The 140,000-nt window shown below is 42.6% G+C and overlaps 2 protein-coding genes across 8 annotated transcripts in view; both read left to right on the top strand.

Annotated features, from left to right (window-relative positions):
- The window catches only part of Nod2 (nucleotide binding oligomerization domain containing 2), a 36,760-nt gene extending 11,594 nt beyond the window's left edge, over nucleotides 1–25,166 (top strand). The window contains exons 3-12 of one of the 2 annotated variants that reach the window (XM_070011967.1): nucleotides 2,576–2,681; nucleotides 4,564–6,376; nucleotides 11,314–11,397; nucleotides 11,632–11,715; nucleotides 14,698–14,781; nucleotides 16,240–16,323; nucleotides 16,783–16,866; nucleotides 18,962–19,045; nucleotides 22,188–22,271; nucleotides 23,558–25,166. In XM_070011967.1, the coding sequence (XP_069868068.1) occupies nucleotides 2,576–2,681; nucleotides 4,564–6,376; nucleotides 11,314–11,397; nucleotides 11,632–11,715; nucleotides 14,698–14,781; nucleotides 16,240–16,323; nucleotides 16,783–16,866; nucleotides 18,962–19,045; nucleotides 22,188–22,271; nucleotides 23,558–23,630 (2,580 nt within the window). In that variant the 3' untranslated portion in view covers nucleotides 23,631–25,166. Of the gene's footprint in view, nucleotides 1–2,575; nucleotides 2,682–4,563; nucleotides 6,377–11,313; nucleotides 11,398–11,631; nucleotides 11,716–14,697; nucleotides 14,782–16,239; nucleotides 16,324–16,782; nucleotides 16,867–18,961; nucleotides 19,057–22,187; nucleotides 22,273–23,557 lie in introns of those variants that run through there. The other variant, XM_070011968.1, reaches the window with a different exon arrangement.
- A 7,468-nt stretch (nucleotides 25,167–32,634) lies between these two features.
- Cyld (CYLD lysine 63 deubiquitinase) lies at nucleotides 32,635–96,819 on the top strand. 6 transcript variants are annotated; one of them, XM_070011905.1, is made up of 19 exons: nucleotides 32,637–32,792; nucleotides 33,484–33,564; nucleotides 41,098–41,723; nucleotides 43,867–44,169; nucleotides 46,659–46,764; nucleotides 64,894–64,992; nucleotides 67,457–67,573; nucleotides 77,909–78,007; nucleotides 78,098–78,291; nucleotides 79,062–79,227; nucleotides 80,048–80,189; nucleotides 81,592–81,714; nucleotides 83,387–83,478; nucleotides 84,514–84,580; nucleotides 87,239–87,371; nucleotides 88,461–88,569; nucleotides 89,364–89,482; nucleotides 89,743–89,959; nucleotides 91,183–96,819. In XM_070011905.1, the coding sequence occupies exons 3-19, from the start codon at nucleotides 41,220–41,222 to the stop codon at nucleotides 91,365–91,367; spliced, it is 2,775 nt and encodes a 924-aa protein (XP_069868006.1). In that variant the 5' UTR covers nucleotides 32,637–32,792; nucleotides 33,484–33,564; nucleotides 41,098–41,219; the 3' UTR covers nucleotides 91,368–96,819. The 6 variants fall into 6 exon arrangements, with proteins under 6 accessions (XP_069868008.1, XP_069868006.1, XP_069868005.1 ...); XM_070011904.1 differs by having other exon boundaries at nucleotides 33,484–33,545; nucleotides 77,909–78,291; XM_070011903.1 differs by having other exon boundaries at nucleotides 33,484–33,555; nucleotides 77,909–78,291.
- Nucleotides 96,820–140,000: the final 43,181 nt, after the last annotated feature.

The raw sequence follows: 140,000 nt of genomic DNA, 5'->3' as shown, positions 1-140,000 counted from the left end.
GGCTAGGATTATAGGCATGAGCCACTGGTACCCAGTGCAGTGACCCAATTTTGAATAGAATCATGAGAGTTATTTCATCCAGAAGATAGATTTATGAAAAGACCTGAAGGAGAAGAGCTGTGGGCTGGTGGGGGGAGGGGGGCAGGGCAGGACAGCTGCACAAAGGCACAGAAGTAGGGAAGGGCATGCTCAGTCTATTTAGGAACAGAAAGCTATGCTGAGTAGAGGGAGTGAGGGGAAGAGGAAGAGGAGTTGATGTCATAAATGTAATGGGGATTTTGTCAGTTTGGGGCCTTAAAGTTTACTACTGGATTAGACCTTTGACTCTGAAGAAATGAGGACACACTGGGGCATTTATAACAGGGTGGTCTGACCTATTTGTGAAGGATTACGTTTGGGCTGTGGTGGTGCGAATAGACCATGGGGGCAGGGACCCAGCAGGGAGATGGGGAGGCAGCAGTTTTCCTGGTGTTGTGATGATGGCTGGAGGCAACAGAGCAGCAGAGCAGGTGGTTAGCCGTGACAGAGCCCTGTCACTACATCAAGTATATGTGTACACTGGCCATACCATGTGTGGCTGTAGAGCCCTGGAGAGAACATCACACACACCAGCTGTTTCTTAACTCCCAAGAATGAATGTAACGTATCTTGCTCACTTTATATTGATTCCATATTGAATTGACAATATCTTTAGTTAAATAGAATATAGGATTAAGTCCATCATATATGTGTGTGTGTGTGTGTGTGTGTGTGTGTGTGTGTGTGTGTGTGTGTGTGTGTGTGTGTGTGTGTGCATGAGCACACTTGTGTGTATGTATGTGCAGTACTGGGGCTTGAACTTAGGGTTCTATAGTATTGCTTGGCTTTTTTTGCTCAAGGCTGGTGCTCTTATCATTTGAATCACAGCTCCACTTTCAGATTTTTGCTGGTTAATTGGAGGTAAGAGCCTCACAGGTTGGTCTGCTCAAACTGTGATCCTCACATCTCAACCTCTTGAGAAGCTAGGATTACAGGTGTGAGCCACCGGCTCATAGTTTGCAGTCTGTTTCAAATTGGACAGAGCAGTTCTGGTTGTACTTGGTATGTGAAGCCAGTGGGACTTGCTCTGTATTGCAGAGGTAGAGCTTCAAGGATGACTCAAGAACTCTGGGCTGAGCTGCTGAAAAGATGGAGTGGCATTAGCTGGTATGAGGAAGGCTATAGTGTCAGCAGACTGGGGGTGGGGGTGGGGGAGGAGGAGACTTCTGAAACAAGTGTGTGAGTCCTGGAGTGAGGGGAGCAGTTCAGTTTTGAGATGAAGATGTGGTGTGAGCAGAGCAGAGACCTTGTTCAAGTATTCAGGTCCCTGAGTCTTGGGACATCTGCTTCTTTCCCATGTGATTTTCAGCTTCCAGAGTAATTTCTACTATCCTTGCAGGTTGTAGGTTTATATGCTCATTATTTCTCTCATTTGGTTCTCTCTCTCTCTCCCTCTCTCTTTTTCTCTCTTTCAGTGGTGTGTGTGTGTGTGTGTGTGTGTGTGTGTGTGTGTGGTGTGTGTGTGTGTGTGTGTGTGTGTGTGTGTGTGTGTGTGTGTGTGTGTGTATGTGTGTGTACTGGGGCTTGAACTCAGGGCCTGGATACTGTCTTTTAGCCTTTTTGCTCAAGGCTGGCAATTGACCACTTGAGCCACAGTTCCATGTCTATCTTTTCAGTAGTTAATTGGAGATAAGAGTCTTGTAGGCTTGCCTTCCAGGTCTGGCATTGAACCTTCATTAGATCTCAGCCTCCAAACAGCTAGGATTATAGGTATAAGTCACCAGCACCCAGCCTTCATCTTACTTTTTACCCACTCTTTGGTGGGTTTTGAGAGAGAATCAGGTTAGAAGTGTGCTCATTTCATTATCCAATACTCTATCAGCTGCCTTAAACTCAGGTGTTTGGTTGCTTGGTTTTCTGGCATTTTATTGTGATGGAAAGAGATGTTAAGGTATTGTAGTACAGATTAAATGTCCTTCATACTAAATCCTTGGACCACAAGTGTTTCAGATTTTTTTCCTTCAAAGTTTAGAATATGTGCATATGTGTAATGAACAGCTTTTTTTGGGGGGGTGGGGGTGGGGGTCCAGTCATGGGACCTGAACTCTGGGCCTGGGTGCTGTCCCTCAGCTCTTCAGCTCAAGGCTAGTGCTCTACCACTTGAGCCACAGCGCTTTTTTCTTTTTGCTTATGTGGTGCTGAGGAATCGAACCCAGGGCCTCATGCATGCAAGGCAAGCGCTCTACCACTGAGCCACCTTCCCAGCCCCTAATGAACATCTTATTACAAGTTTAAACAAAATTAATTTATGTTTCCTATACACCTTATGCAAACAGACTGAAGGTAATTTTATGCAAGATTTCAAATAATTCTGTATGTGAAACTTAAGTTTCACGGCTTTGAATTTTATGCTTTTGGACCCATGGTTTTGGATTTTGGAGACTTTTGGATTTCGGCTTTTCAGGTTTAGGGAGGCTTTGCCTGTACTTGTGGGGAGCGCTCCCGTACCACTCCACCAGCCTTTCTGAATTAACTGTGGCCTTTGCTTTTCCCATAGGCAAGAAGGCTACTAGATCTTGCTGCAGTGAAGGCAAATGGATTGGCTGCTTTCCTTCTGGAACATGTTCAGGAGTTGCCAATCCCACGGTCCCTGCCTTTTGAGGGTATGTAGGTGTTCCTCTCTGTTAATACAGAAGGAAAGGAAGTCCACACAGATTTGTGATTAAAGAACAAAGCACACACCAGCACAGAGTTCCATATATGACTGCATAAACTCCCTGAGACTCCATTTCCTCCTTATAAGGTTAACACAGCCACCTGGCTCATTAGGCTGCTGTGTGGACCATGAGGATGGAAGCATTCGTGTCAGCTCTCCCTGCCTGCATGGTTGCTGATCCCTGAATCCTCCACAGGAAGAACATGCGCCACCTGTGCTTCTTACTATTAAGTTCTCATCAGCTGTACCTTAAAGATACAGATATACTGAGGAGTCAGGGTTGGAATCTCTTGATCTCTGAAGTTAAGCAACTCATGATCAGAAACTCAAGAACCAAGTGGACTGTGTGTCCCTGGTCACAGCCCAACTGAAGAGGTGATGAGGCTTGGTTAGCAGAACTGGGGCACACCAGGCATTCTGTCCTGCTGGGTGCTTTACCACATTCTCTGCCCTGAGAAGTAGGGGTTGTTCCCACCTTATGGACATGGAAACTGGGCAGACAGTTTGAATGGTGAAGTATGGGAAGATAGGTCTGACATCCCCCACCTATACTGTTTGTCTCTTGGAAGAAGAAATTGGCACTTTCTAAAACTAGATGCAAACGTGGCACTTTTTTGAGTCTTGTTCCCACACCACTGAAGGGGACGTTCATAGGTGCTGGAGCCCCTTAACTATGGGCCTGATGTGGTGATGGACTTACCCTGGGTCCTGCCCTCTGGGCATCAAGCAAGCCTGTGGGCTGGATGGCTGGAGCCCTGGGAGTGGCGCTCAATGTGGGCCATCTTATCCAAGAACAGGATATAGGTATTGCTGCACAGTGCCTGACACAGACCTTGGTGAACATTTGCTGATGATATCATTAAGCATAGATGTCTACAGAGGCATTGCAACACAATGCCATGGGCCAAGCCAAAATATACTTCTAACGGTGACAACATATGTTTTTCTTTACAATGAATTTTTTAAGGATATTACTATTGGTAATGGCTGTAGACTTGTACTAGAAATCAGGGTTTGAAAAGGAAAATCTGTGTCTTCTGATGCTGGATATCCAGCAGGGGGAGGAGGGGCAATATCACCAGCTCTGGGAGCAAGAGAGGTGCCCCACCCTGGCTGTGGTGAAACATGCCTGTAGCCCTAGCTACTTGGGGATTGCTTGGCTAAGGAGGTCAATTTGACAACATAACAAGACTCTGTCCCATAAAAGAAAGAAAACACATGGTTGCAGAATACCTGTTTTGCATGGCTCTGCCAGTGCTACAGTGAGTGGAGAGCTCTCTGTGTGGGAAGTCCCTGGTGGCCTCTGAGTTGAAAACAAATGGGCTTAACCACCATGCTGAAGTCCCAGTCTGGGACTCTGGGTCAACACTTCCCTGTTTTCTTGAAAGGAGAACTGAAACATGCATGAACTGGTTTCCACACACTAGTACTGGGGCTCTAACTCATGGCCTGGGCCGTCCCTTAGCTTTTTCACTCAAGGCTGGTTAATTGGAGATAGAATCTCATCGACTTTCCTGTCCGGGTTGGCTTTGAACTGCAGTCCTCAGATCTCAGCCTCCTGAGTAGCTAGGATTATAGGCATGAGTCACTGGCACATGGCTTTGACTACTTCTTTTCCTCAAGCAATGGGGAGGAAATCAAGGCTTCAGAAGATTCTGTGTGTGTTCTCAAAGCCAACAGCTATATCAGTGAAGGAGCCAGGGCCAGATTGGCCCTGGGCTCCTCTCTGCCCAGCAGTAGCATGCTATTCCCCCAGGTAGCCCCCACCCTGATTAACCAGGTTCCATCTCGTCCTCTGTCTCCATTCATTCAGCTCTTCTGTCTTGCAGCTGCTGAGTGTCAGAAATACATATCCAAGCTGAGGACTACAGTGTCTGCTCAGTCTCGCTTTCTCAGTACTTATGATGGGACAGAGAATCTTTGCCTGGAGGATGTATACACAGAGAATATCCTGGAGATCAGAACAGAGGTGGGCATGACTGGACCATCACAGAAGAGCCCTGCCACCTTAGGCCTGGAGGAGCTCTTCAGCACCCACAGCTACCTTAATAAAGATGCAGACACGGTGCTTGTGGTGGGCGAGGCAGGCAGTGGCAAGAGCACTCTCCTGCAGCGGCTGCATCTGCTCTGGGCTACAGGGCAAGACTTCCAGGAATTTCTCTTTGTCTTCCCATTCAGCTGCCGGCAGCTGCAGTGCGTGGCCAAGCCACTATCCTTAAGAACACTACTCTTTGAACACTGCTGTTGGCCTGATGCTGGCCAACAGGATATCTTCCAGTTTCTGCTTGACCAACCTCACCGTGTCCTGTTGACCTTTGATGGTTTTGATGAGTTCAAGTTCAGATTCACAGACCAAGAGCGTCACTGCTCTCCACATGATCCCGCATCAGTTCAGATTCTGCTTTTCAACCTTCTGCAGGGCAATCTGCTGAAGAATGCCCGCAAGGTCCTAACCAGCCGTCCAGATGCAGTGTCAGCCCTGCTCAGGAAGTTTGTGCGCACCGAGTACCAAATTAGGGGCTTCTCAGAAGAAGCCATCAGGCTGTACCTAAGGAAACATCACCGTGAGCCTGGCGTGGCAGACCACCTCATCCAGCTGCTACAGTCTACCTCAGCCCTGCATGGCCTGTGCCACCTCCCTGTCTTCTCCTGGATGGTGTCCAAGTGCCACCAGGAACTGCTGTTGCATAAAGGGGGGTCCCCGAGGACCACCACCGACATGTACCTTTTGATCCTGCAGCATTTCCTGCTGCATGCCTCCCTGCCAGACTCCGCCTCCCATGGCCTGGGCCCAGGTCTCCTTCAAGGCCGGCTCCCCACCCTGATGCACCTGGGCCGCCTGGCTCTCTGGGGTCTAGCCATGTGCCGCTATGTGTTCTCAGCCCAGCAGCTCCAGGCAGCACAGGTAGATTCTGAAGACATTTCTCTTGGCTTCCTGGTGCGTGCCCAAAGTGTGCCAGGGAGTGCAGCACCCCTGGAATTCCTGCACATTACTTTCCAGTGTTTCTTTGCAGCCTTCTACTTGGTGCTTAGTGCTGACACACCAGCAGCTTCATTTAAACATCTCTTCAGTTGCCACCAGACAGGCAGCTTACCGCCGGCTAGGGTGCGGCTCAGGCTGTGTGTCCAGAGCTCCAGGAACAGGGAAGACGGCGAGTTGGCTCTGCTGAAGAAGGCCGAGCCTCACAACCTGCACATCACAGCAGCCTTCCTTGCAGGCCTGTTGTCCCAGGAGCACCGGCCCCTATTGGCCCAGTGTCAGGCATCTGAGAAGGCCCTGCTCCGGTGCCATGCCTGTGCCCGCCAGTGTCTGGCTCGAAGCCTCCGCAAGCATTTCCATTCCATCCCGCCAGCAGTGCCTGGTGAGGCCAAGAGCATGCATGCCATGCCTGGGTTTGTCTGGCTCATCAGGAGCCTATATGAGATGCAGGAGGAGCGGCTGGCACGGGAGGCTGTGCGTGGGCTGGACATCGGGCATCTCAAGTTGACATTTTGCAGTGTGGGTCCAGCCGAGTGCGCTGCCCTGGCCTTTGTGCTACGGCACCTCCGGCGGCCCATAGCCCTGCAGCTGGACCATAATTCTGTGGGAGACATTGGTGTGGAACAGCTGCTGCCCTGTCTCAGTGTCTGCAAAGCTCTCTAGTGAGTGTTCTGGGTATTGTTGCCCAGGCTTATGGGAAAGGCCACGATCAAAGCCAGTTGAGATCAGAAGTCTGGAAACTCCAGCTCTGCCAACCACTGCCCTCCTATTCTTAGTTTCCATGTAAGATAGTGATAGCCAGTGTAGTGTTCTTTGAATGTCCTGTGTGCTAGGCTCTGTACTATACTTTCCAGAATGAACATATCTCTGGGCTGTCAGCAGAGATGTTATTAGCCCTTGTTACCATCCTTGAGTTGAGGCTCAGAGAAATGAAATAACTTGTCCTGAGTCACACAGGAAATGGCAAATGTGGGTTGTTTATTTTTAAATTTACTTTTAGTTTTTGCAAGTCCTGGGGATTGAACCCAGGTCCTGGACACTGTTCCCAAGCTTCTTTTGAGCAAGGCTAGCACTCTACCAGTTGAGCCACTTTCAGCTTTTTCTGAGCAATTTATTGGAGATAAGAGTCTCATGGACTTTTCTGCCCAGGCTGGCTTTAAACTCTGATACTCATATCTCAGCCTCTTGAGTAACTAGGATTACAGCTGTGAGCCACCAGTGCCTGACTCAAGTGTGGGTTTAAAAACTCTCTGGTCCTGGCAGGGAACCTGTCTATGGATGCACTTCAACAGCTCTAGAAAAATCTTGAGGTCTCAGAGATCTTAAGAGTCATCAGAGATGACTTATGCCCCATCAGTCTTTAAAATCCCAACCAGAGCTCATGCCTGTAATCTCAGCTACTCAGGAGGCTGAGATCTGAGGATCATGGATCAAAGTCAGCCCAGGCAGAAAAGTCCCCATGAGACTCATATCTCCAGTTGACCACTCAAGAACTGAAGGTGAAGCTGTGGCTCAAGTGGTAGAGTGCTAGTTTTGAGCAAGCATGTTCAGGGACAGCACCCAGATCCTGAGTTCAAGCCTCATGACCAACTCCCTCCTCCCCTAGAACTTAGGAGATAGAAAGTAGTTGGGGAATCTCTCCCTTTTACCGTTTCCCATGCTTTCTGCCCCTAGGATGGAAATGTGAGGGTTTGCACATTGAATTTCCTGGGTCTTTGAACATGTGGGCGTTTTCCCACACCTTGAAGCAAGTAAGGACAGAGGATTTTTGTTGACCAGCATCAGCCCCCCAACTTCCTTTCCAGACTTTGGGAGGGGATGTCCTGCTGCCTATCTAGACCAGTTAGAAAGGGGAAGTTATAGATGACAGTTAAAAATCTATTCACAGCTGCCAGATGCTGGGGGCTCACGCCTGTAATCCTAGCTACTCAGGAAGCTGAGATCTGAGAATCATGATTCAAAGTCAGCCCAGGCAAGAATGCCTGTGACACTCTAATCTCCACTTAACCACCAAAAAGCTGGAAATGGAGCTCTTGCTCAAATGGTTAAAGCACTAGCCTGAGTTCTGAGTTCAAGCCCTAGGGCTGTCAGGTGCATGTGTGCGAGTACACACACACACACACACACCTATACACACACCTACACACACACACACACACACACACACACACACACACACACCCCTATTCACAGCCTCTTGAGGCTTTCCAGATAACCTTGATTGGCCTTGAGCAAAGGAAAGGCTTGAATGTATTAAATGGTAGATCTTCTCTGTGACCAAGCAGCATGAAACAGGCACATGGAGATCTACCTGAAATGGTGCAGTGGCCTTGGTAACACTAACATTGATGTCATAAGTTTATGACATAATATGGTGTTAAATATGCATAGTTCCTATATGCGTTTAGTATATAATAGAAACGTGAATGTCTTCACTGGGGTCTTGAAGGAAATAGATGACACTTAAACGGGAGAGTCCATGAAAGGGACTGACTGCCTACAGCGATGAGGCCATGAGTTAGGAAGGACACAGAGGAAGGGCCCAGGGCCCTGGGGTTCCTGCCAGGTAGAAGTGGCCTGAGGAGTAGGGGGATGGGGAGCACTTACTAGCTGAGTGGAAGCCTGGCTCCTGCAGCCTGAGATCGTGGCATCTAGGGGAAGAAAGCCTGGTTCTCTCTCTCCCTTCCCTGAAGTTCACTGAACTACGTGGGGAGGGAGCAGGCTGCTTGCTATTGTTTTGGAAGGGAAATGGGCAGCAGCTTCTTAGGATCAAAGTCCAGGAGAGAGCGCAAGCATGGAGAGAGGGGGAGTGTGGAGAGAGTGTGGGGAGTATAGATCTGGACAGGCAAATGGAAAATGGAGGTCAGCTTACTGGTTCATTCTCTTGGGAAGTAAGGTTTTACCTTGCTTGGGTCTGTGTTGAAGCTATTTGGATGGAAATTGAATGTGTATTTTCTTTGTATTGGGCCCTTAGTCTGTGGGTGTTGGGGGTGTGGTGTACACACACGTACATGCCAGTATGGGGCCTTGAACTTGGGGCTTTATCTTCTCACTAGGTTTTCTTGTTTGAGGCTGGCACATTACTACTGAAGCTATACGTCCAGTCCAGCTTTTTTTTTTTTTAAACTGGTTAATTGGAAATAAAGTGCTTTTGTGCCAGTGAACTTTTCTGCCCCAGCTAACTTTGAACAGCAATCCTCAGATCTCAGCTTTCTGTGTAGCTAAGATCAGACCAGTTCTCAAAGGAATCCTTGAGTCCCAAGAGGTCAGACACCCCTGCATTCTTGCCTGGATCCCCTCTCCTCAATTATGAATGTTCTTGTCATTCCATGGTATGCAAAAGAGCTGCAGGAAGCTGGCTTTCTCTTCTATTCAGAGAGAGAGGGGAAGCCAGCCTGTTTCTAGCCTGGAACTTTGACTGCAATATGCAACCATTCTGGGGACTTCTCTCAGGAATTCCTGTTCAGTAGATTTAGTGGTCCAGGCTGACAGTGTTGCTGTTGATTCTAGTATAGGTATTCATTCTAGTTCTCACGGTGAGAACAAGTATTCTAAAGGAATCAGCTTGGTTTTTCCATTCACTTTTCTATGGTTTGTATAGCATCCCATGAAGGTCCATGAGATAAAGACTTGATCTCCAGGGTGGCATCATCAGGAGTAGGACCTGTGGTAAGTCTTTAGGTTATTGGAAGCATGCCCTTGAAAGGAATCATGAGATCCAGGCCTCTTCCTTCTCATCTCGACCTTAGGATACAGGCTGTTTCTTCAGACACTTCCACTGTGATATGTGCCTTACCATACGTCCCAAAACAATTGGATCTATGGACCATGGACTGGAATCTCCAAAATGAACCTTTTCTTTTTACAAATTAATTGTCTTAGGTATTTTGTTACAAATGCTTACTGACACAACAGTTTGTCCTTGACTGAGTTCTCCTGCTCTTTATTTTGTGCACAACCATGAGGTTGCTGTGGGCATTGTGTGTGTGTGTGTGTGTGATAAATGAGATAGGCAGCACACAGACGCATGCGCAAACACATGTACACACACACACACACACACACACATACACACAGAGATTGAAAGAGGGAGGAGGAAGGAAGATGGGCTCCTCCCCCACAGTGCCAGGCTACATTGCTCCCACTCCACGTTTCCATGCCAACCAAAATCCTCAACCGCTATAAAACTACAAATGCAAAGTGCCCCTATGCAGGTTTCTTTAGACCTGGCTCTCTGCCTTTAGGGTGATAGGTTTCAAAGTTTCCACTGTCACTTACAGTGTGAGAGAGAGCAAGAGACAGCAAGTCAGAGGACCAGACACATGGTGTGTGGGATTGAAACAAAGCTTGGTGAATGATTTCCCTAATTAACTTGGATATGCTCTACTCTCTTCTTGTCTTCTATTTCAGTTTTTAAAATACTGCTCAAGACTTCCCAAATTGGTTTTATGACCTATGAACAAGTCATACAACCTGCAATCTGCAAACCATGGATCATGAGGGCCCCCGAAAGGTGATACGGTGACTGCATGGAGCTCTGGTTAAGGCTGAGATTCGCAGCCATACTATCTGGGCTCAACCCTGTTGGTGCTGAGGCACTTCAGCCAAGTTACTTTACCTGTTTCAGTCTCAGTTTCTTCACATTATAGAAGCACCTCCCACATGGGCTATGGTGAGGATTACATAATATTACTGTTGAGCAGTATCTAGGGAAGTGCCTAGGTCAGGAATATAAAATGCACTATGCCTGTGAGTGTCCATGAATACTCTGACCATGTGCTAGATGCTCTGGGAGCATCTAGCTATGTGCACAGCCCAGTGCTGGTGGCAATGCCATCATTCCTTCTTGTGGATAGAGGGACCAGCACATAGTAAATGGCCTGCCAATGGTCAGCTGATGGCTGACCACTTATAGCCTCCCAAGTGCCTGAAAATAAAGAGTCATGTGCATGCAGTTAAAATAAACAGATTCCTGAGTCTGGAATAGGTCTACAGGTATGGAATCACCAGTATTGGGAAGGAGCCTGGCAAATATCTATCTGTCTGTCTGTCTGTCTATATCTATATGAAAAACTTTTAGCTGACCAGGTGAGATTTGGAAATGGTGCCCCCTGGAGGCTTGTTGGAAGGGGTTGCTCTGCAGGATGTAGCCTGCAGCAGTGAAAGCCAGTAGGGCCCAGCTAACCACAACTACATGTATGCTCCCAAAGTTTTGGTCACTCTCATCTAACTGGTCTACCATCTACTACTTGCTAGAAAATGGTGATGACAGGTATCCCAGTGGTGGCCTACCTGGTTCCAGATGCATCTCCCCCATGGGCCATATCTTTGGATCCTTTGTGATACTGCTGTGATGATTGTTGCCTTTAACACAGATGGGAACAGGGCCTGAAATGTGATCCAGTGTTCTTCAAAGTTCTAGGTCCCCCACTCTTTGGACTGTCCTCTACATGATCAGCTTCTGATACTGACCATCTCCTTCCTTTCTGGGGTTATCCTGACCTTGTGGTCATTTCCAGAAGCAGAGAGGCTAGCACTTATTTTTAATCAAATTTCTGCTGTCTTGTTTACTTATTTATTTGGTTGTTTATGTTTTTAGTTTACGAGATAACAATATCTCAGACCGAGGCATCTGCCAGCTCATTGAACATGCTCTTCACTGTGAACAGCTACAGAAGTTAGCGTAAGTAGGCCTGAGCTGTGGACACTGGGTCCGGTGTCCTCAAGTCTAATTTTTTTGGCTGTGTTGCTGGGCCAAATGAGTGGGTAATGAGCTGGGCTACAGTATTGCCTGGCTAGAGAGGGTAGGGTGGCTCCTGGGAGGACAGAATGGAAGAGAGAATGGACACTCGTGGGTATCTGTCCTCCCTGGCCACATGCCTTGTCACCATATCCTCTCTCTTCTGAAATTTAACAGTTTGTTCAACAACAAGTTGACTGATGGCTGTGCGGGTTCCCTGGCCAGGCTCCTTGCGTCCAAACAGAACTTCTTGGCATTGAGGTGAGCTCTGGGTTTCCCCAATCCCCACAGAGGAATCAGTGTCATCTGGTCTCCACTGAGGTCTGCCTTGCTTGGCCTGTGATCCCTGACTACATGTAGGACTCTCTAGCTTTGAGGGGGATTTCCTGAGCATCAGGATTTCCTGCCTGCTAGAACTTTAGCTCTAAGGCAAAAAAGGAGTTTCCAGGCCTTTCCCGTGGCTATGAGTGTCAGGCTGTCCGGGTTACTGATGAACACTGAATATGTCCTGCTGTGGGAGGCCTAGTAGTCATTTACCACCACAGCTGTGGCATTCAATTGCTGGGATGCTCTCCCAAGCTCCTTTTACCATGCGGAATAGACAAGGTTTGCACTTCTATTCCAGAAGTCTGCTGTTCTGCTCCAGAACCTGCTGGTCTCACTAGTCTCTATCCTACCAGATGCCCTTAAATGCCTCCCAGCTAGTCCCTCTGAGACCTCCTCTCCCCACTCCTCCCCTTCCCTCCCTTCCCCTCACTTCTCTTCATCTTCCTTCCTTTGCTCTCCTCCTCCTCCTCCTCCTCCTCCTCCTCCTCCTCCTCCTCCTCCTCCTCCTCCTCCTCCTCCTCCTCCTCCTCCTCCTCCTCCTCCTCCTCCTCCTCCTCCTCCTCCTCCTCCTCCTCCTCCTCCTCCTCTTCTTCTTCTTCTTCTTCTTCTTCTTCTTCTTCTTCTTCTTCTTCTTCTTCTTCTTCCTATTCTTCCTATTCTTCCTATTCTTCTTTCAATTCCTTTCCCATCTCCCCTCCATTTTCCCCCTGTCTCTTACAGAGATTTGTAATGCAGTAACTGAATCACTTCTATTTGTTCTTCTCAGATGCTGGACTGGGTTTGGGGAGCTGTCATGTTTAATTTGGCCACATAGCTCAGGCTCATCCGAGGTTGCAGAGTCCCAGGCCAAGGTTCCATTATGTACAAAAGAGTCTGTTCTTTCACTATCACTTGCTCTCTGAGACTCACCTGGCCTGTCCAACCAGGGAGAGCTGTGGGGATCATAAGGGTGGTGGATTCAGAATTGGAGGCCTCAGTTTGTGGCCAGTACCTGGTCAGACTTGGGAACCAGGGCTTTGGGAGAGAGGCTGCCCACGGTGAGGGTTTGGAGTCTAGAAACGCCTGTGATTTGAATCCTCATGAGCTTTCTTGGACAGACCTTGACCAGCCGAGTGTTTCTGCCTCTGAGGATCATAATTATAGCCATCTTATAGGTTGTTGTGGAGATGAATTTGATGAATTGAGTTAGCATGCATGAGGAGCTGGTGCAGTCCAGGCTGTTCTTTATATAGTCGGCTCAGGGACTGAAGGATCGTGGGTAAATTATATAAGCTCACAGCTTGTTATCCCTGTTTTAGTCCACAACGGATTAGATGTGCAACAAATGTATTGGGGGAAATGCTTGTGAGGGGAAACAAGGGAAGGGAGCTGGAGGAACTAGGGTGTTAGGCCCCGAGTGAAGGAGAAAAGCAGGGAAGGAAGGAGAGTGGAGAGGAAGCACTCTAGGCTTTGATGCAGCTTGAGAAGTTGCAAGGCCATTGGGGCACCCTCAAGCCCACTTTGCCTAGTCAGACCCCCAGAGTCTTGGGTGAGGTCCTCTGCTGCTGGGGCAGTCTGCAGCAAGCAAGTCTTGCTGCAAGACCTCGATGTTAATTTCCAGAACCTAGCATGCCTTGCTTGTGGTCACCTCAGGGAAATGTGGTTGGAAGTGTTTCAGGTGCATTCCCACGGTGTCACATGCCTTCTCATGTAAACCAGAGGGGCTTAAAGCCCTTCACAGGCACTGGTGGCTCACACCTGTAATCCTAGCCACTCAGGAGGCTGAGATCTGAGGATCTCTATTTGAAGCCAGCCCTGGCAGGAAAGTCCATGTGACTCTTTTTTTTTTTTTAAGTTTTATTTTATTTTATTTGTGAACATACTGTACAGAGGGGTTACAATTGCATGGGCAGGATAATGCATACATTTCTTACCAAGCACTGCAGCCTCCTCCTTTGTTTACCCTTCACATCACTTCCCAGCCTCCCCCCTCCCCCTCCACTCCCCATCCTTCTCCTCCCCCCCCCCCACACCGACGTTGTAAAGCTCATTTTGGACATGACAACTTGTACTTCTCATTGTTGCAACAGGTCCACCTGTATCCTTAAACAACTGGTTTTTCCCCATCTCCTCCACAAGTTATACTGACATAAAATATAGTGAAAGCAGGGGTTATACTGTGGGGGAGGGACATACAAAGCAACAAAGAGATAATCTTATAAATGCGTTAGAGACACATGCATGAAAGAAAAAACATTAAAATACACATCTAAGGGTTCATTTTCCTGACATCACATTATCTGACCTTATCTGCTTGACTCATACATATACTAGATATTGCAAATAAGGGAAACCATGGTCCATGTGACTCTTATCTCCAATTAACTAGCAAAAGTGATAGAGCACCAGCCTTGAGTGACAAAGCTAAGGGCGAGCATCCAGGCCCTGAGTTCCACTAACAACTCTTTTCTGAACTCACAGAGGTGGCTGGATTTGGCTGTCCCTAGAGCCTTCCTTCCCTTGCTTCCTTCCCTCTCCCCACTGCCCGCTGCTCCCAGCAGAGGTAAAATGTGCCTTGTGGCGACTGTAGATCTGGGAAGTTCATGCAGTGCATTCTGGGGTGTAGACTGAGGATGGCTGAGGGTAAGGGGAAAGAGGTTAAGAGGAAATCTTAAGTCATCTGGGTTCCTTTCAGACACCAAGCTCCCACAATAGCTCCCTACTGTGGCTCCTGTCCAGACTGGTATGCTTTGTAAAACAAGCCGTTCACACTTAGCCTTCACTGGTGGACCACGGGGTTGAAGTGGTGGGAGCTGTCTGTAAGCTCAAAGATACACAGTGGCCTCACTGTGGGAGAGGGCTCTGGACCCAAGGCCCTGTCCCACTCATACCCTGCCTGTGGCTGTGCTCTCTCACCCTGCTTTATCCTCCTTCCAGGCTTGGCAATAACTACATCACAGCTACAGGAGCCCAGGTGCTGGCCCAAGGCCTCAAAGACAACACCTCCCTGCAGTTCCTCGGGTAGGCTGGGGCTCAGGGCAAAGGGGCCTACAGGGAGGCAGTTTGAAGGAGGATCAGGTGGGTAGAGAATGAGTGACTCTTAGCTGCCTCCATGCTGGTGTCTTCACTTGATAAACCAGAAGTTCAACATGGCAGGGTAGGGGTGGTGAGGGCCTTGCCCTGGGGGTCTGAAGACCTCTAGAGCTTGAGGCTGCTGAGAACCAGGCTGTGGCTTAGAACTACTCTGCATTTCTGAAGAACCCCACCAGACTGCAGTCAGCTGTACTCAAGCCAGAATCCCTGGCCAAACGAAGGATGAGGTGGGGAAGGATGAGGAAGAAGATGAGAAAGGATCTGGAATGGGAGGGGCTGTTCTCGATTGTTCAGAGCTACTGCCCACTACTAGGGAAATGAGAGAATCCAAGCCAGTCAAAAGGAAGGACCCACATCCAGCAGGACAGCAAAGGGGAACCTGTCTCTGTCTATACCCTAAGTTTTCACCCATGTCACCCCCAGCAGTCCCTTTCCTGTCCTGTGCAAGCCACTCCCATTTGACAAGAAGTGGGACTTTCAGAATCCCAAGACTGTAGAGAGAAAACCCTAAGGCCCAGGTAGTTAACTCACTTCCATGGCAGGGAGGTTGCCTAAAAGCTCAGTGTAAACCAGGAGTAGGACTGTCTTGTGGCAGAGCTTTTCACTGTCTTCAGGCTGATTCAAGAGCCACCACTGTGCCCTCGTTTTGTGAGGAATAGCTGCATAGTATTCCACCACTTGGATGCCCTTAATTATTTAATGTCACCTAGGGATGCCTGCTTAGGTTGTTCCCAGTTTGTTTCTGCAATTACAGCGCCCCATCCACAGAGCATAGAGCAATGTTTACACATAGCCTGAGGAGTCAAAGAAGTGCAGCAAGCAAGCCATGCGCTGTCTCACTTACAAGCAGCTGGATTGGAAGCTATGTGCTGGCTCCACCTTTACAAAAGGGATCTTTCCAACTTACAGTGGGTCAGAGAGGAGGACCCAGAATGTGGAGGAGCTGGACACTATGAAGAACTGGATATTTTAAGAATCAGTAAAAGATAGGGAGTTATCTTGTGAGAGAAGAGTTAGACTTGTTCTGTGTGATCCCTAGGTAATTACAAACTTAGAGCTACCAGGAAGAAAATCTGGTATATGTCAGGAAAGAAAAAGTCACAGTCATGTGAATTGCTATTGAGAATTTCCAGTCCTTGAGGGTATGAGGTAGATGGGACCCCATTAGTAAGTCTGTGGTTTAAAGCTACTAAAAAGTCTCAGTGAAGTCTGGCTATCCCACATCAAAGACGGTAACAGGACCACTTTGCTGGGGCCCCTGTGGCCCTATCAGACTTATCCAAAATGGATTGTCCAGTCCTTTGCACTGGGGCTGCAGAGAACAGCATGTAGAACACGCAGTAGGTGCTCATATATACTCTTTGTGGCCTCTGCTGGCCCTTTCAGGTTCTGGGGCAACAGTGTAGGTGACAAAGGTGCCCAAGCCCTGGCTGAAGCCTTAACAGATCACCGGAGTCTGACGTGGCTTAGGTAAGCTGCAGGTTTGTACTGAATAATTACAGGAAGAACCAGGAGAGGAGGGAGGGGGGAGGGATGTGGCAGTATTTTGAGGGTTGTTGAACTTCATTTCCAATATGCCTCCTGGTGTATTATGCAGTAGGGTGAGAAAGACCATTGGGTTTAGAGTCAGGAAACTTGAGAATGTCTGAGTGACTTTAGGAGTGACTCCTCCCTCATTAGAGTCTTGCCTGCAACTTGAGGATCTTGAGCTTTGTCAGTCACATTTTGCCCTAAGGATTAATTCCAAAGACTGTTCCTGGTCTTAAAAAGCACTGAAATCTATTAGTAATATCTGAATGAAGCACACTGGGAGGGTGGTGATGAGTGTGCCATTTATTTTGCCTATCGTAGGTAAGTTTATCTCTACCTTCAAGGTCTCCCCTGCTCTAACATGTTTTGTTTTTTTTTATTGTTCCATGATTATGTCAGCCTGGTGGGGAACAACATTGGCAGTGTGGGTGCCCAAGCCTTAGCACTCATGTTGGAGAAGAACATAGCATTAGAAGAGCTCTGGTAAGTTTGTGAGATTCCCCTGCTCCGGGGGGAGGCAGGAAACATCTGGTACTGGGGTTAGAACTCAGGGCCTTCTGCCCTTGCAGTGGTCTTTCCAGCTCAAGGCTGGCTCTCTACCACTTGAACCATACCTCCACTTCCAGCTTTTTGCTGGTTAATTGGAGATAAGTGTCTCACTCACAGATTTGTCTGCCTGGACTGACTCAGAATTGTGATCATCAGCTTTCAGCTTCCTGAATAGATAGGATCACTGGAGTGATGTTAATTGCCTGTCTTTGACTTCGACCTCATCAATGGGAGCAGCTATGTAGATAAGAGAAAGGTGGAAGGCTGAGTGATTGATTTTGTCTTTTTTTTGTCCTTTGTCATATGAAGCTTATAGAGCCTAGGGTTAATGTAATTATATTTATTGTTTTGTTGGTTTGTTTATTGCCTGCATATGATATAATGGTGGAGATCACAGGCTTTGGATTTACACAAGCTGTGATCTTTGGCAAGCTAAATAACAATTTCTGAATTTCAGGTTTCTTACCTGTAAAATAAGACTGTTTCTAACTATAAAAAGACATTTGTGAGAGTTAGGTAAGGTAGTGCTTGTGAAGGACTTAATATAGCTTGGCATATGTGTCAGTTCTTAAGTATTAAATTGTAACTGTGGCAAGCTTACTGCTACAGTTGCTGGTGCTATGACAACAATTTCTACTAGTCCTCTGACTACTACTATTAAGGACATTTTGATTTTTCAAAGTGCGTTTGAGTACCTAAGACCCCTGAGTATTTAAACCAAAGTCACTTTGAAAAATAAATGGAATATGGGGGTACTGAAAGATGACCCCTGATTTGTGCTTCTACTGTTGACCTGAAGCAGATTCCAAACTTATCCTCTTTTAGATGCTGCTTGTAGGGTCTTCCATTCCAGGGACATCTTTCAGATTCTAGATATATCAGGGAGAGAAGGTGCAGACTGCTTGATATTTCTAGGAAGCAGAGAAACATTATCTGCTACAAAGCAGATACTACAGGTGGGTACTGGCTATTGGCAGGGGTCTTTGGTGCTGAATTGTCATTGATTATATCCTGACTGGATCATTTCTTGATAGAGAAGCACCTCACCATGAGTGTGCCACTTATGGTTACTGTTAAAATAAAAACTTCAGACAAATTAAAATTAGCAGCGTTTATTTGAGCCAAGAAGTTTCACGAACGGGCAGCACTCAGAGCCAGGTTAGGTTCAGAGTGCCCCACATAGCAATGTAGGCAGGTGGTATTGACAGACAGAAAAAGGACTTGATATTCAGAAACAGTCTGATTGGTTACAGCTCCTCATTGGCCTTATTTGGGCATGATGTGAAGAGTTGGCAACCTATGACTGGCTGAGACTTAGCTATTTTTTACCAGAATATAATCTTAGTTAGGTCACAGTTTGTTTAGATATTAAATTAGGTTGTAGTTTGCTGCATAGGAGCACGTGAAAGCAGCTTCTAGCCAATTTAGTCTAATTTAACATTGCATTAGGCTTCAGCAGTGTGGAGCTGTTATGGTGTCTACAAAAGACTACCAAGGCCTTCAGTTCTCCTCATGGCAGATTGCCTCATTATCACAAGATGGCTGCTTCTCTTAACTACTACTTCTGTATTCTGGGATCTACTTTGTATATCTGAAAAGGGCTAAAGGTATAGGTCAACAGGGTCCTGTCCTTTAAAAAGCATTGCTGTAAGCAGCAGCTGTCAAATTTCCATATATCAATTTCACTTGGCTAACCCTGGCTGCAGTGGAGGGGGAAATGTAGGTGGTTTTCTTTGTTTTGTTTTGTTTGTCATCCAGCACATGGCTGTCTGAAAAGAAATGAGCTTTCCAGTAATATGAAAAACAAAAACAAGGAAATTGGCTAACTGGGGATGACGGGTATTTTACGTAGTAGCGCTTTGGAGTGAATTCCTTGCACAGATGTCCTGGAATTAAGAATGATAATATATCTGTAAGCTTGGATTTTCAAAATGGGGGGTGGGGAATGGAGAACATAGGAAAACCATTACTGACATCTTCCACTGTAAGTGTTATCAGATCTGCCTGATTTTCTCTCTGTTCTTGTCAGTCTGGAGGAGAACCATATCGGGGATGAAGGAGTGTGTTGGCTTGCCGAAGGACTGAAGAGAAATTCGAGTTTGAGAGTCCTGAAGTAAGGACCCTGTAAGCAGGAGCCAGGTCTTGGGAGCTGGGTTCTGAAGCAGAGCTCAGGGCAGCTTCTCAGCCCAGATAAAGATGAAAGCAACATGTGTTGGTCTTGGAGGGGAGGAATGCATTACACGAGGCAGCCAGTGGTGAGAGGTGGCCCCAGGAAGTGTGGGGCCACTATAATAGTAGGACACAGTCAGGAAAGGAAGGTCACCAGTGAGGCGATCCTGAGTCAGTGAGCCCTGAAGGAAGCTGGAGTTCCACGTGGATGAGGCTTCTAGCATCCAACTTCACACGTACCTAGTTACTACCCAAACAATAGACCTGGATCTCCAAGTGCCCAACCTCTGTGGTGCAGGGAACTCTGTGGGGAAAATTCTCCTGCAGACCTGATGGTCACTGGGTAAGTTTCAGCTCACATCCACCATTCTATTGTCATAAAGGCTCCAGACAAAGTGTGGGAAGTCTGCCAGCATGCAACTCTTGAGTTGGAAGAGTAAGCTGAAAGAACAGGGATGGGCAGGTTGCCAACTGCACCCCACTGTGTGGCTGGCAGGGTGTCTCTCTTTGTTCCTGGCCACCACTGCTCAGGAAGGAGGCTCCTGGCTGATCTGCATCTGGACTGCAGATGTGGTCACTTGCCTGTATTTACAAGTGTACCCTTTGTTGACATTCATGCATTCATTTACAAACCACTAATGTATCTCTATAAGAAATGTCTCTTGGGGCTGGGAAGGTGGCTCAGTGGTAGAGCTCTTGCCTTGCATGCATGAGGTCCTGGGTTTGATTCCTCAGCACAAGGTAAGCAAAAAAAGAAAAAAGCCGGAAGTGGCGCTATGGCTCAAGTGGTAGAGTGCTAACCTTGAGCTGAAATGCTGAGGGACAGTGCCCAGGCCCAGAGTTCAGGCCCCACGACCAGACCCCCCCCCAAAAAAAGAAATGTCTCTTGTTGGGCACTGGTAGGTAACACCTGTAATCTTAGCTACTCAGGAGGCTGAGATCTGAAGGTTGTGGTTCAAAGCCAGTCTGGGCAGGAAAGCCCATGAGACTCTAATCTTCAAATAGCCACCAAAAAGCTGAAAGTGGAGGTGGAGGTCAATAGGATCATAGTTTGAGACCAGCTTAGGTTAACAGTGAGACCTCGCCTCCATCTGAACAAACTAAGCCAGGTATGGTGGTGAGCACCTGTGATCCCAGCTTTGAACAAAGCAAGTAGGAGGATTATGGCTCAGGCCAGCCCAGAGAAAGTCATGAGATCCTAGCTGAAAAATCATAGAATGCCAAGAACCAGGAGCATAACTTCAATGGTAGAGTACCTGCCTAGCAAGTACAGGGCCCTGAGCTCAAACCTTACTGCTGCCCCCACCACCAAAATCAATCAATCAGTCGTGACAGCTCTATATCATAGGAAGGTCATTCTTATTCTGAAAGCCAAAGCCTGGAGAATGGCCCAGTAGAAACAGAAAGTAAGTGGGAGACCCAGGTGAGAGAAGAGGGCAGCTTGGAGTAAGCTGATGGCAGCAGGGAGGTTAAAGGGCAGAGATCATGGCCCTGTGGATGTAGGAGTTGAGGGCTGAAAGCAGCCTGGGCCAGAGATGATGGAGGCCATGCTGTGGCTTCTTCTGGTAGACTCAAGGTCCAGGGGCCTGTGCCACAGGGACAGGGATGAAAGATGCGAGACTGCCGGACTTATGTCTGTACACCCAGAGACTGAGGCAAACGTCTCTCTCGGGGACTGGGGGCACCCATCAGCAGTGACTTCTTTGGCTAGAGGAAGGTGGCATCTGCCCTGACAAATATAGCCCAAAGAATATACTTGTCTTCAGAGACAGGCGGACAGCTGCCTCTGGCCTTGCTGCCAGATTGTCATCCGCGCTGGCAATGTGTGTTTGTGGTGCTTTGCAGGCTAGGGAGTTGCCAATGTTTGGAGAAAACACTTCCACAGGGCCTCACTTGAGTGCAAGCAGGCTGGGGAGCCTCGCTTTGTCCAAGCTAGATGTTCGCTTTGCTCTCTGGGGGCCTTTGGCCATGGTTGGGCCTTGATTTCCAGGTTTAGATATAGCAAATTTGTCCTTTCTTACTGTGACAGCTACCCCACCTCTACTCAATCCCAACTGAGGAGGCCAGGCACTCAACTGACGAAGGGGAGGGGTGTACCACCCTATCTTGCCATCAGCCACCTATTCAGCATCTGGACTTCATTCTCCTTCACTGTTTCCCCATAAAATCTCAGCTGCATACATGTATGTACAGAGAGAGACAGAGAGAGAGAGAGAGACTGTCTCATTTTCCCAGCATCATCTCTGCCAAGTGTTGTGAGCATCTGGGATTGGGGCCAGATGATCTGCACCCTGGTTCCCCCACTGCCAGCTGTCTTTCCTTGCTCAAGCACCTTAGTTGCTGAGTGTAAATAGGGGTACTAATTACCCCTCTTCATGGAGCTGTGAACATTCACTGGCAGAATATAGGCAAAGAGCTGGCACAGAAGGAAACTTTAGTACACGCTGGTGGTTGACATAGCTGTAAGACCTTTTTGGCATGGCAAGGAGGGGGAGGGCAGGCACCAGAAGTTACCAGAAAGCAAAGCTGTAAGCAAAAGGCAGCATGGGAAATACTGGGCTCTTCTGCCCTCACTGATCATGGCTCATCTTTTCCCTCCTGTCCCAGCCTCCTGTTGTCTCTAGCCTGTGTCCCTGTGCACCCCCATAGGCCCCCCAACAAAAACAATCTATCCATTGATTATCTCCTGTTCATTAGATACTGTGCTGATTTAGGCAGTTTTTTGTTCAATGTTCAATACTCCATAAGGTATATATTTCTTAGAACCATTTTACAGGTGGGGAAATTTGAGATAACAAAAGGAAGAGGAAGAGGTTGGATTTGATCTCTGGGATTCTGGAACTAACCTTCAGATATCTTACCATGACCCTATAGTTTTATCCTTAAGGGAGGGGCTGCCTAATTCAGTCATCTAGGTGGAAGCAGTAATCATCTAAATGGAAGCAAGAACGTTCGCTTCACAGAAGGTTCTGAGTCTTTGTAGAGGTGCTCCTTGGAAATCTCAGTCAGGAGAGGAACATGTCTAGGGATAGGTGGCTGCCGTAGGCTTCTATACCTGAAGCCTTCCATTCCCTCTTCTTCTTTAGGCTATCTAACAATGGCATCACCCACCTGGGTGCAGAAGCTCTCCTGCAGGCCCTCCAGATGAACACCACCATCCTGGAAGTCTGGTAAGGCTCCTGGTGACCTCTTTGAGCCTCATTTTTTTCCTATCTATGAAATGGGGTGAGGGATGAGAGAAATGGCCGCATCCCTTCTGCATGTGATGAATCCGGATCTCTGGCTGGGAAGAGAGACATCAGGTCTCCAAGCAGAGAATGGTTCTTCTACTTAAAACCAGGAGTTTTTTTTTTTTTTTCTATTTTAAGCAACAGGGTATGTAGGTATCAAAGAATGGGAGAATGAAAAGAATATAGCTCCCGCCCTCCTGCTTTGTGACAGTCTTCCAATGTAGCCTAGGCAGGCTGGCCTCAAATTCAAAATCTGTCTCTGCCTTCCAAGTATGGGAATTACACAGAGTCATGTGCCCTCATACCTAGTCTGAAATACAATTCTGAACAGGAAATATAAGTTTTTAAATATTGGTATATATTGCTCGAAACATATAGTAACACTCACTTGTGAGTTAAAGTAAAGAAATCCTTTCTATTTATTATTTGAAGTCCCTGGAAATGAGTGTAAATCTTTGTGACTTGATGTTAGTTTGCTTTAAGTCTATGAAAGACTATAGCTTTTAATGATACAGGTGTGGCCATGCTGTGTCATGATCTCCACCCTATAGAACCTCCAGGATCCAAAACAATGGGAGATGCAGATGATACCTTTTGTCTGCCTCTCCATGAGAGCCTGTGACCCTTGTTTTAAGCTTATAGATAGACCTGTGTCTTCCTCAGAAAGTATATCAAGGTAAGAACAAATTTGTGTTGAAATTCAAAACAAAAACTCTCAACTGTCCCCAGGGCTGGAAAGCTTTTGCTTTTGGTATGATTTAACAAGTCCATAGCCCGTGAAGTCAGCAGAACAAAGGTTCAAGAGGGTTGTTTTTAAATCATTGCACAATCTTAAGAAATGTCACATTCTGTGTTCAGGGAACAGCCAGCCTCAGGTTGATATTTAAGGGCTGTGATGTCCTCATCGATGGGGCTGGGTGTCAGAACTTGATCCTTGCATTCTTGACAGATTTGGTTGTTGCCTGAAAAAAAAGATTGACCAGCCTTGGGGAGTATATGCCCCGTTGGGCCTAGTGTTGTAGTCTTTCTGCCAGGTCACTGCATCTTGTTCATCATGGGCAATAATTCATGAACTGCTCTGGGGACAGAGGGTTAAAAACAGCATCACATTCATCATTCCTCGCTTGTAGCTAGGCCCAAGGGCCAGCCCCTCCCAGGCATAGGTTTAAAAGGAGCAGCTTCCCTTTGAAAGACCTGTTCTAATTTTGTTCACTTTGTCTCTGCAGGCTCCGAGGGAACACTTTCTCTCCAGAGGAAACGGAGATGCTCAGCCACACAGACTCCAGACTCTTGCTTTGATGTTTCTGGGCTGACATTCATCTCACTTTGTTTGTGAGCTATCTGTGGGTTTGGACTCTGGAAGCTGGATATCTGGCCAATGCCTTGTCCTGCTGAGGATTGGATTTATTTTCTGGGAGCAATGCAGGTCATCTTACTCTGACTGAAGGCTCTTCAGGACCCTCTAGAATCAACTTTTCCCAAACCCGCTTCTGACATCAAGTTCTTCCCAGACCATGGATAAAATGCACAGAGGGGCTGCTGGGGAAGGGAAGACAAGGGGACCCATAAATGCCTGTTGGTTTAGAAACCTGGACCCTCATGAAAGGTGCCCCGAGATGTCTCAGGAGGCGCTCTTAGTTCTCAGCCACATCCGACTCAGGCCATCTGTCGTAGCCTGGACTCACACCAAAAGCATCTATTCTTTCCTGGTTCTTCCACTTCTGCCTGAGGCCCAGCAGCATCCTAACCCTGGCATTCAGGTCATACAGTTACCCTGCTCTCCTTGCTGGTGCTTAAAACGTTGTTGGAAGGAGAAACACAACAGCATTTTGTCCCTTAGACATTCTAGATTTGCAAGAAAAATGTGACCACACTCCAGCAGAGATCACACATGGACATTTTATTTCCAGTGAAATCAATTACTCTCCAGTTAAGCCTTTGGAAGCAGCAACATGTCCAAAGGCAGCTTTTTAAAATTAATCTGGGCCAGCATTTCAAACAGCCCTATTAGGCCTCCGGCTGATGCCTATGAACTGAACTTTGACAACAGACTTCTGAAACACAACCATAAAGCAATAATGATATTTCACTTGTGACAGAATGCACTGGGATATATTAGCTGGGGATTAGAAGTTTACATGGGGACAAAACCAAGCTCCTCCTTCGGAGTAAATGTCTTTCTGGATTTTTCCAAATAATGTAGGTCAAAACCTTTGTAAACTGTTATGTGCTCTGCAGATGTTACTACTTTAAATCTTATTTATGTGTGAAAACTGGTGAATATTTGTTTTATTCTCTCGAGTTGGTATTTTGTAGAAAACATGCCTGTGAACTTTATAGCACAAATTATACAGAAGAAAAATGCTTATCGAATTCCCAGCTTTCTTCATTGTGATCAAACATTTAAAAATATTCCTTAAGCTTGTCAAATTTTAAAGCACAATGTTCTACTTGAATTTTGGGGGGTGTTCAACCAGATAATTTACTGCTTAAGGCAAAAGCAGTTCTCAGAAATAGGCTGGCAATCAGAACACATTTGGCTTCAGCATAGAAAAGTCTAACCAGCGTGAAGTTTTAAGCTGTGCAGGAGGAGCCCGCAGTGCCTGGGCTGAGAGACTATGGCAAATGTGGAAAGGCCTCTGGGTCTTTTCTCAAGTCTCCCCATGTGGCTCCAGGAATCTTTTAACAGGAGAAGGATGGAGAAGGTTTGTGTTCAGCTTTCCTCTGCCAGCAACCTCCTGTGCAGGCCTTACTGAGATCATTCTTAGCTATATTTAATGAGCAAGGGCTCAGGTGACTGCTGGCCTGTGGTGGACTCTTGCTTCCTTGAAAGGTTTTTGTGAGCATCTGGCTCAATAAATGCTGTCGCATGTCCCTGGGCTCCTAATGTGAGCCTGTCTGTGGCACTCTTTGTTATTGGGCTTTGTCTTGGTTGGACTATTCTTTCTAGTATAGATGATCAGGAGGAAGGGAGAGGCTGATCTGCTTTCTCTGAAAGGAAAACACACAAGCCTATTTGCAGAGCACCATAATGGGTTGTAAATTCATCTTCATCAATGACTTATTAATCAGTTATGTTATGGCCAATCAGTAGATGAACAAAGCAGGTATAGTGTCTTGGTGCCTCTGAAGGTGCATAGAGGGGAAGGCAGGCAGAAAACTAATATATTAAAATACATATGCATGCCCCATGCACACGTGTCCATTGCAGTAAGTGTTAGGAAGGAAATTGCCCTAATTTGGTTTTGAAATGTCCATCAAAGTCCTATGTATTGAAGGCTTGATCCTGGCCTGCGTGCTACTGGGAGATGGTGAAGCCTTTAGGAAGTGAAGCCTAGTGGAAGGAAGTTAGGTTCATATCAGGAACCCCGCCCTCCACCTCTCTTGCTTCCTGGCTGCCATGCGGTAAGCAGTTTCCGCCACCACATACTCGCCATAATGTAAAATGCTGCCGCATGCCCAAAGTATTCTAAACAGCTGGCTGAGTTCCTTCTGCTCTCCCTAGACAGAAATTGTAAGTAGGCAAAGGAAAGCTTTTCTAGTGCTGTTGGTGGATAGTTGTAGGTGGATGAGTGAATGTTAGAATGCAGTAGCAATCTCTCCTGGACTATTGTCAACTGGGATGAAGTACAGCTAAGGTGGCAGTATAGGATGTGAGGCTCAACCAGGTGAGCTAGTCTCTGTCTGCCTCGTGCATCAGTTTCACTTGGTCTAATCAGCTTGCTGGCCTGAACTGCCTTACCTTCCTGCCACAGCTGCTTTCTCTTTTCTTTTTTTTCATGATAGGAGTTCAGCAAAGGTAGGCAAGCCCATGCACAAGAAAGTCTTATGTAATCCTGATTTTAAAATACCAAGGGGGATAGCCAGGATGGGGAGGGCTCAAGGGTGTGTCTGAGGGAAATACCACTGTGTTTAAACCAATCACGTGATAATCTATTTTGCTCACTGAGGATTATGTTTACACCAATCACAGACCTGCATTTGGATTGAAGTGCTATCCCTGCCTCCACCCCCCACACCTGAGTGGAAGTAATAGTCCATCTTATATTCAGCTGGAGTTTGTTGCAAGATGCTTATCGGAGCAGTATCTTGAGGTGTTAGAGTAGTGCGCTGGAAGTTGGCATCAGGACATTCTGACTGACTGGTTTGGCAGTCTTTTCTCAAGGTAGCTGAGGTCATGTAGAAGGCTCTAGCAGCTAGCAACTAGTAAGTAGCAGCGTTATATAGTTGTCTCTCACTATATCATGCTTCTCTTATTGCTGCTTCACAGATTTTCACCTGTGGTGGGGGTCTCTGAAACATAACTCCTGTGATAGGTAAGGGATCACTATTTACCTATTTCTTTTTAAACCCACAATACAGTGAAGCCACAATAGGTGAACTGCCATAGAAAAAGGATGACTGTAATTAGTAATACTTTAATAATATTTAACATTGCTCTAACATGCTTATTTTCTGTCCCAGTATCCCAGGAAGAGGTGGGTCCCTAACAATCTGTATCAAAGGCAGCAGGGTCAAATGACCTTTGACCAAACCTCAGAAACCAGGAGCCCAGAACAAATTTTTCCTTCTTTGTAAGTTGTTTCTCTCCAGTATTGTTTATCTCAGCTAAGGAAAGCTGACTAACACAGAAATAAAGACACTAGGTAAAAGGAACCTTCTCCAGATTGCTGAAAGATTGGTCCAAGACAGGTTCTCTGAAGAGGTATCAGGTAAACTGTCTTCCTAAGAATGGGAAGAAGCTGGCCATGCCATGAGTGACCAGGGAGATAGAACCTTTGTCACAGGGAGCCAGGTGTGTGTGTGTGTGTGTGTGTGTGTGTGTGTGTGTGTGTGTGTGTGTGTGTGTGTGTGTGTGTGTGTGTGTGTGTGTGTGTGTGTGTGTGTGTGTGTGTGTGTGTGTGTGTGTGAATAAAGCATGGTATATATGGCAGGATGAGTAGTGGACCCTAAAAACTTTGAGGTTCTAATTCCCAGGAACTTGTGAATGTTGCCCTACATGAAGAATGCTGTTATTTTTGTACAAGTGATTAAGTCAAGGATCTTGAGAGTTAAGGATAGATGATTCTGAATTATCTGCTAGGTCCTAAATGCAATGATAATGTCTTTATGAGAAACGCAAAGGGAGAGCTGAGTCAGGAGAAGTCAGAACTGCGACTACTGAAGCAGATGCCACACTTGCGCCTTTGAAGATGGATGCAGGAGCCAGGAACCAAGGACTACAGTGCTAGAAGCTGGAAAAGAGCAAGCAACCAGATTGTCCTACAAAGCCTAAGAAGGAGAACAGCCCTGTCTACCTAGCCTCCAGCTCACTTTGGACTTCCTGCCTCCAGGACTGTAAAAGGATAACTGGTGTCACTTGAAGCCATCAGGTTGTGGTAGTTTGTTACAGCAGCTGTAGGAAGCTAATACAGTCTGTTTGTGATGAGCTCAGAAGAGTGACACTAGATGGATTTGCAGAAGTTAATGGGACCAGTTCTTGAGGAGTCTAGATGTCCATGGTGAAGAACTTAATCTTGATCTTAAACTAATAGCAAGCTAACAGAGAGTTCTAAAAGGGAAGGTGCAGCCAGATTTACACTTAATGAGGTCCCCTTGGCTCCTGGCTGGGAATGGGACTGGCATGTGTAGGAGTGAGGATGGAGGAAGCAGAAGTTTGGAGGCTGCCTAGGAGCTCTTGCAAGTAAAGAGGTAGTGGGCCCACCTCAGGGTGGGTTGTGGAGATGGAGAAAAGAGATGGACTCCAAAGACCCTGGAAGTGAATCTCTAATATCTCTCAGATGAGGTTTAGACTTGAAATGTTCTTCAATGTTCCATGTGTCCAAGGCTTTGTTGCCAGCCTGTGGTGCCTTTGGGAGGTCATGGAACTTTCAAAAGATATGGCCTAGTAGGCCTTTACAGTCATTAAGGGTGTGTCTTTGAAGGAGCTTGGGGACTCTGATCCCTCCTTCTCTCCCTCCCTTCCTTCCTCCCTTCCCCCTCTCTCTTTGTCTCCTGGCTGCCAGGAGGTGAGCTCCTTTTTCCATCTCATGCTCACCACTATGAGGTAATGTGTACAACCACAGGCCCAAAATAATAGGGCTAACTCACCTGGGATGAAACTGTGTGCCAAAACAAACCTTTCCCCCTTATAAATTAGTTTTCTCATTTTGTCACAGTATCAGAAAGCTGACTAACACAAATCCCCTGGAATGTCAGCCACCAGATCATGCTCATGGCATGGTCTTCAGTCTAAAAGGGTATCCAACACATAGTGGGCACTCATTGGTTATTGGGTAACTTACATGAGGAATCTACTTAAAGGGAGCATAAAATCAAAGTTGGGGCAGATTATAATGATGGATTGTCTTTTTTTCTGACTCTGAAAGTGCTTCTTTTGAAAGGTAGGCTGTGCTGACATGGGACCATTCTTAGTGTATCACCTGCTCCTAATAGGATTGCAGATATAGCACAAACATCTCGATGATAGCTCTAGCCCTGCTCTTGTTTTTACACACACACACACACACACACACACACACACACACATCATCATCATCATCATCATCATCATCATCATCATCATCAATAGCAGCAAATAGCTCTTACAGGAGAGCATGGGCTTACAGTTCTGCTGGATTAAATATGATTAAAGGAATTCTTTTTTATCTCATGAAAAGGAGGTTTTAAGAGCCTAGAGTAAAGACCCCCCATGATTAGGGTTTCCTTTCCCTGAGAGTTAAGCAAATCTATAGGATAGAGAATTCTCAGCTCCTCATCCAGTGATGGTGGCATCACATTGAAGGCCTATGGAGAAAGCACTGGTATCTTATCCTGGCCTGTGAAATGCCTGATTCAGGAAGCCCCTTGGCTCAGAGTACTTTCTGAATGGTCATATTCACTGTATTGGTGTGAAAGTGACTAGAACTATGGAAGGAAACTGGGTGAATAACTGGGGGATTCCATTGGCTGTAATGGGAAGGGCAGAAGGATTACATAGGTTAGGAGAAGTCACTTTCAGCAGCCTTGTTTGCAGAAGCAGAACAGGATAAGAAATCAACATGGAATTTAGTGAGCCAGAAGAAGGGGGCCTGTGGTGGCCACTAGAAAGCACAAGCAGGATCTGCTCCGTAATATGGACAGTGTTGCTTGTCTTCCTTCCTTCTTTCCTTCCTTGTTTCTTTTCTTCCCTCCCTCCCTCCCTCCCTCCCTCCCTCCCTCCCTCCTTCCCTCCCTCCCTCCCTCCCTCCTTCCTTCCTTCCTCCTCCCGTTCTCTATTTCTTTCTTCTTCCTCTTTCTTTTTTCTTCCTCCCTTCCCTTCCTCCTTCTCTTCTTTCCTTCCTCCATCCTTCCCTCTTCCTTTCCCTTCTCCATTTCTTCCTTCCTCCCTCCTTCCTTCCTTTCCTTCTTGTACTGGTTCTGCAGCTTAAACTCGGGACCTCCCACTTTTCCTTAGCTTTTTCAGTCAAAGTTGGTGCTCTACCACTTGTGCCATAGCTACACTTCCAGCTTTTGCTGGGTAATTGGAGATGAGAGTATCTCAGATTTATCTGTCCGGGCTGGCTTCAAACCATGATCCTCAGATTCAGTCTTCTGAGTAGCTAGGATCACAGGTGTGAATCATGGTGTAAAGGTTATTTTTTAGAGGTTTGACTGTGTGACTCCTTGTCATAGGCTATGACCAGACGCTGGACTTTACCAAGGCCTGGCTTTTTTCTAGTCTCCTGTTGGGCACAATCACAGCACTATGTGTGATAGGCTAAAAACCCTTCAAAGGGGCCCTAGGAATGAGGAGCAGTTGCCTGAATGTAGGTTCATATTCTATGTTCCCCTTTTTCACTTCCTTCAACAAGTGACACACTGTCCACTTCCCTTTGTCTGGAGTGCTTCCCCTCACTCCAACTCTGACCTCTTTCCTGGCTCATCTTAAAGGTGCCTTCCACAAACAACCTTCCTTGGGAGCTGTACCACCCTTCCAATGCACTCAAAGACATTCTCCTTCCGGTCTACTATAACTGCAGTTAAATGGGTGATTGTGTAATTAGCTATTTAACGTCTGCCTTCCTTGCTAGAGGCAGGAGTGGCATCTTGCTTGTTCATTGTTGTGTTTCCTGGTACCTGCTCAGTACGTCATTCACTCATTTGCATGACCCTGGGGCCAAGCTGTGTGGAACAGGCTCAGGGTAGGTGGAAAGAAGTGACTGGTGAGGGCGAGAGCCATCTACAAAGACTTCTGGGAGAGGCTGGACTTTGGCTGAACACCATATAAAGGAGGTTTCTGGGAGGGTAGAGAGGATGTGCCTTTCAGTGAAAGAAGCCATTTTAAACAGAGGTGAGGGAAGATCTCTGACTTGCAATCCAGAGACTCTAGGTCTCAGTAGTCTGTCTCCTCTGTGATAGGGGAAGGTAGAGTGATTACTTCCCCATTCTTGACCTTACTTTCCCTTCTGTACAATGAGAGGCTGGTAGATGAGGGACTGTAAATAATAAATAGCACCATGACACTACTCTCCATTGGCAGGCATCTCTTCTCCCTGGGAGCTTGACTATACAATTTCAGGGTCATGTCAACACACAGTTCTATTACTGGTCACCTACAGGCCGTGGTAATTGAGATAAGCCTGTTTTGTCAGGTTTGGCTGAGGTAGGGATCTTTTGGATAAAGTCAGCTTCTGACACTGATTCAGTGAATGTGTGACAGTGAGCCAGGTGACTGGCCACTTTTATGTCACTGTTCAAAAAGAAATAAAGATGCTCTTGTCCAGGAGTGGCAAATCAAATGCCTTCCAGAATCAATAGTTGGAAGTGTAGGTATAGCCCAAGTGGGTAGAATGCCAGCCTTGAGCACAAAAACCAAGCAACAGTGCAAGGTCCTAACTTCAAGCCCTAGTTCCTGCAAAAAAATAAACAACCAAGAGTTAATATTCATGAGAGAAGTGATCCAGGGGATCAATAGGGAGTAGTAAGAAGTGTGACAAACTGGGGAAAGTGAGAGTGTAAAGGATTCAAACATTCTCTTCCTCTGCTTCCTTATCTTCTTCCTCCTCCTGTATCCAACACAGAAGGAAAAATTCCCCCAGAAAGCCTGATTGTGATATGTAAATCCTAGCAGCTTCACTGAAGAGGAAAATGGTGAGGCCTAAGGCCACATTGCTTCCACCTAGAATATGCTAGAAAGCCTGGGGAACAGGGCAAGAATGGACTGAGACAAGACAGGAGTGGACCGATGCTTGAGTTTCTGAAAGATTCCCATTTCATTGTGGTAGATTTTGGTGAGGGAGACGGGTGGCTTTTTTTTTTTTTTTTTAAGGAGTGCTTGCAGTTGCCTGTGTGATTAAGTACTTCTTGGTTAAAATTCCCCCGATCTTCAGAAATATGCTACTTTCCATTGGGGGAAATTTTGTGTCATAATTAAACACACACACACACACACACACACACACACACACACACACACACACATCCTTTCTCACTATTAATCATCTTCCCCATAATTAGTACATAAAATGTCAAAGGAGAAGGAATTAATTAACAGGAGTATCCAGTGCAGGAAGAGATATTGCAAGGCTCTGGGACTGATTATAAAAAAGCATTCCTTTAAATATTTTGAGTACTTTGGGGAATCAGAAGCCTCTCTTCTAATTGAAAGATCCTTAACTACACTCCAAGTCCTGGCTAGTGGCCAGGGGCGCAGGACCGAGCAAGCCCCCGCCTGTGAAAATCCCTTCTTGCAGGAAACCTGGCACCAAACAGGCAACAGTTCAGAAACACAAGGGGTCAAAAAGCCGCGTGGAAGGTGAGGGGAGAGCCCTTCGTAGTGTCAGCAACTTCCATGCAGCACTTCACTACAGTCCCGTCAGACAAGTGATCCCATCACCTCCATTTTACAGATGAGGAAATTGAGGCTCAGCGGGGTTGTCAGGTCCGCATGTCACGCGGCGACGAGTGGGGAACGCAAAACATTCAGTCTTAGAGGTGACTCTACATGCTTGCTCTTCACAGACTCCTGGAAAACGGTTCCCAGCTGTCTGGACTGCTTCCCACCCTAGTTTTGACAGCTAAGGCAAGCGCCAAACCTGGAGCAGGGGGGTGGAGCTGGGAAAAGACAGCGCCCCGCCCCGTATTCTGTAACAGCCAATAGTGAGGCGGCACCCACAGCCTTTCCTCCAATCAGCCTTGGCGCTCCGCCCCCACCCCCGGCTTTTTTCCACCACCCCCTTTTGCTTTCCCTTTGGCTCCACCGAGCTTGACACCGTGGAAAGTCCCTCAGCGGCTCCACACCGGCTGCCATTGGCGGAAGGTTTGCCACAGGAAAAACCAATCAGGACGTGAATAGGAACGCAGCTTCAGCTGCTATTGGTCTGCGCGGCGGTTGCGGCCTCCGCCCCCGCTCCCTCCCTCCGCCCCGGGCAGTTAGGAGGCGGGGCAGGTGGGGGCGGGCCCAGGTAGCAGGTTCGGTTGCGCGGGGTCCGCGCGTCTGAGGTAAATACTAGGGCGGTGGGTGTGGGGCCCCGGGGCCTGGGGCCGGCCTGGATGCGGGGTGGGGTGGGGTGGGGCGGGGCGGGGCGGGGAGCACTGCTCGGGCGCCGGAGGTGGGTGAGGGAGAGTGCGGTGGCCGAGCGGTGGGCGGCGCAGTCCTCCGGGGCTACGGGGGCCTCTAGGAACGGCGAGTCGAGCCATCGCGACCGCGGCACCGTGGCGCCGGCCCGTTAGCTGCCCGGGCCGGCTGCACCCGCCAGGCCCGCGCGGTGCCGAGCCGCTGACGTCAGCCCGGGCTTCTCCCGCCCCCCCCCCCCCGCTCCCTATCCCTCCCCCCCCCTCCCCCAGGTCTTCGGGGGAGGGATTCCGAGTCCCGGGAGGGATCGCCACCTCCAGGACCCCTGGAGAGGAGAGGGTTTGGGGGTAGGAGTAGCTCCAAAACTCAGTTTTCCTCCTTGGCACGCTCCATTTGCAGGTGGGGAAACTGAGGCACGGGCCGCTGGTTCCCGGAGGGTCCCAGTTGGCGTGGAGAGACCCGGATTGTAGTGTCTCACCTTTCTCTGAGCCTCGGGGCAATTGGGCTTGGCAGTTTTGGGGGGTGGGGAGGAGGGGGTGTCTATGGCCTCCCTCTTGGAAGGGAAGAGCAGGCGGGGATTCTGGTCTGGTTAATGGCGCTTTCTGCTTTTTCTTTCAGTTTCCCCCTTTTCAGGGTGAGGATGCTTTCCCCTCGGCAGCTGGGAGTTCTGTCGTTGCAAGGTGTGCCCTGGTGAGCCAGGTATTCCTCCTTCCTTTCTGGTGTCATTTGAAGACTTGCTAGAAGGCGGTTGTACCCAGTGTGGTACTCAGTTGCCCGGCTGGTTCTTCATATCCCTGGCATCTCTTCTGTCCCCCCCCCCCCCCCTCGGTGTTTGCGATGTTTAGGATGATTGTCATCTTCCAGGCACCAAAGCCTTGTGGTCTTGCAGTCTCCCAGCCCCATTATCCCTGCCCCTATCCCTGTCACCACCGCTTCCCTCGATTTTTTTCTGGGCACTTGCCTCCTTAGCTTTGCTCAGGTTAGAGCAACATTCCTTCCTTGCTTTTGAATTGGGATTAATTAGGAATCTTAATATGATTGCTCATTTTGTAATCATTGGCTCCTTAGAGAAAACTCAGGCCCTAAGAGGGCATGCATCCAAGCATCAGTTTCCTGCACACCCCCTCACACCCCAAGGAGATTGAATGGCCCCAAGAATTCAGTTTCTTCCCCACTGGGTAGTGGGTGGATTTACATTAGAACAGTATTAGGAGAAAATGATGTGCTGGAAATTCTTAGTGAAGTTTATGTACTTTGAACGTTGATAATACTCAGAACATTCTCTGTTTGCTGCAGAATTTTAAGATATTCTTGCAAAGAAGCCTTGTTTTAGGCAGAAACTTCTGTGAGATGCCGATAAGGCCAGGGCACTTCTTATATAAGGCAGAATGATTTCTTTGGTGTAGCAGGCCTCAACTGTGGTTTTAGGTGCTTTTAAGAAGTCTTTAATAGGAGAAGAGAAAGAGTATTTATCCTGCTACTCAAACTAGGTATTAGTATTTTGTCCCTGGTTTTCAAACTATGATCTGTTTGTCAGAGGGGATTTTACATTATTCATGCAAAATTTATAAGCATCACACATAGTGTAAGGTTCTAGAAAGCTAGTTTCAAATTAACCTCAAAACAACTTGGTTTCACCATTGTTAAAAATCTCCTTATTTGTTCCTATCCTGTGTGCATGTCACACACAGGATATAGTACATCAGTGGTCACGACTTGATTTGGTCAGAGAATATGGGTTAACAAAAATGATTAAATAGTCCCAACTCCTCAATTGTTTCCTTTTAATTTTTCCTATCATGGAAGATGCTGTTAGTCACTTAAGCAGGATGTACCCCAAAGTTACAAAGATGGAGGAATTGGGAAGCCCAGTTTGGGAATGGAGTGGTTAGGTTTCATTCTAGGGAGACAGCAGTGTTCCTTGTTTCTCTGAAAAACAACCTCTAGGTTCAAGAGCCAGAATATGCTTGTTTTATGTCTTTATGTCCTAAATTAATCTGTCAGAAAACTAAAACTGGTTATATCCTTTCTGGTCCTGAATTTCTGTTAGTATAATTATATATACATATATATATAGTATATTGGTATAACATATATAGTATATATGTATATATAGTACATATACATCTATCTAGTATAATATAAATAGTATAATTCATTCTTTTAGTAAGAGAAGTTCTTTCTTAAAATGATAATTGTTCTAGATATCTAGAAGCATTTGGGGAAAAGGCTCATGTGTCTTTTTTTCTTGGGTGTTCATGAGGACATTCCTATCCTTTTGCCATTTGTGATCAGTGGCAGTATTTTAGTATTGTGATTTTCATTCTGGTTTACAGAGCTTCTTGTGAGTTTTAGAACAAGTCATTTTATGTAGCTAATGAATGCATTTGTACTCTGTACAAAAAATTTTACTTAGTATTTCTAATCTTTAATATTTTTGTATAAGACATGTTTCTTGATCACCTCCTTTCCACTTCCTGCATACAACCCTCATTTTGGTTTAGTAGTTTTATCTGAGTACAATTAGATCCTCCTTTACTTTCTCCAAGTCCAGACTATTAGCAAACTCAGATAATCAGACATGGTTTCAAATCTCTGACTCTGAATTGTTTCTCCATCTTCAGTGTCCCTAAAGGAAAGGCCGGTTCATCAATGTAATGGGCTGAACAGTTGGGGGCTGCACTTGTGTATTCCAGCTCCCTGGCAGTCTTCATTCACTACATATAGTAATTTCAACCAAGATATTCGTGCTCACTCAATTATCCATCATGGAATAAGGTAGTATTTAGATGAGTCATTTGTGGTATACTCACTCTCAAAATGATTCTACCTGCAAAGTAATGAGACTACAAATGGAAATTTCTCCTTCACACTGACCAGTTCCACTCCCATTTTGGATTTAGTCAGGCTTCTTTTTCTTTGTGTTCTGTTACTGCCCCAAGACCTATGCTTAATGACAGAAGTTGAATGAAATGGGATGACTTGTTGAGGGCAGCACTGCCATAGAGCTTCCATAATTATATGATAAATACTCTATTTACCATGTGATTTGAACTTTTTTTGTGGTTGTACTGGGGCTTGAACGTGGGGCCTCTCACTTTCTTGCTTGGCTTTTTCCCTTCATATTATTATTTGCTTTGTTTTGTTTTGTTTTTGGTAGCACTGCAGGTCTACTGCTTGCTAAGCAAGGGCTCTACCACTTGATCTATTCCCCCAGCCTCTATTTTTTTTTTTTATTTTCTTTTATGGGTCCGGTCGTGGGGCCTGAACTCTGGGCCTGGGCACTGTCCCTCAGCTCTTCAGCTCAAGGCTAGCTCTCTACCACTTGAGCCACAGTGCCACTTGCGGCTTTTTTCTTTTTGCTTACGTGGTGCTGAGGAATCGAACCCAGGGCCTCAGACATGCAAGGCAAGCATTCTACCACTGAGCCACCTTCCCAGCCCCAGTCTCTATTTTTTTTTAAACTTTGTTTTTTGAGTTGGGATCTCCCTACCTTTTGTTTGAGCTGACCTTGAACTGTTTCCATCTCCCAGTAGTTGGGGTTATAGGTGTGGTCCATTACATCAAGAATCTTCATATTGAGCTAGTTATTACTCTTTAGGGTTCTTACGACTGCATCTACTGTGAATATTCCAGTGAAAGAAGAATATTGGTATTACATGTGTTATTATAATGGGAGGAAACATATAATACCATATTTTGAGATTATTAATGGCCATTAAATTTGGGACTGTTTTTATCTCTAGAGAAGTTTGCATTCAGCTTTCCCTACCAGTTGTAATGAAGAGAATTACTTTTAATATGATATTTTCAAATTTATCCTGAATATATTCTTTCTAAAATGGGAAAGACCACATGCTTTTTTAGCTTTGGGTTATTTTTTAAAGTATTTTATAATCTTTATTTTGCTTATTAACTAGTGTTTGTCTAATGTTGACCCATCCTGCTGTTGAAGCTAAGCTCATTCCACTTGTGTTATTACAAGTTAGCAAAAATGTACCATTTTTTGTATAGTTCACTTTAAAAAGTGGTACTTGAAAGCTACTATATAGTCCTCAACATTTTTATAAACCTAGTAGTTATTTTAAATTTTTCTGTGGACTTCCTTTCTTAATTGATCTACAGGAAACAGTTTAAAGTAATTTAAAATGTAATGGGCTGAGGCTGAGCATGGTTCAAAACCAGCCTGGGCAGGAAAGTCCATGAGACTCTTACCTCCAGTTGCCCACCAAAAAAGCCAAAAGTGGAGATGTGGCTCAAGTGATAGAGTACCAGCCTTGAGTAAAAAAGCTAAGACACAACACCTAGACTCTGAGTTCAAGCCTCCGTATTTGTGTGTGCGTGCATGCACACCCACCCACTCACACACATACACACAGAGTCCTGATACATTACATTTAATAATTTTGTTTTATCTTGATAATTTATTAGCAGTAATGGTTTTTATTTAAATTGTGACATTAAATGTTGTTAGAGAACCACTAAGATAGAAATTGGTTATATAAACAATTATTAAGATTAAGCCAGTGGCTCACGCCTGTAATTCTAGCTACTCAGGAGGCTGACCTGAGGCTCATAGTTCAAAGCCAGCTCAGGCAGGAAATTCCATGAAACTCTTATCTCCAATAAACCACCAGAAAACTGGAAGTGGCACTGTGGCTCAAGTGGTAGAGCTCTAGCCTTGAGCTGAAGAGCTGAGGGACAGCGCCCAAGCCCAGAGTTCACAACCAAAAAAAAAAAAAAAAAAAAAAATTTAAGAAACCTACTTTTAATATATGAAAGTGAAGGTTTTTAGAAATTACAGTTTCTTTTGAAGATAGTGCCTTAAAATTTTATTTTAGTCTCCAAAATTTAAATATATCTTAAAGATAACTAAAATAATAACTTACTTTTTCTTGTAATGGTCTTCGGGTTTAAAGTCAGAGCTGGGCTCTATCCTTTAACTTTGTTTCAAAGCTAGCACTCTACCATCTGAGCTATAGATCACTTCCAGCTTTTTGGTGTTTAATTGGAGGTAAGAGTTTCCAGGACTTTTCTTCCTGAGCTGGCTTCGAACTTCGATCCTCACATCTCAGCTTCCTAAGTATCTAGGATTACAGGCGTGAGCCAGCAGTGCCTGGTTATAACTCACTATTTTTAGATAATAATTTTTGACTACTTCAACCTCTGGGAACAATCAAAATAATGTACTGAAATGAAGCCTCAATACCCTACCAGAGTTTGTGTATTCCCCTTTGTTATTATGGTCTTGCTTTTTTAATATATATTTTTTATTGTAAAGATATTGTACAGAGGAGTTACAGTTACATGAGAAGGTAATAAGTACATTTCTTCTCAAGCATTATTACCCCCTCTGCTTTTTCCCTTCCCTCCCCACCTCCCCAGCTCCTCCCTTCTCACACCCCACTCCGAAGTTGTAAAGTTCATTTTCAACATAGTGTCTTGTACATCTTACAGTGGGTCAATCTGTATCCTTGTTTCAGCATTTTGTTATTTGCCTTCCCCTCCCCAGATTAGAAAATTGTATATACAAGATGCAGGGTACCAAAATCATATGCAGTTATACCACGGGGGAAGAACATACAAAAGAATCAAAAGAAATCATATAGTACATTATAAATACTTTAAAAACAACAGCAACAAAGAAAAAAACTTCTTGTGTCCCTATCTTGGGATTCATTTTACTTAGCACCATCTTACATGATTATGTACATAGCTTTTGACCTTTTCTACTTGTCTAGTGTAGGATTATCCTAGACATATACTAGTTATTACAAATAAGGGAAACCATGGTGGTACCTATGTTTCTTTGGGCCTGGCTTACTTCACTTACTATAATTTTTTCCAAGTCTTTCCATTTCCTAACAAATGGGGCAGTGTCATTCTTTCTGATGGAGGCATATAATTCATATATATCTATGAATTATATATTATATATATATACAACATTTACTTGATCCATTCATCTACTGAGGGGCATCTGGGTTGGTTCCATATCTTAGCTATGGAGAATAATGCTGTGATAAACATAGATGTGCCAGTAGCTTTAGTATGGCCTTGTTTGTGATCGTTTGGGTTAATGCCCAAAAGTGGGATTGCTAGGTCATAGGGGAGCTTTATATGTAGCGTTTTGAGGAACCTCCATACTGCTTTCAAAAGTGTGTGAACGAGTTTACACTTCTACCAACAATGCCTAGCTAGAGCAATAAGACACAGAGCTGCTCCAAAACTGGTCTTGCTTTTTTAAATACACAAGCACATCTCATCATCTGGCTTCTTAGAATTGATTAAAAACAGTATGTTGGAAAGCAGCAAGGCCACAAAAGGAGTCTACTGCAGACTGCAGGAAACCACAGAAAATGGCTGATTACAAGAGAGAAGTATAGATTGCAGTTCTATAGAAAGCAGGGAGGAGAGCCAGAAGGTGGGGTATAAAGCCTTTTAGCAAAGTAACAAACACAGTGAAAGTCACACATGATTATTTATATTCCTAATGATAATTTAGTGACTAAGAAAAACATAATTTCTTGTTGAAAAAAAATGCTGACACTTTTATAGCATTGTTATTCCTCCCCTCCTCCCCTGCCCCCTTTACACGCACACTTCATTTTGGTACTTTAAAGGTACAGAGCTGCTTGGGCACTCTTCTTTAAGGTTTTGTTTATGTGGTTACAAGATGGAGGTGTCCACAGGTGTCTTACATAAGTGGTAGATATAAATTGATTCTGTTTGTGCTGAAGTAGACAGTGCCCTCAAGTGGAATTCAAGCAAGCACATTCTATTAAAAACAAGAGAGAGAGAGAGAAGTTACCTTTGGCTCTGTCCTCACTAAACATAGTTGTTGCACAGGTAGTTCAGAATACTGGTTTTAGAAAGTGCCCTGCTTAGCCTGTTTGGTAAGCTATGTGGCTCATTTTGGCTTGTCAAAGGACAGACTTGTGAAAGCTTTACTGTGATGGAATACTTCTTACCTAATAATAATTCTTTCTAAGAGAAATACTGTTTTTCTGTGTATGTGTTTTCTGGATTCTTTGATCATTAAGCCAGATGATTAAAAGTTGGGTTCTTTAGTTTTAGGTGTTTTTTTTTAATTGCAAGCTTAAAGTGGGTAAGTATGATGGTGCTATATCAGTTGCTACCATCAGCCAAAATAATGGAAGTTGATAGCTCCATCTCAAAGAGGGATGGAATAAGTACTATGTTTAGAAACCAAATAGCTACATTCTTGTGGCCGAGATTACACAGGAGCTGTTACTTTCAGCAAAATATTTAATTAAAATAACGAGTTTCTCAGTTGGAATGAATGAAATTGTGTAGCTTTTAATCATAAAGTTAAAGCTACTTAGTTGTGAAAGATTGCTTTTTGTAAAAATGAAAATTTGAAGTTGAAAGAGAATCTTTTGTATATTCTCCTCCTCTTATACATAGATTAAACTGCGGTATAAAAACACTTTAGGTTTGTTATAAAGATCAGCATCACTTATATTGTAAATGTATTTGTGTTACATAGTCCCAAGTTATGATGCTATAAGGTGATTTTCAAAAATATCTTTAATATAATCATATTTTAATGCCTGATATTTGATTTGAGAAATTAAATGATAGCTATGATTAATGTGGCTAACATTTGTCTGTCTAAGAACAAAATGTTCAAGATTAAGGAAATGAAATTGAGTCAGAGGTAAAAATGTTCCATCATAAAAATAGAGCTTACATAAATGAGTTGTGGTATAAGTTTCATAATATATTAGGATATTTTTTATTGGTAAAAGAGGTTCAGCACTATAATGTAATTATTAAAATTTATTCAGAAATAATGTCCTTTATTAAAAAGGCTAGATTATTCATGTTTTGCTCAAATATAGCACCTGTTTAAGTTAGTCAGAATCTATTAAAATCATGTTTTTGAAGTTTAATGTCAAACTATATATATGTGCTGTATGTGTGTGTGTGTATGAAGTTAACATCTAACATTTTTTGCTAGAACTGATTTTATCAATTTCAGAACCTTGGAAACAATCATTATTGTATTTATCATTAGATTTCTTTAATTAAATCATCACAGTAGATACAAGTTAGTCCTTTTAGATAGTTTTAGAAATACTTAGTGTATGTATATGTGTGTGTGTGTATCTGTGTATGTATTAATCAAATGAAAATTTTAAATCTTTAACTGTAGTCAAGTTTGCTTTGCTTGTTCAACAAACATTTTGATTTGCTGTCTTTTTACAGCATGGCTACCAAATTGCTAAAAACATGCTTTGGGACTGCCAGTGAGTGTATCTTTTGTGGTCTTACAACAGACTTACTAGTCCTTCCTTTTTCTGAGTTAATGTTCTGAAGTTATTGTCACAATGAGTTCAGGCTTATGGAGCCAAGAAAAAGTCACTTCACCCTACTGGGAAGAGCGGATATTTTATTTGCTTCTTCAAGAATGCAGTGTGACAGACAAACAGACACAAAAGCTGCTTAAAGTACCGAAGGGGAGTATAGGACAGTACATCCAAGATCGCTCTGTGGGGCATTCAAGGATTCCTTCAGTGAAAGGCAAGAAAAATCAGATTGGATTAAAGATCCTAGAGCAACCTCATGCAGTTCTTTTTGTTGATGAAAAGGATGTTGTAGAAATAAATGAAAAATTCACAGAGTTACTACTGGCAATTACTAACTGTGAGGAGAGGCTCAGCCTGTTTAAAAACAGAAGCCGACTAAGTAAAGGCCTCCAGATAGATGTCGGCTGTCCTGTGAAGGTGCAGCTGAGATCCGGGGAAGAGAAATTTCCAGGAGTCGTGCGCTTCAGAGGACCCTTGTTAGCTGAGAGAACAGTGTCGGGCATATTCTTTGGAGTAGAATTACTGGTAAGTTTGATCAGCCATTTGTGTACCTTGTGTGTATCTACTTATAGGCATATAAATGTATTTATATGCATATCTGTATTTTTCCTCATTAAACACCAAAGTTTTTTCAGAAGTCTTCTGTAACTTTTAAAATTCCTGATCCGTACGATTTACTTTTTGCTGCTGTTGCTGCAGTGGTGGGAATGTACATCAGGGCCTTGTATCTACTAAGACCCAAGCCCAGAGTTTACTTTTTAAAGATGCATAGAAATGATGTAAAGATGATGCTTGAAAATGTTTAAGAACTGCTTACTACAGTAAGAATATAACATTTTTTGGCTTCCAGGTTTTTTTTTTTTCTAGTACTGGAGGGTGAGCTCAGAGCCTCATTCTCATTAGGCAGGTGCTCTTATCACTTGAGCCATGCCCCAGCCCTTTTTGCTTTAGTTCTTTTTTGCTATAGTGTCTTGCATTTATTCATAAACCAATCTGGACCTCCATCCTCCTGTTTATACTTCCAATGTAGCTGGGATAAGAGGTGTACACTACTGGTGTCCAGCTATTGGTTCAGATAGGGTCTTGCTAACATTTTGGCCAGCATAGTTTAGGACTTTTGATCTTCTTTGCCTCCATAGCCAGGGTTATAAGTATGAGCTATAATGCCTGACAAATTTTTAGAAATTTTAACATTGTCTATATTATAAGTTAGGGCCACCAACTATAATTAATCATATCAAAATTATTCATTACCTTGTGACATTATCAGTTATAGCTTTCTCAGTTCTTTTTTTTTTCTTTTTGCTTATGTGGTGCTGAGGAATCGAACCCAGGGCCTCATGCATGCAAGGCAAGCGCTCTGCCACTGAGCCACCTTCCCAGCCCCAACTTTCTCAGTTCTTAATGTATGCTATTAATGACAATTTAGATCTAAGGTTTTAAAATAAGTTGCAGTAATTTAACTTGTTGATAATTACCCATGATAATAGATATGAAAATCATCTTAGAAACTATTTGTATTAAATCAGACCCAATATCTTCGTGAATATTTCTAAGATGAATATTAATTCTCAAGAATTGAAATTTCAGTTACTATTTGACATTCTTGATGAATGCAGTTTCAGGCTTTATTTGCCTCTTGATTCAATATTTCAATGTTTTCAGTTGTAAAATTATTGAGGATTTGACATTACTAGTTATGTTGTCAGGTTACTTAGCCAGTGTATCTAACTTTCTATAAATCTACTTTGTCATCTGTAAAATGATGATAACACGGCACAACTTAAGTGTTTTTGTGAAACATTGATACAGGATTTAGTAAAATGATTGACAAATAGTAAGTACTCAATAAATGGAATTACTTAATTTAAGGTGAAGTGTTATGACAAAAGTAGTGCTAGGATCACTTTGTAGACAGCCCAACTCTTTTTATAGTGGATCTGAGGTTTGAACTTAAGGTTTGTACTTGTTAAGCAGGTACTCTCCTGCTTGCGCCATGCCTCCAAGCCCTAGGTTTTCATTTTAGACTGCCCCTTTCTTTGGAAAGTTTTGTCTTTATGTAGCTTTTATTCACATGACTACATGAGAGTTTCACCGTAATCCTATCTATTCCAACCTTGAATTTAGGCTTAAAAAGTTCCATTTTGAAATATGTTCAAGAAAATGAAGCCATGCCTCTGTCCAGTTTTTCTCTGGTTATTTATCTAATGGGGTTTTTGCATTTATGCTTTGGTTGCTCTGGACCATAATCCTCCTATTTATACTTCTGTGCAAGCTGAGGTGATAGGCCTGTGCCACACTGCCCGGCTTTTTATTGGTTAAGATGAGGATTTTTTTTTTTCTTTCACCTAGGATGACTGTAATACTTCTGACTTCTGTCTCCTAAGTAGCTAGGATTACAGGTATGCATGAGTCACTGTATCTGGTGAATTCAGTCCAACTCTTACCAGAGATTTTTAAATTGATAGGTAATTTTATTTCAGATTCTTCCTTAAACACCTTATATCCAGTAACAGCTGTTAATCATTGTGTTTCTTATTATAATGAGTCATTTGGAATTTTTCCAAAGTAATTTCCTTGAAACCCCCAGGACATCCTTTTACCTGTGGATAACCTTTCTATATCAGCCCTACTATTATCATTTTTAAATCTCTCTCTTAAAAACTAGGAAGAAGGCCGTGGTCAAGGTTTCACTGATGGGGTATATCAAGGAAAACAGCTGTTTCAGTGTGAGGAAGATTGTGGAGTGTTCGTTGCATTGGACAAACTAGAAATTATAGAAGATGATGACAACGGGCTGGAAAGTGATTATGCAGGCCCAGTGGACACAATGCAGTCTGAAGTCCCCCCTTTGGAAATAAACTCCAGAGTTTCTTTGAAGGTTGGAGAAACTATAGAATCTGGAACAGTAATATTCTGTGATGTTTTACCAGGAAAAGAGAGCTTAGGATATTTTGTTGGTGTAGACATGGTAAGAAAATTTTGGATTATATTGTCATTGTAAATATATGTATTAATTTTATGATACATTTAGATACAAATTGAATACTTTAAATGTTTGAAATGGACAAATTTTGAATACTTTAAAGAATATGTGATTATTTGTCTTTGGTAGCAGAACATTGAAATGGCACAGGAGTCTAGTTACAGAACTACCTTTACTCCTTTTTTCTGGTTTGAATAAAACCAGAATAATGTTCTCAATCTTAGAAATTTGTCATATTAAAGCTGACAAGTAGACAACAAAACAAAAACAAGAAACAAAACAACAACAAAATCAAATAAACCCCACCAAACCCAAATATATTATGTGATACCTTATTTTTCTTTGTATTGAAAAGTTCTTTTTGTAATATGTATTTTTCTTCTTATATATTTTATAAAATTTTATCTACTAATCTGATTCTAATGAATAATGTTAAAAAATTACAGAAAATACCTGAGTACATTTGGGAAATTTATATTGCTTTTAGGGAATATGATTTTAGGCTATCACTTTTTAAAAATATCTCTTATTGAGGTGAAATATATGTGATATACAGTTTTAACTACTTTGAAATTTGCAATTCAGGAGTATTAAGTACAATATCATTTCAATCTCATAATAATTTTCCTAGAATTTTTTTTATCATTTCAAGCTGAAAACCTCATATTTATTAAGTAAATTCTGCCCATTCTCTCTACTCCATGTTGTTTTTTTTTGTCGGTCATGAGGCTTGAATTCTGGCCCTGGGCACTGTCCCTCAGCTCTTCAACTCAAGGCTAGTGCTCTACCACTTGAGCCATTGTGCCACTTCCAGTTTTCTGAGTAGTTTATTGGAGATAAGAGTCTCATGGCCTTTCCTGCCTGGGCTGACTTTCAACTACGAGCCTCAGATCTCAATCTTCTGAGTAGCTAGAATTACAGGCGTAAAACATTGGTGCTAGGCCTGTACCCCTGCTACTTTACGTTTTGTCTCTGAATTTGCTAGTGCTAGGTACCTCAGAAAAGTGGAATCATATGGTGCTTGCTCTTTTACTTGTCTTATTTTTAATGTTATATTCATACTTGTTAATAATTCATTGTGGTACATTGAATTATACATGTGGCTTTAGGAGCATGAGAGAAAAAGTATGAGATCATTTTTATCATAGAAAACACAGGAAAATTTTTGTTAGTTACAAAGTGGGGGAGATTCGCACAGAATTGTTAAACATTAGTATGCAAGAGAGGATATAATAATAGACTTGTTTGTATTCATAATGGGGATGGTTTTAATAATTATTTAAATCTATTTAGGATAAGAGTGAGCATTCTAGCATGTTTCTGTTATGTGCTTAGAAATTCCAGAAAATTGTGTTATTTGAGATTTGTAAGGTGCTAAACAAACATTTATTGAGCTGTTACTCTGTGAAGCTGGAGCCAGAGTAAAACATATCTCCCTTGGATTTGCTAACAATCAAGGACTTGCCAATCAAGAATAATCAGTATCTTTAAATATTAATTCAGTGGCTTAGAGGAGAAATCATAGGCTGGGAAGATGAGAGGTTGGAGAAAGACAGCCACTGGTCATTGGGGCTTGTCTCCTCTTACTTCAGGAGAGCCCTTTAAGCCCAGTCCTATGGCCTGGATTCCATACTTGGCACAAGCTGTTTAGGCCTTACCCTGCTTAGATGGTGACCTAGAAATCATCTTGCTTACCCCTGACAGCATACCTAAAGGTTTGCCTAAAGTTCTTCCCTCCGCTCTGTCCTGGCACCATTTGGCTTGTGCAGACGTTTGTTCTAAACACTTCTTATAGACAACGTGAGGGAAGATTCTAGCAAGTGTACCTTTCTTCAGAGCTTGTTTCTAGGGACATTTTAAGCATATACACATATTGGTGTGCAGGGTAATTGTATGACTGGCTTCTCTACAAACAACACTATACAATTAGTGGTACATGAAATGTTAGGAAATAACCATTTTGTAGGAAGTCTTTGTGTAGCCAAGAAATCACAAAAGAGCCCTTTTTATGTATGAAAAGAAAGATGTACAATTGACTTAGTGCTCAGGGAATATAAAGGTTTTTAATATTATTATCAGCTTTTAAGGGCAGGTTTCTACATGAGATAATATATTATTAGCAAATTTTCTCATGAAAACAATGTCTTTTTAAACACCAGATGAGTGTTAGTCCAAGACTAGTATTTATTTAGTACTAAATGTTCAGTAAAGGAAACCCATCTTGTTCCTCTGTTATTTGCTATAACTTCATTATTCTTGGTACTTAGTTTTCCAAACACAAACAAAAAGCTGAAATAAAAACCCAAAGTCTTGTTACTATGGCAATTATTTCTAACATTTTCTCTCTTTCATTTAGGCAAAATAGTTAAAATTTTCTGATGTAAAATAGTTTGGAAGATTCTTTTGTAGAAATACAGGCTTTTATATTTAACTTTTATCAAGGAGAATATCAAAGTTTATTATGTAATTTCTAGGATAACCCTATTGGCAACTGGGATGGAAGATTTAATGGAGTACAGCTTTGTAGTTTTGCAAGTGTTGAAAGTACAGTTCTCTTACACATCAATGATATCATCCCAGGTATGTTTTTTTATGTTTTATATATTTGTAAAGCAGAGTTTCTACTACATTTTGTTAATGAAATGTAAATATGCCCTTCAAGATGTATTTTTTTGGAATTCGATTTATAGGATTGTTATTTAGTAGAATATCCTTTCTTACCCTCAAATGAAAACAGTAAAAATGTGTATTTCCAGTATTTAAGTATGGGGTGATATATGTATATTTTTTTCTTCTCTAATAATCATAGTGGAGAAAAAGCAAGCCTTGATGATAATTAGAAGGTTCAGAAAATAATAAACTGCTACCTGATAGAGTAAGAGCTTGTTTTAAGCTGGAAGACATTAAGCAGAAATTGAGCACTTTGGGGCTGGGAAGGTGGCTCAGTGGTAGAGTGCTTGCCTTGTAATGCGTGAGGCCCTGGGTTCAATTCCTCAGCACCACATAGGAAAAAAGCCGGAAGTGGCGCTGTGGCTCAAGTGGTAGAGCGCTAGCCTTGAGCTGAAGAGCTGAGGGACAGCGCCCAGGCCCAGAGTGCAGGCCCCACAACCGGACCCAAAAAAAAAAAAAGAAAAAAAGAAATTGAGCACTTCATTGAAGCTAATTAATGCTAGACAGGAATCTTGAATGATCTCAGATCCTTTCTAGTTTGAGATAATCAATAATGCTTCATGATTGTAGTCAGAAACAGATTATGCAGTGCTGGGGATGGGATCCAACCCTTGCACATGCTAGGCATACACTTTACTACTAAGCTATTCCCTAGGTCCTGAACTTTACATCTTAAAAAAAAATTCTAAAAACCTTATTTTGCCTCAAACAAGTAGCTTTCTTTCGATGGCTGCTGTCAGGTAATGGACAGAGTCTTAGCAATAGCAGCATCAATTGTACTATTACTTGCTGTTAGAATCCCCAGTTATAGGCGACACAGGGGAATAGTCCTGGCAGGAAAAGGTTCCTTAATCCTGTAAGAGTACAATAAAGCCAATAGAGATAGTGTTGACATTGAGCTTTCTGTAGCCAGGTGTGTGCTAGGCCCTCAGTGAGATGATTTGTACTCATACTGTCTTTTCTGTTTGCTTTGGTGATACTGGATTTTAAATTTATGTCCTTGTTCTAGATTTCTAGCACTTGACCTGTGCCCTTAGTTCTCTTGCTTTTAGTTTATTTTTTTTCAAGTAGGGCTTGTACTTTTGCCTGGGCAGGCATCTGTCCACGATCCTACTGCTAGCTTTTAAGTACTTAGAAATTCAGGCTTGTACATCACATCCAGTCCTATTTTCATTCTTGACCAACCAAAAAAGGTAGGTTTTAATGATTCCCATTTGATAAGACTCAAATAGGGCTAAGATTGCCTCTGGTCCAAGTAAGTGGTTGAGTCAGAATTCAAATCTAGACCTGTTTTGACTTTCTTTTTAGTACCACCCCTCTCCAAACTCAAAGTTCTATGTGTGCTCAGATGATATAAAAATCTGTATAGAAAACCATACTTTTCAGTTTCTCATATTTGCGAACATTGTTTCCATGGAGATGCATTTTGTCTCTAATTCTATACAAGCTGAATTTTTACAGTAGCAAGGATCACAGATGAACAGGCAGACTAAATTGGTTTTCCTTCTGTGTTACTCCATTACTTGTTACACAGAGCACTGTTCTGTTTCCTACAGGTCATTTCAAGCCCCCAGTTTCTTTTGTAAAAATAAAAGATGAAACTTAGGGTTCCTTCTAGACTTCACTGTGTGGCCTTCTTGTTTTCCTGTTGACATGGCAAGTCATAAATGGTTAGTTTATAGCATTAGGAAATGCTTTTTACTTAGCTTCATAGCAAAAGTACATTAATTTAGCTGGAGGTATAGGACTCAAATGATAGCTTTATTTCAGTTTTGCCTTGGAAATTTCTGACCTACTTTGCTTTTCTTGGTTTCTTTTAAAGCCAGCTTTTAATTTCTTGCCAATTGGATTTCAGGCTGTTTTTTGTTTCCATTTGGAAAGAATTGGTTTATACTCAAGGGAAAGCATACATGTGCTTCATATTTTATTTAGCAGTGGTATTTAATTTACTTTTCCATACCTGTTTGTGGAGCGAACACCATTTATGATTTTATGAATCAAAATTCCTTTTAATATTAGAATGAATGCTATTACTTAAAAAGCATTACTATAATCTACAAGAGCCCTTATATAGATTTCTTTTAGGGGATGTACAAAGAAAGGAAGATAAAAAGTCTTTTCACATGGAGCTTTCATTCTAGTGAGTAGAGACAGACAATAAATAAGTAAAATATATGTTCAGTTAGATGGAAATGAAGCTGGAGAATAATAAACAAGGTAAGTGAAAGGGAGAAAAGTGCTGAAGGGTGAGTTTTTTTTTCTATTTGATATTCAGTAGTCCCAGTGAGCCTCTCTAATAAGACATTTGAGCTTATGACATGAAGAAAATTGGGTAATGAGCACACAGATGCCAAAAGAGGGCCCAAGGTTATAGCCAGCTGTTGAACAATATGAAGAGTTCTTTATGATTGTAGCCATCAGTGAGAAGGTGACAGCAGGGAGTGGGAGCTGGCACAGGTAGAGCCAGCTGGGCTGTTGGACATGTTTTTGGCTTTTATTCTTAAAGAGATGGAGCCTCAGATGGGTTTTGAGAAAGGGATAGCTTACTTTACTTCCCAGGTTGAAATGATTGGTGTGGCTGTATTTTAAGAATGTACTGCATAAAGGACAGAAACAAAGGGCCCTATGAGGGTTTGGTGTAGCTTTCACTGTTGGGTGATGGTCTGATGAAGTGGGTGAAAAGTGAATGGATTTGGGGGATAATTTAAAGAGAAGTAACAAGACTTGTATATGACTTATGTATGGGGTTTGAGTGAGTGAAGAAAGTGGGGAGAGGGGAAAGATTCCTTGAAAGTTGGACTGAGTACCTGTTAAGACTGAAATACCTATTAAACAATTTAAATTGACTTTTTACATAAATACTATAAGAATATTTTAATCCTTATAGTGAGTAGTAGTGCTGAAATTTTTCATATTTAAGAAACTTATTATGGATATATTTGTAAAAGGATACAAAAAAGCATTATCCAAATTAAGAAATAAGACATAACTAGTAAGTACACATGTATCTTCTCTTTAGGATTGCAATCTCCTGCCATCAGAAACCACTATTTTGATTTCTTCAGTGACTTTTTTTGTATGATATAGCTTAATCTTCTTTCTAAGCCTATATACTATATTGTTTAGCTTTTGTTTTTCAATCCTAAGGCTTGAACTCAAGGCCTGGGCACTGTCTCTGAGCCTCTTTGTGCTCAAGGCTAGTACTCTACCACTTGAGCCACAGCACCACTTCCAGCTTTTTCTGAGTAGTTGATTGGAGATAGGAGTCTTATGGACTTTTCTGCCCAGGCTGCCTTCAAACTGTGATCCTCAGATCTCAGATTCCTGAGAAGCTAGGGTTACAGGCGCCTAGCTTGTGATATGTTTAACTATTAGCAATGCTAATCTCCTTTCATCACCATCCTGAATTTTCCCAGACTACATTCTTTTCTAAGAGTACTTTTTTCCCCCGTTATTGGCATTTGAACTAAGGACTTTTACTTTCTCAGCTTGTTTGTTCAATTGGCTAGTACTCTTATCACTTGAACCAAGCATCCAGCCAGTTTTTGGCTGGTTATTTTGGAGATGGAGTCTCACGGGCTTTTCTGCCTGGGTTGACTTCAAGCTGCCATCCTCCAGATCTCAGCCTCTAGAGTAGTTAGGATTACAGGTGTGTGTAACTGGTACCTGACTTGTCTTCTAAAAGCACAATAGTTTTACTTGTCTTGAGTTTATGATCTAATTAGATTTAATTTTTATAGGATATGAAGCACAGTTAAAAATACTCAATTTGATCTGCTAGACATGCTACATACAATCTGTTTTCTACATATGATTGTATGGATCTCTAGAATCTGAACTCTGTTCTATTTATATACTAAGGTTTTTTGCCTTCATTATTTCACCTTAGACGTCTTTTCAACGATGAGAGTACATTTCTCTTCTTGTTCTTTGTGTCTTTCTTAATGAGTTTCTTGGCAATTCTTTGCTCTTGGCTCATCACCAGTAAGCTTAGCTATCAGCTTCTCAAATATTATTAGAGTGTTCAGTTAAGATTGTGATTGGAATTCCAGTTTATTTTTAGGGTAATCTGAGGAAAATTGACATTTCTATTATAAAACTAGTAATAATGTATACCTTTTCATTTATTTTCCTTTGTTATTAGTAAAAACATAATTTGTCCCTGAAATGCTTATATTCATTATTGATACAATATAAAGTAAAACATACATTTTTAGTTGTGTTTTACTAATATATAGGAAAACTTTTTTTTCCTGTTTAATGCTTTATTTTTTTTTAATTCTTTTTTTTTATAATTTTTTTAAAAATTTTATTTTATTTGAGAACATACTGTACAGAGGAGCTACAATTACATGGGAAAGATAATGCATACATTTCTTACCAAGCATTGCAGCCTCCTCCTTTGTTTACCCTTCACCTCCCTTCCCAGCCTCCCCGCTCCCCCCACCCAATTATACCCCCCCCCAACACCGACATTGTAAAGTTGGTTTTGACATGACATTTTGTACTTCTCATTGTTGCAACAGGTCCACCTGAATCCTTAAACAACTTGTTTGTCCCCATCTCCTCCACATGTTATACTGACATCAAATATAGTGAAAGCGGGGGTTACACTGTGGGGGAGGGACATACAAAGCAACAAAGAAATAATCTTATAAATGCATTAGAAACACATGCATGAAAGAAATGAAAACATTAAAATACATATTTAAGGGTTAATTTTCCTAACATCACATTATCTGACCTTTTCCGCTTGACTCATACCTATACTAGATATTGCAAATAAGGGAAACCATGGGACCTATGCTTCTTTGGGCCTGGCTTACTTCACTTAATATAATTTTTTCCAAACCTTTCCATTTCCTAACAAATGGGGAAATGTCATTCTTTCTGATGGAGGCATAGAATTCCATTGTGTATATATACCACATTTTCTTGATCCATTCATCTACTGAGGGGCATCTGGGTTGGTTCCATATCTTAGCTATGGTAAATAATGCTGCAATAAACATAGTTGTGCTGGTAGCTTTAGTGTGGTCTTGTTTGTAAACATTTGGGTAAATGCCCAAAAGTGGGATTGCTGGATCATAGGGGAGATCTATGTGAAGTCTTTTGAGGAACCTCCATACTGCTTTCCAAAGTGGTTTAACAAGTTTACATTCCCACCAACAATGCAGTAAGGTTCCTTTCTGTCCACATCCCCTCCAGCATCTGTTGTTGTTAGAGTTCTTGATTTTTGCTGTTCTAACTGGAGTGAGGTGATATCTCAATGTTGTTTTGATTTGCATTTCTTTTATGGCTAGGGATGTTGAACATTTCTTCATGTGTCTATTGGCCATCCTTCTTTCTTCTTCAGAGAAGCTTCTCTTTAAGTCTTTCGCCCACTTATTTATTGGGCAGTTGTTTCTTTGAGGATTTGTTGTTGGGTGGTTTAATTTTTTGAGTTCCAAGTATATTTTAGATATGAGACCCTTGTCCGTTGTATGGCTAGTAAAGATCTTCTCCCAATCGGTGGGCTTTCTATTGATCTTGCTAGCTATGTCATTTGCCCTGCAGAAGCTCTGCAATCTTATGCAATCCCATTTGTCCAACCTTTCTTTGATTTGTTGTGCTTCCGGGTCTCTATTCAGAAAATTTCAGCCTGAGCCAAGGAGACCTAGGGTTTCTCCTATTCCATCCTGTAATGTTTTCAGAGTGAGGAAAACTTTTTTTAATATAGCTTCATTAGCCAGGCATGCCTGTAATCCCAGCACTTAGGAGGCTGAGGCAGGAAGATCATGAGTTTGAGGCCAGTCTGGGTTATGTAGTCACACTCTGTCTTAAGGAAGGAAAAGGTTTATTGAGAACTAATTCACATGCTTAAATTCCTCACTTTAAGTGTACAGTTTGATGTACCGTATTTTATTTACAGATATGAGAGGTCAGTTTTAAAACATTTCATCTCCCTGTACAGAGCATGTATTTTTAGCTGTCATCTCCCTAACCCTTGGTGTTTGTCATAAATGATCACTGATCTATTTATTTACTCTCGATGCATTGGTGACTTTTGTTTTATATTCTATTGGCAGTCATTTGACTATAAATGACTTCTATTTTCTCATATTTATCTTATTAAATTTTAAAGATTGTATTTTCAACAAGGTTGAAATTTTAATGATTAATTCATCAAATGTTATTCTGTCATGTCTTCTTTCATTTTGTGACTTCATTAGATATATGCTGTAATCTTTGATGTTGTCCCTTGAGTCCTTGTGGTTCTGTTATTTTTTCAAATAATTTCTTTCTGTTCCTCAGATAAGTTCTGCTATTATGTCTTCAATATTACTGACATTTTCCTTAGTATGTTATATAACTCATCTATCTTAGTTTGTTTCTGTTGCTATTGTAAAATACTTGAGACTGGATACTTTATAAAGAATAGAGCTTTATCTAGCTCATGATAGTCCAAGGTTGAGTATCAGATTGGTTTGACTTCTGGTAAGAGCCTCATAGAGGATGGCTGTTTTATAGACTTTTATATACTTTTTCCAACATAAGAATTATGTAGATTAGTAGCCATAGTGATTTTTAGAACAAGTCAGTTCTCTCTCTCTCTGTAGATTGAACAGCTTTGAATTGTTTATCTGTATTGTTACTTTCTTCTAACTTTTGATTCTCATCAGTCTGCCTGCTATTATTCACTCAGCAGTGCCTGCAGATAGTTGTTTTGTATACTTTATCAGAGTTCAATATTGGTAGGAGAAATGGCTAGTAGGTGTACTTATAATTTTTAGTATTGTACCTTTTAGAATATAAAGGTACTTATCTATTGTAATATATTTATATTTTATATCATATTTTATATAGACATTTATATTCCAAAAAGGAGGGGTTCCTTTGGAGGTATAATAACATTTATGATTAGGCTTTATTTCTAGTATTTTATTATTTGAAATACAATATTTTCACTATTAACAAAACCTTTATAAATAGAAGATCCTTTTAGGTCTAAGTCAGTAGTTGGGATACTTTCGCTCTTGGGATATATGGAGATATTTTTGCTTGTAATATCTGAGGTAGTAGGATCTGTACCTGGATCTATACTGCTTTCTAGGAAGAAGAGAAAAACGCTACACAAGGGAGCCCCTACAACAAAGAATTAACTGGTTCTGAAAGTCAGTAGAGCTGAGTTGAGACACCCTGTTCTAAAGAACTTTTTGGAGTTATGCTAATTTTATAATGATAACTTGCTGGATGACAAAGGGAAATAACCTTATGAAATGTTTTCGCTATTTAAATATTCTTGCAGGAATAACCAATTCTGGCTGATAGTATTTCTCCACAATCATGTATGGAAATGTACTTTCACTTCATTTAGCAAATCAAATATTGTTTGGAGGTTTCTTTTTTATTTTGGGAGGCGGGGCAGGAAATGTACAAAGGGTACTTTTGAAAGCTCAAAACCTAATTGCATTTTAGGTTGAATGTAACTATCCTTTTAACCTACCATAATTACATTTCTTTGAATTCCACATTTTACAACAGAATAGACTTCATTATAGTAAGTTGGGAGACTGAGAAATCATTAGCTTAATATTCTCAAGAAAGAAAGATACCTGAACTGTGAAGTTGACTTGTGTGCAATTGATTGTTTTTTTCTCAGTCTGTTGCAAAATAAAAATTTGAAGTGCTTTTATCCCCCCACTCCCTACCACATATTCTGAAGCTGTATTTCTTTCTTTACATTTTTTCTACCTTACAATTTAATTTGAAATGTAAATTATCTTGGGTCTGCAGTAGCACTTAAAGAGTAAAAAAGAGAACAAAGGAAAAATCTACTAGATCTTTCTGTGATTGTATTGAATGTAACCTGATGGGGAATTCTTCTTTAGTAATATTTATTCTAAGAGCATTTATAATTATATTTGAATATTGGTATAGTATTAAGGCAATCAAAATTAGCCACATAACTGCTCAGAAGTCACTTGTTAGGCACAGTAGGATCTTCTACATCTTAGATTGTCATTGACATTGTTGCTGGCTCAGAGCAGTAATGAGAGGAAAATAATGCTTTTTTTCCCCTTTCTTTTAAAGCTTGATATTCATAATCCTTGAATAGGAGTTAATTAAGAATGATACCAGTTTTTATAACATAATACATAAATTATACTTATTTGCCAACAAAATAAGGCTTGCAAATAGACTATAAGAAGTAAAATTGTTTATATGAAAATTAATTTACTTTATTTGAATGAGCCTTATCCCTATTGTATGTCATCATTAACACTTTTCTTGAAGGGAAAAAAGGATCGTAGTGTTTCCTTTAGTTCCTTAGTTTCTTTTTCATGTCCAATTACCATCATTTGTGAGACAAAATTAATATCTCCAGTACTTAAGAAAGATTCTTTTTTGGAACAGTTGAGCAGCTGGTGAGATTAGGACAGAATAATTCTCAATTGCTTGTTACTGTTGGCTTTTGGATACCTTTGCTGAAAAGATGCAAGAATCTGAAAAATGCTATACAAATGTTCCTCGGTCTTTGTTGTTTCTAATGCTTAAAAACTTGAATACATCAAATTTGACATTATGTTCAGGTTTTTGATGTTGTTGTGATGAAGTATATCAATTAGTGCCACCCATGAATTATACATTTTGCTTTCCAAACTTCTAATTGTGGGATTAGGAGTGTAATACTATTTGTTTTTCATGTTAGACAGATTTCAATTTTTAATTTTTAATTTTTTATTGTTTTTATATAGGTGATATACAGAGGGGTTAGAGTTACATAAGTCAGGTAATGAGTGTATTACCTTTTGGACAATGTCATCCCTTCCCTTGCTGTCTCCCAGTTCTTTTCTTTGTGTTATACAATATTTTGTATGCCTTTATATTTCACAAGTCTTTAAAAAAATCACAGCTTTGTGCAATATAACTGACACACAATGGGCTGTACATTTAAAGCATGCAAATTGGTCGGGTTGGGCATATACTTACATTCATGAGACAATGACAGCAGTTATGATGGTAAACATGTCTGCCATTCCAAAGTATGCACTTTGGAATCCTTCCCTCTACCCTGGCCCAACTTAGGAATCTACTGATCTTTTTGACACTGTATATTTGTTTATATTTTCCAGAAGTGTATAGTTGTGGAATAATTTATGATATAATTTGTAAAAGTCTATTTTTATTTTACTCAGCTATTTGATTCATCTTTGTTCTTATCATTGATTGAAGTATTGCAGTTTATTATTCCATTCACTTACTGATGGTTTTTACTATTACAAGTAATATGTTAGGAAAATTTGTGTACAAATCATAGTATGGACAAATTCTGCCATTGCTCTTGAGTCATATGTAAATGAGAATGGCTATTGTAAGGTGATTTTTTAAGTAAGTAACCCCAAAATCTGCCATAATGTCTTTCCAACATGGCTATAGTATTTTGCATTCCCAGAAATTGTACAGAAAGTTCATTTCTTTTATATCCTTGCTCCACTTGCTATGATCTTTTAAAATTTAGCTGTTGTCATAGATATATATTGACATCTTATTGTGGCTTTAATTTATATTTCAGTAGTGGCTAGTGATGTCAACCACCTTCTTACTCTTAATTGTTGTTTGTACATCTCAATTCATATAGTATCTGTTTAACGTTTTGATAATTGTCTATTTTTTCTTGAATTTGGGGAATTATTTATATTTATATATTCCAAATATAAGCCCATTACCAGATAATTATGATTTTCAAATACTTGAGAGTTTTAGTGTGTCCCAATTCAAGTAACACTTTATTTTGGACAGTACTGGGAATTGAACTCATAGCCTTATTCTTGCCAGGCAAGTGCTATACAACTTTGAGCCATGCCTTTAAGCCCATTGTTGATTCAGTTATTTTGGAGGTCCCTAGCCCATGCTGTGATCCTCCTGCTTGTGAATCCTATGTCACACGTGATGATAGACATGCACCACTGTGCCTAAACATTGTACTTTCTTTGTAGTTGGGATGACAGGTATGTACCACCACGCCCATCATTGGTCAAGATGGAGTCTCCATAACTTTTATGTCTGGGCTAGCCTTGAACTGTAATCCTGATCCCCTCTGCCATGTAGTTGCTAGGATTAAAGGCTTGAGCTACTGTACCTGGTTCCAGTGGTAACATTTTACAAAAATATAGTACCCAGTGTAGTACTGACACAATATAGTCATGACACAAACATTCTCATCTCTACTACAATCTCTTAAATTGCTTTTTATTTTTTCCAATAATATATTCACTCTTTATTACCAGTTTTACTTGTCAGAATTTCCAGAACAGCATTGAATGTTCATGGTGCCAACAGGCCTCCTCTCTTGTTCCTGACTTTTTTTAAAACTTTATTTTTAAAATTATCTTTAAGTAGTTGTACAAAGGAGTTGTCATTTAACAAGGCAGTTTATTAATACAATGTATCTTGATCAGTGTTACTTCTTTCAACATTCTCACTCATCCCTCCTGACCTACCTTTTCCCTTACTCTTCTTCATGTTGTAGGATATACATTGCATTTTTGGCTGTATTCTCCTCCTCTTCTCTTCATTTGTATAGTCCTTTCCCCTTGACCCTACCCCACCCATTTTGAGTAAACACTTCCTGGTAGTTTATTTTGCTGAACATTGATTTTGCCTTTTTGAGGGATTACACTATTTGAGTTCACCCTTGAATGTACCATATTTCAGTTAATACATTTGTATACACTTGCATACCACCCAACGTATTTACTTAGGAGATTATAAACTAAATCTTGTTTCCACATGTAAGGGAAAACATGCATCCTGTCTTTGTCTCTTTGGGCCTGACTTACTTCACTTAACATAATTTCTTCCAAGTCTTTTCCTTTCTTTACAACTGGTACAATATTATTCTTTCTAATGGATGAGTAAAATTTCATTGTGCATAGATATCACATGTTTTTGATCCATTCATCCATTGAGGGGCATTTTGGCTGTGGTAAATAGTGCTGCAATAAACGTGATTGTACTGGTGGTTATACTATGTCTTATATTACCTTTTTTTACTACACCATTTCCTTCCTATTCCCACTTTTTCCTCAACCTCTGACAACCACCAAACTTGCCTCCAGTTTTCCCAGGTTTTTCATTTTAAATACATTATTTAAATGCAGTTATATAGAATGTGACTTTGGGGGGGGGTCTGGCTTTTTTTTTTAATCAGCACAGTTCTTTGGAGATTTCTCTATGTTGTTTTATATGTTAATATTTTCTTCTTTTTATTGTTAATAGTCTCTGTTGTGCCATGCTTTGTTTATCAGGTCACTAATTGGAGCTCCATCTAGTTTGTTCCAATATAAACATTTGTGTGCGGGTTTTTTAGTGAATGCAAATGGTTCATTTGTAAACAAATTCTTGCAGTTTTCCAGGGTAACTGTACTATCTCATATACATATACATGATCCAGTGTATCCACATCCTAATTTTCATGTTAGATATTGTAGCATGATTGTGGGGGGAGGTCAACATTTTGACCCCCAAGAGACTAAGATTACAGGCTTGAGCCACCATGCCTTTATTTTTAAATTTAATTTTATTGTTAAGGTGATGTACAGAGGGGCTACAGTTACATTCATAAGGTACTAAGTATATTTCCTTTTAAACTTGTTCCATGGTGTCGGTGGCTCATGCCTGTAATCCTAGCTACTCAGGAGGCTGAGATCTGAGGATCACAGGTCAAAGCCAGCCTGGGCAGAAAAGTCGGTGAGACTCTTATCTCCAATAAACCTCCAAAAAACTGGAAGTGGTGCTGTGGCTCAAGAGGTAGAGCGCTTGCCCTGAGCTGAAGAGTGCAGGGACAGCACCCAAGTCTAGAGTTCAAGCCCCATGACCGACAAAAAAACAAAAACCAAAAAGCAAACTTGTTATCCCCTCCCTCATTTTTCTCCCACTTTCCCTCCTCCTCAGTCCCTCCCGCCAAATTGTTCAGTTCATTTCCAACATATTGTCTTGTATCTCTGTTGCATTGGAAAGAAGTTCGATTTAATTTCATTTGTTCTATAAAATTAACTCAAAATGGATCATGGACTTATATATCAATTGTGAAACTTTGAAATGAAATTTTTTTCTTAAGATGCTGGAGGGGATGTGGACAGAAGGGAACCTTACTGCATTGTTGGTGGGAGTGTAAACTTGTTCAACCATTTTGGAAAGCAGTATGGAGGTTCCTCAAAAGAGTTCACATAGAGCTCCCCTATGACCCAGAAATCCCACTTTTGGGCATTTACTCAAATGTTCACAAATAAGACCACACTAAAGTTACCAGCACAACTATGTTTATTGCAGCATTATTTACCATAGCTAAGATATGAAACCAACCCAGATGCCCCTCAGTAGATGAATGGATCAAGAAAATGTGGTATATGTACACAATGGAATTCTATGCCTCCATCAGAAAGAATGACATTTCCCCATTTGTTAGGAAATGGAAAGGTTTGGAAAAAATTATATTAAGTGAAGTAAGCCAGGCCCAAAGAAGCATAGGTCCCATGGTCTCCCTTATTTGCAATAACTAGTATATGTCTGAGTCAAGCAGGAAAGGTCAGATAAGTTGATGTTAGGGAAATGAACTGTAAGATATGTATTCAGATGTTTTTCTTTCATGGGATTGTTTCTAACACATTTATAAGATCATTTCTTTGTTGCTTTGTATGTCCCTCCCCCATGGTATAACCCCTGCTTTCACTGTATTTGATGTTGGTATAATTTGTGGAGGGGAAGGGAAAAAACAAATTGCTTAAATAGGGATACAGGTGGACCCATTGCAACAATGAGATGTACAAGTCATTATGTCAAAAACGAACTTTACAACTTTGGTGGGGGGGGCAGGGGGGGAGGATTGGGTGAGGGGGCGGGGAGAGGATGGGAAGGGATGGGAAGGGGAAACAAAGGAGGAGGCTACAATGCTTGATAAGAAATGTACTCATTATCTTGCCCATGTAATTGTAACCCCTCTGTACAGTATTTTCATAATAAAAAAATCTTCAAAAAATATTTTTCTTAAAAAAGGCACAGTTCAAAGGACAAAGGGCAAACCATGCACTGTGCCCTTTTAAGAAAAAATTTATTGCAAAGTTTTATAATTTATATTTACATCCATGATCCTTTTTGAGTTAATTTTGTAGAATAAATGAAACAAATCGAACTTCTTTTAACCTGTAGATGTCGAATTGTTCTAAAACCATTTGTTGAAAAAGGCTCCCCCCATTACATTGCTTTTGTACATTTATCAAAAATAAATTGGGGCTGGGAAGGTAGCTCAGTGGAAGGGTGCATGAGGCCCTGGGTTTGATTCCTCAGCACAACATAAGCAGGAAAAAAAAAAGCTGAAAGGCACCGTGGCTCAAGTGGTAGAATGCTAGCCTTGAGCTGAAGAGCTGAGGGACAGTGCCCAGGCCCAGAGTTCAGGCTCCATGACCCACAACAAATAAATAAATAAATAGATAAATAGATAGATAAATAAATAAATAAATAGGATTGGGGACAGGAATGTACAATGGGATGTACAAGACAGTATATTGAAAATGAACTTTAGAACTTTGCGGGGGGGGGGGGTTGGGGGCGGGGAGAAGAGAGGGATGATAGGGGAAATTAAAGGAGGGTGTAATAATGCTTGATAAGAAATGGACTCTTTACCTTGCTTATGTAACCGTAACCCCTCTGTACAGTATCTTTACAATAAAAAATATACATTAAGAAAAATAAATAAGTCGGAGGCCTAGAAGTATGGCTTAAATAGTTGAGTTTCTGCATTGTAAACTTGAGGGCCTGAGTTCTTCTCTTAATATCTCTGTCTGTCTGTCTGTCTGTCTGTCTGTCTGTCTGTCTGTCTGTCTGTCTGTCTGTCTGTCTGTCTGTCTGTCTGTCTGTCTCTCTCTCTCTCTCTCTCTCTCTCTCTCTCTCTCTCTCTCTCTGTGACTCTATTTCTTTGGTCTTCATTCCATTCATTGATTTATGTGTTATATTTCCCGATTATCCCATATAGACTCAATTACCTTAGGGAAATGTTAAGTCTTGCCAGCAGAAATCGATTCTTCTTGCTTTATTCTTTGCTTGAAAAATTATTTTAGCTATTCTAAATCTTCTCCCTCTCCACATACACTTTAGTATGAGATTTTTTAAAAAAAATGAGAGTTGCATTAAATCTGTGTATACTTTTAGGAGAATTGATGTCCTTTAGCTAGAGAAAGCTGACTTTTATTAAGGTTTCTTTAATGTGAATATGGTCATTTCTAGGTTTCTGACTTCTGTAGATCGATCGATCTATCTATCTATCTATCTATCTATCTATCTATCTATCTATCTATCTATCTATCTATCTATATCTATCTATCTATCTATCTGTCTGTCTGTCTGTCTGTCTGTCTGTCTGTCTGTATGTCTTTCTGTCTATCTACCTACCTACCTACTTACCTACCTACCTATCTTATAGATGTAGCTCCTATATATCTAGAACATGTAGGGAGCTCTCATCCACGTCATTCATTAAGTCCAGAGATCCCTAGCAGGCTTAACTTTCTCTTCCTACCTTCAGAGTTGTTGTTGGTCGTGGGGCTTGAACTCAGGGCCTGGGTGTTGTCCCTGAGCTTTTTGTGCTTAAGGCTAGTGTTCTACCACTTTGAGCCATAGCTTCACTTCTGTTTTTAGGTGGTTAATTGCAGATAAGAGTCTCATGGCCTTTCCTGCCCATCGGGTTTTCAACTGTGATCCTCAGTTCTTAGCCTCCCAAGTAGCTAGGATTATAGGCATGAGCCACCAGTGCCCAGCTTTTTTATCTTATGTACAGACTTTTTATATCTACTTAGTGGGGAAAATAGGGAAACATACATTCACTCCATCTTCCCAAAAGTGGATATTGTACCCTCTTTTTAAGTTAACCATGGATATAAAATGCTTTCACATTAGTACATAAATCATGTAACTATTACTTGTATTATTATATTGTATTTCACATAATGAATGTACCATAAACTTTTAACCAATTCTCTATGAATGAGTATTTGTTACTTTCATTCTTTTGCTATTATAAATAGTGCTTCCGTGAATAACTGTATCATGTATGTGTATATGTGTGTGCATGTGTGTCTGTGTGTCTGGGTTAGTTTGTATGTAAGACAGTGTAGTATAACTATCAGATAATGTCCTAGGACTCTGATTGCTGAGTCAAGGATATGTGTATTTTAGTTTGGTAGATAATGATGAATACCTTTCATAAAGAATATTTATCTGAATAGACCTATATATGCTGTCTATAGAAACTGGACTTAAGATTATTTGAGACAGAGCCCTAACAAAAGAGATGTATTCAACTCAGATGTTTTCTGTAAGGTTATATGTAGATACATATTTTATACAGCATCAGCTAAAATGTAAGTAAAGTATTTATTTTGACCACTATTCCAGTCTTGTAGAGATATTTGGAGAAGTGCTATATGTAGTATGCCTAGTGTAAGGTTTTACAGTACCTTAATCTATTGATATAAAGATAGCTTCATTATTTGGACTTAATTAGGCTCTGCAACTGAAGATGTTAAACAGCATGTCAATTAAACAATTTATCTAAATTTAATGAGTCATTCAGATTCATATTTCTTCTGTTTTAAAAAATAACTCCTTTCATAATTGACTATTATTATTTTCAGCCCAATATTCTCCAAAGGATTTTTCTTTTTCTGATGAAATAGAAAAGTAACAAATAAGCTGCTATTGTATCATTTTGAATGCAGTCCTGTATTCCTTAGATCTGGTTTCTTTTGTTAATCACAGTGTTCATATTGTTATGTATACCTTTCTATTGCTATGTAATGATCAGCTGTATGAATAGACCACAATTTATTTATTCTTCTGTAGAATGGATTGTTTTTAGCTTTTATTTATTAATAGGATTGCTTTGTATAGTTTGTATTTGATAGACCTATTTTGCTATCTCTTTTAATATTTCTAATCAGGATCATTGTAATCTCATAAAATTGTCTACTGAATTTACTCTTTACTTTGTTCATTACCCATATTTACATTTTCCTAAGTTGGTACTACTTAACTGTATTTATGCCAGAAGGCTTTGCTAGTTACAAAGTAATAAGAAACTTTGGTTTGTAGTTGCTGGAGGCAAGGTAGATGTGATATATGACCCTTTATCTGCATAGAGTTCTGTTGGGATTCTTCCTAGTTGTTTTTTGACCTCTTCCAGACTGCCTTTGGCAGAAGGTAACGTAGGTTCCAACTCCAGTGCCTTCCAGCTCACATTCCTGATCTTTGAGCCCCTCTCTAGCATCAGCAGCAGAACTGGTGTCAGACCTCATTCCCTCATCTGGCATGCTTCCTTAGCACCTTCACAACAGGAGTACCCTTAGCCATGTTTGTTGTAATGATCCCTTGCCATGTAATACACATATATTATGGTATAAATACGGAGATCTCTTTTCAAATACAGTATGCACGTTTAATTACTGTTAATAGTGGGCATTGTCTTAGTCAGTTTGTCTACTGTAATTTGGGAACTTTTCCTAGAGACATTTTCCTTTCTGTAGTAGCTATCATAAATAATATTTATAGATATCAGAGTGATAGCATCATAAAAGTATTAGTAATAGTATTTCTTTTACTATGCCACTTGTTGAATATAATTTCTTTTGCTCTAGCTCTTATTAAAATATGGTTAGTAAGTATAATATTTGAGTTAAAATAATATTCTAACATTCCATTTGATCATATTCTGAGATGTTTAAGATACATAGTCTAATAAAATATATTCCCCTCCTCCAACCATGGGAAAAATGTACCAAGATTATTTACACACAATTTATTCATTATGACCTTTTTCTTGATGGCCTTTTCTTTGTGTTTAAAATTTTCCTGTTTCTTTCTTTCTGTCCTCAAAAAATCTACTGTGGGTGATTCCATTTTTGATGATATACAGCTTTATCAGGTATGATTCCTCAGTGTCATGTTGGACCTCACAGCTGTGTTGTTGACTTTCCCAAGAGAAAAGCTTGCTATACTGACTGGTCTACATCTATATGACCAGTATTTATGAGTGGCTCATAAATTACATTGGACTTTAAGGTTTAGAATGTTCTTTGTTTCAAAAAACAAGTTTGCTAAAGAGATTACAAAGGGAGATTTATAGTGATTTCTTTAGAAAGTACAGCTATTGTGTGTCTCTGGCTTTCTGCATTGAATATCTGTGTAATTACTGTTTTGCTGTTTATGTGTGTTTGTATAGTTATCTATGTTGTTCTTAATATGCATGTGTTTTTAACATGCATAATCCTCATCAGTGCATTCCTAACAGTGATCTACATTTCCACCCAGTTTTTTTAAACTCTTGTCTAAGAAATGTATTATTCTAAGATACTAAGTAAAGTGGCACAAAATATATTGTTAAATAACCTTATTCTATCCATCTTGAGAGATTCACAAGACACATTAATACATAAAGATTCTGGTTTTATTCAGTAAAGAAATTGTCTGGGAAGTGGCGCTGTGGTTCAAGTGGTAGAGTGCTAGCCTTGAACACAAAGAGGCTCAGGGACAGTACCCAGTCTGAGTTCAATCCCAGGACCAGCAAAAAAAGAAGAAAGAAAGAAAGAAAGAACTTGTCTGTTTATTTCAGCATGTCTTAGAAATATTTGAGTAAGGAATACTTCATGAGACATAAGTATGTGCTGAGCATACTGGTTTGGGAAATGTTGCAAAAATACAAGGTTTTATTTGTGTTGCTTAAAAACATCAAGTAACATTGACTGCATGTGATTACATGTTCAGGATTTTGAAGCAGTTAGTCAAATTGTACTTTTTGGAGTGTGTCGTCTTGTAGAAATTACATCTTTCAGAATAGTATTGTTTTTTTTGCCCCTCTATGTCTTTGATAATTAAAAAAATAATTTGTAAAACTCTAAGAATTGTGCTGTTTTGTTAGAAAGGGATTTTTTTTTGTTTCTGTTGTCATTGTTTGCTTAACTAATTTTATACAAGAATTACCTTTAAAAAGCATGTTTACTATTTCAGATAGCGTGGCACAGGAAAGGAGGCCTCTCAAACTTGCCTTTATGTCAAGAGGTGTTGGGGACAAAGGTTCATCCAGTCATAATAAACCAAAGGTTACAGGTATGGCTTAATAGGGTACAATTCTTGGTAACTTACATAACCTGATTACCCCCACCCCAAAGATTATAAGCTAATAGGCCTTAATATTATATAGACTTGTTCTGTCACATATATTAAATAAATTAAAATTTTATACAGATGGTATTGTTTAATACCAACTAAAAGTTGCCTACCTTTAAAAAAAAAAACAACCTGATAATTGAGATGTTTCCAATGAAGAATTTTGTCTTTTCTGGTCCCTAACCGCTGGATTTTGAAACCCCTTACTTGCAACAGTATTTTTTAGAATAGTTATATTCTGAAATTAATTTATAGCATTGTAACTGTATAAAATGATTACATCTGGTTAATGTTATATAGGGTAAAATGTTCTGGAGATTTATTGTGTGCATTTTACTAGTTAGATGAAGCACAGATTAAGTTCTAAAATGATAAGGAAGAAATTTGTCACTTTCAGAAAGCTCCTTAGATAAATGTGAATTTCACACCTCTTTTTCTGTTAGCTTCTACATACTTTGTAGATTTATAAGTTTATAGCTAAACTAAACAGCTCATTAAAAAACTGAAAGAATTATTGTTAACTCAGATGTAGGTTAGGAGAAGAATATGTTTTCCTTCGATTATCCTCTGAACAAAGCTACTTTGGCTTGCTTAAAGGAAATTTAAGGAATATTTTATGTGATATTAGGCCCCCAAACTTAAAATTATTGCAGGATATATAGGTTATGGTATTTTTTATGTTAACATACAGCTAAATCGGGTCTCAAGCTACTTTGGCTTTGTTTTCTAAGCTAGCTTTGAACTCCTGGACTTGGGTAATCCAAGAAAGCTAAGGCAGTCGACTTCTTCCTTATCTTCCCAAGTAGCTGAGGAAAATAGTGCTACTGTTATACTCAGCAGGGTATGTTACTTGTGTTATAGCAATTTTGAGTTAAAATTATAAAGTATACAGCTATTAGCTATAAAAAGAAAAGCTGGTGGCTTTTGAATGAGTTCTGGAGACCACACACTGAGGCAGGACAGAGTCTGGAAATGTTTGTGACATAGCTATACTAACTATTGAATTTAATAAATCTGATATATAAGATATATGAGTACTTCATTTTTTATACATGAGAAAACTATGGAAAAATTTGATGACCAACAATTCTATAATGTTTAAATATTAAATCTCTTGAAATTTTTCTAAATTAAAATAAATATTTTCAGTGTTGGAAGTCAAAACAACGGCTCACTCATGCTAGGCAGGATTCTGCTACTTAGTAATATAGTCTCAGCCAGCCCCTAAAGTTCTTTTTTTGGTGCTGGGGATTGAATCCATGGCCTCAGATGTGCTAGGCAAGTGCTTTACCACAAAAATACTCCACATCAGCACCTCCCCTCAGCCATAGTGTTAAAGTTTCTTAATTCATGAATCAGTTATATACAGCACTGGAAGATTAGCTTCTCTTTCTTTTTTTTTAGTAGTACTAGGAATTAACTCAGGGTCAATCACTTTTGTGTTGGCTATTATGTTTATCAATTATTTGCTTACTCAATTATTGATACTGGGGTTTGGTCATTATCCTATAGCTCCACTCTAGGCTTTTTGGTGGTTAATTGGAGATGAGAGTCTCATGGACTTTCCTGTGGGCTGACTTTGAATCGAGATCCTCGGATCTCAGCCTCCTGAGTAGCTGGGATTACAGTTGTAAGCTGCCAGCACCTGGCATTTTAAAAAATTATCTTTAAATAGCTTTATAAAGGTATGAATTAAACTTGTTAATTTATGTGTACAATGTTTTAATGCCTAAGCTGGCCTGTGCTGTGATCCTTCTACTGGTGCTTCTTCACATTGGTGGAGGTGAGAGATATGCATACCATGGCCAAGTAGCTGGGATTATAGACTTGACCTACTGTGCCCCAGGAAAAGATTATCTTCTCTGGAAATGAACTGTTTTAAAATGCAGTCATGTGTCACTAATGGGGATACAATCTGAGAAATGCATCATTAGGCGATTTTATCTTTGTGTGAACATCAAACAGCGTTATTTCCACAGACTTCGATAGTGTCATTTACTATAGACCTAGGCCATGTGGTATAACACGGAAGTATATGCAGTCTGTCATCAACTGAAACATCAACTGCATCATTATGGATTGTTGTGAACCAACAGATTCATAAAATGAAACTTGGGAATGGTGATTTTGACACTTCAGAATAAACTTTCCTAGAAATGAGAAAATGAGTGACTCTCATTTGTTCCTTTTTTTCTGTATTAACTCTAGAGGTGAATGATCTTTGTATTGTGGCCACATTGGTTACTAATTTTCAAAAGCTGAAGATAGCAATAAAAATGTATTGTGTACCTACTGGTTGTGTGAACAGTTGTTTGCACCATATGCATATTCATTTCTCTTTAAAAAATAAAAACCTTTTATATCATATTGACTTCTTTTTAAAGGAACTTTTCTTGTTCCATAGGATCTACCTCAGACCCTGGAAATAGAAACAGATCTGAATTATTTTATACCTTAAATGGGTCTTCTGTTGACTCACAACCACAATCCAAATCAAAAAATACATGGTACATTGATGAAGGTAATCTATAATTTTAGTGTTGTTTGTAATTAATTATCTTCTGTTTTCATTAGAGAAAATTTGCTTTTTTAATCATTTCTGTGGTTTGGGGAAACAATGAATAGACAATTATTAATATGGATGAACTAAACTATTGAACATAAAATGCACTAATATTAAGATTAATGAAACAAGTTGTATTGTAGCTTATTCTGATCTCTTAGCCAATCTACTTAAGTTAGGTCTCTACTGTTAGTTTACTCATTAAAGATTTTTCTGATTGGGTCTTTCTTGACCTCTTTTTAAAATAAAATTAAGCCAGGTGTCGGTGGCTCATGCCTGTAATCCTAGCTACTCAGGAGGCTGAGATCTGAGGATTGTGGTTCAAAGCCAGCCTGGGCCAGAAAGTCCAAGAGACTCTTATCTCCAGTAAACCACTCAGAAAACCAGAAGTGGTACTGTGGCTCAAGTGGTAAAATGCTAGCTTTGAGCTGAAGAGCTAAGGGATAGCACCCAGGCCCAGAGTTCAAGCCTGATAACCGTAAAAAAAAAATAAATTTAATTAATTTTTTGTCAGCTTACTTTATCTAAACACAGGAGGATTTAATTGTTATGTTTCCATACTTTCACAATATATTTCTATCAAACTCACCCTCCTTTCCCACCTTCTCAAAATAATTTCAACATGGTTCCTTGTGTACATAGTTGTAAACAGTCTATTTTACTGTATTCATCCTCTCAACGTATAGTTCAAAATTCTTTGCCCTCTCCCCACTTTCTTGTCTCAGGAAGATTCCTACGTAATCTTTTAGTTAAATTCATATCCTGTGTGTATCCATATGTAGCTATATAAATATGTATGTGTTTATATGTGCATATGTATATGTCTATAAATATGTAAGTCTTTTAGGTCTCCCTTCCACATATGAATAAAAAGATATTTTGTATTTTGAGCCTGACATCTGACTCAGTTTGATGTTTTCCAATTGTATCTATTTTCCTTCATATTACATGATTTCAGTTTTTATTATGACTATGTAACATTCATTAGTATTTCTTAATATTTCACATGTTGATCATATAGTCATCTGATGTTGGGCACTTTGTCTGATTCTATGATTTAGTTATTGTGAACAGTGCTGCAGTAAACATGTATGCAACTGTCTTTCTGGTACACTTATTTACTCTCCTTTAGATAGTCTGATAGTGGTAAAGCAAGGCCATAGGGAAGGTGTATAGTTAGTCTTTTGAAGAACCTCTGTCCTGATTTACATTCCCACCAAGAGTATATGAAGGTTTCTTTTCCCCCCATATCCTTGACAGTACTTGTAATTTTCTTTATGGCTGCCATTGACATGGAATATTAGTGTGGTTTTGATTTGCATTTCTTCTATGGCTAAGGATGTTGAACATTTCTTCATGTATCTGTTAGCAATTTGTACTTCCTCTGATGAGAACTGTCTTAACTAATTGATCTTTTGTTCAGGGTGAGAGATGAAGATGCCATTTCAGTTCTGTTTTGTTGGTTCAGTTTTGATGGGTCAACTGTATCTAAAAATTTATTCATTTCTTCTAGATTTTCTAGCTTATTTTGGTATGAGCTTTCAAAGTATACCCTCATGATCCTTTGGATTGTTTGGGTATTTTTTGTGATTTTTCCCTTGTTTATCTCTAATATTATTGATTTGAATCTTTTCTTCCTTTTGTCAAATTAGGGGTCTATCAGTCTTATTTTTTCAAAGAATTGACTTTTTGTTTCATTGATTCTTTGTCTGTTTTTTTTAGTTTATATTTCAATTAATTTCTGTCCTAATTTTTTACTATTTCTTTCCATCTATTAGTTTGTTCCTGTTTTTATAGACGTTGAGTTGCATTACAAAGCTGTTTATTGGAATGCTTGCTATTTTTTTATGTAGACACTCATGGCTATGAATTTTCTTCTTATTTTCTTATTAACACTTCCTTTGCTATATCCCAGAGGTTTTAGTAAGATTTATTTTCATTTGTTTTCAGGAACTTTTAAGTTTCTCTATTTCTTCATTGAATCACATGTCACTCAAAAGTGAATTGTTCAGGTTTCCATGTGTTTGAGTATTTTCTGTAGTAGTTTTTGCTGTTGAGCTCAAATTTTAAGTCCATTATGGTCTAATTTCCTGTGCTTGCATTATTCCTTTCATTAATCTGCAGTGACATTCTTTGTCTCTTCTGACTGATTTCAGCTTGTAGTCTCTTTCATCAGATATATCTAGCTACTCCTCCAGCTCTTAGGATCCATTTGCAATGTCTTTTTTTCTCTCCCCCCCTCCCCCTCCCACCCCTCCCCTCCCTCTATAAGCTTATTTGTCAGTGAGATGTGCTTCTTATAGGCAGATAGTGCTTGGACCTTATTTTTTTAATCCTAGTTACCACTCTGTTTTTTTGTTTTTTGTTTTGATAATTAAAAGTTAACATTCAGTAGTAATATTGGAAGGAATGTTGTGTTTCTTGTCATTTTTGTTGTGCCATAGTTTTCTTTCCTCTTTTGCTTTGAAAGTCTGCTCCTCTAGTAAGCTTTATGCTTTCTTCTATTTTTTTTTTGTTTTTGTTTTTGATTATCTTCTTCTGTGGTAGGATTCTCCTAAGTGATTTTGTAGTGCTCATTTACTTGTCATTAATTCCTTTAGCTTTTGTTTGTCATGGAGGGGATTTATTTCTTCATCAATTTTGGTGGATGGCTTCACTGGGTAAAGTAGGCTAGGTTGGCAATTATCTTTCAGGACTTAAATTATGTCTTTGCATGCCCTCCTTTCTGCTATCATTCTATGGGCTTTTCGTTGTAAGTAGCTTGTTTCCCCTTTGTGCAGCTTTCAATAATTTTACTCTATGTATCTGGTGTTTTTACTGTAGTGTATCTGGAGGGTGTTCTTCTCTCATCTTGATTGTTTGTAGTTCTGTAAATCCCCCTCACATGTTGGTGTGCTATTTGTTGACATTGGGGAAGTTTTCTGCCATCATTTCATTGGATAGGTTTTTTTTTTATGCCTTCAGCTTTTTTTCTTGTCTTTTCCACAATTTGTAGGTTTGACCTTTTGAGTCTGTCCCCTTAGTGTCTTCTATGTGTTCCTTCAGTATCTTTGACTTGATCTCCAACCGTCTGATACCCAGTTTTCAACTTCGTCTATTTTATTAGGCTTTCCCTTGACTTTTCTTATTTGGAAAACTAAGTTCATTTTCAAGATTTTGATTTTTTTCAAAGGTTTCATCACTATTGAATCTTCTTATATCCTGCATTGCCTTCTTTAATTCATTCAGCTTTTTGTTTGTATTCTCTTGTTTGCTTTCTCTTGTTAGTTGTTCAATTTATTTTGCTATTTGTTTGAATCTTTTTAGAATTCATCCAGTTTTTTAAACATCTATTCTTTTTTTGGGGGGGAGGTCTGGTCATGGGGCCTGAACTCTGGGCCTGGGCGCTGTCCCTCAGCTCTTCAGCTCAAGGCTAGTGCTCTACCACTTGAGCCACAGCGCCACTTCCGGCTTTTTTTCTTTTTGCTTATGTGGTGCTGAGGAATCAAACCCAGGGCCTTAGGCATGCAAGGCAAGTGCTCTACCACTGAGCCACCTTCCCAGCCCTAAACATCTATTCTTTTATATTGTTAACCAATCTTATCATTGTTTTATTGCACTCTTATTTAGACTTTTTTTCCTTTTTACTCTCACTTAAGTGAGAGTTTTTTTAGGGAAATGTTGTCTTGTTTGTCCATGAATTTTATGATCTTTCACTGGGATTTATGCATTTTAGGCCTGGATTTGTGGAGTTTTGAATCTCTTGTACACTTTCAGTTGGTGGTTTCTTACGGATGTATTGAGATAGGGTGATGGATCAGTGATGGCATATGGATTGGGAAGGTGGGTTTTGGTTGACAATTGATTTAAGTCCTGGAGACACTATATTTAGGACTCTTCTCCATTTAAGGGAGGAAATTTGGTTTCACAGACTACTGTAGTTGCTAAACCTTAACTTTGTATCTGTGGTTAAGTTGAATGAACCAACCAACCACCCCTAGTGTTCTAATCTTTTTAGATGGATGTAGGATCCAAGATTGTATCTTTGTGCTCAAAGATCTTCCTTAACCAAGGTAATATTAAAAAGGAGATAAAGGGGTTAGTCCTGTTGGACTAATATCTGGTATTTGCTTATATAATGTGGGAAAAGGTAAGAACTAAGCTTTGTGGGAGCTCTTAATTGGAAGGTAGAATGAGGTAAGTAGAAAAGAATTTCATTAATGTGTTGGATTAGGGAGTGGGAGAGGAAAAATGAGGTGAGTTGAGTATTTATATATGTACATACAAATTAAAAATCCTCAACAACACCTTCCCAAGAAAGAGAAAATAGAGGAAAAAAAGAGAGAAAGAAAATGAAAAAATGGACAGGCAGACAAACCAGAAAATAAAAAACAAAAAGTAAAACACAAAATGATGTCTGTTTAATCTAGTTGCTAAGAGTGAGTTAAGGAATATAGACAAGTTGGATTGGGGAAGAGTATGAATAAGAGAGTTCCACGTGTAGACATAAGATAGGCATAAATAGAGAGGGACTGTGGGCATGGAATGAACCTTGATTTAAAAGAATACCAAAAAACAGATCATGGGATTCAGAATCAAAATACAAGATTAGATGGGATAGGGTAAGTGTCTGTGCTAGAAGTTAAATGGTAAATTGCCTTCCTCTGATTTACAGAAAATACAGGCCATTCAATTAAATATCACACTCAAAACAATTGAACCAAAATAGAAAGACAGGCTTAGATATAACAATTTGTGATTATTCTTGGTTTCTGGGGCACTACAGCTCTTTCAAGGATGGGACTGAAAGCCACTGCTGGAAGTGTTTGTTCTCTGGTTCAGTGAGAATTGGAGTCATTGGTCTTCTGGTATATTGTTCATCAGCTTTTACAACCCGTGGTTTTCTGATTACAGTGTGGGTTCCTATAGCACAAATATATGGTTCTGTTTTCTCTATGTCTCTAGTCCTATTTTTATCCTGTGAGTACAGGCAGTCTTCCTTTCCTAAGAATTCCTCCTTGCCACAGAGCTGGAGGCTTTTTAAAGTGATGTTCCCCAAAGAAGTCCCGTTTCTGGTAACTTTTTTAGATAGGATTTGGCAGTTCTGGAGCAGAGTTAACAATTCTAGAGAGTACGTGGTGGACCTTATGGAAACTCTCAGGTCTGCTGGCGTCTGATGTTCTCAGAGCCTGTCCAGAGTGTCCATAGTTCAGCTCACTCTTCCCTTCCCTTTCCTGGCAAATTTACTAGTGCTTTTCCGTATGATTATTTTTTTTTCTAAGTAAAGGAACCTAGTAAAACTATGTTCATGAACTATGTAATGATTCTTTCTTCAAGTTTGTCATTACTTTATGTTTTTTATTAATACAAATTCTATAGTGTACTAGACTATTCCTAACTTAACTTAGTTCCCCTAGAATCTGGTCTAAGGTATAATAACATGAAATAATATTTGTCCTAAAAAGACTTCCGTGGACCATATGAGGTAATGGAATCTATATGGAGTTGGTCTTTATCCTTAAACCAAGAAATAAAAGTAATTTGGTGGTCAAAGAATAGAGTTTCTTTAGTTGATTGTACTTATGCCTTTTATCTGCTGGTGGCTCATGCCTGTAATTCTAGCTCCTCAGGAGGCTGAGATCTGAGGATTGTGGTTCAAGCCAGCCTGGTGGAAAGACCTTGAGAGTCTTTTTTTTTGTTGGTCATGGGGCTTGAATGCTAGGCGCTGTCCCTCAGCTCTTCAGCTCAAGGCTAGAACTCTACCACTTGAGCCACAGTGCCACTTCCAGTTTTCTGAGTGGTTTATTGGAGATAAGAGTCTCATGGATTTTTCTTGGCTTGGCTGGCTTTGAACTGTGATCTTTTTTTTTGTCGTTCATGGGCTTGAACTCTGGGCCTGGGTGCTGTCCCTCAGCTCTTCAGCTCAAGGCGGGCACTCTACCACTTGAACTATAGCGCCACTTCCGGTTTTCTGGTGGTTTATTGGAGATAGGAGTATCACGATCTTTCCTGCTCGGGCTGACTTTGAACCGAGATCCTCAGATCTCAGCCTCCTGAGTAGCTAGGATTACAGGCGTGAGCCACTGGGACCTGCTGTCCATGAGACTCTTATCTCTAGTTAGTACCAAAAAGCTAGAAGTGGAGCTGTGCCTCCAATGGCAGAGAGCTAGCCTTGAGCAAAAAGAAGCTCAGGGATAGCATCCAGGCCCTGAGTTCAAGCTCTAAGAACAGTGCCAGTGTGTGTGCACACACATCTTTTTCCCTACAATATTTCATCCATTTGGATTAAAAAAATTTTACAAGCATTTTTTTAAACATTAGTGGTTGTACCTAGTGCTGCAGATTCATCCATGGAAAAGGGGAACAAAATTACTGTTTCTGTAAAAGTTACATTCTAGTTTCATAATTTCTATGATAATAACAGATAAGATAGTCATAACACATTGTGAAGGAATTGACAAGGTATCTCAGATAAGTGGGAAGCTGACTACCAGGTGGTTTGGACAAGATTCTGAAGAAAGTGTATTTGATAAGAATGAACCTGCTAATAAATAAAGAACTTTAAGAGCATTCTTAGTAGAGGAAATAGGGCAGTTGCTATGTGGAACAAATGTATAAATGTGTCTATAACCAAAGGAAGGAAAAGTTAGAGATATAGGATAGATAGGAGCTAGATCATCCAGGATCTCCTAGATCTTACTTAGAAGTTGAATATTTCTAGGAATACCAGAAAAACAATCGGTAGGTTCTAAACTTAGGGATGAGAAACATGATCACTTGTTACTGTATCATAAATAGTTGAAGAGGGAGGCAGGGAAGTCTGGGGAGAGACTGGGACACAGGGGAATCATTATAATGGCCTAGACTAAAGTGATGATGGTAGAAGTAGAATAGATAAACTTCAGATGGATTCAGGTGTCAGGCTTAGGGGTTTGAGAGCTTGGGAAAGAAGAGACTGATTAAAACCACTTGGATTATACCAGGAACTGGTGGCTCATACCTCTAATCCTAGCTACCCAGGAGGCTGAGATCTAAGGGTCATGCTTTGAAGCCAGACCAGGCAGGGAAATCCATGAGACTCTTATCTCCAGTTAACCACAAAAAAAGCCAGAAAGTGGATCTGTGGATCAAGTGGTAGAGTGCTAACTTTGAGCAAAAAAAAAAAAAAAAACAAGCTCAGGGATCATGCCCAGGCCCTGAGTTCAAGTCCCTGGCCCAGCAAGTGTGTGTGTGTGTGTGCACGTGCACACACACACACACACACACTCACCTCAGAAAACCTCAGAACAAAGCAACAAAAAAAACAGAGCCAAAGTGTTTTGCATAATATTTTATCACTAAAGAATTTTAGCTGGTTCAGGTATAAAGAACAATAATAAGTAGAAATTATACTGAATGTCCAAGTACTTATTTTCCTCTTTATGAAAAAGGATCATTTTAATTATCCTTTGGGCACTTCTTCCTAGTCTCTTTCTCTTGACTCCCTCCACTGAGCTACCAGCATCTTTAATTTCATGTTTTATTAATCTGTTCCTTTTTTATTGTAGTAGTACCAGTTGTGTTCGTATAGTGAAGTGATATAGTGTTAGTTCTACATGTTTTTTAAGTATATATGCAAGAAATCAGATTATATGTTTTGCTGTAGTTTTCTTTTCTTTTCTTTTTCTTTTTTTTTTTTTTTGTCGGTCGTGGGGCTTGAACTCGGCTTGGGCGCTGCCCCTCAGCTCTTCAGCTCAAGGCGAACGCTCTACCTCTTGAGCCACAGTGCCACTTCTGGTTTTCTAGTGGTTTTATTAGAGATAAGAGTGTCACAGATTTTCCTGCCCTGGCTGGCTTTGAACCTCGATCCTCAGATCTCAGCCTCCTGAGTAGCTGTAGTGTTCTTAACTACGTTTTCATAAGATTAAGTTGTAGTATGTGATTGTAACTTACTTATTTTCATTGCTGTGGCACAAACATAACATATCCGCTTTACCATTGGTGGACATTTGGATGGTTTTTATTATCTTGTGATTATAAACAGTTTTGGTATTAGTATTCTCACACATGTCAAGAGTTTATAACTAGGAGTGGTATTATTGGGATATGGGATTTGCACATCTAATGATACCAAAATGTTCCTTAAAGTAGTGATGCTGTTTAACACTGTCCTGCTCCATTTAGACTGCTATAACAGACACATGGGCAGGAAAGTTTATAAATAAGAACTACTTTTCTCATAGTTGTAGAAGCAGGGAAGTACAAGATCAAGGCATTTACAGATTGATTGCCCAAAGACTCATTTCTTTTTTTTTTTTTTTCATTGTTTTTTTTTGGGGGGTCCGGTCATGGGGCCTGAACTCAGGGCCTGGGCACTATCCCTCAGTTCTTCAGCTCAAGACTAGCACTCTACCACTTGAGCCACAGCCCACTTCTGGCTTTTTTCTTTTTGCTTATGTGGTGCTGAGGAATCGAACCCAGGGCCTCATACATGCAAGGCAAGCACTCTACCACTGAGCCACCTTCCCAGCCCCCCGAAGACTCATTTCTTGATTCACAAACAACTGTCTTTTTGCAATGGCCTCACATTGCAGAAGGGCAAGGGAGTTCTGATGCCTGTTTTTATGAGTACTGATGTCATTCACATCCTTAAGATCTAATCACCCTCACAGTCCTCCCCTAATACAATCACATTGCAGATTAGGTTTCAACATAGGCATTTTAGGGACAGAAACATACAATCTATAGCATACTCCAATGAGTATCAATGTTCCATAACATTGTTTTGGTGGAGGCTGAGGTCTGAACTCAAGGCCTAGTGCTTGCATGGCTTCCTTACTTAGCTGGGCACTTTTCTTCCTAGCCTGGTTTCGGACTATGATCTTCCAAATCTCAGCCTCCTGAATAGCTAGGGTTACAGATGTGAGCTACCAATGCTTCTGTAAGATGTATAACTTTCTAGATGAGGTCTCAGTTTAGTGCTTTTGGCTTTTATTTATATATTAGAGCAAGAATCTATTCATTGATTCATTAATTATTTGAGATTCTATGAATTACTTTGTCTTTTACTCTTTTTTTTGTTTTGTTAGAACAACTCAGCAAAATAAAATTCCAGTTTATTGTTGGACAACATTGTTTCACACATACATCAAACAGGCCAAAAATAAATAAATAAACAGCAACTTCATAGACAAAAAAAAGGAAAAAAGAAAGCTTTTTATCTTTGGCCTTTTTCTTTTGCTTATTTTGTTATTTTTCTCTTCTTACTGATTTATAGACTTTTCCCAAGTTCTAATCTTTTGTCATATTTGTGTGTGTTTCACACACACACTTGTAGTACAAATATATTCTTTCTTGTGGTTCAGAATTTCACTTGTTATAGTACCTTTTAATGTACAAGAATGTTTTAATTGTAATATGATTGTATTTATCATTTTTCCTTTATGATTTATATACTTATAAGAAATTTATCTTTATCCTAAAGTCATAGAGAATGTTTTTCTATACTGACTTCTAAACATTTAAAGTTTTGCCTGTCACATCTGTTGAATATAGCACCTTGAGCTGATAAATAGGATTTCAGTTTAATTTTTTTAGAAGATATGGATATATGATTATCTCAGCACTATTTATTAAGAAGTTCATCTTTCCATATGTAGTAGCTGCCTGTTAGCATTATTAGTCATCTTAAGGAAACAGCTTTTGACTATGATTGCCTTCACTGTATGTTTTTTTCTTCAGTGATTTTCTGTCTTTGTTAATTTTGGGCTTAAGCTTCATTGTATGTTTTTTTTCTCCTTCACTAATCTTTGTTCTTTTATTTATTCTTGCCTACTTTGAGAAACTTATTTGATTTCTTCTAACATTTTAAGTTGTATTTTGAATTCATTCTAAAACAGTTTATAAAGTTTCTTTGCAAATATTACTTTATCTGTGTTCTACAAGTTTTTTTTTTTGTTTTCTCTTTCCTTTTTAATTAATTTTTAAAACTTATACTATCATCTCTTCTTTTGGTCCATTAGTTATTTGCAATTAATTTCTCATTTTTTGCCATCTTTTTATATTGATTTCTGGCTTATTTATATTATAGGCAAATAGTACAATCTACTTGATGATCAATCAGTAACAGATTTTTTAGCTTGAGCAGTTGGGTGATATTTACTGCAATTGTGGGGAAGAGAAGCAAGAGCACTGTTTCAGAGATATCATTTGTCATGTTTGCAAGGATCCTCATAGGTCAGGTGGACAGTTGGACTAGATCTCAATTTTTAGAGATGTTAGGCACATTTAACATTTTTGAATGACTTTCTCTAATGAGGAATAATTTTTATACAGTTGCAGAGGATCCTGCAAAGTCACTTACAGAGCTATCTCCAGATTTCGGACGTTCTTCACCACCACTGCAGCCACCTTCCATGAACTCCTCCTTATCTAGTGAGAACAGATTTCACTCTTTACCCTTCAGTCTGACGAAGATGCCCAACACCAATGGCAGTATTGGTCACAACCCGCTTTCTCTGTCAGTTCAGTCTGTGATGGGAGAGCTGAGCAGCATGCCTGTCCAGGAGAGCCCACCTGTGCCCAGCTCTTCTGGTAACTCACATGGCCTCGAGGTGGGCTCGCTGGCTGAAGTGAGAGAGAACCCTCCTTTTTATGGTGTGATCCGTTGGATTGGTCAGCCACCAGGACTCAATGACGTGCTAGCTGGACTGGAACTGGTAATTTAACTTGACCTAACAATTGCAGTTCTTTTTAATATGGGGTTTTGTATAGATCTTTACCTATTATATACCTTTGGGGAAACCATTATATTTGTCAAAAAAGCCATTAGAAGAGAAAAATTTTATTACTTCCCTCATTACTCCTCAAGCTTCTGATTCAATTACTCTAAAGATTGGTTGATCTATGTTCAAGGAATAAAATCATTTATGTTAAAGAGAATGTATTAAGGAAAGCAAATCTGTTAACAGTTAATCTCTTTGTTTCTCAGCCAGCTGACCAGAGAATGTCTAGTATATGCTCCAAAAGGAAATAACATTGAGGACTTCTTTCTGGACTAAGGAATTAATTTATTTTTTTTACCAATATTTTAATTTTAATTTTTTATGGGCCATATGGGATGTTCAGCAGGACCCAGGCCAAGTAAGATCCCTTCTCCATGCTTTCAGCATTGCCAACACAGTCAGAAGAGCGAGCATGGCCAATTAGATAATGACTTTTTAAATTAGCATTGTACAAGGTGGGGAGGTGATTAGTTGTGAATTCTACACATGAATGCAAGGTAGTCTAGTCAGGTTTATGGAATTAATTGTTTAAATTCAATAGCTCAGGGCTGAAGCACTAAGGAATCAACTTTTTCTTGATGTAGTTGCAATACGGGTATGAAAAGGGAATCTAGTGAAAGGGTCAGCTTTGAGATACCTCAAACCTTTTAAGTGCTCTCCCTGTAAGGTATGGGGTAACGCAAGTGGAAGCCTTTCTTTTACAGGAGGATGAAAGTGCAGGCTGTACAGATGGAACCTTCAGGGGCACTCGATATTTCACCTGTGCCCTGAAAAAGGCGCTGTTCGTGAAACTGAAGAGCTGCAGGCCTGACTCTAGGTTTGCGTCCCTGCAGCCTGTTTCCAATCAGATTGAACGCTGTAACTCTTTAGGTATTTGGATGCTTTCCATTTATTTCCAAGCTGGAATGACTTCATTCTGTTTTGTATTAAGTGATGATGACAGTGTTTAAATGGTTTTCTTTCCAGTGCTCTTCAAGCTTCTAAGTTGGTATAGTTACTTGGTTTATTATCTAGGTAATTGTGTGATAGGAGGGGCATTTTTTAAGTGTTGGTCAAGGAAAGTAGGACCTGAAAAATAGTGGGATTTATTTTTTTCTTTCTGTTGGTTACACACATTTAGTTTTGAGCAACACTGGAGGTAGAAATTGAAATGTGGCCATCTTTCTGGCATGACATACCCTTAGTGAGTGGTTTAAGTATACCAGTCAGCATGTCTTATCAGAAATCGTGCCCATCTGATTAGCTTTAGTTTGATGGATAGAGGACAACTCTTTGTCATCACCTGTGATGGGTGGAAGTTTCCTAGTTTTGTCTTTCCAGTTCTGGATAATAGTGGTGAAACATGAGGTTAAAGCAGATCTAAATAAGAAAAATTGTACATGGAAAATATTTTTCTTAATGTTGAAAGTATAGGACATTTTTTCTCTTTTTTGGACTTCAAAGTAAAATATTTTTGACAGATACTTCTATACATAATACTCTAAAGTGCTTTTTAAATTATGGAGGAAGTGAGGTTGAAAATGGACAAAAGCATTTTTTACAAGCCTTGTTGAATAGCAGGTAATCAATGGTCGAGGAACAAATACTGCATCAAAATAACAAAATATATTTAAAAATTAAGATGTGAACACACATATGGGAAAATATACTATAACAGCTTAAAACAGTTCATTTTTAAAAATCTTTTCAGCTTTTGGGGGATACTTAAGTGAAGTAGTAGAAGAAAATACTCCACCAAAAATGGAAAAAGAAGGGTTGGAGATAATGATTGGAAAGAAGAAGGGAATCCAGGGTCATTACAATTCTTGTTACTTAGACTCAACCTTATTCTGGTAAGTTCAAAAGTAATGCCATGGTATTGCCATGGGACAGGGCTGTGTGTGTGTGTGTGTGTGTGTGTGTGTGTGTGTGTGTGTGTGTAACTAGGAGTCAAGAAAGGGAGACTCTACTCTCTAATTTGTTTCTTGGAAGTTATGGATGCTATTCCTGTATCCAAAAAAGTAATGTAAAAATAATGCAGTGAATAATGAGTGAATAGTACCTGATTGGGTGGCGCATGTTGAACAGATACGCTGAAGGCATCTGCAGTGAATAAATGCGCAGTGTCTTGAGGCACATGTTAAAAAACATGACTTGTAATAAGCCAGCGGCTGGTGTGTACTGAATTTGTTTTATGTAATCATAAAAGTACTTTATTAATAATTTTTTTGCTAGTCCTGGGGCTTGAACTTAGTGCTTCGGCACTGTCCTGAGCCTCTCTATGCTCAAGGCTAGTGCTCTATCATTTGAACAACAGCCCTACTTCCAGCTTTTTCAGAGTAGTTTATTGGAGATAAATGTCTCACAGGTTTTTCTGCCCTGGCTGGCTTTGAAACATGATCCTCAGATCTCAGTCTCCTGAGTAGCTAAGATTACAGGTATGAGCCACTGGTGCCTGGCTTACAAAATATTTTTAATAGAATTACTGTTTCTCTCATATACGTAGGTTTTGCCAAAGAGGAACAGCTTAACATGGGAAGAATTATTAGGCTCTGAATCTTTAGGCACTATGTACTGTATAAGGTACGCTGCATGTAACCTATAAGCTGTGTGCAGCTATGTCATAAGAGTTAGGAAGTTAACATGGAATATCAGAATTTTAAAAGTAGACAAAGAAGAAAGATATTGGACCATTTTTGATAAATGCTTTTGACAAGAATAATCCTCATAACAATAATTCAATATTCTTTAGTTTTTTGATAAAAATAAATATTGCCCAAATATTGTTTTCTTTGATAACCAACAAATTTCTGGTTTTAGTCACACACGAGTAATTAAAAGAAAAACATAGGTCTTTTGTTAAATGGCCAAAAGGAGAGTGAGAAGTATTATACTGAGTTGTATTTGACTTGAGAAATAAATTCCAAATTTCCTTTTGTGTTGTCAGATTTGTAGGCTTTCTTTCCATTTTTTCCAGGTCTTTCTCTTAATATACTCTTGGCATGTTTTGATCCTTTAACACAGTCAATGCATAGTTTGTTTGCCTACTTAATACTCATGATCTCCTTAAACTGGAGATGAGGGAAGTCAGTGAGCCCTTACAATTGACCCATAGGAATCTTCACAGAATCTGGCTACCTGTGTTCACAAAATCCATGATTTTTATGTTCTTTTTTTCTTTAAATTCTTCTTAGAATGTTTCTCAAAAAAGATTGTGTTTATAGCAAGAAGAAAATTATTGTTTTTATTTTACAGCTTATTTGCTTTTAGTTCTGTTCTGGACACTGTATTACTTAGACCCAAAGAAAAGAATGATGTAGAATATTATAGTGAAACTCAAGAGCTACTGAGGACAGAAATTGTTAATCCTCTGAGAATGTAAGTAGAAGATGCATATATGTTACCTTTGGATGAGGTTCTGCTTGCTGGTTTTGGTACAGTAATTAATTTGTGATCTGTATTCATGTAATAAGAAATGGGATAAGACAGGTGCTGGTGGCTCATTTCTATAATCCTAACTACTTAGAAGGCTGAGGTCTGAGGATCACCTATCTAAGTCAGTGTGAGCAGAAAAGTCTGTGAAACTTTTATCTTTAAGTAACCAGCAAAAAGCTAGAAGTGAAGGTGTGGCTTAAGTGGTAAACACAAGCCTTGAGCAGAAAAGCTAAAGGATAGAGCCCAAACCATGAGTGCAAGCCTCATAATCAGCACAAAAAAAAAAGAAGGAAAATTGATTATCTTGGTAAAATACTGATTTATTTTAACCTTTGATCCTTGTACTTCTTTTACTTATATAATTTCTTAAATCTGATCTATGTCTAAAACATAAAACATAAAATATGAGTGATTTAAATAATTTTAGAAGAGGATACTACAAGTTAGCAATGGCAGTATGTTTATATTATACTTGGGCTTTTAATCTTTTGAAATAGTTTGTTCCATCCCCATTCCTTACAATAATTGTGCTTATTTGTGAAATTGATGTAGTATAGCCTTTTAAACTAAATTTAATCTGAAAGAAAAAGCATAAGAGTTTTTATTTACAGACCCATGGTATTTGACACATACTAGAAACAGTTGAGATGTATTTAAGTAATAGTTTTTCTTTTTAAAGGAATCCATTTAGGTATACCTCTACCTCCTTTACCAAAGTGATTCTTTCTCCATTTCCTAGTTTAGAAATTATAAATCTGTCTCTTTTTCGGGGTGGGAACACAGGAAGCCATTTTAATGGGTACAAGTACACTGACGAAGGTTATGTAATAAGGACTTTTAGTAAGTGTTAGTGGTGATATGTGATATAAACACATTATAAAATTTAAGTCATGAAGAATTGCTGCCACAAGCCATAAAGCAAAGTTGTTCATTCAGGAATATAGAGAACAAACTATAGAATGCAAAGTCCAGATTTAGAGAAATTTAAATTTTGTGACATACTTTTTGCATTTAACAATCAAAATATAGTTTGGCACAAGACTTTAACAAAAAAAAAACCACAGAATACTAGAATACAATGTATATTCTGAGTGACCTCTACTATATCATATGACTAGGAAAGTAAAATAAAAAGAATAAATTACCTACTCTTCTATTTTCCTTCTGTAATGAATTCCACCATCAGCTTACCTTTTAGGGTAATTATAATTGTTGATTTTCACATTATTATTTTGTCTTATGCAAACTTGTAAACAATCTGTCCCCCTCCCAGGACTTTCTCTCTCAAAATTGTACATTCAGTTTTATAAAGTGACATTTGCTAAGCAAATTTTAAAAATATAATAAAAGCATTTATAATATCTTAAATATTATATTATTGTCTACTTATTATAGTATATTATTTTTAGGGAATATGTCATCTGGTGTTTTTGTCTTATACCCTTAATTTTTCAAACCTCAATAAGAAACATATAATTGTATTCTTGGAAATAATTGCCTAGTCTATGGATTTATGTCATCTTAGAGTTGTGTAAGAAATGTGTGATTATTGAGAGGTATTATATAGTATTCTATAAGTGCCAATGTCACTTAAATTAAGTTTTTATCAATGCAGATATGGATATGTGTGTGCTACAAAAATTATGAAACTGAGGAAAATACTTGAAAAAGTTGAGGCTGCATCAGGATTTACCTCTGAAGAAAAAGGTGGCCATCTTAATTTATAATGTATCACTAAAAATAACTTGAGTGCAGATTACTTAGTAATATGCTAAATTATTAGCTGAAATTTGTATTTCATTTTAAATAAGAACTTTTTGAGGGGCTGAGATACAGCTCAATAGTATCATGCTTCCCCAGTATGTAAGAGACCCTGGGCTTTATCCCTAGCACCACAGAGCAAATTAATAAATAAGATTTTTTTCAATCCGATGTAAGAATTTTGACCTATTTTATAATTCTTCCTTTCATCTAAAAGTATATGGTGATGTGGATTAAGGACCCTCTCAAGGAGCCAGCTAGTTCCATAACATTAGATACATTAATAAGCAGTTCTTTCCTTTCTATCCAGCATTGATATATTCTGAGTTACTTTCTCTTTCTCTGGTGAAGGAAGGGTGCATTGAATTAGCAGTGCTTTCCCATTTACTTTTTCCCTGTTGTCCAAGGGAGTTCTCAAATGAAAGAATAAGGTTATGTTTATAGTTGATGTGTTAATCTATACATAGCTAACGGCTTCAGTTCCTAGTCAGGTGCAATAGCTCACTCCAACCATCCTAGATCCTAGTTCACTGTTCCAGGCCTGGGCAAAGAGCAAGGCCATGTCTCAAAAATTAGCAGAGCAAAGAGGGCTGGAAATATGTCTCCAGTGGTAGAGGTCTAGCCTAGCAAGTACAAATCCCTGAGTTCATACCCAGTACTTTAAAAAAAAGAAATTCAGCTTTTGACTTGGAACTGGTTAGCAGTGTACTGTAACCAGTCGTAATATTTAGAAATTTGCTAATTGTTTAAACATCAGGGAAAAGTGTATCATAATTCATATTTTATTCTATTCAATCTAAAATACTTCAAATAGAAAGTTTTTCTATAAGTGAAGGACTTTACTCTCAAATACTCTCAAACTATTCTTTTAGTTGAAATACAATTGAATGAATAAAATTGAATTTAGACTTATAAACAAAGATTGGAATTACATTAAGATTTTGCCTATGACTAACTTGATTTTTTTAAATTTTCTGCTAGATCCTGAAGAATTCCTAAACATCCTGTTTCATCATATTTTAAGGGTTGAACCATTGTTAAAAATAAGGTAACTTTCGGGCTGGGAAGGTGGCTCAGTGGTAGAGTGCTTGCCTTGTATGCATGAGGTCCTGGGTTCGATTCCTGAGCACCACATAAGCAGAAAAAGCTGGAAGTGGTGCTGTGACTCAAATGGTAGAGCACTAGCCTTGAGCTGAAGAGCTCAGAGACAGTGCCCAAGCTCAGAGTTCAGGCCCCATGACGGACAAAAAGTAAATAAATAAATAAATAAGGTAACTTTTAAAAAGGTTATAGAAGGATTTGAAAATCAGTCACTCTCATTTCCACTATAACTTTTCAATAGGATGATTTCCTTACTGCTTATTTCATTTTCTATTTGTTTAGGACTCTTAATTATGCTATGCAAGTATAAATGCAAATTAATGTTAATAATTATCTCCTTCATAGTACCGTGTTTAACTTAAAGAACAAGCCCAATGTAAATGAGTACTTTCAATAAGCTGTAGAAAGGAATGTTATTGCAATTCATTTTTAATGAAACTATGTGAATATTTCTACTAATGAACCTTTTAGGAGAATCTAATTCATGCCTAATCCAGCTCTGTGAAAGCATTATACTTTTGACCACCTGTTAATGGAAGAATTAAGTTAGCTTTAGATTACATCTCTTGCTCTCAGTTTAGTTACTTGGCCTTTTTCTTCCCCATGTTACATTTGAGGTGTTGCAACATTACTGAGATGGCCTCAGTGATGTAGCTTGCTGCGTATATTGAGTGTTTGCAGTTCAATTGGTGAACCTTTCTCCCTTGTAGTCTTGTTTCCTCTGTTGACAATCTTAGTAAGGTACTCCTTGCTTCCCTTAAAGCCAGTCATTGACAAGTTCTTGTTCTTACCTCTCTGTGTAGGTGAAAGGTTAAGAGCATCTTTGTACACTTTTAGGCACATGGAAAAAAGAAATAAACTTACAGTTCATGAAAGTAAAATCAATTTTACTGAAATTTTATTGAGATAGATGTTTTCAAAAGATTTATGTAAGCTGAAAGGTGACTTGATTAATCATGTTTTAGGAAGTTTAAAAAATGTAAAAATATTCATGTTTTACAAAATAATTTGTACAGAAGCAGAATCTTTACTTGTTTTTTATCTTGGGTCTTACAGAAAGTAATTTTAGAATTTTCTACAAAATGAAGTAGGTGAAAATATTGAAGAATTCTTTTATCTAAAAATAAGTTCCATTATAGTTTGTTTTTGTAAAATAATAGACATTAAAACAGTGTGTAATATTGGTATAAAATTAGAACTATTAATACAGCTGAATAGAAAGTAGCACAGTGGTTCAATATTATAGTATTCAGTTTTCAAACACAAATGGGAAAGGAAAGTTATGTATATATTTTGTACATATAATAGGACATCTAGCCAGCAATTGGGGAGAGAAAGAATTTTGGCTTTTATCTTTCAAAGGAATAATGTTTCAAAGAGTTATTTTTATATTTAGTTTTTTTTCATAGCCTAGCATACCTGAAAGATGTCAACTCCCAGTATTAACACAATTTGAAAACTGTAGTGATTCTCAAGAGAGCTTGTCAGGGTCAGACACTGCTCCATCTGAAGGCCTTGTGAGCTTGGGAAGGATCCTAGAGGGCTCTTACACACCTGAGAGGTCCACTGTCCTCTCTACCCCTAAACAGCCTCTTATATTATTGTATCTGAAGATTATAAAAAGTATTTTAAATTAGTCTGCTTCTGTCAAGGGTCATTTCCCCGCTGTACTTGTCTTTGTTGGTAACCCAGCAAGAGTCAGCTTCCAGAACAAGTTGGAGGATGAGTACCTTAAAAATGAGATTTAATCAAATGATACAAAAGAATTGGTCAACAAATAAAGAGCAAAAATAGAATTTCCACAAGTAGGGAAGTGCCCCGGTACAGGGGGGAAGAAAAGCTGAGTGGAGCCCAGGGCTAATGTGTAGGACAACCCAAGAAAAGGCAGATGGGAGAAGTGGAAGGTCGATTCCAGCCAGAGCTCCTGAAGGAAGAGCAGTACTGAGACTTTCAGAAGTTTGACAGGCTTAAACTCTAAGAATAAAGATGTACTGAATTCTTTAAGAACTAGGACTAAATTACCATTCACAGACGTATTACAAGATGTACTTTAGTAAGATAAACTGAAATTAGAATAAAGAAGTGGGATGTAAGAAACAAGGAAGAATCAAGAAATTGGTAAATGTGGGTAAATTAGACCTTCACATTTAAAACAATAACAGCGATGGTAATAGTGACTAATTGTGTGTATAGCTTCAAAAACAAAATGACACTAATGTCATAGCCTCTTATCAAAGGAGGCTGGTAGCTGGGAGCAGACAAAAAATGGGAAACACTGGAATCAAGAAGCAAAGACAGGGAATTTTCCAATTGTGTGACTTGTGTCTCTCATTACAGAACATTACAGAGACTCTTCCTTGGACATGTCATATCTATATTGTATTCAATCCCAGGTAACCCAGATGTATGAAGGACTTCAGTGGCCACTCATTATGGTCTGTTGTCACAGACAGCTGGGAACCTATAATCCTAGTTACTTGGGACACTGAAATCAAGTGAATCACAGTTTTAGGCCAACCTGGAAAAAAATGGTTCACGAGATCCCATCTCAACAGAAAAAAAATTAATATATAAGTTACCTGTGTTTCTTTCTGCATGCTCTTAGATCAGCAGGTCAAAAGGTGCAAGATTGTTACTTCTATCAAATTTTTATGGAGAAAAATGAGAAAGTTGGAGTTCCTACAATTCAGCAGTTACTAGAATGGTCTTTTATCAACAGTAACCTGAAATTCGCAGAGGTTCGTGTTACTGTTTTGTTTGTTTTGCAATGCTGGGATGAAACCAGGGCATTTGCACTGTACTGAAATAAGTGCCTTCCACTGGGCCTCATTCTGCCTTCCCTGGGTTTTACCTGGAAGTGGGGAGGGTTCTTAGGCTCCTGGTAGACTCAGTGACTTGACTTGAGCCAAGAACAGTTTGAAACATGCACTGCTAAGGAAACAAAATTTTGGGAACTATTGTCCAAAAAGAAATGTACTCCTTAGCTGACTCGTAACTGTAACCCCTCTGTACATCACCAATATAATAACAATAAAACTTTTAAAAAGGAAAAAGAAAGCAAAGTTTTAAAATTGTGCAGTGTTTCACCTTTGTCCTCATTACAGAAAATGCCTTAGATTTAAGATTGAGCTCTTTTGGATTTTAGGTGCCAAAGAAAACATCAACCTAATTTCCAACTTGAAAATGTTTAACACAAGAGAAAGATTTATGTTTTTGTCATTTTACCCAGGCACGTTACATTAATTAAATACTTTCATTAACTAATGCAATATATTAAAAGAGAATGTTTACTTTCTCTCTTTGTTAAAGAGACAAAATGTCAATAAATTCATTCTGTATTGGTTTGTTAATGAGCAAGCCATTTGGATTAATTTTCTTTCTTTACTGTCTAAGCATCCATAGGACTTTAGTAGTTCATGCTTGTGGTTTATTTTTACTATGGGATGTTTTAGTACAACCTCAGCAGCCATATTCACTTATTTGTTTATTTATAGGAATAGCATCCTCTAAAGAATGGTTTCTGTGTAATATTTAAAAAAAACTAATTTTCCAGAACGTTTATTAAAAATAAACCCACAATAAACAGACAGCATAGTCATGGTGTTGTGTTGTTGTGGGGTTATTGCTGCGTGCAATGGCCTGGTCCTGGTGTGTATCCATTCAGACAGGACGGAAGACTTCCTCACGTATGTGCGCATTGCATTTTATAGGCTCCTGGCATTATGTGAAAGTCAGTGCTTTGCTTGACAGCCGTGGCTATTCCAGTTTCATAGAGAAGCATTTTTTTCAGCACTTTGATTTCTAAAAATGTGTACCTTTGTTTCTAGGCACCATCATGTCTGATTATTCAGATGCCTCGGTTTGGAAAAGACTTCAAACTATTCAAAAAAATTTTTCCTTCCTTGGAATTAAATATAACAGATTTACTTGAAGACAGTAAGTACAAGACTTTTGCTTGTATTGTTTGCTTTTTAGAAATTATCTGGTCATCCTCCTTGTTTTTGGAGGTTTGAATGTTGGGCTTCCCACTTGCTAGGCAGGCGCTACTGAGCCATACCTCCAGCTAGTCTTTCTCATTTTTACTTTAGATATAATGCTTTTATTAGGCAATTTGGATTTCATTTTGAAAAAAGAATTAAAAATGAAAATAAGTATTATAATCTTATGTGATTAAGAAATTAGAAACAACCCAAATGTCAATGAGAGGGAAGTAGTTGAACAAAATTATATATCCATATAATAAAACTATTACCATTTTTTTTTAAATCCTATTTTTGAAGACCAATGTGTATGGAGATGACCATGATGCAATATTAAGTGAGAAGGTTAGTACATTCTACAAGAGGAGCTTAATACAGATGTGTCTGTGTAAACACATATGCACACATAGTGAATATTCAGATATAACTTTATGAGAGGGAATCCAGAATATTGACAGATGTTACCTCTTTTTATTGACAAATGTTACCTCTTTTTACTAAAATTGTACATGCTTTCAGCTTTCTTCTCATGTTAGAATTTTCATCACTAGAAATTTTATGATCAGAGGGAAAAAACACTCTAGAATATGTTGTCAAAAATTGGGGGCTGGAAATGTGGCTTAATACAGTTTAGGAGAAGAATGGGAGAGTGTTTCTGAAGCCTGGAGTATTATCTTTCTAAAGCATAACTTTTTAATGGAAGAATGCATTTCTTAAAGACCCCTCCCCGCCTCCTCTTTCCCACCTCAGCTCCCAGGCAGTGCAGGATCTGTGGAGGGCTTGCAATGTACGAGTGTAGAGAATGCTACGATGACCCCGACATCTCAGCTGGAAAGATCAAGCAGTTCTGTAAGACCTGCAACACTCAAGTGAGTCTTCCTTCACTACTGGATGTAGAACAATAAGTCATTCATAGTTCAACACAAGTTTTAGGTTGTAAAAAGTTTGTAAAATCATAGCTAACTTCAAAACCCATAATAAAATGGTATCATCTCTGCCTCTTCTATCTAGTGATATGACAGACATTTGTGCCATCCTTGCTTGCTATTTGGAAGAGATCTGTGGAGTCCATCCACTTAAAATGCTGCATTTACTTTACGCATGGTCTTCCCTTTGTGGTCCGTTTCAGGTCCACCTTCATCCTAAGAGGCTGAACCACAAATACAACCCGGTGTCCCTTCCCAAAGATTTGCCTGACTGGGACTGGAGACACAGCTGCATTCCCTGCCAGAAGATGGAATTGTTTGCTGTTCTCTGCATAGAAACAAGCCACTATGTTGCGTTTGTGAAGTATGGGAAGGATGACTCTGCCTGGCTCTTCTTTGACAGCATGGCTGATCGGGATGGTAACTAAAATCCTTCCTCTACAGGCTACAGCCTGTCTGTTTGCAGTGGCTTAATTCACAGTAGGATAGCTTGTTCTGAGTAATAAAATACTTTGTCAGAAAATCCTTTCAGGAATATATGTAGTGACAGAGACTTAATTTTTTGTAATTCATGAACAACCCTGATACCTAAACTAAAAAGTTATATTGTGTTGATAACCTGATATGCATATGATCTTGGTTAAAATGAAGAAGTATAATGTTCCTAGGCCTGAAACATTTTACCTTCTGCTTCTTTTTATTTTTGTGTAAACTATAGTAGCCAAACTGAGCACCAAACTGAGCATACTAAGCTATCTGGGAGCTCATTGATCTTTCTACTGAAATCCTAGGGTTTCTATTATTTAAGTAAGCTGAGGTTTAATGTGTCTTGTATTTAATGCAGTATTTCTGATATGATAATTATGTTTTCTATACTAAACTATGAGCTAAGAGCAGAAGTAAGTGTCCTCTTCGGAAAAGTAAGCCCTGTTTCTTCCTGAATTGGGTGATGAACTGAACCTTCCAGATAATTTTATTTTTCTTTTTGGCTGTTTTGGGGTTTGAACTCAAGGCCTCACTCTCATTCAACATGCTTGCTTCTTGGTTGTCACTCTACCATTTGAGCCCAGATTTTTGCTGCTTATTTTGGAGATGAGTCTCATAGATTTTTCTACCCAGAGGGGCTTTGAACTGCAGTCTGGCAGATCTCAGCCCCCTGAGTGGCTAGGATTACAGGCATGAGATGCTGGCACCCAGCTTCTAGGCCATTTTCTAGCATTCTTCAGCATTATTTTGTACGTAAGTGCTAGAGGCTCAAGGATTCAGGAACGAAAATACTGCTCACCCTGCCTGTCTGAATTTGTAGAAGAGGGCCAAACCCAAACAAAGTTGGAAATATGGTATCTATTCCTTTTCCTATACCCTGTTTTCCCTTTTGCTACTCTAATCCCTAATCCCCAAGGTTTTCTGGTGTGGCACTCTAATCATTTCAGGCACCTCCAGCAGTAGCTTCTTTTTTTATTAAATGTATATTTTTATTTTAATGATACTGTACAGAGGGGTTACGGTTACATGAGTAAGGTATGAGAACATTTCCTGTTGACCATTGTTACCCCCTCCTTTGTTTTTCCCCTCTTGACCAGAGGTGTAACTAAGCTCTAGGCCAAAGAGTTCTTAACCTTTCTATTTCTTCTTTTTTGTAGGTGGTCAGAATGGCTTCAACATTCCTCAAGTGACACCTTGTCCGGAAGTGGGAGAATACTTGAAGATGTCTCCAGAGGATCTGCACTCATTGGACTCCAGAAGAATCCAAGGCTGTGCCCGCAGACTGCTCTGTGATGCTTATATGTGCATGTACCAGAGCCCAACGATGAGCTTGTACAAGTAATTGGGCTCTTCCAGAGCAGGGCACAGCCTGAGCGCAGAATTGCAGTGTGCATTGGCCTTCAACTGGTGGTTCTGTCCAGCGTCCATTGCCGGCAATGGGTGTTGGGCATCTTGGTGGTGATGGCTCTCAGCAAAGGATTCCTGTGTTTCAAAAAGTTACTTTTGTGTTCCCAAAGTATTTAATAAGAAGCATTTTGCACTCTAGAAAGAATGTTTATGTTGGTTTTTTAAAAAGTCTAAATGAAGTTATTAATACCTGAAGCTTTAAGTTAAGTGCATTGATCATATATTTTTGGAAGCATAAAATTTTAATTGTGACAGTTTCAAACCTCTTTTAGTCCATTGAGAATGTAAATAAATATTTCTTCTTTATGGACCAATGCTATGAAATCATTTTTCCATTGTAACAGTTGCCTTGAGGAAGAAACAATTTGATTTTATTAAGAATCTCCTTTGAGTCCAGTTGTTAAAGGTGTACTGAGTGAGTTTAATTGTTAATTCTTCCCTATATAGTGCTGATTTCCTGCATGTCCACAATTTGATGAGCTTCTGTGTTTCTACAACAGTGGTCAGAAATACTGAAATTCCCTTAATGGTGGTGTTCTCTGTGTGTTCTGATTTTGAGATAAATGAGTGATTTTGTCGTAAAATGTCCATTTTTCAATGTAATTTTCTTAGAGGATTAGGGTACTCAGCATCTGAAGCTGTCTGGTCATAGCAGTAACTGTCACAACACAAGGGTGTTGTTTTTAAGGGGCTGTAATTATTTTGTGAAATAGAAAATAATAAATTTTATGAAAGGATTGTAGTGATCAGTAAATAATACATTCTTATAAAAATATACAGTTCATGTAAAACAAATTTGGCACATAGAATTACTAATGCTTTCTTAAAGAGATATGTTAGATATTTAAACCTCCTATTTTAAATAAATAAGAGGTTTATTTTAAACAGGACTGTAATTTTCAGCTCCATCAATCTCACTAAACACTCGCTAAACTCAGCTTGGTTTCAGCTAAGATAATGACAGTTATACCTCAGATTGTTATTGGCATGGTAGTAGAAGCTCTGTTCTCCTCCAGATGAACTCAGTAGAGAATGGGTATCTACTGAGGTACTGTTGCTAGTGTGTATGTACAGGCCACGGTGGAGGCAGTAGGCTGGAGCCATCCATTATCAGTGTCTGTGCCGTGGGATGTGTATTCTCTGAGTATCGTTGTCAGGTATTGTCTTTCTGGGATGACTTCCCACCTTTCAAGATGTCATATGTATAGCATATGACTTTATATGTAATGTCAAAAAAGGCAGAAAGAGGCTTTTCAAACTCTGAAGTTATTTATTTATTTATTTATTTATTTGTTTATTTATTTATTCATTTTTGCCAGTTCAGGGGTTGAACTCAGGACTTAGGCACTATCCCTTAGCTTTTTTGCTCAAGACTAGGACTCTACCATTTGAACCACAGTTCCACTTCCAACTTTTTTGATGGTTAATTGGAGATAGAAGCGCCACAGACTTTCCTTCCCAGACCTCAGCTTCTTGAGTAGCCAAGCTTACATGTGTGATCCACTGACACCCAGCTGCAGTTTTTTTAAAAGACATCTTATCCATTTGGTTTTGTCATTCCATTTTGCTAGTATGTATTAGCTTAATAATCATAAGGTACAAAACTTCTCATAAAACCTTTCACCTTTGCAATGGAACAGTATGTGCATTCTGTACAAGGTTTTGTACTGCTTGGTGTATAGGCTGGTGCTAAGGCCAGGGCTGGATGGGGTGAGGACCTCTGGCCACCACCCGGTCCTGCCTTCATTGTTCTGGGACAAGCAAGGGCCTGGAATGCAAGGTCTGAGCTCTCTTCTGGCTCTGGCCACCTGGATGCTAGACACTGTGTAACAGTTAGGTGCACTGGATGACAGAGCTTATTGGTCAAGAGGAATGGTGGGGCATCCCTGCTCAGGCAAGGCTGGATTATCAGCCTAGGCAAGCGAAGGCAACTCCTTTATTGTGCAAGTGGAATCCAAATCCAAGCTGAGAGAGACTAGCTGACAGGCACACCAGTAGAAGGCCTGAAGATCTGTTTGGGTGCATGAGTGTGCGGAACCTCACCCGTGGATTAGTTTCAATGACTCCCTCTCCAAGGGGAGCCATCTGTCTTTCAGCACTGCTGGGGAAGGAGCTGCGTCTGTGTAGTCTCAGACCACATTTTGGCTTCTTCACCTGTCCAGTGAGAGGGTTGATTCACTTCCCTATGAATGGAAAAGAAATATACATTTCAGGGTCCCAAGCAATGTTTGCTGGATCTGACTTCCTGTGGAGGTCTACAAGTCAGCTTACTGGGGAACCTGGTACAGTTTAGTGGCCAGATCTGAGTCCTAGCCCAGCTTCTGAGAACCATAAGAAAGTCTGGAAGCTTCTTCCCTCCCTGTGCATTTCTATCCCTCTGAACAACTCACTTCTACTCCTTGTTTCAGTGAAGTTTGGTTTGTCAAGGGGGGCAGGATTGGATTGGGGCTGGTTGCATGGCACAGAAGCCCCAGGTACCTATTGATTTATTTTGTAGTCATAAGTTATCTTTAATATTTTTCCGTTGGCTTTTTAAAATGTTTTGGTTGCCCTTTCTTATCATATCTACATTCAAGATGTAGACTCATTTGTAATATGGTTCATGATCCAGAACTACCATAGAAAATGTAAGAAATAATATTCTTCCACCTCCAAATAAGTGTGTTTATGAGGATGGGAAGAGAGGTTGGGAGGGAGAGAGGGGGGAAGGGAGGGAGAAAGGGAGCGTAACCACATTGTAATATTGTGGCTCAGTGTGCCCAATCCTTCACTGTCAGCTTTATAAGTGTCTGACTCCATCAGTGGAAATGTGTTCTAAGACTCATATGGGGAAACACATTGAAAATCAAGAGAAACAGTAACACAAAAAATCAATAGAGTTGTTACAGTTGCCCCAGAATTTTGTCCTTAGAATAGTCCAGCACTTTTGTGGTTGCCAAGTACTTAGGTGAATGTCCAGCATCGTTGTGTCTTGGCTCACACACAGTCATTTGAGAAGCATGACTTGTCAATGGAGCTGGTCATCTATATGTCTCATTGTTTTGAGTGTGGTGTCTTCACAGGTTCCGTGTACACGGTTCCTAGGCTGGATGTCATATCCAGTGGGTTTCGGATGGTTGTAGACTGTGGTGAGAATGCAGAATATGGTATTAGACTGCAGCTGCATGACCACCATTCGTGTTTATTGGACATTTATTAGGTTCCCAGCTCTGTGTCACATAGCATGTGAGACCTGGTCCTTGAGCTCACAACAGCTTGCCACTGATTTCCACAAAAGCATCTGTTCCTGATTCTCCCCTTGCCAGTGAGTGGCAGGTGGGCAGGGCCTGTGGGAGGGGCAATGGTGTAACTGGGAAGGAAAGCACTAGGGGTTAGGAGACAGGCCCTTGCCCTGTCCCTTGCCCTGTAGTCTCAGACGATTCTTGGACTTTAGTTTCTTTCTCTCATGGGGGGGGGGGGGGGTTAGGCTATTTCTATTTCATAGTGAAAACAAAGTATCAATTCTGAGGTCCCAAGCTGTGCCTGCTGGATCTGATTTCATGCTGAAGCTAGGAAGTCTGCAGGTCAGCTCAGCAGGTGAACCCGGATGACCCAGCCAGGTGTGAAATCCCTGGAGTGGAAGACCACAGAGTTCCTTTCCCCTTCTGTGATTGTGGGATCATACAATGCTGTTGTGTTCATCGTAAGGGGAAATGTGAGCAATTGGATGTTTATCACATTGTTCATCTGTGTTTACATGGAAGAAATGCACTTTAGTAAATGTACTAAACTCCTTTATCTCCTAGAGATCTTAGCAGTCTTTGGAACAGAGTTTTAAAAGGATGTTTGATATTATTTGCCTGAACATTTTCCTCTTTTGTATCTTTAAGGGAAATCAAGACTCTGGGAGCCAAAGAAATAGAAAAAAAAATCCGATGCAATGTTAAAAGGAGAGAATGACATCACTCTTACTATCTACTACCTTAAGTTACATGGGAAGATTTATCTCTGGGATAATTAGTTTCTTATAAAGTAAAAGTCCTCGTTAAAGTCCAGGAGTCCTAAAGGCCTATAATTAAAACAAGACCACCTTCCCTAGGGGTTGGGGATGCTGCACTTAATGACATTTGCAATTCTCCATCAGCAAAAACCGGTCTTTGAATTCCCTACTACAAATGCTGGTGATATTAGGAGTGAAGCAGGTGGGGCCACACAAGGACAGTGCTCTGGAGACTTGGTGTCCTCTTCCTGTGGGCAGCTGGCCTTGACTTTATCTGTTCTCCTTTTGGGTGTCTTATTGGGAAGAAGAGGCAGGATGTGATGGAGCATCTTCCTCTTATTCTTAATCCTGGAGCAGCTAAAGAGTTTCTCTTGAATCAGAGCAGTGATAGGAAGTAGCCAGCAGAGGAGCGGCTGAGGATGGTGCACAGGCGGGAAGGAAATAGAATTCTTCCTGAGCACAGTAAAGGGCAGTCGGTACCTGTAGCAGCGTCCCAAGAGGTCCATCCAGTAGCCTGGGCTTTCTGTTTTTGTTTTACCAGATTTTACAGGCTTCATTTCCTTTTCCCCTTGCCTTACCTTGCCTTTCTTTTCCTTTTCTTCTTTTTCTCTCCTCCTTCCCTCCTTCTGTGGCTCTTTCCCTGCTCCTCTGTCCTTTCTCTGTCTCGCTCTCTGTCTCTGTCTCTCTGACTGTCTGTTTCTCTCTGTCTCTCTCTGCCTCTCTGTCTTTCTCTGTCTCTGTGTCTCTGTCTGTCTGTCTGTCTCTCTCTCTCTCTCTCTCTCTCTTTCTGCCCCTACCTTTTGCAGTACTGGGGTTTGAACTCATGACGTTACTCACTAGGCAGGCCCTCTACCACTTGAGCCACACTTCCAATCCTAAAGCCTTGATTTCTTTCCTAACAGAGTTTGAGGTGCAGGACCATGGATGCTGTGTTGTCCTCCGAGGCCCCGCGGCCTCTACTACAATTCTCTTGTGCTTTTAAATACTGTGTACTTTTCTTTTTAAAAATTATAGTGGGATTATATTGGAAACTCCACCGTCTTTGGCTTTATGTTATAAAATGACTCTGGGAAGTCTTAGCATCATACCATAGACATTCATTATAACACACAAAAACATTGTATCTTCCCAGGGACATTGTGATTATATAACTGAGTTGATAGAAGCACATTTTGAACAGCCTTTTCCATTTCTGATATCCTGTTTAGCATTTAATTCTTTTTTTGCCTGAAGGTTATCATATGTTTATGGAAGCATTGAAATATTACATATAAAATACCCCTTTACTATCAGATTGCTCTGATTTAGCCTTAATTTTGTTAACTTTTTAGAAAGGAATGCAGTGCTGCTGTGGGAAGAAATGTACTATATACTATTTCTGTATCATTAAAATGAAATTTTTATGGTGCCTTTTCCTTGCTTTCTTTGGGTTATGGGAAAGCTGGAATTGGGTCTGCACAACTTCTGAGATGTCTGATGTCAGGAAAGAGTCCTTTAGGCAACACTGTCCTGGGCCTCTCCTTACCAAGACTTCATTACCATTGCTGTTGAAAACCTCCTACATTTACAGTGTTCGAGGAGGCATTCTAGGGCATTGAAAAAAGAGGTTTCAAACCCCAACCACACTCCAGAAGTAACAGAGTTTACTCTGTTAAACACACACACACACACACACACACACACACGGATGAACCAGAGTGGAAAAAGATGTATTACATGGCATGCACGTGCACCAATCTCCAGCCATCCTTAGGGGTACAGAGATGAGCTTTAGCTTTTACAGACAAAGAAATGGGGGCTGGGAGAGAAAGAAATGTGCATCCTTGTTAAACAGTCCTGGTCACATTATTTCAGTCCTTAGTTTAAGAAAGGCTCCAGAGATGTCATTATCACCATCATTACTCGAAGGGAGCAAACTTCACTTGTTGCTCACAACTGGCCTGGCTGGAAGGCTCTGTTGTTCCTTAGGTGTAGTCTTCTTCTTCTCAAAGATGTTATTGATAAGTCCTGTCCTCCGTGAATTCCAAGGTAATTGCAAGAGGACTCGGAGAGGATGGCTTAGAGCAGAGATGTCATACTTTCCTCCTGCTTTTAGTTAATCCGTGGGCCCGTGTAATATTCCAGCTTCCCAGGACTGGTGGGACTTGAAGCCACAATCGGCAAAAGGAGTCACTCAAACTGGCTGGAAGCCTTTTTATGCCACGTGGCATCTATCCTCACAGAGCTTTGGAAGGGAATTTTTATGCGAAGGAGTTTCACATAGGTGATGTTTACCAAAGCAAGCAAGCAAGGTTACAGAAGCAAAACAGAGCCTTGAGTTACAAGAGCACAGGCAAAACATAATCTTGACTTGGTCACCTGACTAATACTGTCAGTCCTATTGATACTATTAATACTTGATTACAGAAAGCCAAAACATATCCTTGGATTCCAGAAATCAAAATATAACCTTGGGTGGGGGTAGTCTGTTTTACAGAAATGATTTTTTTATTATAATCTGCTAATACAGCAACTCAGTAGAGCTGGTGATAAGCCTCAAGGTTGTCCAGGGGCTTCAGCAAAGTTTGTGGTAAACTGCAAAGCTGCCAGTCTGGGAAGCTTGAGAGAGGGAGAGATGTTTGCTTTCTAGCGAGGATGTTTCTGATTTCACATTTTTCTTCCCATGGATATCCTTCTTTTGCAAGGGAAAGGGGCTCAGGGGAGAGAGTAAGTTTCCTGCAGCTGGAGTGACTAAAGCTAGACCATAGAAGGAACTTTCTGCCTGTACCTTGACTTTTTGGTGGGGATTATCACACCCTGCACACATACCTTTTAAGTACCCCTTGCAGCCTGATAAGTCTGTGTAATCTCTTGATGTGGCTAGCATTTCCCAGCTACGATCCTAGTTGACGCTCACTTGTCCCAGACTCTAAGCTGCCCCAATGAGAGCTGTTTCTTCTGTGTGTCATTCATCACTGTAGCCCAGGCACGGAGTTATTTACTATGGTGAGTGTGTTTTACCCCACAGCTGCCAATGAGGCGGTTCAGCACAACGTGGTAAGAGCCATCCTCAGGAGTTCCTTGGAGGGTATCACTGTGTAAAGGTAGAAAAGCTCCAATAGTCTGAGTTCTATTCTTGGTGTTTGGCAGAGCTGAATGAACACACGGATACCAAAACAAGGCTGCCTGACACCACTGCTTTTCCTTGTCGGACTCTGGGGCTGGCATACTGTTCCATACATACCCAGGCATAAAGATGTGGCAGGGGTTGTACTTGCAGCTGTGGACTTCAACAGACAAATGAAGACAAGTCCTGCCTGAAGACAGCTGATCTGGCCGGAGGAATCCTGGCCCCACCCAGGACCCCTAGGAGCTTGATGATCTATACTGCTCCTCTGACCTTGGTTACAACCTCAAGATCATGGGTGGACTTTACAAAACCCTTCCATAGCCCACCATTCAACAAGTGGGAAGTTCTTGTCATTCCAGGACTCTTCTGCTTCAGTAGACAGCAGGACTGTGGGTACAGACCAGCTCCAAAGAGGGGCTAGAAAATCTGTCAGAAAGCCACTGGCCTTGGAGATACGGTAGACGTGTGCTCCAGGCCTCAGAGCTGGTTTGGAAACACGATGGAAATTTCTGTATTGGTGAAGAGTGCTTGAGAAAGATGTCCCGGACTATCCCAAAGATGCTATTATCTTTGGGCAGGAAATATTTCAAAATGTGTGTGGACCTCAGGCGTCACAAGCTTCTGATAGCATTTATTTTTTTTATTGAGATTAAGTGATTACATAAATTTCACAGTATTGTGGGATAGTGATACTTAGTTAAAGTCACAAGCACATTCTAAGCTCCATGAGGCACATTGTCATTAGCATGGTCTATAAAGCTTATGGGGTCTACAAACTTTGACACTACAGTATTTCTTCCACATCAGGTGATATGTACATTTCTTTTCTTTTGCTTAGTATCAGCTGTTCCCTCTTTCTCTCTCATTCCCTCCCTCCCATCGCTGCCCCTGAGTTGCTTCGTTGACTTTCATCAATGTCCAGTGCAGCTGATGGGCCTCTCTGCTGTAATTTTTTCTCCTGTTTCCCTCTGATTCTGTGCCTTCCTCCCAGCGTCCCTCAGATGTGCACACGTACATACCATGTATGAGGTCTAGAACATACAGTCATCTAGAAATGATACAACAAATTAAGAAGAGGTTCTTTGTTTCTTGCATCCTGTTTACTTCATCATATCTCCTTGCATTTTGAATTTAACATCCACATTTCAGATAGCATTGCAAAGAAAATCCCATCCAGTTTCCCCAGGATGAAGGTCGTTCTTGGGAGGGGTCTGTGGCTCCTGAACTGATCTTGATGAGCGGATATTGGTAGACTCTTTTGCAGGCTGAGTTTTATTTTTTAATTTGGAGAGGAGTCATTTCCGGAGCTGATTTCCAACACTTAGGTGAGCCAAGACTAAACTGGACACTGTGAAAATCAGGTAACTTAGCAGAGTGATCCTCACAACTAAAATTTGCAAGTGGTGGCAACTCTTGAGGCACTTATCTAAGTGTTACCACTTATTTAAGAGTTCATGAAAACTCAATTTTCAGATGTCAAACCATCTTACCAAAAAAACACCCAGCTCCATTTGAAATGCTGCTTTTTTCTGGAGTAGCTTGAAATCACCCTAGGAGCTAAAGAATTGAAAATTGATGAAAATGGAAACCCAGGATACCCCCCTCCCTAGGCTCATCTCAAACATTTTTGTTGTTGGTGGTGGTGGTGGTGGTCACGGGGCTTGAACTCAGAGCCTGGGTGCTGTCCCTAAGCTTATCAGCTCAAGGCTAGTTGCTACCACTTTGAGCCACAGCCCCACTTCTGGTTTTTCGGTGATTTATTGGAAATAAGGGTCTCACCAACTTTCTTGCCTAGGTTGGCTTTGAACTGCGATCCTCAGATCTCAGCCTCCTGAGTAGCTAAGATTACAGGTGTGAGCCACGACACCCAGCATCTTCTCAACCCTTTGAGACACTAAAAGGTACCTCTGGGTATAACATGCAAGCTTCTTTTTGGTGATAGCAAGCAAGCCAGGCCTTGGATCAGGATGTGTGTTGTCTTGTCTGTGCATTCTAGTTCAGGGGTTGGGCAGGGTGGCATTATAACACAGGAATGTTTCTGGCTATCTCTGCATACTTTAGGGTATTCTATTCAGATATGTTTCCACCCTGCAGGTTTCCATGGTTAGTGGGATAGGATGCTTGCTGGATGGCAGACTGAAAGCAGTTTCAGAGGTCTGCTTGGAGTAGGGCCCCAGGGCAGGGGCTTTCCAGCCCTTTAGCTGGTGAGGTATGGCTAAGTGTGTACCAAGGAAAAGCCTTGGTTTGTGGCCTTTGCAGATTTGTGATGTAAATACTCATACTATGGCTGATGGCAGGCTATCTCTGATAGAGAAGTTGGGGAGCTGCTCAGAGTGGGGTGCATACCCAACAATTCAACATTTCACTATAGAGAGAGAGAGAGAGAGAGAGAGAGAGAGAGAGAGAGAGAGAGAGAGAGAGAGAGAGAGAGAGAGAGAGAGAGAGAGAGAGAAAGGGAGAGAGAGAGAGACAGAGAGAGAGACAGACAGACAGACAGACAGACAGACAGACAGACAGACAGACAGACTGACCAACCGACTGACTGACAGACAGACAGAAAGAGAATGAGAAATAAATACCCACATACAGACAAGGGATGGACAGACTGCTGCCTGCTGACCAAAACCAACCCACCAGTGTATCAAGTAACTTCTTGAAACACAGCCACGCTCATTCGTCACTGTAGTATTCCAACAGCATAACTGGATCACTGGAACAGGAAACTTGTGTTCCACACAGCCTAAAACGTTTACTATCCTGGTCTTTTCCAGAAATGTTTGCTTATCCCTGCCACAGATAATGTAAAATTAATTAGGAAGGGCTGAGGCTTGCACAGTGTTTGCCTTTGTTTTAAATATAACGAATTGAATTGCTAGTGCATGTTGCTTAGCTTTCCTAACTTGTACTTAAGAACTAGCTCACACTTATCTTGAAGATTTAACCACTGATATTTAGCAATCCCTCCTAGGAGCATGGGAACAGCCCCTTATCACCTTGATCAATACCTGGTATAAAATATGTGCTTGAATCTGTTGAAAGGAAGAAGGAACTTAAAAAAATAGTTTAGGTTCTGGGAAGGTGGTTCAGTGGTAGAGCGCTTGCCTTGCATGCATGAGGCCCTGGGTTAGATTCCTCAGCACCACATAAGCAAAAAGAAAAAAGCCAGAAGTGGCGCTGTGGCTCAAGTGGTAGAGCGCTAGCCTTGAGCTGAAGAGCTGAGGGACAGCGCCCAGGCCCAGAGTTCAGGCCCCACGACTGGACCCCCAAAAAAATTATTTTAGCTTTTGGATGGAGTTACTGGGGTTGAACTAAGGATCGTGTGTTTGATAGGCAGGTACGTGTTCTACTATTTGAGCCACGCCTCCAAGTCCAGCTGAGCCTCTTATGCAGAGACACTGTCCAGTTCATTATTGTTGATGCAGTCAGAATTAGATTGCTGTCCTTGTTCCTCTTGAGAAAGAACAAGGGTCAAAGTCTCGTTCCCACATGATGCTTTCCCTCAACACTCTATGAACTCAAAACCACGCATGTGTTGTACTTGTTGCTCAGAATCCCCTGGCTAAATGGTACATATGAATAACAACAACAGTAATAGCTGGCAAATGGACAGTCCAATCAACACCTCTGTTTTCCCTCCACAATTTTAGCTTCAGCTAGTACTTTAGATTGCTTTGTAAAAAAGCCTTTCTTCCACATCTTGTCCTGCGTGCAGCAGCGACATCTTGTGGTCATCACGGGGTATGACAGCGCTCCTAGCTCTTCCAAGCAGTTAACTAACAGCAGTCAGACTTCCACATTTGGGAAGCAGCAGGTAACTTTTTAAAACAATTGCGGCAGTTAGAGCCGCTTGTCCAGTTACACATTATGCACAGGGGGTTACATTTCCTCTGTGAAGTTTCAGGAGAGTGGGTTAATACTGGTTATTTCTGTTTGTGACTGGCTCTTCTCGTCTTGAGCTTTCAGCCCGAATTTAAACAAGTTAGCGCCATCTTCTGGGTGAATGCAGAATCTATAGCGTTATGCCAGGAAATCAGGTAAATAGCAGGATGATGATGTCCCATCCTTAAGGGGTACACACTTTTCAATGTATACCTAATCCTGACTTCCTAACTTTCCAGTAGTTTACTTCATTAGGGTCTCATTATGAAAATCAACAACTCAGCACAGTGCCTCTAACCTTAGCTACTCAGGAGGCTGATATCTGAGGATCCAAGTTTGAAGTCAGCCCAAGCAGGAAAATCTCTTATTTCCAATTAATCAGCAAAACTCTGGAAGTGGAGGTATGGCTAAGTGTTAGAGCATCAGCTTTGAGCAAAAAAGTCAATGGACAGCACTTAGGCCCTGAGTTCAAGTCCCAATATTGGCACTCTCTCTCTCTCTCTCTCTCTCTCTCTCTCTCTCTCTCTCTCTCTCTCTCTCTCTCTCTCTCTCTCTCTCTCTCTCTCTCTCTCTCTCTCACACACACACACACACACACACACACACACACACACAAGCAGCCTACAATGCAGGCCACTTTGAATCCTGCTCTCTCCATCCTTCACCAAGGAATTTGACTGTAACCTGCATTATCCCTTCCGGTTCTGATATTCTGGGGTGCGTTATGAGTTTCCTTACCTCCCACATGGCACTTCTGGTGATTTTTGAGTCTGCTGTGCACACAGACCCTTGCTCAGACTGCTTACTTCTCTTGTTTGGTTTTTCCTCTGCCCCCTGTCATTGTGAGTCATGTGCATTCATAATACACACATGCTTATTTTTCTAACTCTTCAATATGCCATAAACCTAATAGCCCAGAACTTTTACTGCTGGGGCAACTTGCTAAGGACATACAAATTACAGGCAAGCCCAACATCAGCTCTAAGTGGCCAGGCAGCATCATTTACAATGGGGGCCAGACATGGTGAGCTTCAGTGTGTGAGTCCTGGAAAAGCCACTGCACAGCTGGGCTCTTGAGTATGATACCGTCATTCATCATTCTTCTAGAGCATCGCTTTGAAGGAAATGAATCAAGGTTGGCACTATATTAGGGGAAAGAAGTGGGTTAAGAAAATCTATGTTACCATAATGGCCCTTCATTTGAAAGCTGTGGTTGGCTGAAGGGCAAAGTATTGAGGGAGGGGGCTGGGCAAAGGCCACTGAGCTGAGGGTGGTGATGGATGTGAGGATTTGTGATCTGTAAACCAAACACCAATTAGATGTTTGGAAGATGCCTGTTGAACATGGTAAAGAGCCAAGAGCAGCTAGGTGTGGTGATTTATGCCTGCAATCCCAGCTACTCAGGGAGCTGAGATCTGAGGATTGCAGTTCAAAGACCTCCCAAGCAGACAAGCCAATGAGAGTCTTGTTTTCAACTAGCCAGCAAATAAAGCCAAAAGGTAGAGGGGCTCAAGGGGTGGAGCAACAGCTTGAACAGAAAAGGTCAGGAAGAGTGTAAGGCCCTGAGTTCAAGATACAGTACTGGCACAAAAGAACTCTAAAGGGTATGGGCCTTTCCCAAACCCCACACCCTGGCAGGTCTGCAGCCTAGAATCCTCCCTCGGGATGACCCAGGCTCCCTTCCCCCCCCTCCCCAAACCAGTTAAGCTTCCTTCCCAGCCACACTAACATTCTGACCACAGAGTCACCATACCAGCTTGTGAACATCATGCACAGTAACCTGTGATTTTTCATTTGTGCATCTATTATAAGTTCTACCTCTTTTGATAGGAGGACTGTTTATCAGAAATATACATTTCTGGGCATTGTAGAGCATTCCTATAATCCCAGCTCCTTGGGAGACAGAACAGGAAGTCTGTGGCCTGAGCCAGCTTTGGGCAACATAGGACACCCCCCCCCATCTGAAACATAACAAAAACAAAAGGGCCGAGGTTGTAGTTCAAGTAGTAGAGGTCTTACCTAGACAGTTCAAGGCATGGGGTTCAAATTCCAGTACCACCAAAAAAGTTAAAATAAAACATAAGTGAGAAGGGCTGTGAATATGGCTTAGTGGTAGAGTGCTTGCTTAGCAGGGGTGAAGCCATGGGTTCTATTCCTCAGTACCACATCAACAGATAAAGCCAGACAGAAGTGGCACCATGGCTCAAGCGGTAGAGTGCTAGCCTTGAGCAAAAGCAGCTCAGGGACAGTGCCCAGGCCCTGAGTTAAGCCTCTACTGTCAAAATAAATTAATAAATTAATAAAACTCAGCAAGGAATTCTAACATTAATCTTGGGACGGTTGGGAGGCTCACTGCTGGGCCTTGGAGAACTTCAGTGGACCTGCTGGAGATTTTCTAAAGCAGAATTCCTGTCTCCATCTTTCCTTCTCCTAGGCCTCTCAGCCACCTTCACCTAGACGCAATATACATGCACATTTGGAAACAAACACACTCAGCCAAACGTTCTTTGTGGTTTAAAGTTCAATACTGTTGAGCAGTTACCTCCCACTGTGTAAGTGCGGCTGTGAGTCCTTCCTCTTTGTCAAACCAGCACGGAGGGGCCAACCTCACCCTGCCCCAGGAGAGGGCCTGTGCCTTACCCTTGTTCCCTGGCTGGTGACATCAGGGTGGGAAACGCTCCCGCTGGCCGGCAGAGATCTGCCTCTCACAAGCCAGCTGTCACCCCGCCCTCCCGCTTTAGGGGAGGTTCGCCTTCCTTTTGGGGCATCAAGGCTGGCGTATGAATTTTTGATCCCATTGCTTTCTGAATGAATGGACTGTCATGTCTAATAGAGCAAAGGGCACCAGCATTGTGTCTTTAACTAGAAGTGCCCCAATTAATTATGGGCTTCATTAGCATACTTCGCCAGGCACCCTGGAAAGGAATACTTCCTGGGTTCCGCGGGCCCGGCAGGCAGCTGTAATATGAAGTGTGCACTCAGGCTCGCGGAGAGATAGTTATTAATAAATTACTCTCATTGTCAGACCCTTATTTATACAAATTAGCAGGGGATGCATAATCAAGTGTAACTGTATAATTTATAATAATTGATTTCATTTTGACTGACCACTAGTCACTTACCAAATACCCCCCAGAAGAAAAATGGCCCTATTAGGGTAAGTTTAATCCTAAACATAGCTAATGAATCCTATTACTTTAAGGTCATATTTGAAGCTTTCGTTAATTGTCAGAACCATTTTAAATTGATTAGAGTTAAATTAAATCAATGTAATGTTTAGAAAAACAATATTTCTAATGGATGAGGCCAGGCTGACCTCGAATAAACATATTTATCAACCGATTCCTGGTCATGAAAAGAAAAGCAGCTGAGCCCATAATTCACATTTGTCTATAACACGGGAAACGTCACCGGGCAATTAGTTATGTCAGGTAATGGATAGGGAGCATGGGGATTCCCTCTGGCAGCGGAGGGGGTGGGGGAGGATGGAATGTTCTGGACGGGAGGGCGTGGCTGCGGCCTCACCCTCCAACCCAAGCACCATTTGCCCATTTCCTTGATGCTGACCTGGCCACAGTGGTTGGGCTGCCCAGGCCTTGCCCTCGCTCAGGGCTGGGACGCTGGCACGGGGTCTCTCCACCCCAGGAGCCAGCCAGCGCCTCCTGCGGGTCTGCAGGGAGGGCGCAGCGCGGGTCGGCAGGTGCGGATGGATGGCGGCGCCCGCTCGGTGCGCGCTCGGTGCGCACGCGGGGGGGTGGGGGGATCAGGCTGTGCGGGAGCTCCGCTTGGGGTCCCTATCTGGTGGAGGTGTGTGCTGTGCCTTCAAGCCCGAAAGGGCGCTTCCATCCTGAGGCAGAGAAGAGCACCCCGGAGAAGAAGGAGAGGCGCCCGCCGTGCGCCCCAGGTGCCGTGGGGGCAGGAGGGTGGTCTGCGGCTCTGCGGAGGTTTTGCCCACCTAGAGGATGCTGTGCAAGGGCCATCGGGGACCTGTCCCTGCTCTGCAGGTCCTGGTGTGTGTGTGTGTGTTTGTGTGTGTGTGTGTGTGTGTGTGTGCGTGCGTACCCTTGCCCACATGAGCCCCTCAGTCCTGGGGCTTGGTCAGGCCTGGTGCTCTCGTTGAGCTTTTTTCCTTCCCCTCAAACTATTTCTGGTTTTCTGGTGGTTAATTGGAGAGAAGAGGCTCACAGACTTTTCTGGTCAGGTTGGCTTTGAACTGTGATCCTCAGAGCTCAGGCTCCTGAGTAGCTAGGACTGCAGGGGTGAGGCTGTGGAAAGCCCAGCTTTTGTCATTATTTTGAGACAGTCTTGCCATGTAGTCCATCCTGGTCTCAGTTTTCCTGCCCCTCAGTCTCCTGAGGGCTGGGACGGCAAGTGTGCACTACCATGACAGACCATTCTGTTGGGTCATCAGTGAGTACTTTGGGGATGAACAAATGAAGTTATGAAGAGTAGAGTGTGAATTGTGTCACAGCTGAAGGTGGAAATATGGAAGATGAGCTGAATTCTGTATGGGGCCAGGAATGAGCCCTGTGGAGCAAGTATGCTCTAGAGTCTCAATTAGAATGCCCCACTAACCAAAATGGTCTCCATCCAGTGTCTTCTTGGGCTTTAGCAGGTGCCAGAGCGATGGCGTTACTCAGATGTTGATGGCTGATCAGTGCTGCGGGTCCTTTGAGGGAGAATAGTTGTGCATTTTAGCGTAGGGTGGCTTCCGGCTGCTCAGGGGCCTTTGTGTTGTGTGAAATGTATGTGGAGGGGAAGGTATGCAAGTGTGCACTCCTGTGCCAGTCCTGAGGCTTGAACTCAGGGCCTGGGTGCTGGCCTTGAGCTTCTTTTGCTCAAGTGTAGCACTCTAGCATTGAGCCACAGCTCCACTTACGGCTTTTTCCGAGTAGTTAATCAGAGCTAAGAATCTCACAGACTTCCCTGCCGGCGCTGGCTACAATCCTTAACCCTCAGATCTCAGCCTCTTAAGTAACTGGGATTACGCACCCAGCTTCTTGTGTGAGTTCTGGCCTAGTGTCTGGTTCTATTTTATTATTAGTTGTTGGTAATCTCTTACGCCTTATATATGGATTAAGTCTGATGGCAGCTATGATGGTTGTATGTGAAGGGTTTGGCGCGGTCCTCGGGTCAGCTCAAGCTGCAGGTCTTGGAACCTATCTGCCTCCAGCAAGTGATGAAGCACCACTCTAGAATCTTCCACAAACATTCAAATCAGCTTCACACTGTCTCCCTTCATCTTGCACTGGTCGAATAGTATGAAGTCAATGTTCCAGAACCCCAAAAAGGAGCACTGGCACGTGTGAACTTGGAATGCACACAACCGGGCCTTAGTCACTATCCATGTGCAGTGGGGTAAGGAGACAAAAGGGAGCAAGTGTGACCACATCAGAGCTTACCACACGACTGCTGAAATTACTAGAATGTCTGGGACTCAGAAACACATCTGGGGAACTTGTCACAGGTCTGCTTAGAACACAGGTTCATTCCTACTCAGGTGCCTGAAGTAGGGTGTGGTGTCAGGCATTCCTCCATACCCCTAGGTGGCGCAGGTCCTGGTGGTCTGGGGGGTGGGTCTCATCAGATGGCCAGAGAAACATTTCCAGTGGGAGATTGATGGGGGATTGACAGCCCATAGCCGACCCTTCTCATCAGGAAGGCACCAGGTTTCAGCAAGCTTTGTCCCTTCAGAAACATGTGTGGAAGTCTGATCACCACGACGGTGGTGGCTACCATGTCCTTCACACGGATGGGTAAGTTACCAAGCAGGAGCTCATTTTTATCTATTAGCTGGGAGGGGCGGGGCTTTCATTGTGACAGCTCTACAGGCCGGTGGGATGTATCCGGGCCACTGTGCCTCTGTCCCTCTCCCTTATCCCGCTTCCCCTTTTAAAACAATGCCAACAGACGCCATTGTTCTGTTTTCACACATGCAAACAGACTTCTCCCACGTTCATCCTCAGTCACCCCCTCTTAGTGGTTTGTGATGACTTTACTCCCTCTGGTCCTTTGCCCCAATCTGAGCCTGTTTCACTTTCCTGACATTCTTCTATTTATTCATTTTTTAGCATTAATTGAACCAAGCGGATGTCACCATAGTAGAGCAGACAGGCAGGTACTACGCTTCGTGCTGAACAAGCCTCGTTCCCTGCCTCCCCGCCCCATCCATCCTGGATTTTCATTGAGATCCCTGGGCCATGTTTGCATAGGGTGGTACTGTGTTTAGAAATGCTTCTCTTCCATCTTTCTTTTATTCACTCCCTTTCCTCTCATTCTCTCTCATGAGAATCATATAACACATGCACAAATGTATGTATATAGGTCTATATACATATGCACATGTTAATGATATGGATGTGTGCTAGGCCTAGTTCCACATATGAACCCACACTAGGGGGTTCGGCTGTTGGAGCTTGGCTTATCTGCTCAACACTAGGAATGCTGTGCTCAGTTCTCTTTGCACATGCTCACATGTCCTTGCTTCTCCTACCATGTTTTGATTTCCTTACCAGATCCTCCACCCTGACCTTGGACTCACTAGCTTCCAGAACTACATGTCAAAAGTAAGTTCTCTCCCCCCCACCCCCCCACACCTACCATCTCATAAATTGTTCAGTTGTGGTCTTCTGTCATAGCCATAGAAAGTGAACTAAGACCCAAGTCTACCTTGCTGAGTTGATTTTGCTTCCTAACCTTCCTCCATTCATTGATTTGGGGCTGGTCATGGGACAAGGCCGCATGAATCACTAAGGGGTTGTAACTTCTCAGGAGCAGGGCCACTCTGTCAATGGACATATGCTTTACAAAAAAAAAAAACACAAAAAAACGGGGAACAAAGCTTTAAGCATGAGGCAGTGTGACTCACTGGTAGAATGCTCACCTTGTCAGCATTGAGGCCCTGGGAGGGAACCCTACTTTTAGATAATCAAATTGTCCGTGTGTGTGTGTGTGTGTGTGTGTGTGTGTGTGTGTGTGTGTGTGTGTGTGTGTGTGTGTGTGTGTGTGTGTGTGGTGCTGGAGAATGAATTCGTGGCCTTTGCAATTCTGGACGAGTGCTCCATCACTGAGCTATACCCCTATCCCCAGTTTAAGGAGTTTTGAGTCACGTAATAGCCACGTTTCCTGCATCAGTTCCGCTGTCTCTTTTCAGGCAACGCCTTTTCCGCACCACCCTCTGACTCTGCATCTGCGGATCTGTTCTTACAGTCGCCTTTTCTTGAATGTCACATAAATGATACAAAATGGAGTCTGGCTTCTTTCACGTACCATCAGGCTTTGAGACTTATTCATATTGTTGTTAGTAGCTGATTGTTTTTGATGTTTGGCAGTGTATCATCACATCAGTTCATGCGTGGTTTCTTGTGTAGGCCATTACAAATAATGCAGTCACAAACATTTGACTCTAGACACATGTTCATTTCTCATAGGTAAATGCCCATGGATTGTTCAGCCAGGAGGTAGGTGCACTTGCTGTGTTAAAATGTTTCCCAAGGGAGCTCCAGGTGCTCTACACTCCTTCCCCGCATTCCCACCCAGTCTGGATGGTCAGTGTTCTGGTTCTTTTTCTATGCTAGGAGGTATTGTTTTAAGTTGCATATCTTTCAGGACTTACGTTGTGTGTTTTTCTTGCATTTCGAAGGTCTTTCTTGGTGTAGTATCTGTTAAAATTTTTAAGTTGTGGGGCTGGGAAGGTGGCTCAGTGGTAGAGCGCTTGCCTTGCATCCCTGAGGCCCTGGGTTCTATTCCTCAGCACCACATAGGCAAAAAGAAAAAAAGCCGGAAGTGGCGCTGTGGCTCAAGCGGTAGAGCGCTAGCCCTGGGCTGAAGAGCTGAGGGACAGTGCCCAGGCCCAGAGTTCAGGCCCCACGACTGGACCCAAAAAAAAAAATTTTTTTTTAAGTTTTATTCTTTGTCTTAATATTATTGCGTTGTAAGAGAGTTTTTTCATGTTTCAGATATAAGATCTTTATCCAGAAACAATTTTTGCCCTCTTGGAAAGGATATTACTTCCATCAAGGATTTATGCCCTTAACAGATCTCTCTCTCTCTGTCTCTGTCTCTCTCTCTCTCTGTCTCTGTCTCTCTCTCTCTGTCTCTCTCTCTCTCTCCCCCTCCCTCCCTCTCTCTCTCTCTCTCTCTCTCTCCCCCTCCCTCTCTCCCTCTCTTCCTCCCCCCCTCTCTCCCTTTTTGCTGATACTGGGATTTGAACTCAAGACCTGGATGCTGTCCCTTAGCTTTTTCACTTAGGGCTGGTTTTCTACCATTTGAGCCACAGCTCCACTTTGAGCTTTTTGCTGGTTAACTGGAGATAAGAGTCTCATAGACTTTCTTGCAAAAGCTGGCTTTGAATTGTGATTCTCAGATCTTAGCTGCCTGAATACCTAGTTTTACAGGTATGAGACACAGGTGCCCATTTTAATATCTTTTGAAGAAGAGTTTTAAATTTTGATGAAATTACTAATTTTTAGATAAAATTTTATTTTTATTCAGATGTTGTACAGAGGGGCTATTATTTCATAAATCAGGCAATGAGTGCATCTTTTTTATGGTCACTATAAAGGTGGTGTACAGAACAGTTACAGTTTCGCAAGTCAGGTTATGAGTACATTTCTTTTTGGGCAATGTTACCCCTTCCTTCCCTTTCCCCTAGTTTCATATTCCACATACTGTCTACTGAATAGTTTGATAAATTTTCCAATTTTTTATGGCTCCACATTTTATTTTCCTTTTAGGAATTACAGGTCTAAGCCCAGAGTACCAACATTTCCCTCGATGTTTTCTTCTAGCTGTTTTGTTTTTGTTGTTGTTTTCAGTTTTACATTTAAGTCTATGACTCATTTCAAGTGGTATTTTTGAGAGCAGGGCAATGTAAGGTAAAGGGCTTTTTTTTCTTTTCTTTTTTAAAATAAGTTTTATTGTGGAAATACCATACAGAGAGGTTACAATTACATGAGCAAGATAATGAGTACATTTCTTATCAAGCATTGTAGCCTCCTCCTTTGTTTTTCCCCCATCATCCATGCCCTCCCATCTCCATGACTACACTCCCCTCCCCCTCACCAAAGTTGTAAAGTTTGCTTTTCGACAGCGTCGAATCTCCAACTTTGAAGCACCATTTATTGAAAATACTGTCATAGCTTCATTCCATCACCTTGGCACTTTGTCAGGGTAAACTGATCATGTAGATGTGTTTTATTTTTGGCCTCTTAGTTTTGCTCCGTTGATTTGTATGCACAACAGGCAAACCCTGGATCATCTCTATGGTAACGTGTCACTTATATTATAACTCGGATATTAGATGGTTTGAGTCTTCCATCTTTGTTCTTATCTTTCAGAATTGCTTTGGCTATTCTAGGTCCATAATTTTCCATGTACATTTAGAATCAGATTGTCAAATTCTACAAAAGCCATCTGGAATTTTGAATTCTTCCTCCTCCTCCTCTTCCTTCTCCTCTTTCCTTCTTGCCAGTCCTGGAACTTGAACTCAGAGCCTGGACACTATTCCCAAGCTTCTTTACTCAAGTCTGGCACTCTACTATTTGAGCCAAAGCTCCATGTGTGGCTTTTTGGTGTTTAATTGGAGATAAGAGTCCCATGGACTTTCCTGCCGGGGCTGGCTTCAAACCCAACCCTGGTATTACAGGCATGAGTCATGGGCATCTGGCTAAATGCTTCTTTATTCAGGGTTCTATTCTGCCCACCTTACCCCAGTATCCTCAGGATGAGATGCCCAGAAGGTGCTACAATGGGAACATCCTCTCTCAGTCCTGCCACGACCTCTTCATCAGTACCTGCAGTGTCTAGCAGGCCTAGCACAGTTGGAGAATGCAAAGACCTGACTGTAAAAGTTAGTCTGGGGGCAGCAGGAGAGACAGTGGCAGCAGACAGCCAGGACTGCCGATCTGTAGGGAGACAATAAAGTTTTCTATAGATGACCTGCACATATAGCTGTCCAATGGTGTGGGAGGGGGGCGGAAACATCAGATCTCTACCTCACATCACATATAAAACATGATGGATGAAGAAGCTAAATCTAAAAGGCAAACCTAGAAAAAAAAGTCCATTTCTAGTCTTTCTATCCTGCTTCTTATTCTTTGCCAAATACCATCAACTTCACAGTCTTCTGAACATTCTCTGATCTATTTTAATATTTGGTAGAATAAATGTTCCAATAATTTTTCTTTTTCAGATTTTTCTTGGCCTATCTTTTGCATATTTCTCTGTCCAGTGAATTTCAGCACTGGCTTATTCAGTTCCATAAAACATCCTGCAGGTATAGTGATGATTGGGAGGGTATTGGATTTATAGCTTAATTTGAGGGTGTGTGACACCTTTATAATATTGAGTGTTTCCATCCAGGTCTATGGTTGGGCCTTTGCATTTATTCAGGACTTCTTTTATGCCCTCCAGTAAATTTTTATTGTTTTCTTCACGTAGGTTGTGAACATTTCTTAGTAGGTTTATTCTTAGGTCACATACATGTGTGCATTTGCACACACATGTGCACACATACATACATACACACATTTGACTTTCATTGTGGATGAGCCTGGAGGGTTCTGGGATTGTACTTACCTCAGGATTGTTTCTTTCCACTGGAATGAAAATGAAAAAAAAAAAAGGCTTCAGCCTGGATGCCAGTGGTTCACACCTGTAATCTCAGGAGGCTGAGATCTAAGGATTGTGGCTTGAAGCCAGCCCGAGCAGGAAAGTCCATGAGACTGGTATCTCCGATTAACCAGCAGAAAGCTGGGAGTGGAGGTGTAGCTCAAATGCTAGAGCACTAGCCTTGGAGAAAGAAAGAAAGAAAGAAAGAAAAAAAGAAAGAAAGAAAGAAAGAAAGAAAGGAAGGAAGGAAGGAAGGAAGGAAGGAAGGAAGGAAGGAAGGAAGGAGCAGGCTTAGGCTAAGTTCAAGCCCCATCACCAGTGCAAAAAGGAGGGGCTTCTCTTGCTTGCTTGCTCCTGTGTGGAGGCAGTGAACTTCACTGTGGTGCCCCAGTGGGGGGGCCTGACCGCAGGCATGGATTCATTTCTCTTAGCATGCCACCTTGGGTTTTGGCCTTGGGCTAAATGGTACCACTGCCTATTGTTTGGGTCAGGGGCAGGGGTTGGCTCCATTGGTTCCAATACAAACTGCTGTGCACCGGGCTGCTCTGCTCATTTCTCTGCCGCTTCCCTCCCCTCTGCCCCTGCTCCTCACCCGCACTCCTCAGAGTGAGCACAAGTTACTTTGCTCTGCCGTGCTTCCTCAGGCGCCGGCTGGGACGGTTTGGCTATGGCTCCTTTCTCTCTTGCCAGCTGACTCCCATCTGCTTCCTGTCTTCTAGGAACTGTGGAAAAGCAGCTCCTTCTTTTCCTTGTGTGTTTATAGATCCACCTTTTTTTTTTTAATGTGACTTTTCAGGGATTTGGGGCAGGACAAGTAAACTGGTGCTCCTGACCTAGTTTGCACGTTCTTTCTTCGGAGTCAGGAGAATCTAAGGTAGCTTTCTATGGACACACAGAGGCATGGGGGGAGGGGGGGGCGAAGACATAGTAAGCGGCAGTAACTGAGTCACTGGGATGTACTGAAGGTCGGGGGGGGGCTGGCCTTAGACAGGCAGGACAGGTCAAGGATAGGCACAGGTGTGTGTGCACTCCCAGATTTGGTGATGGAAAACCAACTGGGCTCCATATGTTCTGTTGGGTTCCCCAGGGATACAACCAACAGGGAGGGACTTGGCCTGGCGAGAGGGGGTTTGTCAGGAGACCTGGCTCATGTGACTGTGGCATGGAGACCCCATCTGCAGTGTGGAGATGCTGGGTGCTGTCCTGTGTTCAGTCTGTGTCTGGTGGCTTGGAACCGAAGCGCACAGTGGGACTCTCAGTCTGCAGCCTGAGGCCTGGGGACCAGGAAGCAGCTGGTGTGGGGAGGGGGGAGTATGGGAAGGAGGGCAGACATGCTTCAGGTCCTGGAGCCCAAAGGCCAGAGCACCCCGAGTCCTGATGTCTGGGAAAGCGGAAGGAGCTTTGTCCCTACTTGGAGAAGAGATGGACTCAGCTTGTGTGTGTTTGCTCTCTCTGCCCCCCACCCTTGCCCATGAGGAGAGAGGGGTCCCCCCCACGCCACTGGGACTTGCTGCTAAACTCCTCTGCAACACCCCCCTACACACACACACACACACACACACACACACACACACACACACACACACACACACACACACAGATGCCCCACACAGTGGATTTCTTGCTGCCCCCTCATCCAGCTTGTTTTTTCTGTGCTTTCCAGAGAAGGAAGACTTGAAGAAGAGCTAGGGGACCCCGGAAAGGGGTAGGGTTTGGGGTCATTGCTGTGAAGACTGAGCAGGCTAGGGACAAAGGGAAGCTCCTCCTGGGTTCTCCTGAGGGCCAGCACTCAAGACAGACACACAGCCAGCAGAGGCTGCTCAGCCCAAGGTTGGTTTGGGAGCTGAAGTGCAGAAAGGTGTAGTTTGGCCTTTTCTACCAGGGACTCTTCTGTGGCTTGGGTGAGCCAGGACTTGGCTAGCAGGAATCTTCTGTAGCACTGCTGTCAGGTGGCACTTTTCACCCTCCGTGGGTGGCCGTGGGCAGTCAGTCCACTGCCAGTGGGGCAGGGACACAGTAGAGGAAGGACACTGAGGAACTTGAGTGCGTGTTGTTATGAATGGAGCTGGTGGCTCTATCACTTCTTTCCAGTCAGATAAAACACTGCAGGGGTGACATGGGGGTTGGGGGTGGGGTGACAGGGAAAGATGAGGCTGGCCAGACTAGCTCTCGCCTGTAATCCTAGCTACTTAGGAGGCAGAGATCTGAGGATTGTGGTACAAAGCCAGCCCCAGCAGGCAAGTCTGTGATACTCTTTTTTTTTCTTTTTTTTTGTCGGTCGTGGGGCTTGAACTCTGGGTCTGGGCGCTGTCCCCCAGCTCTTCAGCTCAAGGCTAGTGCTCTACCACTTGAGCTACAGTGCCACTTCCAGTTTTCTAGTGGTTTATTGGAGATGAGAGTTTCACAGACTTTCCTGCCTGGGCTGGCTTTGAACCGCAATCTTCAGATCTCAGCCTCCTGAGTAGCTAGGATTACAGGTGTGAGCCACCGGTGCCCGGCAAGTCTGTGATACGCTTATCTCCAATTAAGCAGCAAAAACCTGGAAGTAGAAATACATCTCAGGTGGCAGAATGCCAGCCTTGAGTATAAAAAGTTAAGTGGCAATGCCCAGGCCCTGAGTTCAAGCCCTGGCACATGCACACACACTCACAGAGCCACACTGTCACTGCTTGTGTGAACTGCCTCCCCTGTCACCTTGGGCCCTTTCTCCCAGCCTCTGCATGTCCCCTGATGCCCTCTTCCCACTTTCTCTCCTTTCCTCCCCACAGACAAGGATCAGCCAGAAGTCCTCTACCTGTTAAACCAAGTGCTTCATCTTGATCCAGCAAGTTCACAGCAGAAGACCATGTTCTTTGAAAGCTCCATTTCTGACTTCTTTTGGGGGTGGGGATGATAGGGATGAGCAGCTTCTCCCTAAAGACCAGCTAGCTGGGAGCCTGGGGGGGGGGAGCGGGGCTGTGTCCTACCTTGGCACATGAATACCTCATGTTCTGAAAACTGAACCTTACCCATAGGAACTTTCGTTCTCTGGTGAGAAGCCTGGAGAGACGTCCCCAGGAGTGACTAACGGAGTCTGTGCTTTGCTCCTCGAAAGCATGCACTGTTGGAACAGGAGCTGGCGGTATGCTGGTGGTATGCTGGTGGGGCAGGCAGAGTTGTGGATGGTGCTACCCAGGGCCGTGTCCGTTCAGGGCTGCTTGGACTCTCTCACTTCAAGCTCAGCCGCTTGGGTAAGGTTCACCTCAAGAGAGGGGCCAACAGAAAAGATGTAGAAACTTGGGTCTGGCGGGGGCAAGTTGGAGAACTTCAGTATGTGATTTGTTCTTTTCCAAAATCCCTCTTTTTCCCCTTATTTAATTTCTCTTGCTACCCCCTCATCCCTCCCCCGTGTGATTTTCAATGCTTTTCTCTGCATGTATTAAACAAATTGCGCAGCTGAATAGCTGTTCTGAAAACCTGGACATTCACCAAGAAGAAGTTTGCCAGCACAGACAATTAAGCTTTCTTCTTTGAACAATGGGCCGACTGACTGGCACATTTGAAATGCGAGCGTGTTTTTTTCTCCCACTGTTCATCCTTCAAGCTGATAAACAGCAACAATGGGAAACAGCTGGGACAGGAAAACATTTGAGTTGGTATTTTCAAAGCAAGCAAGCAAGAAACCCGTCAGTGCGGGCCAGATCCTCGTCTTCCGCCTGAGGGCCAGCCGGCATTTGGGAAGGGGGAAAAATACTATACATATTTCTAATCAAACATTACATATTTATTAATGTGCAGCTGGTGCATTGTATTCCGAGGTTGGATGGGGGGTGTCTCTCCCCCCTCATGCCATCCGCCTTGTTCCTCCAACGTGTCTTGTCTGGCAAGCTGGTTATTGTTTTGTAACTGACACTACTTTAAAGAGCCCTTTAATGAGAGTTGTAAGGACGGTGGCTCTGTCTGTGAGAGGTTCGGGGGGGGGCGCCGATGGAGCCTTGGTGTCTGTGTGGAGAGCCGGTGGGGTCAGCTTTGGAGGTAGTTTTGTGGCAGGTGCACTGGGGTCCCTTTGCTGACACCACGCGCATGGCCCACTGGGCCCCTTCTAGGAAGGCCATGGCTCTGGCCCACGTGTCTGTGCTCTTTCTAACACTGAAGCAAATTTATTTTGATGCTTATTGAGATTAAACTTGCCGTGCATTTTGTGAGGAGCAAGGGTTGGATCTGTTCATTAGGGGAGGAGGTTCGCCTTGTCAATTTCCATTGAGCGCTGGCGCCAGCGATCACTTTATCATCGTTTGTCAGCCGCCTCGACAGGTTTTACTCAGCTCTGATTCCTCCCGGGCCCCGCTGTCATAACTTCATTGGCTTTATGGCAGCAGCTGAGTTCCCTGAGGTAATTGTCTAATAGATCTGCTTTGCCTTAATATTGGTAATATGTTAAAGTACAAGGAAGAGAGGAGAAAACACGAAATTCCAGACAGGCCTGTGTTCCTGTGGTAGCCCAGCCCCGCCCTTCACAGAGATCCCCATCCATCTTCAGACGGAGGATAGGAAAGAAAGAATGGGGCGTGCAGGGCTTTCCAAAATTAAGCTGAGCTGGGGTGCCTGAGGCTTGTGTCTGTGGCTATATCTGTCATCTTAGCTACTTCCTCAGGAGGCTGAGATGTGAGGATCGTGGTTCAAAGCCAGCCTGAGCAGGATTGTCAGGCTCTTATCTCCAGTCACACACACACACACACACACACACTGAGACTTTGGCCTCCCTCTGATCTGTGACCCAAACCAATGTAGAATGATAGGGTAAAAAAGAATTCTTGGTGAGAGTAGGGGACACTTGGCTCCTGAGGCCCAGCCTGGCAGGGCCTTTACCACCCCCCCCCCCCCAGACACTGGGAAGAGCCATAAGGAGGTCAAAGTTTTCCTACTTGTGTTTGCACTGGAGTCAGGCAGTAAGGGGAGAAGCAAGAGGGTGGGAAGGATTGTGATTGAGGCAAGCTGGAGGGCCTTACCTCTGCAGAGGCAGCCGCCCGCCCTACAGCCAAATGCTGCCCTGAGAGAATGTGCTCCCCAAGATCCAGATGGCTGGAGTTTGTTTTTTTAAAAAAACAATTTTATTTCATTAAAAAATGTTTTTAGTGTTGCCTGTAGGTTACCAAAAAAAAACCCCATTTAGTTGATAAAATAAAATGTGTGCTGGCTTTGATTAATTGTGATAATGGTGATTAATGATTGCTGACACTGAGGGTTTCTTAAGTGCGGGGGACCACTTTGGATGGGTTTTGTTGCTGAGACGATGCTAGGATGCGGTCAGGATGCTGTCCTGGCTTACACAGGAGGAAACTGAGGAAATGGAAATGTGGCGTGTTGGGGGAGGGATTCTGCACCTGGAGCACTCTCTTTGCTCTTCAGCTAATCAGGTCATTGACTTCTAGGAACCTGGAGGTCTGCAGACAAGGAACTGTGGCCTGGTGTGGGGCTACTGCTTCTGCTTGGGCGGGAAAACTAACAGTAACTACTAAGTGGCTGGCCTGAACTTTGACTATCCCTCAAATCTGCTTCCTACCAGCCTGAGGAACTCGGAGAACCCCAGCTGCCTGCTCCACTCTCCACAGCTCAGCGTGTAGCTCTTTCCTAACACGATTTTGTGTGTGTGAATTAAAATTGTGACCATACTAGATTTTTGGACAGAATTTTCTTCCTATCTCTGTCTGGGGGTGTGAACTTTGTGCCTTGGGTTAACTTGGTTTCTTGGTCAGGGCTGGTGCTCTACCATTTGAACCACACCTCCATTCTGACATTTTTCTGGCTAACTGGTGATGAGAGTCTCTTGCACTTTTCTTTGCCGGGCTGGCTTCAAACTGTATTCCTCCAGATCTGTCTCTTAAATAGACTAGGATTATAGGTGCCCAGAATTTTTGTACATGGCCTCATAGACCAGCATGATGGACTATGTGTGCACTTAGATGAGGTTACACAGAGACGCATGTGCAACACGTGCACACACTCCTAGGTGGGCCAACACGCGCATGCCAAATGCCATTCGGTCCCACATGCACACACTCAGCACACTCACGTCTGAAGGAACACGAGTGGATGCCTCACGCGTTCAGAAGGGGTTTCTGGGTCGCATGTGCGCCTGGGTCTGCCTCGGGCTCTGCTTCCGGGCTGGGAAGGGCAGGGCCTGGGGGACCGCGGGTGCGCACGCGCAGAAGACGCGCCGGCCACGCTGTCCGCGGCAGGGAAGGGGTGGAGGAGAGCAACCCGCGCACCTGTCCCGCGCCCCTGCGCCGGCGCGGCGCGCCCTCTGCTGGCGGCCCCGGGCGTCGCTCACGGCAGCAAGGCGCGGCCTCCTCTCCCGGGGGTGGGGGCAGGGGGCGCCCGGTGGATGGGGACGGCTGACCTTTCACGCCCGGGGCATGGCGGGCGCCCTGCGCCTCGGAGAGCCGTGGCGGTGGTCAGGTGAGGGGTGAGGCCGCGTGGCTGGCAGGTGGGGGCCCAGGTCCGGCCTTGCGTCCGGAGGGCCCCAAGGAGGGGAGGCGGCTCCGCCTGTAACCCCAGCGCCCAGGAGGCCCTGAGCCCAGGTCCCAGTACCAACATGTGTGCACGTACACACAACACACACACAAACACACATGTGCACAACACGCGCAAGCACGACATACAAACAACACACAAGCATGCACATGCACACAGAAACATATACCACACAAACACAACACATGCAACACACAAACATGCACACGCACACACTACCCAAACACAACACATAAAACACACAAACACACCACACAACCATACAACACACAAACACACACAGTACACAAACACACAACACACATGCACACAACACACGCAAGCACGACATACAAACAACATACAAGCATGCACATGCACGCAGAAACATACACCACACAAACACATGCAACACACAGCATACAAACATGCACACGCACACACACTACACACACAACACACAAACACAACACATAAACATACAACACACAAACATATAAGCATACAAACAGTATGCAAACACACACCACACATGCGCACAACACACGCAAGCACGACATACAAACAACACACAAGCATGCACATGCACACAGAAACATACACCACACAAACAACGCATACAACACACAAACATACAACACACAAACATACAACATACAAACACTTATTGAAGAGTACACAGTACACAGACACAACACACATGCACACAACACACACAAACAACACACAAGCGTGCACATGCAACACACAAACATGCACATGCACATGCACTACACAAACACAACACACAAACACAACACATGCAACACACAAACACACGTCACACAAACATACAACACACAAACATACAAACAGTACAAAACACATAACACACATGCACACAACACATGCAAGCACAACATACAAACAACACAAGCATACACATGCACACAGAAACATACACCACACAAACACAACACATACAACACAATACATACAACACAAACATACAACCAGTACACAAACACAACACACAAGCATGCACATGCACATACAGTACACAAGCACACAATACACACATGCACCCAACATATACAACACAAACATGCACAAACATACACAGTACACAAACACACAACACACAAACACAACATACAAACAACAAAAAACAAACACAGTACACAAACACACAACACACACAAACACAACAAACAACACAAACCCACAACACAAAACAACACACCCAAACACGCACAATTCACACACAAACATACACACAGACACACAATTGCCAACAATGCAGTTCTAGAACTTTCCTGCACTTACAGGCACTCAGCTTGCCTGTTCAGCCACACGAGCCACCCCTCCGCTTCCAACTTCTTGGTGACTCATTGGACATAGGAGTCCCATAGACTTTTCTGACCAGGCTGGCTTCGAACCTTGGTCCTCAGGTCTCAGCCTGCTGAGTAGCTGGGATGGCAGGCGCAGGCCGGTACCTGGCCCCCTTCTCCTGCCAGGACCTGGCACTGTCCCCACGAGCTGGTCACGTTAACCTCAGGGTCCATTGATCAGACTCTCTAACCGAGGCTGGAGCAGTTATGGTGGGGTTGTGGAAGCCTGGAGACAGGATTTGAGGGCCTCGCTCCCCTGAGGGCCTGGCTCCCCGCGGGCCTCACTCCCCAGCGCGCCTCGCTCCCCAGCGGGCCTCGATCCCCTGAGGGCCTCGCTCCCCAGCGGGCCTCGATCCCCTGAGGGCCTCGCTCCCCGAGGGCCTTGTTCCCCCAGGACCTCGCTCCCCGAGGGCCTCGCTCCCCGAGGGCCTCGCTCCCCTGAGAGCATCGCTCCCCAGCGGGCCTCGATCCCCTGAGGGCCTCGCTCCCCAGCGCGCCTGGCTCTTCTGAGGGCCTCGCTCCCCGCGGGCCTCGATCTCCAGCGGGCCTCCATCCCCTGAGGGCCTCGCTCCCCAGCGGGCCTCGCTCCTCAGCGCACCTCGCTCCTCTGAGAGCCTCGCTCCCCAGCGGGCCTCGCTCCCCAGCGGGCCTCCATCCCCTGAGGGCCTCGCTCCCCAGCGCGCCTGGCTCCTCGGAGGGCCTCGCTCCCCCGAGGGCCTAGCTCCTCTGAGGGCCTCGCTCCCCGCGGGCCTCGCTCCCCAGCGCGCCTTGCTCTCCCGGGCTCCCCACCCACCCCCGGGGCTGGTAGGAACGCAGGCTCTGCCCGCCGTCCGCGAGGCGAGCGGCCGGCCTCCCGCCGGCCACGCGGCGGGCGCGGAGGAGCCGAGGCGCGCGGCCCGCCGTCCCCGTTCAAGGTTATCCAGATAGCGGCGGGCGGCGGGACGGGGCCGCGCCGCGGGGCGGGCGCGGCAGATAAAGCCCGCGGCCCGGTCGGCGCGCGAACCTGCGTTATCGGCCTCCTCCGAAGCCGGATGAATATGCAAATCGCTCCCGCAGCCCCGGGTTCCGCGGGACCCGGGCCGCCGCTGCCTCAGCAATCCGAGGGTAAAATTGATTAATATTTGTTTTCAAAATGACACGCGGTGATGTATGGGCCCCTCTGCAACGTAAATGAATACTTTAAGGAGATGAATGGTCCCCGCAGAGGGTGTTAAAGTTCAAGCCCGGGGAATTTGCATATTTATATTACAGCCAGCGGATAGTAATTGCGGGACCGGCGCTAACGGGGCCGTTCGTTTGTCATTTTCAGCCCAGGGCGCTTCTGTGGGGGTCTTAGTGCAGCCTCGGAGGCCCAGCCTCGGAGGCCCGGGCCCGGCCTGCGGGCGGCCACGGGCGGGCCAGCGCGGGGCCTGCGGGCGGCCACGGGCCTGGGCAGCGCGGGGCCTGCGGGCGGCCACGGGCCCCATCAGCAAGGGGTAGCTTACTTTTTGGCAGGTGCTTGAGGGGCTTGGACCTTGATTCTTGTGGGCCCGATGTCTGACTCCTTGGCATGCGCGATGCTGACCAGCACCCGAGGCTTTCTGCCACCTCGCATCGCCACCCAGATGTTCAGAGTTGGCGTCTTGCAGAAGTGCATCCTGGGAGCAAGGTTGGCGGGCCGGTGGATGCTTTGGGAGAAATCGAGGTAGAGGAGAAAGATTACGGATGGTTTAGCGTGGAACAGGTGAGCGCCAGTGGCAACTGGGACCTGAGCCATACCCGGGACGCACGCTGTCAGTCCCACGTTGGGTCTGACCCACCAGGGGCCAGGTTCAAGTGCTAGGTGAAGGTTTGAATGAGAGAGAGAGAGAGAGAGAGAGAGAGAGAGAGAGAGAGAGAGAGAGAGAGAGAGAGAGAGAGAGAGAGAGAGAGAGAGAGAGAGAGAGAGAGAGAGAGAGAGAGAGAGAGAGAGCACGCGCTTGCATGTCCTAGTTGGCCTCTACTCCCTTCTCCCAATCCTCCTCCCCACCCCTCCTCCTGGCAGCAGCCAGGCTGCTCCCCCCTTCCCCCCAATGAAAGTCAGGCCAGGTCCCCTTTCTCATCCACCATCCACACCACAGCCAGCAACACCCCCTGTAGCCTGGCCTCCCTCCTGCTCTGGCATCACTTCCAGCTCTCTCCCCATTGATCCCCTCCCCTGCAGACTCAAGAGCCTTCATGCCATCCTCTGGCTCTTGCCACAGGGCCTTTGCAAGTACCACACCCTTCTGAAATGCTCCCGCATCCCCCAGAGATTAGACATGGCTCCCCCCTTCCTTTCCACTCATGCAGCTTCCCTGGGCCACTCTTGGTCATTATTCTCCCCCTTACCCCTGTTTTGACCAGCTTCCCAAACTGTACCCCTCTCCTACGTTGTCTCTTCTTCACAGTCCTGCTCACTACTCAACACATGATAGAGACGACGCTTTTAGTTTCAGAAACAGAGCAACACAAAGCAGAAGGTGGTGCTGTGGTCCATTTAGCCCCAGCCCAGCCCCAGCCTGAGCTTAGCGAACTCCATTGACATCAACCATTAGTGTGGTCCCTTGTTCCACTTTGTTTCCACAGGAGGCCCTTGTGGCCACAGGGGAGGGTCAGCATGAGAGAATTAGAGGTGAGTCCAGGGTTCTGTTAGGGTTTGTTCTGGGGCTTGTGTATCCCCTGGGTTTGGACAAATTGATAATTGATAATGACAGCAGTTTGTATCAAGCAGAATCCTCTGCACTCTGTTCATCCCCACACTACCCAAGGGATCCACTGAAAGCTTCATGCCATCTCTTTCTAGTGCTGAGTAATATTCCACTGTATGACTATACCATGGTTTATCTCTTCACCTACCAAAAGACCAAAGGTTTAGCAGTAGTGAGTATAAGTTGCTGTAAAGGTCCAAGGGCAGGTTTCGATGTAGACTTAGATTTCAACCCTTTGGGTAAATATCAAGTGCTCAATCACTGGACCTCGAAGCAGTGTCATAGGAAATAGCTGGACTATTTTCCAAGCTGGCTGCCCACATTGCATTCCACCAGCCAGTGGGAGAGTTCCTGTGGCTCCTCGTCAGCACTCGGTGTTGTCAGTGTGCTTGATTGAGGCTGTTCTGACAGCTCAGTGGTGTCTTCCTGCTGGTAATGTGCACTTTTCTCATGGCCTGAATCACCTGTTCACACACCTATTTGCCATGTGCATATCATTTTTGCTGGGTGTCTGTTAAGGTTTTTGGCTACTTTAATTTTTAGTATTTATTTATTTGCCCCACTGGAGGTCAAATTCAGGACCTTGGGCACGCCAGGGAAAGGCTCTACCACTGTGCCACATCCACAGCCCCTGATCCATTTATAAATCAGCTTATGTTCTTATTACCGAATGTGATGAGTTCTTTGCATATTTGGGTGGTAGTCCTTATCAGAGTGACTTTTAGAAATGTTTCCTGTTGCTACTGGCTGTCTTCTTTTCCTGACAGTTGTGTTTGTTTATTTTTTCTTGTGCCAGTTCTGGGGCTTAAACTCAGGGCCTGGGTGCTGTCCCTGAGGTTTGATGCTCAAGACTAGTGCCCTACCCCTTGAGCCACAGTGCCACTTCTGACTTTTTGATAGCCAATTAGAGATAAGAGTCTTAAGGACCTTTCCTGCCCAGGCTGGCTTCAAACCATGATCCCCAGCCTCTTATGTAGCTAGGATGGCAGGTGTGAGGCACTGGTGGCCAGTGACAATGGTGTTGTATTTGTAAATGCATGTGCATTTTTCACTCTGCTCCGAGCCCCACCTGTCCTGTAGTTAGTCACAGTGCCTGGGTACCAGAGAATACCAGTGCTAAGTGTTGGGATGTGGGGGCAAGGGGACTTTGTAATGAGAGCGAGTGCTGTCACCAGCAGTGGCAAAGCCCTGCGTCGGAAAATTAGAATCTGTTTATTTTTAACACAAGAGTTGTCTTGGCCAATAGAATCCCATAGAACTGACTGACATGTGCCAGTTGTAAGTTCTCCTGGCATTTTTCTTTGTGCAGAGAACCCTGCGGGCTGGCTTGCTAGAGGAGGAGCAACCATGGGAGCAGAGAAGAGCAGCAGTGCTCTGACTCCCCCTGCCCCCAGCCCTAGGAACTTGGGTGGGCTCATGATGCCATCAGTGCAGTGCAGGTGGCCACAGGCGCTTGGTGGAGTCTACAGGCCTAGCTCATAGCAGAACTTCTTGTTTGACCCTTGGACTTGCAAATGATAGTGAAGACTTCTTTTTGTCATGCACTTTTAGAGATTTTTATAAAGGTGAGGTACAGAGGGGTTACAGTAGCATAAGTCAGGTACTGAGTACATTTCTTTTTGGACAAGGTCACCCCTTCTTTCGCTCTTCCCTCCCATGCCCACCCACAAGTTGTGTAGTTCATTTTCAACATAGTGTCTGTAAGGTTTGCCGAAAGGAACTGCCACATGATTGTTCAAGGCAGAAAAGATTTTATTATCTGAACTGCCAGCCCAGACATGGTGTAGCTGTGTAGAGAAGGGGGTCCACACCTGGCAGGATTGGGGTTCTGTAGGGAGGGGGTGGGTGGAGAGGAGGGGTGGCCCAGGTGGATACAGTGAGGCTTCAGAGTCTGAGAACCTCCCACTGCCTGAAGGAGGCATGTCAGGGTGGTCCAGGATGTGACCTCAGAGGAAGGGGTGGTAACTGCCCCCCCAACTGCTGGTCACCTGGGCAACACAGGTGCTGGGCGGGGGGAGAGGGAGGACAGGAATGGTCTTGCATGGAAAACAAAGGGGGAGGGAGAGAAGGGCCCATTTTCCCCAGCACCACTGCTGCATTTGCTTACCCTTTGTCATTCCATGTCTGTGCCCCCCCCCTGCCAAAAGACAGGTAAACAAAACAGAAACAGCAATGGAGAAAGTGGGATGGGTGCATGCCTACTCATTCCAGCTCCTGGGAGGTGGAGGGAGGAGGGTGGAGAGTCTCAGGGTAGTGGGGGCTACCTAGGGAGAAACAACAACAAAAATCAGTGCTTTAAATAAGCTACTGAAAAGGGTGGCTCACTGTAAATCATTACTGTGGCTGTAGGTGGTTGATGCAGAGCTCAGACTGGACTGGGCTCCTGTTTACACCTGGGCAGAAAGATTGCATGTTTGTACATCTGTGCAGACCCATCTGAGACGCCCCACTTGTGTGGGCAGAGAATGGGGTACGGAGGAGGGAGACCTGGTCCATCCCTAGGCTTGGGGAGAAAGCACCCTGTCCCATTTCTTGAAGGCCTCTGCACAAAGCAGGAGGGCTGCTTTTCAGCAAAGAGCAGAGTATATGTTGTCAGGGGAGGTTGAGGCTCAAAGCCCTGAGATCCAAAGACAGGGATGACAGCCCCAGGACTGAAGAAACTTGTGAAAAGGGGAAGAGAGGCAGGACGGAGCCTGACCTGGACCCAGTGCCTTTCATGGAAGGAGCTGAGCCAGGTGGTGACATTTCCACCTAGCCCCCTCCCTGGCAGATCCTCAAGTGGAGGCCTGTGGGTGAGGACTGTCTGGGCACCAGCTCTGGAGCCCCCCACGAGAGCAGGACAGAAGGCAGACAGCACTTTTTGTTCAAAAATCAGTGATGGGAGCAATGATAGAAATGTGGCCGCCCATTGACCTCTGACCTCTGACCTCTGAGGCTGGCTGTGGGCATGGCCATGCTGCATGGATCTCTTGTGTGTGTGTGTATTCTGGGGATTTCATTCTTCTCTCTCTGTCTTCACCCCCTACTAAAACTCTCCCACCCCCAAAGTGCCCTTTTTATGCACTCGAGTTCCGTTATCATTATTTCTTTAAAGAACTATTTAGGTCTAGATTTCACACTTAAGTCAAAATGTGATATTTGGCTTTCTGAACTTGTCTTATTTCACTCAAGATGATGATCTCCAGGGTCCATCCACTTTCCTGCAAATAATTTGTCTTTCTTATGACTGTGTAATATTCCATCATATGCCATATTTTCTGGATCTATTCATTAGTTTGTGGGTACCTAGGCAGATTCCACAACTTGACTACAATAATAAAGGAGTGTGCATTTATCTTTCTTGTATGTTGATTTACTCTTCATTGGGTACATGCCCGTTGGTGGTATAGCAGGGCCATAAGGAAGGTCTCTATTTAGTGTAAAGTCTGCCCCAGGATATGCAGGCCCAGTGCAGACACCTCCCTACCCCTTGGCTAAGTTTCTATCCAGTATCTGTTACCTAGGTAACTGGCACACCAGGAAGCAGTCACCTCCCCCTCCTGCTAGGTCACATCCTAGGCTGCCACTGGTCACACCTCCCATCTGACCACTGGAGGGTCCCAGGCCCTGAGGTCAGGCCACACCTTTCCCCCACCTGGCCACATCTCTTCTCCTCCCAGCCTCCATGTGTCTTGGCTCTCCTCTTTCAGCCCTGCCTCTTCACCATTCACAGCAGCGGGGGAAACAGTTTGGTAAATAAACTTTTCCCGCATGATAGTCCCTTTATTGGCTACCTAATGAAACCTACCTATTTAATATACCTTGTATTTAATATTTTGAGGGTCCTCCCTACTGACTTCCATAGTGGCTGCACTAGTTTACATTCCTACCAACTATCTGAGGGGTCCTTTTCCCTTCACCAGCATTTGTTGTGTTCTTGTTGGATGCCATTCTGAGTGGGGTGAGATGGAATCTTACTGTGGTTTTGATTTGCATTTTCTTTATGGCTCACAGTGTTGAGCATTTTTTTCATGTGTTTGTTGTGGCTGTGTCTCAAACATTGCCCCTCCAGATCACCTTCCTGTCCCAAGGCCAAGAGGACTAGCTCTCTTGCGTTTATGCCCTGGAGCCAGAGCCCTGGCTTAGTACCAAGCTGCTACACTTAGCCTGTGCCCGTAAGGACCTCCTGTAACCCTGGGAACCTCCTGTAACCCTGAGGACCTCCTGAAACTCTGGGCACCTCCCTCAACTGTGTGATGGGGTAAGGACTATGGTGCTTTCTCTTCTAGATGTTTCCAAATGGAGCATGTGAACTCGTGCAGTGCATCTGTATAGTATCTGAAATAGCAAGTCACTCTGGTGTTTATTGTGCAGTTTATTAAGTATTTTTGGCTCTCTTCCTCACAGAAGTAAGGTGGAATTTGGGCTGAAGGGGTGGCTACGGTGGTGGAGTACCTGCCTAGTAAGTGAAAGGTCCTGAGCTAAGACCACAGTACTGAAAAGGAAGAGGGGAAAGAAAGAAAGAAGAAGAGAGAGGAGAGAGAGGGAGGAAGGGATGGAAGAAGAAAGAAAAGAATTGTCTTTCCTGTTTGCCTTGGAGGTGGAGGCTCCAAAATATTACTTGCAGAAACTACTTACAGCAGTTTAAAAGGATTAAAGTAAGTAGTATTAAAAGTATTTAATACAAGCTGGGCACCTAGCACCTGTAATCCTAGCTACTTAGAAGTCTGAGATCTGAGATCTCAGTTTGAAGCCAGCCCAGGGAAGAAAGTCTGTTAGACTCTTATCTCCAGTTAACCATCAGAAAAGCAGAAGTGATGCTGTGGCTCAAAGTGGTAGAGCACTAGCCTTGAGCAAAAATCTCAGGGACTGAGTTCAAGTCCCTGGACTGATTTAAAAAAAAAACACCACGAATATTTAATCCAGCCATTTTATAGGCTGGATTATTTACCTTCAGGACCAGGACTCCTCCTTAGCTCCTTTTTTTTTTTTTTTCTACCACTGTGACCAGCACATTTTGAGCTGGTGACTTGAAATTTAAGTCAACCTAATAAACTGCCTTACAGAGCCAAAGCTTTTCTTCCTGCAGCAGCAGCAGCAGCAGCAACTTTTACTAGACTTTGTGAGGGACCCTTGGAACTGAAAGCACTGTGCAGTCATGGCAAAGGTGTAAGGAACTGAGTTTGCTTAAGGATGTGGATCTGGGGAGAAAAGCCAGGGGACAGATAAAATGATCTTTCCAAGACATTTCTTAGGTCTTTCAGAAGCCAGGGGATTGCCCTCCAGTCACACAACCGTCTCCAAGACTCATGTTTTCTTCTGGTGTGCAGTCCCCATTTTTGGTTCTCTTAGTCACGCACTCTGAGATGGGATTGTAGCACTGTATGACGGTTTGTGGCAATTCTAGGTTTAGTAGTTTTGGCATCTACATGCTGCTTTCCCTAGGAGCTAATAAACCATTTCCAGCAGTGTACAAGGGTTTCCCCTGCTCCAACACTGGTCATTTTCTTTCTTCCCCTCCTTCCCTCCCTGGCGTTCTCTCCCATCTCCTCTCCTCCCCTCCCCTCCCCTCCCCTCCCCTCCCCTCCCCTCCCCTCCCCTCCCCTCCCCTCCCCTCCCCTCCCCTCCCCTTCCCCTCTCCTCCCCTCCCCTCCCCTCCCCTCCCCTCTCCTCCCCTCCCCTCTCCTCTCCTGTCCTCTCCTCTCCTCCCCTCCCCTCTCCTCTCCTCTCCTCTCCTCTCCTCTCCTCTCCTTTCCTCCCCTCCCCTCCCCTCTCCTCCCCTCCCCTCCCCTCCCCTCCCCTCCCCTCTCCTCTCCTCTCCTCTCCTCTCCTCTCCTCTCCTCTCTTCCTCCCCCCCCCCCCCCGGTGTCTCTGTCTCTCTTTCTTCCTTTCTTTTCTTTCTTGGTCATACCTATCTTAATAATCGTGACATTGTGACATGTTCTTAGAACATTTTGACTGTGTGTATTTCAGGTGATGTGATGTTAGAAGATACTACACATTGTGCAGTAAGATCGTTTGGCTGGGCCACCTGGATCATGCAAGCCGCTCCTCACCTGAAGGAACAGACTGTTAGGGATCTACGCAAGCTCTTCTTTTTTTTTTTTTTTTTTTTTCCCCACAGCAACAAAGAAAAATCCTCTGGTTTCCATTTCCATTTCCTGGAGTTCATTTTGATAAATATTATTTTGTATGATCAGATGCACATAGACATTTCGTTTCTTTCCTGTCCTAAAAGTATCCTCTTTTGGTCTCTCTGTGTGCAAATGCCTAGAGTCCTATATAATTTATCATGTCCCAGTGTGTTAGATCTAGTTTCTGCATATGAGAGAAAACGTGTGCCATTTCATTTCTCTGAGCTTGGCTTACCTCACTTAACACGATTTGTTCTAGGTCCATCCATTTCCCTCTGCAAGCCCTTCTTGTGCAATATAACAAGAACCACAGATCTGGCATTGGAGTATGGAGATAATGAGGTGTATTATTCTGAACCCAGATGTTTGGTCAGTGTCAGGAAGTGTTGGAGGAACCTGAGCTGCAGCAGCCAGCTGGAGCCTGCTCGTGCCTTGAGCTTCCTTATAACATGGCACTGGGCTCTGAGGATGGGTGGGAAAAGGGGAAACAGAAGCTGTGACTTTCTCTTGTCCTCAGGAATCCAAGCCTCCCTTCTGTGGGTGAGAGAGACAAGATCAGGGAACAAACTCCATTGACTTCCATTTTGGATGGGAAGTGACAAGGCTCTCCCAAGACCCAAGAGACTGTATTTTGGAAAATACAGTCTGCCCCTGGTAGCAGTGACAACAAGAGCAACATTGAGCAGCGATCCACAGGGCCATCTTTCAACTTTCCATTCTCCATATTTTACTTGCACTATCTCATCTTAACCCTCACAGCCTCCTGGACATAGACACTCATTATTTGCATGTGCTGGTGGGGTTGATGGTGGCTGAAGCTGGGCAAGGCACAGAGGTTTGGGCAGCGAGGATGCTGGGAGAGGCTGGATACGGCTGCCTTGGACAAGCCCCATACTCCTACCTCTAGGCCAGGCTTTGGAAGACCAATCAGGTCTGATCTGCAGCCGTAAGCCCAGACGTTCCAGGCTGAGCAGGAGCAGGTAGAGGAAGTGAGGTAAGAGTGAAAGGGACTTTAGGCACATAGATGTTCTATGGTAGGATTGAGGAGCTATGGCCAGGAAGGACAGAGCTGGTGACAGGAAGGGCTTTTCTGTTCTTAGCAGAGGAGGAAGCAGCTAAGTTGGCCCCTGGCTGCTATAAAGCCACATCTTTATCTCCAAGCAATGCCCCTGCTCCTGGCTCTTTCCTTTGTCCCCAGCCCTTCCTTTTTGCCCCCAAACTCTTCCCCTCTGCCCTACTGCTCTTTCTCTCTGCTCCCACCTCTTCTGCCCCCAGCCTTTCCCTTCTTCCTCTGCCCTACCCTCTGCCCTCCATCCCCTGTTCTTCCCCTCTGTCCTGGAAGGGGGAAAGTGCTCTGTGACTCCCTGCTGCCCCTCACTGCCTGCAGAAGCCCAGGTGCCCAGCTGCAGCCAGAGAGGAACTGCAGTGAGTTGGGCTGTGGAACACAGCCCTGGGTTAACTCCCTTTTTGCTGGGCTGGGAGACCGTAGCTTTGGGGGGCTGGCGGCCAGGCTATGTGTACCCACCAGCTCTGCATAGTTCTCTCTCCTCTGTGCACTCCTGTCTGGGGCTCTGGGACCCTGTTTCCTTGGCAGCTTCCACTCTCAGTTCCCAGTACCTCAGTGGATTCTGCCTGGAGTCTGAGTCTCTCTTCCAGGTAAAGACACTGGTGTACTGAGACTCTTGGTCCCCAGCCTCTTTGAGGCCTTGGGATAGTCATCATGCTGAATTCTCTGTGGAACCTTCTTCTGGCAGACAGAAGCAAAAGCCTAGGCCCCTGCAGAGCTTTGAGTCTTTCGGCCATGGGCCTGGAGCTGGAGCAACTGTGTGACGGGCACACATTGCTTCTCTGCACCAGTTTCCAGATCTGTAAAGTGGGAGAATAAAGTATCTGTAGTAGGCTCCTAGGAGGATGGAATGGGATGATCCACGAAGTGCTGGGGAGAGATCCTACCCTGGTAAGAACTACGTGTGGATTTGTATTTAGAAATAGAAACATAGCTGGACACTCTTGGCACATGCCCTCCATCCTAGCTACTTGGAAGTCTGTGATCTTGAGGATCACAGTTTGAAGCCAACCTGGGCAGGAAAGTGTGAGACTCATCTCCAATTAGCCACCAAAAAGCCAGAACTTCCTTGAACAAAAATGAATCAAAGGGATAGTGCCCAGGTCATGAGTTCAAGTCCCAGTATTGCCTCCTCTCCCACAAAAAAGAAGAAAGAAAGGCAGGAAGGAAGAAAGGAAGAAAGAAAAATAGAAACATAATAAAAATATATATAGTGGAACCCAGTGGTAGAGAGAAAAGTTTTTGCAGATCTATCCAAGTTATGTGATCTGGGCAGGTTACATAACCTTTCTCAGCCTTGATTTCTTTAACCACACAATGGGGATGTCAAAGCTAATGAGATAAAGCACCTGCAGAGAGTGAGTGCATAAACAAACTCTTGGGGGCTTTTCTACCATGATCCCTTCAGCTCGGGACCAGGAGAGCTGTGGCTGTGGGTAGTGGTAGTGGAGGGTGGTGAAGGAGTCAGAAACATAAACAAAGGCTGTTTAATAAAATACTTTGCAAAGATAGATGAACAAACAAGGCAAAAGGAAAACAAAAGAAAGACCCGAAAGAAAACTAAAACAGCAGCAAAGGAAAAAAAAAACTTGTTTCCATCTCTCTTTGGTAGGATGAGGGGGCACAGAAATGGAGGGACAAAGGCTGAACACCTGTGCAGCAGTACTCACTAGACACTGTTGAAAATGAGCTATACAACTTGTGGGTGGAGATACGGAGGGGAAAAACTGGGAGAGAGTGAGGGAAGGGGTAACATGGTTAAAAAAGAAATGTACTCTTCATCTGACTCATATAACTGTAACCCCTCTGTACATCACCTTTACAATAACAATAAGTACATCTTTGAAAACAAAACTTTGTGGAATAACAGCACTGCATGGGTTTCTCCATAAATCCAGGCCCTGGGCACCCTGGCCCCACCCAGCCTTGCTCTCCAGAAACGGGGCCATGAACTTCAGTCATCTCTGAACCATCACAAGCTGCCAGGACTTTCCGGTCCACCAGTTTGGGCAGTGGCTATGGATTTCCTACTGTGGGAGGTGAGAGCTTTGTTCCCTTCCTCACGAGGAGGGTCAGGGACTTTAAGAGGTCAGCATTCTAGCTTGAGGACCAGCCTTTCTGTCTCTTAGACCTGCAGCCCCAGAGAGATGATAGGCCAGAGATGAGGTTCTCCAGAGTCCCCTGCCTATCTGGCATGTATTTCCACAGGGCCCCACCTGGTGGTCAACCTGTCTGTAGGAATCAGTTGTGTTTAGTAAGCCTCGCTATGAGTTGTACTGGGATCTGTCTCCTGTCCCTACCAGAGGCTCTGCAAGTGGCTATCCAGCTTCCTGGGTTGCTACAGACCAGTTGTTTCTGAGAGGACCTCCCTCCCCTTTCCCATCCCCACTTGGAAACGGAGATGAAGGTCTCCAACAGGCTTTCTCTAATTATGACATTATCTGGCTTCATTATATCATCAAAAAGAGAAAACCACAAGGAGGGGCAGTCTGTCAGGAGTCTCAGCTGGCCCCTCAGACTTGGCAGTCCCTTAGCTCTCCCCTCCACCCCTTACCTTTAACATATGAACAATGGAGCCCTTTGTGGGGGTTGTCACTTTTGCTGGGCCCTTCTGAGTCACTGCATATTTTTATGTGTTCAGTAATATACAGTGTGAGTCACTCTCCAGCTTGGGGGTATTTTGGGACTTGTTCTGTTTTACTTAAATTTGCAAGAAAGAAATCAAATATTACAGAAGTGATAAAAAGTATGTACAGTAAAATCATATGACCCAACTCAGCTCACATGGGAGAATATGGGGCATGAGGTCATGGTACAGAGCCCCTAGGAGAAGGAAAGGGGTTCAGGTGCAATGCTAAGCATGGCCCCTTTTTGCAGGTCAGATAAGGGGGGTGGTTATGACATCCCTGAGAAGCTTTCCCTGCTGGGAGCTGCTTCTAGCAGATTCCAGGGTATCTAGACTTCTATGTTGGGGTGCTGGGCAGGGGCTAGGGTGGGTGAGGTGAAGCCTCTGCTGGCTGTGTTTGTCTCCAAGACCTGCAGACGGATGTGGCTGATAAATATGGAGAAACTGAGTCACAGCTGAACGTCTCTGGAGAGATCAGACCTCAGGAAGACAGAGATGAGCATCAACTCACCCATGGGAGTGTCCCCTCCTTCAGATTTACCTTGGGCTGGTCATGCCCAGTGGGAGCCGGTCCACGAGTCCCTCGCCTTGACCTGGGCTGTGAGTGAAGTCGGCCCACCTGGATGCTTAGCTGCTGCACGCCCTCGGCTGGGCTCTGGGGCTCGTGGGTCCTGGATCCCCGTTTTTTGGGACCCCGTGCGTGCAGGACCTGGGCAGGTCCTAGGGATCCAGGCGTGGCCCAGGTACCAGGGGTTCCACGTTAATTGCATTCTGAGCACGTGTCTGCCTCTCAGAGCTGCGGGGCCTGTCTCTTTCTATTAGTTTAACAAGCCCTGGTATTAATGAGATTGCTCTATAATTGAACCTTTTCACGGGTCCCTCGGTAATGAAATTATGCTAATTTGCATTCGGCACCACCAGGCATCCATCAGCCTGGAGCGGCCGGTGAGGCGGGGTGTATGCACCGCTAATTATCACCGAAATGAACAAACCGGCCAGTATTATTATTTCATCTCTGCCCCTTCACTGGCTCAGAGCCTCCTCCCCCTGCCAGCCACATGACTGGAGGGCAGGGTGGGGCTGGGAGGGCGCGGGCAGGCCCAGCCTCTCCGCTGAGAGGCAGCATGGGCCCGGGAACCGCGTGGCAGGCTTAGCTTCCGCCTGGGCGCTGGCTGTGCTGCCTGCGCACCTGTGTGTGTGTGTGTGCTGTGCAGACGCAGGCTTACACCTGTGCAGGTCTGTCTGTGTCTGTGTGTGTGTGCTGTGCAGACACAAGCATGTACCTGTCTGTGCAGTCCTGTGTGTGTGTGTGCATGTTTGCTGTGCAGACACAGCCTATGCCTCTGTGTGTGTGTGTGTGTGTGTGTGTGTGTGTATTCCTATGGCTGAGGATGAGGAAGTGTGCCAGAGAAGGCGGGTCTGTGGCTTTGTGTGTGAGTGTACCTCAGCAAGGTAGCTGTGCTTCTGCCACTCTGTGCAAGTTGACAGGGTGCATCAGCATGTCCTTGGGGGTGTGTCTGGTGTGCTGCGGGGAGGGGGTGTGTGTGGCTTGCCAGTTTGTGTCCTCTGGGCCCACACTAGTGTTTAGATGTGTATGAATGCATGTGTGTATCTCCAGGCGTGGATGAGAAGCAGTCTGCTTCACCGAATAACCAGTTATTCCAAGCATGGTGGTTTGCTGGAGGCTGCCCGCTCTGTGGCTGCCTAAAGGGCTAACTAAAGGTTTCACTCTTCTTGCTCCTGCTTCCTGGAATCATCCTGGGCTCATAGTTAGGACTGGTCCCCTGGCCACGTCTGAGATGAGAGCTTGGAAGAGTTTGATTTGACTTAAAGAAAATAATTTTGTGTTCCAGGCTCACCTGGGTGTGTTCGGAAGGACTCACTGTGGTGTCACTGGACTGTTTGTCGAGTGCCCTGTTGTGCCAGGCCCCCAGGGGGCCAGAAGGGGAAGGGGCTGCTGAAACTTTTCCTGGGGCCTGGGCTGGGGGGGGGAGGGAAGGGAGGGGGGGACACACCAGAGAAGTGACGCTCCTATGAGAACCATGTCCTATCTGTGCCACCAAGCAGCACTGACTGTGGGTTTGGCTGAGAACGTGGAAGTGTGGAGATCTGGGGAGGCAGGACTTCCAGATGGCTTTCAAGGCTGTAGGAACAGCCTGTGGTGGGCAAAACACTGGGCTTTGTACCCAGTCAGTTACATGGTAAGCAAGGTAAGCAAATTACTTTCCTGCCTCTGTTTTGCTTTTATGAAACCTACAATAATCTACATCCTTACATGTTTCTGTTGAGGCAAACATGGAGTCAGTAACGTGTACAAATATTTAACGATTGGCTCAATCAAGAAAAGCTTATATGAACATATATAAATTATACAATATGACACAATTTACAAATAAAGTGTTCAGAACTTTTTCTTGTAAACCCATATAGTCAGTTGATTCTCCCAGAACACTTTTAATGGGATTTTTACCAAACTTTCCTCCCTTATTAGACAAGCTCTGGGAACAATGGACTATCACCCCCAAAAGAGTGTTAGCTGATAGTTTGGTTTTCATTGAGAAGGCAAATAAAACTAAAACAACTAAGATGTATGTCAAACCCGTATCCCAATTCAATGGTGTGAGATATTTCCTGTTACATTGAGTACTAGGTTTTGACCATTAGAGAAATAGTTTTGGAATGCTTTGCACTAAACTTTCCAATGTAATGATTTTGGGTACCACTTGCTTTTAAGTGTAACATGCTGTGTTAACATTCTCTGCCTTAATTTCTATGCAACCAACAGAGCAATATATGAAGCCTAGCTTCCTGACAATGGCTGCGTTCTGCGTACTGCCAACTTCAAAGTCAGAAGGAGATATTCTTGAATTTGAACTTAGGTAGAGACATATATCATGAACACATGAATTGTATGGTGTTTCCACAATAAAACTATCATCCTCAAGAGCAGAGATAATAATCAAAGAGTTAGGAAGTAATGAGCTTTGGGAATAATTAACTTTATTTTTAATATAAATTAATTAAAAGTATAAACAATCTTTTTTTTTTTTTGGCTAGTATCATGGCTTGATCTCAGGACCTTGATCTTGCTTTGTTGGCTTGTGTTTTACCACTTAAGCCAGCTTTTTTTCTAGTTAATTAGCAATGGAGTCTCCTGATGGCTGGCTTTGATTTTTGATCCTCCCAGCCTCAGCCTCTGAGTAGTTAGGAAGGTGGCTTAGTAGTAGAGCGCTTGCCTTGCATGCATGAGGCCCTGGGTTCAATTCCTCAGCACCATAGAAGCAAAAAGCCGGAAGTGGCACTGTGGCTCAAGTGGTAGAGCGCTAGCCTTGAGCTGAAGAGCTGAGGGACAGTGCCCAGGCCCAGAGTTTAGGCCCCATGACGGAACGTCCCCCCCCCCAAAAAAAAAATTTAACAGTCTACTTTGCAAGTTGGTATGATCCAGCACTAAGACAAGTATTGAATGGAAGAATCAAGTTTCCATTTGAAGTAAGAAATACTAGTATTTTGTTGTTACTAGTGGTAGTAATATTACTTCAGGGCTATTTTATAAATAATGCTGCTTCTTACCTGTCATCAAACACATAGCTTGTTGATTTAGTCAAAATTTCATAATAATCCCTCTCTAATTGCTAGAGGTCCAAGTTAGTACAACATATGAAGATACTTTGTGTATGCTGTGTGTTCTGGAAACTGGGTAGAGCCAGGTAGAGCCTTAGAAGAGCATGGGGCTTGAACTCAGGGCCTAGGTACTGTCTCTGAGTCTCTTTATGCTCAAGGCTAGCCCTCTACCACTTGAGCCACAGCACCATTTCTGGCTTTTTCTGAGTAGTTTGTTTTTTTTTAAATTGGAAATGGTCTCACTGGACTTTCCTGCCTGGCTTCCTGGGCTGGCTTCAAACCATGATCCTTAGATCTCAGCCTCCTGTGTAGCTGGCGTTACAGGTATGAACCACTGGCACCCAGCTTGTATAAGAGATTTTCAATACAGTGAGATAGAATGTCAAACACAAGTGTGCAGATGACCAGTCTACAGTGTGAAGAGTTTGACAGGTATGTATCTAACAGCTCAGTCAACATATGGAAGCCATACAATCCCCATCTACTTTTCTAACTCAATGTCTCCCTCCCCACAGGAAATCAGCTAAGCATGTTTGTTAACACCAGTCCATGCTCCCATTGTGAACTCTGTGTAAATGAAATCATATGCATGTGGGCTCTTGTGTCTGGCTTCCTTTCGTGACAAAGTTACATGAGGTTCATGAGGTATGAGGTATGAGGTATGAGGTATGAGCAGTTTCTACATTTTACCTGCAGGTACCTCCTGCCTTGCTTATAATTCACTTGACAACAGACATTTGGGTGGTTTCCATGTTGGGGTGTTAAAATCATGACTTCTACGAGCTTTCTTGTACATGTGTTTTGAAGCTCATATCTTTTCATCTCCCACATTGGTGTGGATTTATTTGGTGGTTGATAAGGTATGTGTTTCCTTCTGACTCTAACAGCATGAGAGACTTCTGGTTTCTCTGAATTTTTGCCAGTATTTGATATCATCAGTATTATGAAGTTTATTGTGTGTGCAGAAATACCTCATCATGGTTTTTGTTTTGCTGTGCCTGACCTAGGGCTTGAACTCAGGAGCTGGGTGCTGTTTCTGGGCTTTTTTGTGTGTGTGTGCTCAAGGCTAGTGCTCTACCACTTGAGCCACAGCTCCACGTCTTGTTTATTAAGTGTTAGTTGAATATGAGAGTCTCATAGACTTCTCTGCCTGCTCTGGCTTCAAACCTTAATCCTCAGATGTCAGCCTCCTGAGGAACCCCATTATGGTTCTAATTTGTGTTTTCCTGAAGACAAATGCTGTTGAGTAGTTTCTATATACATATGGTAGTCCATTTATATATGCTGCTTTGTAAAGTGTCTATTCACTTTGTGCCAGTTGTTTGATTGGGTTGTTGTTCTATTTATTTTGTTTTTATCTTTAAATTATCTTTAAGTAGTTATACAAAGGATGTGCCATATATAAAAGTAGGTTATGAATATAATGTGTCTTGATCTGTCATCCCCTTCAACATTCCCCCCCTCAAACCACCCCTTCCCTTACTTTTCTCAATTTTGTAGTATATACATTGTAGTAGTATATGCATTCTTCCCTCTTCCCCTTTCACTCATTTACCCTTCTCCCCTTCGCCTTACTCACCTCTTGCATGTACCCATTTCCTGGTGTTGATTTTGTTGGGCTTTGACCTAGTCTTTCTCAAGGATTATACTACTTAATTATACTACTTGGGCTCTCCATAGAGTCTATTATACTTCAGTTAACTTGTAGCCACTGGCATACTGCCTATCTCAACACATTTATTTCTAGATTTATAGGTACATTCTATTTATTACAAATGAAGGACACCATGCAACTTTTGTTTGTCTGGATCTGGCTTACTTTACTTCATATAATTTTTTCCAAGTCATTCCATGTCCTTATGAATGGTACAATATCATTTTTTTTCTAATAGATGAATAATACCACATTTTCTTGATCCATTCATCCATCTGGGATGATTCTATATCTTGTCTATGGTGAATAGTGCTGCAATGAACATGGTTGTGCTAGTGGCTTTTCTGTAACCTTGTTTGTGTTCTATTGGATATATGGTCAGGAGTGGGATTTCTGGGTCATAGGGTAGTTCTTTGTTTAGTTTTATTACTGAGTTGGTGTTCTTTATGTATCACAATTAGTTCTTCATCAGGGATATGTTTTGCAATATTTTCTCCCTGTTCATGGTTTGCTATTACCACCATTAGTGATACCTTTTGAGGATCAATTTTTAAAAATTGGGTGGAGCCTAAATTATTGTTTCTTTCTTTCATTCTTAGTGTTTTCTGTGCCTTGTCTGATGAATGTTTGAACCGATCCAGTTAGTGAAGATATCTTCCTGTGTTGTCTTCCACTTTTTTAAATGATTTAGCTTTCACATTCAGGTCTGTGATATATCCTGGTTTTGTGTATGTTGTGAGGCAGAGGGTAGGGCCTCCCATATTTATCCATTTGTCTCCATACTGTTTGTTCAAAATAACCTCTCTTTCCTCATTTAATGGTCTTTATAACTTTATTCAGAATCAAATGGATGCCTAACTCTGGACCCTGTATTCTACTCTGTGGTAGAAATTTTTGCACTTTTTATTACCATGCTGTTCAGTTGGGTTTTTAAGACCTATTATTGAAAGTTGGGCATTGAAGTTTCTAATCACTACTGTAGCACTATGCACTTTTTATTTTAATTCTTGTTAATTTTAAATTCACTTACTTTTTGGGTTTTGTTGGTAAGAGATATTTTAATCATGACATCTTTTTAATGAGTTGATTGTTTATCGAGATATAGGCTCTTGGTTGTTTCTTGTAATAATTATTTAAAGTCTGTCTTGTCCCATGCTAGTATAACCACTTAACTTTTCTTTTGGTTTTCATCTGCATAGGAATTGTTTTCAGTCCTTGAACATATTGTCTAGGCACTGTCCCTTAGTGTTTTTGCTCAAGCATGCCATCCTACCTTTTGAGTCATGCTCCAATTCCAACTTTTTGCTGGTTAAATGGAAATAAGAGTCTCATGGATTTTT

Source organism: Dipodomys merriami, unplaced genomic scaffold, assembly GCF_024711535.1.
Source record: "Dipodomys merriami isolate MVZ:Mamm:240054 unplaced genomic scaffold, mDipMer1.0.p SCAF_85, whole genome shotgun sequence".
In the NCBI taxonomy this organism is placed as follows: domain Eukaryota; kingdom Metazoa; phylum Chordata; class Mammalia; order Rodentia; family Heteromyidae; genus Dipodomys; species Dipodomys merriami.
This window is presented reverse-complemented; position numbering and strand designations above follow the sequence as displayed.

What these genes read in the sequence shown, in the direction of transcription:
- Cyld (XM_070011904.1), top strand. Translation starts at nt 41,220, where the DNA reads ATGAGTTCAGGCTTATGGAGCCAAGAAAAAGTCACTTCACCCTACTGG. An exon ending in CATCAATGATATCATCCCAG is followed by an intron (nt 46,765 to 64,893) that starts GTATGTTTTTTT and finishes TTACTATTTCAG; the next exon opens with ATAGCGTGGCACAGGAAAGG. An exon ending in AACAGATTTACTTGAAGACA is followed by an intron (nt 88,570 to 89,363) that starts GTAAGTACAAGA and finishes TTCCCACCTCAG; the next exon opens with CTCCCAGGCAGTGCAGGATC.